Source organism: Dryas octopetala, chromosome 8 (genome assembly GCF_963921425.1).
Source record: "Dryas octopetala chromosome 8, drDryOcto1.1, whole genome shotgun sequence".
In the NCBI taxonomy this organism is placed as follows: domain Eukaryota; kingdom Viridiplantae; phylum Streptophyta; class Magnoliopsida; order Rosales; family Rosaceae; genus Dryas; species Dryas octopetala.
Genome location: NC_141373.1, coordinates 9,541,754 through 9,670,773, shown reverse-complemented (window position 1 = coordinate 9,670,773; position 129,020 = coordinate 9,541,754). Strand labels below are relative to the sequence as shown.

The window sequence follows — 129,020 nt, the reverse complement described above, 5'->3', positions numbered from 1 at the left end:
CTGGTGTCGGCGGCGCGGAAGCCTGGGTGGGTGTGCGGGGCGGAAGCCTAAGTGGGTGCGCGGCGCGGGAGCCTGGGTGGTGAGCAGGGCGGAAGCCTGGGCTCGAGCCGGGGCTGGCGGTGCGCGGGGCGGAAGCTCGGAGGGAGCTCGGAAGCTCGGAAGCTCGGAAGCTCGAAAGCTCGGAAGCTAGGAAGCTCGGAAGCTCGGAAGCTCGGAAGCTCGGAAGCTCGGAAGCTAGGAAGCTCGGAAGCTCGGGAGCTCGGAAGCTCAGAAGCTAGGAAGCTCGGAAGCTCGGAAGCTCGGAAGCTCGGGAGCTCGGGAGCTCGGAAGCTCGGAAGCTAGGAAGCTCGGAAGCTCGGAAGCTCGGAAGCTAGAAAGCTCGGAAGCTCGGGAGCTCGGAAGCTCGGAAGCTCGGAAGCTCGGAAGCTCGGAAGCTCGGAAGCTAGGAAGCTCGGAAGCTCGGAAGCTCGGAAGCTCGGAAGCTCGGGAGCTCGGGAGCTCGGGAGCTCGGGAGCTCGGGAGCTCGGGAGCTCGGAAGCTCGGAAGCTCGGAAGCTCGGAAGCTCGGAAGCTTGGAAGCTCGGAAGCTCGGAAGCTAGGAAGCTCGGAAGCTCGGAAGCTCGGAAGCTCGGAAGCTAGGAAGCTCGGAAGCTCGGGAGCTCGGAAGCTCGGAAGCTCGGAAGCTAGGAAGCTCGGAAGCTCGGGAGCTCGGGAGCTCGGAAGCTCGGAAGCTAGGAAGCTCGGAAGCTCGGAAGCTTGGGAGCTAGGAAGCTCGGAAGCCCGGGAGCTCGGAAGCTCGGAAGGTTTTTGCACCTCAACTGAGGGTAGAGAATTCAATGGGGAAAAGTTGTAACGTTCCCACAGACGGCGCCAAACTGTTGATGCTAAAAAATGGTAGAGCAGTCAACGTCGAGTCGAACCACGTAGGCCCGTTGACCCGCCACTGAGAGGACGACACGTTGAAGTGGGGCAGGAACGGGTAGCTGGGTCCGACTGGTGAGTAATGAGAGAGAATGATATCCAAAGCACCCTGCGCAAGTACACAAAAGTGAGCGGGAAGGGCACCGGTGTGGTGCCGGCCAAAGCTCCTCTGACGCTCAAGTCAGTGTTCAGAGAGATCTGAGAGCAGAGTGAGTGAATAGTATAATAATGATTTCAGTTGTCTTTTGTGACAAGAAGGTACCTCTTTTATAGTACCTTTGGAAGAGTGTCAACCAATCCGGTGATGACACGTGTCCCTTGTGATGACTTGCACTGTAGGAGCGCCACGTGTCACCGGTCTCGAGGATCCGAGTGAGTTGACACGGGTCGGGGCCTAGGAGGCTGGAGCTTAGGAGGCCGGAGCCTATGGGGCCGGAGCTTAGGAGGCCGGAGCCTATGGGGCCGGAGCCTAGAAGGTCAAGGCCTAGGAGGCCGGAGCCTAGTGGGGGCTTAGCTTTTGGGTCTAGGCCCAAACGACATGATGTTAAGCCTTGTGTGACTTGTCGTTATGCCCAGATGATTAATCATACGAACAAAGGCACATTGAGGTAATTAAACTAACAACTACCATAAATTTTTTTTTTTCCAATAGTTATTTTTTCTAACCAGTAGTACACAATAAATTCACGCAAGATGTGTATCCCACTATCCCACTATCCAATTTCAGGCAACATATATCTTTAGCCTCATTCTCCATTTATACCCTCCTAGTTTACAAACACTAATCAATACAAACCTCTTCAAACTTGAGCTTGGAGACCCTGCTTACGTTTTGTGTGCTGATTTTGTGCTTATATCCAAAATTATGTCATTTGGGCTTATATCTTTAAATTCCTACAAGGACTTCATCTTGAATGTATTGGATATAATTAAGTAGAGTATGAGCACACAATGACACAAACCATAAATGAATTACTTCTGTCCTTTGAGCATTACATGCACAGATCAATGGACATTCCATAGTTTCAGTGGGATGGGCTGATGAATTTATATTTCAATAAAAAGAGCCAGATCCAGTCTACAGCTCATGTGTGGCTAAACTGCTAAAGTAATATTCCATTCCCTGTTGACTTCAAGTTGGATATGTGAATGGTGATGAAGATGAAAATGAAGACCACGGAGATGATGACGTGGATGGTCACCATCCTCCACACCACAACCACGGTTACGAAGATGAAAATGAAGAAGAGTTCTACGGCTGTGATTCTGGTGACGCAAACGATGATAGTGATGATGCAGGTGATAAACAACCTTGTCTTAAGAAGAGAAGCAAACAACCTCCTATTTCTAATCTTTCTTTTCTTCTATAATTTCCTGGGCCTGCCTTGGTTGGGTTCATGGGCTTTCTCTGTTGTTGTTGTTGCTGGGCTTTATTTGTGGTTTGGACTTTCAATGAAATTTTATTCATCTTATTATTATGGGTAATGCCGGATTGCCGGGTAGTACGTTCGGTTTTTTCCCCCCTCTTTTTCTCAAAGGATGCTGGTGGTGGAGGATAGAGAGAACAGAAATAAAATTTTATATTTTCTGGTTTATTAGGCACTTAAAAAATCCTTTTCCGATCCTAATAGATTTTAGGGCTGAAGAGAGGTAATTGGCTTATTTTTTTTATTTAAGGGAGAGAGGCCTAACTTGAGTGTACAGGACAAATCGATTCTACTGCCCTTCCAACTGAACTGTTTACCAACTACACACTTAAAAATACCTATTCCGATCCTAATAGTTTTAGGGCTTAAGAGAGATAATTGACTTTTTTATTTATTTAAGGGAGAGAGGCCTAACTTGGGTATAGAGGACAAATCGATCATATTACCTTTTCAACTGATCTATCTACTAACTACATGTGGTATTTAACTCATAATAATGTGGATAACTTAACTGAAAAAATAATTAAATACAAATGACATGGCTTGGTCAATTGGTCATGTCATCAAAGCACAAACTGTTGGCCTAGCACAGCCTTTAAAAAAATTTCTTCTAGAAATTATTAAGAACAATTGAAAATGTAAAGTGTTTTTATATTTTTTTTGTTTGAATTTCTGGAAATTTCTAATGTCCACTGCTCATAATTTCGAAGATGGTCATAAATTAACGCGTTTTCATAAGCTCATTAGAAAACTGACTCACTATTTAAAATTTAAAACATTGATTCTTTTTACAACCGAAAACAACGAACCACCCACTTAAAAATTAAAAAAGCTTTTTTTTTTTTTTTTTTTTAAGTCGAATAAAAAAGTTAAAAAAGCATAAACAAACAAAAAAGTAGTCAAAGTGCGCTGGTTCCACGAGATGTAGAAAATATAACAAAAGACCCACCTACCAATCGTGCTTCATATATGGATTCGTTATAAGATGTAGAAATAATGGTAGATGCTGTAGAAATCAAGTGGGACCAAAACCCATAACAAATTTCTAAATACAACATGAATATATTAATTGATGGGTCTGTTTTTTGCTATAAAAAAATTTCTGGGTCTGTCGGCAATTAGTTCTTGTCATGCCTAGTATATAAACCTGACCGGAAACTGCCACAATATTAATTTAAGGTTACTTTAATTACCACAAATACTATGGAGTTGGATATATCATATGACTTCTCTTAGCTTGGTTTGTTGGATTATATTCCTCAAGTTTTTGCTCATTTCATTTTGAAGGAACTAATTTAGTACTACTTGGTGTGTGATAATAAAGAAACACAGTTTTAGCAAAAAATTTGGGTCAACAAGCATGTTAGCAACTAATGGGAACATTATGGTTTGAAGCAGGTTAATTCTCAGATAAGTTTCCTTGCCTCCTTTTGTTGGTTTCAAATGGAGGAATATATGGGCTTCAAATTAAGTTAGCAATAATATTAGGTACATAATTACCTCTGTATTGGCCAAAAGTAGTGAAGAAGAGGGAAGGCTTACAAACACACTTGCCTCCCTAAAAAAAAAACAAAAAAACAAGACTTATCAAAGACTAGCTTGCATTCTCTTGCATAAGTATAGGAAAAGGCTGAACGCACAAGTCCTGATATATGCTGTTGAAGAAGTAGCTAGGAATAGTAACAGGTACATCTTTATTAGCCAAAAGATCGAAATGAAGAAGAGAGAAGGCTTACAGCATCACTTGCCTCCATGGTTTGGTGATGTATGCTATTGATACGAGAGAGGTAGGGTTGTTCACTTTAAGTGATGATTTAGGCACAAACTCTGTGTACTTTGATGATTCACTAGCTATAATAAATTTTCAAAGCTTCCTCCAATCCTCCTAAAATACCCATTTGAGAGGCATAAGTAGGGGTGTGTTTCGGCCGGATCGGATCGGAAATAGGGTGTTCCAATTCCAATCCAAAAAATTTTGGAATGGAATTTATGTTCCAATTTCCATTCCAAAAAATCGGAATTTCAACATCTCATTCCGATTCGGAATTTTCGGATTTTTCGGAATTTTCGGAATTTTTCGGAATATAACATTTTCGGAACTTTCGGATAAACATTTGAAATTTTCGAATAAAAAATCGGAATTTTCTCATTTTCATAATATTTTTTAGAACATGTTCGGATTTTTTTTTAGAATAATGATGAAATTAACAAACAAACAAAATTAAGAGACAATAGATTATGATGCATTTCAATATTTATATTAAAATGTAATTAAAATATATGTCCAATTTAAAAAGAAAATTCAAAATATTAATTTAAATAACATTTAGAACCATACCATCCCATACCATTACCATAAAAAAAATTCTAGAAAAGAAGGGAAAAAAAAAAGATGCAATCTAGCAAAGTTTTCATTGCTACATTATGTATGTTATAAGAGAAATAAATTATGTATGATATATATATTGTGTATGTTTAATGGTATATATTATATATTATAACATACATAATATATAAGAGAAATAAATGTCACTATGAATGTATAATAGGCTTAATAGCACATATCTTAGAGGTGGGGGATTAATCTTTAGAGCTCATCCAACATTGTTAGAATAAATGTCACTAGTAGATACATGTTACTCACACACACACACACATATATATATATGTGTATATAAATACATGTTACTCATATATATATGTGTATATAAATACATGTTACTCAAATAATATATATATCATGTTTGAAATTTTGAGTATAATAAGTTTAAATATTTAGTAATTAGTAATTACAATTGGTGGGATATTCCAGTCGGAACAACTGTAGAATTGCTTCATATCTTCAATTCCCCTTCCTAATAAAAAAAAAAAGTAATTACATGTACAGAAAAATGTGAGTGTTTGTGTTACCAACTTACCATTTATGTTATTATGATACACATATATTTATAATATACATATGTTTATATTAATATATAGTATTAGTCATCTTTTTAAAAATATATGTTATATGTATCATACTAAATAAATGATAAAATATATAATATGGAATAAATTGGCATAATTTCGAAAATATCGGATCGGAATGCCTTCGGAACATTTCGGAATTTTTTGGATCGGAATTCGGATCGGAATCAGAATTTACATAAACATTCCAATTCCAATCCAATTTTTTTCGGAATTTTCGGATTTCGGCATTTTCGGATTCGGCATTTTCGGATTCGGAATAAAAATGGAAATTTTCGGATAGGAATCGGTCGGATTCGGATTTTCCAATCCAAATCACACCCCTAGGCATAAGAGACTGAGAGATTGATGAGACATTCAATTGGTAAGTGAGGGCATCTTAGTCTTTTCAAATGCAAATTAATCCCTTTTTTCTTTTCTTTTTTTTTAATTTTTAAAAATCGAGTTTTCAAAAGAGCTGATAATTAAATGCTCATTCAAATGAATTATTTTATGAAAATCCCCATAAATTGGGTAAATGATGTGCTGTAATATGTAGAACTGAATCTTAATAATGAGAAGGAAATCTTGCATATATCTTACAAAGTGTTAGTTTGATCGAGTGTGCTGTGCACATTGGAATGAAATAATATGGATACATATGAGAGCAAATTAAACTTGAAAACCATTTCTTGCATATATGGATGCAAATTGTTTTGTAGCAGAAAGCTTATATGGTGGTTAAGTCTGTAATTTTCTATGTTCTTTTCTTCTGACTTTTCACTACAAAAAAAAAATAGAAGGCTTATGATTTATGAAATAAGACTAATGAGATACAGACAAAAGACTCTGGAGAAAATAATAACTGCATGCAATAGTAAAGAAATATCGTCGCACAAACAGGAAGGTGCATCGAAAGTTCCTCAAGAACTGATCCCACGTAACTTCATACTCACATTTATTGTATTTTTAGGTAGTAACAAGGCTGAAGGCACAATTTCTGATATAAACTCTTCGAGGTATTTGTTTTCTTATCTGCAAACTAGCTATATGGCTTCCATCAACAATCAAGGAGCCTCCTCTTCTTCTGCTTCCCTCCAAGTCCAACATTCATGCACATACGATGTCTTTCTAAATTTTCGAGGCGAGGATACTCGCTATGGCTTTACAGGAAATCTTTACGATACTTTGGATAAGAATGGAATTAAAACCTTCATAGATATTGACCTTCCAAGAGGAGAAAAAATATCAAGGACGCTTCCCAAAGCAATTCAAGAGTCCAGAATTTCCATTATCATATTCTCCGAAAACTATGCGTCCTCAAAGTGGTGCTTGGATGAACTCGTTGAGATTCTTCGTTGTAGAGAATCAAAGCAACAAATAGTTGTACCAATTTTCTACAAGATGGAACCATCAGATATAGGACATCACAGAGGTAGTTTCGGAAAAGCACTTGCTGACCATAAAATCAAATTCAAGGATAACGAAGAGAAGGTGCGTGGATGGACAGAAGCTCTTCAACAAGCATCAAAGTTGTCTGGATGGCCTTTCAAGGAGGGGGAGTATATTTCTAACCACTAAATATAGTATTGACTTACTGCTGTTTTGAGGGCTATATATATATATATATATATATCTTCCTTTTTAAGCTTTTTTTTTTTTCCTAGTATAAGATTCTTTTCTTTTTTAGTAGATATAGAACAATGTTGATTCCCTAAATGTTAGACCATATGCTTTTAAACTTGTAGGTATGAATTTAAATTTATCAACAAAATCGTTGAATGGATCTCAGTCCAACTACTAAACTACACAAACCTGGAGGTGGCCAAGTACCCGGTTGGAATAGAGTCTTGTCTACAAGATATGGATAAACTTTTAGGTGTTGGGAAAAATGATCGTCGCATAGTTGGGATATGGGAAACTCCTGGAATAGGCAAGACAACAATTGCTAAAGCTGTTTTTAATTTAATTGGCCATAAGTTTGAAGGTAGATATATTTTGGAAAATGTTGGAGAAAAGTCAAAGTCACATGAAGGAATCGCCCAACTACAAGGTACTCTTCTTTATGAGATTCTAGGAGACCCAAACTTGAAGGAGATCAGTTTTAGTAAAGGAATCAAAGTTATAAAGGAAAGGTTGAGCCATAAAAGGCTTCTCTTAATTCTTGATGACATGAATGAATTGGATTGGTTAAGCAATTTAGCTGATCGTACAGGTTTGTTTGGATTGGTTAAGCAATTTAGCTTCTAGATTTTTACTTTATGTAATGAAATCTAGCTTCAAATCCACCAATTTCCCTCTCATATAACAGGTATACTGACATGCATGCTGACTACACTGGCCAAGGATTTGATCAATTGTTAGATGTTATTGACAAGATTAAAAATAATCCAGATGATCGGCGAATTATACTCTCAGCGTGGAATCCTTCCGATCTTAAATTGATGGCGCTCCCACCTTGTCACATGTTTGCTCAGGTTTGTCTTGAGATGGTACAGATTATGTTCATCTCTTTTGTTTTAGTACATCCTTCTATCTTGTGTTTGCAGTTCTATGTAGCCAATGGAGAGTTATCATGTCAAATGTATCAGCGCTCTGCTGATATTGGCCTGGGTGTTCCGTTTGACATCGCATCATATGCCCTTCTGACATGCATGATTGCTCATGTTTGTGGTATGCATTCTCTCGAAATATCATATCAGTTTTTAGATAGATCCTTTTAGCTGACACCTTTGTGTTGATTGGCTACCCTGATCGACCTTAATTCTGATGTCTTGTCCTTAGAGTCTGTCCTTAATAGCATTTATCTTGTGCAGATCTTGTTCCAGGTGATTTCATTCATGTTTTAGGCGATGCTCATGTTTACCGCACTCACATCAGGCCTCTGCAGGAGCAGCTTCAGAAATTGCCCAAGCCTTTTCCAGTAAGTGTACTAATGTTTAACATAAATTATCTTGCTTTGGTTTAGAAATTGTTCTTTGCCCTTCTCCCCCTCTCATATTTCCATCGGTTATACGTACTGTTCTTTTCCATCTGCTCACCTCTATTTTAATACAGATTTTGAAGATAAATGCTGAAAAAAAGAATATAGATTCTTTTGTGGCGGCAGATTTCAAACTCATAGGTTATGATCCTCATCAGAAGATAGAAATGAAAATGGCCGTATAGGGCTCTCTCAAATTTCAGTAGAGAGAGATCCGATACTTGTCTGTATTTCCAGGCAATGTTTGCTCTTAGTTTTGAGGCAAGTACATGATTATTACATTTTTTTTCTTGTGTGTCGAAGAGTACATATTATTCTCTAACCCTGCTTATAGCTCATTATGCCTTCTCTATTTCAAATAAGTTTGTTTACATAGCTTGGGGCCATAGGGTTTACTTTTGAAACTCTACACTTCAAATTAGGTGGCAGATTCGATCAGTCTTTATGATTATTGTTGTCTTAGAGAATTCTATGGTGGTATACCTCATGGGGGTGTGAAAGGAGTGAAGGTGCATATATATGTATGGCTACCATGTGATCTATCTACCTAGGAAATTTGATTTGGGATTTTATTAGAAAAGCTTCTAGTTTCATAAACAAACCGAAAAATGGGAAGTAGAAAAGGGTAGCCCTGATGTAGTACCAGTAGGGTTTTGACAGAGAAGAGATTAGATTAAGGAGATAAGAGAGAAACAGTAAAAAGAGGGAAGAATACTGGGAAGGGATTTAAAGAGAAATTCCAATTTATAATCAATAATCAAGTCTACCTCAAACAAATTACAAAGGGCCCAATTTATAGAGGCAAAAACTATGTGATAATTATAAAACTTAACCTAAGATGTACACTAAAATTCTAGATAAATACCTAGATTATCATAAAAGATGAAATGAATAACTATGAAAATAATGAAAGTGACAAATATGAAGGTAAATAAACAATAATCTCCATTGAGCCATCTGTGTAACATGATTGATAAAAAGGAGTGCTAATAAAATGATCAGCAAAGTTGGAACTAACTTAATTTGTACAAGTTAAATTTTTTTATTCCTCAAATTAGTGTGTGACTGAAGCTTTATTGTCGTGTTTCAGGCGCATGATTTGGAGGTTCATGATGATGTAGAGTTCAATACAAATGAAAGACTGCTAGTTGAATATACTTCAAACTTAGCATTTGTAGTAATTGGGAATCCTTTAGTTCCATATATGGTTGGTGGTTCTAAGGTGATTTAGGATACTTGGTATTTTCTCTTTCCTGCTTGTTGAGCTTGCTTTGCACTTTGTCATATGGGCATAGGCCCAGCACTTTACTATTTTTAAATGACCACAAATGCCATATGTAGTGTACTGTTGATCATAAGAAAACGGAGTTGGATCACATGATTTCTCTTGGCGTGGTTTGGTGGATTATTTTCCTCAAGTTTTTGCTCAAGTTCTCATACAAGTTTAATTGCCTTCTTATATTCACCATCCCCCTTTTGTTGGGTGGGGCTGAGGGGGAGAGGGGGTGTTGGTTTCAAATGGAGGAATATATGGGCTTCAAGTAGTAATAGTATTAGGTGCTTACCACTTTATTAGCCAAAGTAATGAAGAAGAGGGAAGGCTTAGAGAAACACTTGCCACCATGGTTAGGTTGGGTGATGTATGCTATTGATACGACAGGTGGAGTTACTTTGAGTGATGACTTAGGCACGAACTCTTTGTGCACAAAGGCACACAAATCCATTCTTGACCATATGTTTTTAGTTACAAAGTGTTAGTGTGATCGAGTGTGCTGTGCACTTTGGAGTGAAAAGCATATGAGAGGAAAACTTGACATATATGGTTGTTAATTTGATTTCCTGCAAATGGAGTTCACTGCTTTTTCGAGGATGGTCATAAATTAACAAGTTTTCATGAGTTCATTAGAAGACTGACTTACTTTTAAAAATTTAAAAAATTGAGTCATTTTACAACCAAACAACTAACTACCCACTGCAAAATCAAAATGCATAAACAAACAAAAGAGTAGTCAGAATGGGCTGCTCAAGATTTAGAAATATAGCAAGATGCCAAGACCCACCGACCGATCGTGCTTCATGGATTCATTGCAAGTCAAGTGGGACCATAACCCATCATAACCCTTCACCTCTAATAGAAATAAGTTATTAATACCAAACCTATCATAATTTAAAATATTAAACCAAGAGATAGGGGACCGGAGGTGAGAGAGTTGCACTGAAAGTTCCTCCATGAGATAACAATATATATGAGAAAAAGAAGAACAAATTAATTAAAAAATATCATCTTACAAGACTTGCAGTTGCACCGAAAGTTCCTCACATTCACATTGTAGGTAGTAGGAAAAGGCTGAAGGCATAAGCAGCCTTCATAATTTCATATATTAACAATGAAAACTCTTAATTTGACGCAATCACTACCAATATTCCAAACTCTTTGAACACAAACTATACATGGCTTCCATCAACAATCAAGGAGCCTCCTCTTCTTCTGCTTCCCTCCAAGTCCAACATTCATGCACATACGATGTTTTTCTAAGTTTTCGAGGTGAGGATACCCGCTATGGCTTTACGGGATATCTTTACGATGCTTTGGATAAGAAAGGAATTAAAACCTTCATAGATATTGACCTTCCAAGAGGAGAAGAAATATCTAGGACGCTTCCCAAAGCAATTCAAGATTCCAGAATTTCCATTATCATATTCTCCGAAAACTATGCGTCCTCAAAGTGGTGCTTGGATGAACTCGTTGAGATTCTTCATTGTAGAGAATTAAAGCAACAAATAGTTGTACCAATTTTCTACAAGATGGAACCATCAGATATAGGACATCACAGAGGTAGTTTCGGAAAAGCACTTGCTGACCATAAAATCAAATTCAAGGATAACGAAGAGAAGGTGCGTGGATGGACAGAAGCTCTTCAACAAGCATCAAAGTTGTCTGGATGGCCTTTCAAGGAGGGGGAGTATATTTCTAACCACTAAATATAGTATTGACTTACTGCTGTTTTTTTCTATATTTGAGGGCTATATATATATATCTTCCTTTTTAAGCTGTTTTTTCCTAGTATAAGATTCTTTTCCTTTTTAGCAGATATAGAACAATGTTGATTTCCTAAATGTTAGACCATATGCTTTTAAACTTGTAGGTATGAATTTAAATTTATCAACAAAATCGTTGAATGGATCTGGGTCCAACTACTAAACTACACAAACCTGGAGGTGGCCAAGTACCCGGTTGGAATAGAGTCTCGTCTACAAGATATGGATAAACTTTTAGGTGTTGGGAAAAATGATCGTCGCATAGTTGGGATATGGGGAACTCCTGGAATAGGCAAGACAACAATTGCTAAAGCTGTTTTTAATTTAATTGGCCATAAGTTTGAAGGTAGATGTATTTTGGAAAAGGTTGGAGAAAAGTCAAAGTCACATGAAGGGATCGCCCAACTACAAGGGACTCTTCTTTATCAGATTCTAGGAGACCCAAACTTGAAGGAGATCAGTTTTAGTAAAGGAATCAAAGTTATAAAGGAAAGGTTGAGCCATAAAAGGCTTCTCTTAATTCTTGATGACGTGAATGAATTGGATTGGTTAAGCAATTTAGCTCATCATACAGGTTTGTTTGGTGAGGGCAGTAGAATTATTATAACCACAAAAAATAAGAGTTTGCTAATTCATCATGGAATCAAGAAAATATACGAGGTCAAGAAATTAGATGAACAACAAGCTCTTGAGCTTTTCAGTTGGCATGCCTTTGAAAGAAATGAACCTCCAGAAGGGTTTGTTGAACTTGCACAACGTGCAATATGGAATGCTGAATGCCTTCCATTGGCTCTAAAACTTCTAGGCTCTCATTTGCGTTATGCTGAAGGCAAAGATTGTTGGGAAGCTACATTAGATACCTACAAACTTGCTCCTAGTTCTATTCAAAATACACTCCGAATAAGTTATGAATCATTGACAGATATTGAGAGAGAAGTTTTCCTTGACATTGCATGTTTTTTCAACGGTGAAGAAAAAGACTATTTGAGAAAAATACTAGAAGATGATGACCTCGATTTTCATGGAGATTATTTTGAAGCACTCATACAAAATGCCATCATAACTCTTGATGGAAACGAAAGGATTTCTATGCATGGTTTGCTAGAACAAATGGGTAAAGATATAGTTCGGCAGGAATCACCTCGAAAGCAAGAACGAAGTAGATTGTGGTTTCACGAAGATGTGTGCAATGTTCTAATGAAAAATAAAGTAAGTAGAATATATATTGTTTTATTCAATTAGAAAAGAAAGATTATATCTAATATATTATTGTCTTATTAAAATATTAGAAATTTAACTAGAATTTTAAAGATTTTAAATTTTTTTATAAAGGACTTGCTTTACTAATAGCATATATTTTTTCATATTAGGGAACAGATAAAATTAAAGGTATTAAGTTAAAGCTTCCTGAACCAGATGAGATACGGTTGAATGCTAAAAGCTTCTCAAGAATGACAAATCTTAGATATTTTATAAATTATAATGCACGCCTTTCTGGATACGTCGATTATCTTCCCAACAGCTTGAAGTTGATTCATTGGTATAGATGTGAGTTAAAATATTTTCCAGCCAATTTTCATCTAAAAGAACTTCTTGTGCTCAATATGCCTCATAGTCCCATCACACAACTGGGAGAGAGATTTAAGGTACTTTCAATTATTTTCATCCATTATTATTTTGAAGATTTTTTATTTTAATTATGTTGTAAATTTTTCAAAGCATATCATTTGATCTTTTTTTTTTTTTCCTCACAGCACTCGACAAACTTGAAATCTCTAAATTTTGACGGCTGTAAGTTCCTACAAAGAATCCCGGACTTATCCGGACTGTCAAACATAGAGAGCTTGTTGTTACGTGACTGTACTAGTTTAGAGGAGGTTCATCCTTCTGTTGGCTTCCTTGAAAGACTTGTTAAATTGGATCTTAAGGGATGCTATAACCTCACAAAGTTTCCAACAAGTATTTGCTTGAAATCTCTAGAAAGATTTAGTCTTGCTGATTGCACAAGGCTTGAGAGTTTTCCAGAAATTGTGGACAAGATGGAATCGTTAGGTCATTTGTGTTTATGGGACAGTGGCATAAAAGAATTGCCATCATCGATTGGAAATCTTACTGGGATTATCGAATTTCGTTTCAGTGGATGCAATTTATCAGACTTTGATTTTCTTGAGAATCTTGATCGGCTGTCCACATTAGGAATTCTCAGTTTATCAGGAAACAGTTTTGTTAGTCTTCCACTATGCATTGACAAATTTGTGAACTTGATACTGCTTGATTTGAATTACTGCAAGAGGCTTCGAGCAATTCCTGAACTTCCACCAAAAATAATATATATATCTGTGGTTGATTGCATATCTTTGGAAACATTTCCAGCATTGTCCAACATGTTGGAACATAATGACACACAGGGCATTGTGTATATGGACTTGTCTAATTGCCATAGACTATGTGATAATCTGGGCTTGGACGTGGCAAAGATGGCAAACATATTACTGAATCAGGTCACTCTCTTTCTCTTTCTCTCTCTCTCTCTCTCTCTCTCTCTCTCTCTCTCTCTGTATATATATATATATATATATATGAATGTTAATAAGTTAATAACAAGATTAATTACTGTGTAAATTCACAGGTAGAGAACTCTTACTTTGAAGTTGTATTTCCAGGAAATGAAGTGCCAAAGTGGTTCAAGTACCGTGAAGATGTATGTGTGCTAATTAATGGTGTCGACCATGAGTCTGCTGAAGTGCGAGAATGCGATGAAGTCAAGTGGGAAGATATATATATTAATAAGGAAGTCAAGGATAAGTTCTGTGAAGTAGTTATGGAAATCCCTCAAAATTTCAAGTACTGGGAGAACAAAGGAGTGGCTGTATGTGTTGTTTTTGAAATGACGGAAGAGTTTGTTGGACATCCTGGTTTTTGGTACGATTTTTCGATCAATGGACTTTCCATAGATCGAAGTATATATTCTCATCGGCCTTTTGTTTTTTTTTCGAATGAGTTGACACCTCATGTGTGGCTAAACTATTTTCCATTACCTATTAACCTCAAGTATGAGCTGGATGGAGAAACAGAGACTCCATCTATGCCTTATGTATGTCGAGTTTCCTTTGGCTACCCAGGCGGTAGTGGGTGGTTCTTTAAAAGCTGCGGGGTCCACCTGGCTGGTATGCCACAGGATGGTAATGAAGATGAAAACAAAGACGACGAAGATGATGGTGATCATGAAAACGATAATGAAGGTGATGATGGAGGCCATGAACAACGTCGTTTTTTTTGGCCACTTGAACAACCTTGTCTTAAGAAGCAAAGAACCTTGGTCTTCTATAATTTCCTGGGTGATGACGGAGACGACGGAGATGATGATGATCACCATCATCAGGAAGATGAAGATGGTGAGCATGAAAACGATGATGATGGTGATGAAAACAAAGACGAAGGAGATGATGGTGATCATGAAAACGATAATGAAGTTGATGATGGAGGCCATGAACAACATAGTCGTTTTTTTTGGCCACTTGAACAACCTTGTCTTAAAGAAGATGAAGATGGTGATGGTGAGCATGAAAACGATGATGATGGTGATGAACAACCTTGTCTAAAGAAGCAAAGAACCTCCTTCGATCTATAATTTCATGGGCCTGCCCTGATTCGGTTCATGTGCGTTCTCTGTTGTTGTTGTTGCTGGGCTTTATTTGTGTTTTGGACTTTCAATGAAATTTTTGAATGCACCCTTGATTTGTGCTCGATCATTGTCAATTGTCTAACTTCATTTTATTTTGCATCTATATTTCTTTAGAATTTATAAAATGAAAGAAAACCTTGTTTATTTATACTAAGAATTTAGAAGGAAACTATAAAATATTGAAAAAAATTCATAACAGCATATCTGAGAATATTTAAACCCAGACCATATTTTTCTCCATAGAACTCAAAAAAAAAACAACAAACTATAACCAAACAAGAGAGAGACGACTTTGGGAGGTGGTGGTTTTTCTATCTGGACCCTAGTAATTAGCAACAAAAACTTGTAAAGGATAGTTTGAATATGGCAAAAACAACCCAAGCAATAATCATTAAGCACAAAGTGAAACCACATATGATTTACCTCAGTTCTTGAAGCAGTAGATGCACGAGGACAAGGGTTGGAAGCCCTGGCTTGTCCAAGCCTATCCTGCAGTTCAATGGAGCAATCAATATCCTCCACCACAAGAATCTATCGGTTTGCCGTGGAAATCAGCAGCTTTCTCAGCTCAGAATTACGCCTAATATCAGTCAACTCCAAGTCATACACATCAAAATTGAGGTAGTTAGCCATGGCAGCAATCAAACTCGACTTCCCAGTACCAGGAGGCCCAAACAACAAGTACCCACGTTTCCAAGCCTTCCCAACTTTCCTATAGTACTCCTTCCTCTTCACAAACCTCTCAAGGTCCTCCATTACCATCCTCCTCTGGACCTCAGACTCCATTGCCAATGATTCAAATGTTGCAGGATGATCAAGGTTCACAGACTGCCACATGTCCCCTCTCCTTCTTCCCATCATTCGATCATACTTCAAAGTGAAAAGCTTCAAAGTCTTGATTTCATCCTTGACCTCCTTGGCCTTTTCCAATACATAAGGAAGGTAAGACCCAAGAACCAAGTCCTTGTGCTTCTTGTGGAAGCTCAACTCCAAGTACCGGAGCTCGGATTTCACGGTGGAGCCCCCGTATAGCCCTCCGCCGGAGTCCGGGGTTGCTATGTACTTGGATGGGATTTGCTTGGAGACCAACTTCCATTTTAGTTGGACCCCATTGAAAAAGTCAACCACCTCTTCATTCCTTTCCTTTGCTTGGCTAAATTACCACTTTGCCTCTTATAGTTTGGACTACATCCAAATTCCAAACTACATATCGAAGCTGGATACAGAGGCAGAGACTCCATCCATGCCTTATGTGTGTCGATTTAGTCTACTAATATTCTTGTTTAATTACTTTCTTTAGATTACTAGTGAAAAAATGAAAGGAAACCTTGTTTACTTACTTACACTAAGAATTTAGAAAGAAACTAAAAAATATTGAAAATGTTCATAAATGATATCAGAAACTAGAAATAGTAAAATTTTTCATTTATTCCTCAAATTAGACAAATTCTGTGACACATAAGCTTTATATATATATATATATATATATGTCATGTCTGAGGCGCAGGATTTGGAAGTTCATGTTGATAATTGATGTAGATCGAATTCAATCCAAATGAAAAACTGCTATTACGTGGGATATGTATACTTGAAGCTTTGCATTTGCAGTAATTGGGAATCATTTAGTTTGTTTTACATATATGGTTCTAATTATAATTAAGGTCATTTATTTCAGGATACTTGGTATATTTTTTCTTCCCCTGCTTTTTGAGGTTGTTTTATGCTTAATTTGTCACATGGGCACCGGCCCATGTACACTTTTATTTTGTATTCATCAGTTTTTCCCACCACCTGCTTTCTCATTTCCACGTACCTTTCCCTCTTTCTTCTGCCTATATTATATCCTCTTTAGGTGCTCCATTTTCTGCATTATTGCAGGGTCCTAGAGGAGTTCAAAAGTCGGATCGATTGACTTGTTGACTGGTCACTGGAGCGTGGAAGACTCGCTGTTTATACTTTGCGTTCTTTTTGCTCTACATCCATTTTTAGGCTAAATTATGATTTTTCCCCTTATAGTTTGGATTACTTTCTATTTTGGTCTTTGTGGTTTTAACGGCTAGAGAAAAACTTCGGTAGGGAGTTTATCATGTTTGTGTGGTTTATTCAATCAAGGGCAAATAAGCAATTTTATCTGAATTGGCATGATCCAAAGTGGAAAATGTCTAAACTACAAGGATCAAGTAAAAGAATTTTCTGAATTACATGGACCTATAGGAACCCAAAATACTCATCTGCATGATAGCCGAGAAACAGTACGTTTTAGCAAAAATTTGGGTCAACAAGGAGGTCAGCATCTATATGGTAACATTATGATTTTAAGCACACTACAAGAAAAGTGAGCAATGCTCACTTTTTTTTAAACCAAATTTGCTGCAGATTGCAATTGCTAAAAAATTTGGTCAATATACACTGTTTTGCCTTTGACCCATATGGCACCCCCCTTTTTAGTATATGGGTATGGCTTCTGGGGTGACTAATTATTCTAACAACCATTATTAAAAATGGTACTTGGTGCAACTATTGAGCATCGGCTGCTTAAACAGTGGGAAATGAAATAAGAGGAATTTACACTATTGTGAAATCACTAATTGCATAACAGTTGGAGGATTAAGCAATAATTAATAGTTGCTGAGGCACACTCTCCAATACACTGTGAGATCCAACCCATAAACCTTCTAATTAATGTGAGTAGGTTAACATATTATATGACCCTAATAATCAAACAGATGGGAGAGAGGAAATGGGAGACGCCTAATTGACGCTGGAGGTGCTAAACCACCCTCTCTGCAATTGAGAGTTTCAATTAGTTGGTCTAATCTGTCTACTTCATTGTTAGTTTGCCAAAATCCTTCCCAATCCCTCTCTTCACCCTCTTCACCCTCTTCGCTTCACTTTGACAAATCAGTTTGCCCTAAAATTCTCCCTCTCGAACTCCTTCGCTAGCTCGCTCTCTCTGTCTCTGTCTCTCTCTTTTTCTTTGCCTCAATGGCCCTCTACATCGAAGCCCAAGAGCACAATCCCTTATTCGCTCTCTCCTCTCGACCTTTTCAAAACCCTAAAGCCCAGACCCAAATACTTAAAAAACAAGCAGCCACTCGCTCAGCTCCCTCTCTGTCGTCCCTACCTCTGGATTTCCCTCTCCCAAAGAATCGAAGATGCCCTGGAAGCCCTAATGCCCAAACGCAGGAAAAGGTAACTTTTGTTCTTTGCAGTTTTTTTTTCGCTTAATGCCTGGATGTTAGATTTCTGATGCGATGTTTTGTTTTCTGAAAAAGTGTATATTTTCATGTTACAAGTTAATTTCTTCTTGGCAAATCTCTAATCTTTTTTATTATTATTTTTGTATAAGTACAGGTGATGTGTAGTGACACCTGTTGTAGATTCTGATGGTGCTATGTTAGCTGCTAATTTTCCCACTCTTCCCCAGATTGGCCCATGTTTTATGGGTGGATACTTTCTTGATTGAGAGACATTATCTTAGTTTTTTCCTTTTCCTTTCTAACCCATAACCACTTCAGAATCTTATAGTTTTTATACTGACTTAAATGTTTAATGAAAGTTTTAAGATATGGGGTAGCTCGCTAAGAAATCTGTGGTACATTTTCTATAATACCTTTATCACTGACATTTTTTTTTTCTTGAAATCAATGTTAGCAGGACATTGTTAACTATATCTGTGATGATGATGATGATGATGATGATGATGATAAAAAAGCTGTATAGCTTGTTGGCTCAAATACAGTAAGTTAATTTTCAGTTCAATGCTTCATGATTCTTGATGTATCTATGCAATGCCTGAAGATATGATTTTAAGTTCAGATGCACTCAACACTTTATTATACTCGCATAAAACCTTGTTGGGCTTTGCTACATCTTCACATGGTGAAGAACTCATAGTCATTATACAATTAAATGTGTTTATGTGATTTTCCTTGTGAGGTGAATACTTTCATTATTCTGCCCACTGATTTTTTTCCTCGTGCAATCTTAGTATCTCTGATTAGTTTTCTACGTTGAAATCTTACATGTTCCTGCAATTCAGACATTTAGTAGGTCCGCTTGATTTCAGTTTTTCCACTCATAGGTTGTCATGTGTTTAGCTTTGAACCTTCAATATTATGATAGAGTACGCCATTGGTCTGCACTAATGTGATTAATTTCCTTTTTCTTACTACTCTTTCTTGTTCACATAGGCTGGAATGCACATATATGCAAGGGCAGTTGCTAGGCTAGGGGAAATCATAACAAGAGTTGTGTGATATGCATATATACCATCATTATATATGGTCTGTATGTATATTGTTAGGAAAAAACCATTATATTCTGCGTGCAAATTAGAAGTATAATAAAATTCTTTTACTCAACAGCATGTTAATAAGGATAAATGTTGGGACTTTATCTTGTGGGGTATGCTTTTTCAAGTTTTCAATTGTATTTCTCACTTGTTCTGGTTGACTTTTGTAGGTATACTTTTAGGCTGATGCTTCTTGTTCTTTGATTATAAATTGATTATTTGGTTATTTATTTTTTTGATCTGGAGGTGCTGCTTTGCTCAATTTATTTAACGATTCAGTACTTGGTTTGGGATTCTAATTGATCAAACTAATAAAAATTCAATGCAGGAGAATCTTCCTCCTGAGTTCAAATTTCATCCTACATATGAAGAAAGTGTTATCTATGTTGAAGGGTTTCTGGTTAGTTTCATGTCAAAAGTTGTAGCAGTTGTTTATCTCAGAAAGTGTGAGGCTTGGGACCTCCCAGGTAGTTTAATTTTCTGTTTACATGCTTCATGCTTTTGTATTTTGTATGTTTGTCTTCTTCCTCTATTATCTTATCAATTTTCATCTAATGTGTCCAATGATTTTCTTTATTATTGTGTAAGTAATTTGAGAATTTAGGTGTTATAATTGATTCTATATATGTTTTAATGTACTTACAAGGTCTACTTTGCATGTTAACCCTGCTATGCTCTATTACTTTTCTGTTTTTAGATTGAATGTTTTCCTTATTCATATAGATTGAATCAAAACTATGAAATAAGGTTGAAGATCTAGGACTAGCATGAGAGTCTGTTGATGATTTTCCATCCATTTTTTATGGTAATGATCAAAAGGTATGTTTTCACTTCTATTAATTATTCGATAATGGCATGTTTCTAACTCTGAAATATGATTTTTTGGTTCTCTTGCAGATTTCTGTATTTGTTATATGCTCATTATCACAGCAGCTTGTATACAATTAATTTACATTTGAAATGAGGGCCACTTCTGACAATGGAGAAGAGATGTCAGCTAATCCATGAGCAGGGTGATATGATCATAGTAAGAAAGCTATTTCTAGTTTTTTGATTGGTATTTTAGTTCAGTGAACATAGTCCCCTTGAGGTGAAATTGAGTGAACTTGCTGCTTTATACTTAGGTGATGGTCTTGGTATATAACAGCAAGTTTGGTTAAAGAGGATGTGTTCAATGTTTTGATCTGTCTACTTGGTTCCGTTTGGACCTTTTGTTTAGGGGAATGATTTTTAATATGTGATGTAATGGAGATGGCAGGCTGATAGGTCTAGTATGTTTTGGTCAACAAGTTTGGAACACTTAAAGTATTTTATGGTATGTAATGGTTGACTTACAATATATAAATATGCAGTTGGCTTCAATTTGGTTATCTGGTACAATTGGTTCCATTTTAATTTCCAATTTTGTTTGTAAACTCGCTTGTGTGTCAAGTGTTCTTAGTATATATGCATTTTCCAATCCTTTGGAAATGCACATGATACAGGTTGAAAATCATGCAGTAAATACTGTATTTTCCAAGAATAGCATAAAAGAAATGCTCTACATCATGTACTGCAGAACGTGCTTAATTTACAAATTCATAAATTTCAAATTAATTTCTATTCCAATATATCTTTTCATGCAACTATAAAATGAAAGTAAGGCTCTTATATATTAGTGGTTGAATCCATTGCAAAAGGCAGCTTTTATGAAACTATAAAATGAGGGTGAGGCTTGCGAATATTAGTAGCTAGATCCATTGCAAAATGCAGTTCCTAAGCCACTTCAGTAATGAATTGTGCAACTACTTCAGAAACCATTCTCTAAGGTGACTCAATTCAGCCACTAATGCTTCCACAAAACAGTAATGGTTTGATTCACTTAGCATTGGACTGCCACATTAGTTGGCTTGCTAGCTGTCTACATCAATGCCAGGTTTGATGAAGTTAGCCAACCATACTATTTTTGGGGGTGCTGAAGACCAATAGCCACCCCATTCTGTACAACCATCAGCATTTTAGTGACTGTATAGTGGCAATTGGTCTAGCCAACTCAATTTAGTTGCTAATGGAGCAATAGATGTAGGAAAAAAATGGTGAGTATTGCCCGTATTTGTTGTAGGGGCAGGTTGGGGTGTTGGTTTCAAATGGAGGAATATATGGGCTTCAAAGTTCAAAGTAGCATTAGTATGCTATGTATGCTATTGATACTAGAGGTAGGGTTTGAGTTATGATTTAGGCACAAACTCTTTGTACACAAAGGCACACAAATGCATTGGGTGGCTAGGCTTCGCCTTGTGCCAGCTTAAGTTTTGTTCCTTTGGGACTGTGAAAAGGTACACAAATGCATATGTTTTTTAGTTATAAACTTATCATAAAAGAACTCGGTAACATTCCAGCCATTCTTGACCTATAATAAGATCCCAAAGATTCTTTCTAATACCCATTAGAAAAAGAGGAAAAAAAAGAAAAGAAAAGATGCACATAGAAAAAATCCTCATCTTGTTGCTGACTTGTAAAAGAGGTTTAGACATTATGGATTTGTGGTTGTAGAAGATGGGAAGTGATTGGGGATATTTGAATAAGAAGGGATGTCGGTGACTGGTGATGGTGATTGGGGAGCCGGGGAGGGTATGGTGTGGGGGGACCTCAAGAGGCATGCATGAGAGACTGATGAGGAATTCAATTCTTAAGTGAGGGCATTTTAATCTTTTCAAATGCAAATCGAGTTTTGCATTTTAAATTTTTGAATTTTAAAAAATCGAGTTCCTTTGCTTTGCAAAAAAATTGAGTTTTGATATGAGCTGATAAATGCTCATTCAAATGCTTTAATTATTAAAATCTCCACAACTTGGGTAAATGATTTGTTGTAATATGTATAATTGAATTTTCGTAATCAAATGGGCTCCACGTGTAAGGTTTATAAAATCTCACTTTTCCTTTTCAACTCTCACCTAATCTTGTACTATGACAGCTGTCTTTTATGCCACGCATGTCCTTTCTCCTCTTAAATGTGGATGTTGGCAGGGTTGCTTTTCAGAATCTGTCTTTGGGGTGACATCACATTATTCTTCTTATTGCTGAGGGTTTCTTGTGGGATTAATACTTAGCGCAACATGTTATTCTAGGTTATAAGTATTCGATCTCGGCCGAGAAAACTCTGTTTGTTTGACTTTCTCTAACTCGTTGAGACTTGCATTAGCTGTTAATGCCGCGTGGCATTTTTTATTCTAGCCCCAACAGGTTTTTAGCTTCTCCTTTAAATCAACTTTTTCTTTCACTCATTCCGTCATGCCCATCTCACTTAATAACCAAGGAAAATAATGAAAAATTCACCACTTAGCAACTATGCCACTACTCCTAGTTTCAGACAACCTTTTCAAGCCCTACTTATCACAGTCTATTAATTGCTTCGATCACGAAGCATTGTCAAATTAATACTTCTCCATCACATTATGTTACTTACATTTGGAACCCTCACATTTGTATGCATATTTACGACGTCCATGTCTTTAGTTCCAGAATCCCCGAAATTCCAACTTGACTCCCTCTTCGTATCCACACTTAACGTCTACAACACAGGGCTTGGGGCTAATTGTGATGTAACCCTCACAATAGAAGGTGAGAAATAAATAATATGTGAGCCCTTTATTTGTGAGAAATAAATAGTGTTAATTTATAATTTAATAAATGGAACCCTACCCAGTCAATGTCCTGGCAGTTGTCTCTTTCAATGTGATCAAGCACATCTTCTTCGAATCGTCGAAACAAATCGTCCATAGCTTCTTCTCCGAACTGACGAGCCAGAATGGGCTTTAGCACGACCCTTAGTTCTGTGGTCAGTATTGCTGCCCTTGCTTTCCTGTCAGCTTGCTTTATATGTGAGGCACAGTCGCTTTTGAATACTTGCAAGTTTTGCAAAGTAAAAGATCCTTCAGCCTCGATCACTTCTTTTACCTCCTTCATTGTTGGTGTATAAAATGGCAAATTGAATGTGTCCAGTTTTTCCTCTTCAATCAAACACTGAACATATTCATCCAACTAAAAGTTAGCTAAAGAAGGAGAATTGTCCTCCACTTATACTTGCATAGATACAATTTGAACATAATTACTCGCAACAAATTTTATTTACTAAATGTTGCCTGTTCATTCATTTTAATTTGTGCCAACTCTAAAAAAACCAAGGATTTAAATTTCGAAAATTTCGGCGAAATTTTCAAATTTTTGAGGTAGGGAAATTTTAACACTAAACCAACAGAATTTCGATGATTTCGCCGAAAATTTTGAAAATTTCGGCGAAATTTTCGATCGGGTGGGATTTGTGAGTTTTAGGGAGGCTGCGATTTGGGAGGAGCTAAAGATGTGGAGGAAGAGAGGATGGGCTGGGTTTTGGTGGGTTTCGGTGGCAGGGGGCGACGGCAGGGGGCGAGAGCAGGGAGAAAGAGATGAGGGGTCGGTGCAGGTGAGGGGATGGCGAGAGAGAGAGAGAGAGAGAGAGAGAGAGAGAGAGAGAGAGAGAGAGAGAGAGAGAGAGAGAGAGAGAGAGAGAGAGAAAAAAGGGTGGGCTGGTGGTCGGCGCAGAGTCGCAGACATGGAGTTACTGAAGGAAGAAATGAGAGAAAGGAAGAAGAAAAAAAAAGAAAGAAAAAGAAGAAGGAAAAAAAAAAGAAAGAGAAAGGGAGGAGAGAGAAGAGAGAATGAGATGAGGTGGTGGGTAGTGGACTAGTGGCTAGTGGGTAGGCTGCAGCAGATTTTTCTTACTTATCTGTTCATTTGTTGTAAAAGTTGGGACTTTCCCTTTAATTATCAATACGGTGGGTAGTGTGCGTGAATAATAATGTGGAGAGAGAAATTATTATAAAAAATTTGATTTTGGATTTTTAAAATTTATGTTTATAAATTTACAAAAATGTCCATCATTTTAAATGCTCATATCTCTCAAATTGTAGTTCCGATTGATGTACAGTTTGCGCTCACATGTTTGTGTGTTCGAAACTTTTCCAACAAGCCACAAATTGAAGTCAAAAGCCCAATAGTTCAAAAAGTCAAAAAACGGGTTAAACTAATTTAAAACAAAAATTATAAAATTAATCTAAAATATTTTATTTCTCAAATAAATTTTTAAAATATTTCAAATATTTTTCAAAATAAAACTTGAAAAAATACTAGGTCTCACAATCTACCCCCCTTTAAAGGGGTCTCACAATCTATCCCCCTTCAAAGAATTTCGTCCTTGAAATTTTCAATGAAAGTAATAATGGAACAATTTCAAATAAACACAAACAACAACAATCCAAAGCTCTGAAAAGTTCTTTTCATTTATGAAAAACTGGAAAATAAATTACACAAACTCTGAGGTGTTTGTTCAATCAAATTTATGTAATTATTAATTAGTGAACTATTTTTTTAACAGTATTTGCCTCCAGCGCGCATTATATTCATCTTATATCACATGAAACCTACTATATAATTTGGTTTCTTCAATGTTTTTTATCAATGTAGTAGATAATATGTTAAATAAACATATAGTAAAGTTTCATTCAAAATTTATGTATTTTGATAGCAATTTCTGTCGTTTCCGTCTAATTTCTGTCGAAATTTAAAATTTTTGAAATTTCCGTCAAAATTTTTGAAATTTCCGTCGAAATTTCCATCGAAATTTCCTCGAAACCCAAAATTTTATTCCTTGCTCTAAACATCATTTATTACTAACAATAAAATTTTGACTACATGTTTACATAATATTCGATCTACAAGTGGGTCTCCAGATGCATGTCATGTCTCTATTCGATGGGTAGTCTGTAGGGCCGGCACTAAGTTTTAGAGGCTTGGGGCTAAAATTTAAAATGAGCCCCTTTTGTAAACACATAATTTAATTTACAACAAAAATGAATCATCAAAAATTTTTTAAAAAACACATAAAAGCTGCCCTCATTAATCAGAATATAAAAAATATATATATATATATTCATTCAAGTTATTACAATTCACATTCATGTTCATGTTAATTAGAATATAAAATAAAATCTAATCAGAATATAAAAAATTCAAAAAACTTATATATGTAGGGCCCATATTAAAAGTGACCTGAGTTCATATCTACTAGGCTCGTCTAACTTTTAAAATGGCCTGAGTTTAAATTTATATATTAGGCCCAGCCCATCACATTTGCAATGGTGAAAATAAAAACACAAAAGCAATGAAAATTTGTTTCGAGCAGGAGAATGCCACCTCATTGTTTGTATATAAATCCACATGGATTTAACAACCAATCATGGATCAACACGTGGCTAGTCAGATCCAACTTCAGGCTTTGACTTTTCAATGGTCAAACTTGGACCTCCACGTCAACATATCAGCTCGGTAACACTTTCATTGCCACTTCAGATCGGCCCATCTCAGCGGACCCCCACATCCGATCCGACCCGATATGAGGATCCTCCAAGAAATTAAGTGTTCATCTTTTCTTGGTTATCCCAGTTTGGTTCGGCTCGGCTTTTGGTGATCATCTTCTCAGATAACGGACTACTGTCGAGTAACGACTGTCACATCATACGTCGGACCCGTCTGAACCAGTTCATCCATGCATGTCTGATCCGAACGTGGATATGTTTCATACCTGCGTATACGATGTCTCTGATCGGCTCAGCTCGGATTCCACCGTCATTCTAGAAGATCGGAGTCAGGACGAATCGCCTTACTCGAATATCTCTGACATATGAGACATCCTAGCTCACAGCCATGACTATTAAGGCATCCCACTTGATCTTCCATTCTTGCATTGAATGCAGCATTGAATGTAAAGGAGGTGGGTAACTGTGCATGCTACTATTCATGGTCGAACGCGTGGCCTCTTCTCAACCATTCACCCTCATGCAGGTAACTTACCCTTCACCATTTCCCTTGTCTATATAAGCTGCCTTATATGCACAAAACAAATACATAACTTCATTCACAAAAAGCCTATCAAAATATACACCACTTGTTGAGAATAAACCCAGAAGATCTTACCTTGTTCTTCCTCGATCATTCTCCCAAGTTCATCACCTGTTCTTCCTTGTTCTTACACAAACATCTCCAAATACACATCACTGACTTCATCATCGGAGCGTATTTGGCTGATCCCACACCGGTCCTTCTCCTTCTCCTTTGATCTTGTGTTCATGCAGGAAGATCTTGAGTCAACATCCACTTCATCATCCAGCAGGGCTTTCAATCAGTCAGATCATCCTTCTTAAGTTATTGCATCTATCTTACGGAAATTTGCATCAACACTCACCAACTGCACAGAATCTCAATTGCAAGATAGAGTACAGTTGTACGTACTGGTTTATATGTGCTTTTTTTTTCTTTTTTTTTTTTCTTTTTTTTTTCTTTTTGATTAAGCTGGTTTATATGTGCTTAGCTTCTCCAAATTAAAAGTTGTTTTGTGATTCTCATACTTTTATGTGAAATGTAGTCTGTCATGTGATTTATAAACGTACGCGGTCTTAAAAAAAAAAAAACAAGAATATGTGATACAAATAATTTTGTTACTACTTGAATATTCTAATATCATACGTACACTTACATCTAAAACCATATCTTTGAGTTTCAATCCGAAAAGTTCAAAATAGTAAAGGGGATCATACTCCCTCCGGGGACTAGCTCCTCTGCATGCGACCTCAAAAACACTGTGAAGTCTCTTTTGAATTGCTCAAAGTATTCCTTATACACAACAGGGGGGCTAGTCTTGGCTATATGTATGTTCCCTTTGTTCACTCCCTCTCCTGATTTTGTTACTAAACCTTTTGGATTCTGCACAAATTTTCTCAAACCAAATGAGCCATAAGTACTAATATTCATGTACACTACTAGAAAAAGCAATACTATGATCAACCTCAGAAATCCACATAAGAGCATAAGAGGAGTGAACAAAGTGGAGAGAATTGTTTATAAATTTTTTTTTTTTCATCATTTAAATTGGGTTTAAATGGGAAATCGTGGGCTGATCTTCATCACTTATAATTGCTTGGTTTCCTCCTACCGACAAAGGAAGTGCGCCGCCCATGCACCAACATGGCAACATCCAACTCGATCTGATAATCATAGAAAAAAAACAATTTGAGAATTAGGTTGTGAAAGCCACTTATATCATCAGTGAAACAAAGCCCAGTTTCAGACTTTTTTCAAGTTTTTATATTTCTAAAAAAATTTTGTTTCCCATTATTCTCTGCTGTTTCTCCATCTTCTTTTTGGGTCTCTCTTTTTCCAAGTACGAAAAATTTAAAATTTTCATACATGTTATAGAGTGGGTTGTATGATTTGGAAGCCATGGAGGTTGGGATTTTAGATGGATCCCATTGGTGTACGAACATCTTCTGTTTATGAGAAGGCTAGGACTTGCATGTCCCCATCCTCCCCTCTCTCTCTCTCTCTCTCTCTCTCTCTCTGTCCGTCCCCGGGATAGCTAAGTTTTTTTCTCTGTTTATGTATGTTTTGGTTGATAATATAATGAAACCCAACTGGCACCACCAGTTGTATAGAAAGCTCCCACAGCCAATTTGTTTGTTCTCAAAGAGAAGTCCAATCAACGTGAGTAAAGTCTTTGTGGAAAGAATGTCCACAAAGACTTTGTTTGATCATTCAGTCCACAAAAAAAGTTACCTCAGCTTTCTATACAACTGGTGGTGCCAAAACAAAAATATAAAAAGAAGATGAATGAATTAAAGAGAAGTCAATCAACGTGCATGAGTCCTACACCACCAGCTTGTACTAGAGAAATTATGAGTTCTAGGTACTCATGGTTTAACAAAATTGACTTGTGTCCTTTAAACAATATTTACACCGCTCCTAGCCTTTTAAAAATTGTTAAACAGTGAGACACTAGGTACTATCCTTTGAGCGAAGTGAAATGGCTGAGAACGTTGTCTGTTTTCTTCTGGAAAGGCTTGGTGGTTTGGTCATACACGAAGCCCAATTCTTGAATGAAGTCCGTGTCAAAGTTGGGCAATTGCAGCGAGAGCTACAGCGGATGCGGTGCTAACATCCATCAATTTTGTCAAAACCCAATTCTAGTTTCATAAACAAACCGAAAAATGGGAAGTAGAAAAGGGTAGCCCTGATGTAGTACCAGTAGGGTTTTGACAGAGAAGAGATTAGATTAAGGAGATAAGAGAGAAACAGTAAAAAGAGGGAAGAATACTGGGAAGGGATTTAAAGAGAAATTCCAATTTATAATCAATAATCAAGTCTACCTCAAACAAATTACGAAGGGCCCAATTTAAAGAGGCAAAAACTATGTGATAATTATAAAACTTAACCTAAGATGTACACTAAAATTCTAGATAAATACCTAGATTATCATAAAAGATGAAATGGATAACTATGAAAATAATGAAGGTGACAAATATGAAGGTAAATAAACAATAATCTCTATTGAGCCATCTGTGTAACATGATTGATAAAAAGGAGTGCTAATTAAATGATCAGCAAAGTTGGAACTAACTTAATTTGTACAAGTTAAATTTTTTTATTCCTCAAATTAGTGTGTGACTGAAGCTTTATTGTCGTGTTTCAGGCGCATGATTTGGAGGTTCATGATGATGTAGAGTTCAATACAAATGAAAGACTGCTAGTTGGATATACTTCAAACTTAGCATTTGTAGTAATTGGGAATCCTTTAGTTCCACATATGGTTGGTGGTTCTAAGGTGATTTAGGATACTTGGTATTTTCTCTTTCCTGCTTTTTGTTGCACTTTGTCATATGGGCACAGGCCCAGCACTTTACTATTTTTAAATGACCACAAATACCATTTGTAGTGTACTGTTTGTCATAAGAAAACGGAGTTGGATCACATGATTTCTCTTGGCGTGGTTTGGTGGATTATTTTCCTCAAGTTTTTGCTCAAGTTCTCATACAAGTTTAATTGCCTTCTTCTTATATTCACCATCCCTCCTTTTGTTGGGTGGGGCTGAGGGGGAGAGGGGGTGTTGGTTTCAAATGGAGGAATATATGGGCTTCAAGTAGTAATAGTATTAGGTGCTTACCACTTTATTAGCCAAAGTAATGAAGAAGAGGGAAGGCTTAGAGAAACACTTGCCACCATGGTTAGGTTGGGTGATGTATGCTATTGATACGACAGGTGGTGTTACTTTGAGTGATGACTTAGGCACGAACTCTTTGTGCACAAAGGCACACAAATCCATTCTTGACCATATGTTTTTAGTTACAAAGTGTTAGTGTGATCGAGTGTGCTGTGCACTTTGGAGTGAAAAGCATATGAGAGGAAAACTTGAAGACCATTTCTTGGCATATATGGTTGTTAATTTGATTTCCTGCAAATGGAGTTCACTGCTTTTTCGGGGATGGTCATAAATTAACAAGTTTTCATGAGTTCATTAGAAGACTGACTCACTTTTTAAAATTTAAAAAATTGAGTCATTTTACAACCAAACAACTAACTACCCACTGCAAAATCAAAATGCATAAACAAACAAAAGAGTAGTCAGAATGAGCTGCTCAAGATTTAGAAATATAGCAAGATGCCAAGACCCACCGACCGATCGTGCTTCATGGATTCATTGCAAGTCAAGTGGGACCATAACCCATCAGAAATATTTAAATACAGCATGTCTATATTATTACAAAATGAAAAATACAACATGTACAAATTATATGGATGGGTCTGTTGTCGTGGCTATATATCAATCTGAATGGAAACTGCTACAATATTAATGTCAGGTTATTAATACTTACTTAAGCAGTTGTTAGAATAGCTCAGTTAAAAAAGTCGTAGAATTACTCTATTTGTGTCTAAATTTGATCCCTTCACCACTAATAGAAATAAGTTATTAATACCAAACCTATCATGATTTAAAATATTAAACCAAGAGATAGGGGACTGGAGGAGAGAGAGTTGCACCGAAAGTTCCTCCATGAGATAACAATATATATGAGAAAAAGAAGAACAAATTAATTAAATAATATCATCTTACAAGACTTGCATGAGTTGCACCGAAAATTCCTCACGTTCACATTGTAGGTAGTAGGAAAAGGCTGAAGGCACAAGCAGCCTTGATAATTTCATATATAACAATGAAAACTCTTAATTTGACGCAATCACTACCAATATTCCAAACTCTTTGAACACAAACTATACATGGCTTCCATCAACAATCAAGGAGCCTCCTCTTCTTCTGCTTCCCTCCAAGTCCAACATTCATGCACATACGATGTTTTTCTAAGTTTTCGAGGTGAGGATACTCGCTATGGCTTTACGGGATATCTTTACGATGCTTTGGATAAGAAAGGAATTAAAACCTTCATAGATATTGACCTTCCAAGAGGAGAAGAAATATCTAGGACGCTTCCCAAAGCAATTCAAGAGTCCAGAATTTCCATTATCATATTCTCTGAAAACTATGCGTCCTCAAAGTGGTGCTTGGATGAAGTCGTTGAGATTCTTCATTGTAGAGAATCAAAGCAACAAATAGTTGTACCAATTTTCTACAAGATGGAACCATCAGATATAGGAAAAGCACTTGCTGACCATAAAATCAAATTCAAGGATAACGAAGAGAAGGTGCGTGGATGGACAAGAGCTCTTCAACAAGCATCAAAGTTGTCTGGATGGCCTTTCAAGGAGGGGGAGTATATTTCTAACCACTAAATATAGTATTGACTTACTGTTTTATTCTATATTTGAGGGCTATATATCTTCCATTTTAAGCTTTTTTTTCCTAGTATAATTAAGATTCTTTTCTTTTATAGCAGATATAGAACAATGTTGATTCCCTAAATGTTACATATGCTTTTAAACTTATAGGTAGAGAGCTTGTTGTTACGTGACTGTACTAGTTTAGAGGAGGTTCATCCTTCTGTTGGCTTCCTTGAAAGACTTGTTACATTGGATCTTGAGGGATGCTATAACCTCACAAAGTTTCCAACAAGAGTTTGCTTGAAATCTCTAGCACAATTTAGTCTTGATGGTTGCAAAAGGCTTGAGAGTTTTCCAGAAATTGTGGACAAGATGGAATCGTTAAGTTATTTGTGTTTATCGGACAGTGGCATAAAAGAATTGCCATCATCGATTGGAAATCTTACTGGGATTCGGGTATTTGATTTCAGTGGATGCAATTTATCAGACTTTGATTTCCTTGAGAATCTTGATTGGCTGTCCACATTAGGACTTCTCGGTTTATCAGGAAACAGTTTTGTTAGTCTTCCACTATGCATTGACAAATTTGTGAACTTGTGGATGCTTAATTTGAGTTACTGCCTGAAGCTTCGAGCAATTCCTGAACTTCCACCAAATATAAGAATAATATCAGTGGTTGATTGCATATCTTTGGAAACATTTCCAGCATTGTCCAACATGTTGGAACATAATGACACACAGGGCATTGAAAAGATGGACTTGTCTAATTGCCATAGACTATGTGATAATCTGGGCTTGGACGTGGCAAAGATGGCAAACATATTACTGAATCAGGTCACTCTCTCTCTCTCTCTTTCTCTATCTCTCTCTCTCTGTATATATATATATATATATATGAATGTTAATAAGTTAATAACAAGATTAATTACTGTGTAAATTCACAGGTAGAGAACTCTTGCTTTGGCGTTGTATTTCCAGAAAATGAAGTGCCAAAGTGGTTCAAGTGCCGTGAAGATGTATGTGTGCAAATTAATGGTGTCGACCATGAGTCTGGTGAAGTGGGAGAATGGCATGAAGTCAAGTGGGAAGATATACATATTAATAAGGAAGTCAAGGATAAGTTCTGTGAAGTAGTTATGGAAATCCCTCAAAATTTCAAATACTGGGAGAACACAGGAGTGGCTGTATGTGTTGTTTTTGAAATGACGGAAGAGTTTGTTGGTCGTCCTGGTTTTTGGTACGATCTTTCGATCAATGGACTTTCCATAGATCGAAGGAAATATTTTCATTGGCCTTTTGTTTTTATGGCGGATGAGTTGACACCTAATGATCATGTGTGGCTAAAGTATATTCCATTACCTATTGACTTCAAGTCGGAGTTGGATGGAGAAACAGAGACTCCATCTGTGCCTTATGTCTGTCGAGCTACCTTTGGCTACCCAAGCGGTAGTGGGTGGTTGTTTAAAAGCTGCGGGGTCCACCTGGCTGGTAATGAAGATGAAAACAAAGACGACGGAGATGATGATGATGATGAGGACGGCGACGACGGAGACGACGGAGATGATGGAGATGATGATCACCATCATCAGGAAGATGAAGATGGTGAGCATGAAAACGATGATGATGGTGATGAACAACCTTGTCTAAAGAAGCAAAGAACCTCCTTCGATCTATAATTTCATGGGCCTGCCCTGATTCGGTTCATGTGCGTTCTCTATTGTTGTTGCTGGGCTTTATTTGTGTTTTGGACTTTCAATGAAATTTTTGAATGCACCCTTCATTTGTCAATTGTCTAACTTCATTTATTTTGCTTCTATATTTCTTTAGAATTTTTAAAATGAAAGAAAACCTTGTTTATTTATACTAAGAATTTAGAAAGAAACTAGAAAATATTGAAAAAAATTCATAACAGCATATCTGAGAATATATAAACCCAGACCATATTTTTCTCCATAGAACTCAAAAACAAACAACAAACTATAACCAAACAAGAGCGATTTTGGAAATACATGGATCTTATAGTTGGAAATCTGCTTAACCCAACATCTTCTTCTTTTTTTTTTTTTTTTTTTTTTTTAAAGAAAATGAAAATATGAAAAAAATGCAAGATACTAAACAGGTAAACTTTATTTTTCTCACCTTGTAATTAATCTGTAAACTTTCTTTCTCCCACTTTACTTCTTGTGTCTCAAGTCTCAAGTCTCAACCAACCAACCAGTCTCGTCCGAGCTTGAAGCCATGCTCTGGTTTCCGATGCTGGAAGCAATGACACTCTCGCCTGTGACAGAAAATACAACTCAACAACTTAGTGCATGTATAGCCTATTTTCTTCTATAGCATTTTTTTTTTTTTTACAACTCATTTTGTTACATTGGAAACATATATAGAGTCATAGACAAATTTTAACCCATTAATCCTCGATTTTCCTTTACTGCTTGAACTAACTCTAAAAATTTTTACTCACGCCTCTCCTACTAATCTTTCATCGGTAGCATTTTTTACAAATGACATACAAAGAGTAAAAAAATTCTTTTTGCAATAACTACTCATATAGTCATATGACCAACACTAAAGAATAATTTCTCTTAGCAAAGGGCATTTTAGTATGTTCAAAAATTCCACTAAACACTAAACTTCTCCCTTTACATAATAGAATAGCCAATACTAGTTTTTGTTTACAATAAAAAAGGAAAAGCAATCTTATTGTCCAGTAGCTCATGCACAGAAAGAAGCTGCTGATATAGAATAAAAAAAGAAAAGAAAATAGAATATAACCACCAGCCTAAGTCGATTTTCTAGTCTATCAAATCTATACCTTCTCTTTTGGTCTTAAACCTCCACCTCTTCCTTATAGCCACAGTTCTTGGATCTTTCTCAATTCTCATTTCCACCTGTCCCTCTTATCTTTTGCCTATTTTATATCTGCTTTAGGTCCTCCATTTTCTGCTTTACTTACAGCTTCCTCAATTGCTCTCTTTTTCCTTTCAAGGAACCCAATGAGGTCTCTCAGTGCACTTTCAGGTTCCTCATTCTTCAGCAACTGCTCTCCTACTTCTGCAGGAGTCACCTTCACAGTGGCTATCAACTGCTCTATGCCCAAGAAAAGTGTGTGGTCTGTAATTCCAAGGTAATTGGAGGCCAGCATTTTGAACCCAGATGCAGATGGGGTGCAAAAGGACATGTGGATGTGCACATCCATACGACCCGGGCGCAACAAGGCAGGGTCCAGCCGCTCTTTGTGATTCGTAGTGAACACTATGATCCGCTCATCCCCACAGCTTGACCACAATCCATCTATGAAGTTGAGCAGTCCTGACAGAGTCACCTAAAAAGGATGGAATGTAAATGAATTAATTGGGTCTTATCTTTTGGATGAAATGCATTAAGGACTACCATAATGCTCAAATAGTATGCTCCAGTGATGGGAGGCAATTACATGTCAATGATGTTTTAGCTTGTTCTGCCTCTCATCATTTTGATGGATTAGCTGGTATTTGCTTTAGATGGACATTGCTTACCTATCAGAGTTGACAGTCTTCAAGGAATTCATTTTACTATCTATCCAAAGCAAACATATTCATCGCCAAGGATGAGCACATTACTCAGTTTGTTTTAGCAGAAGAAATTCATTGCTGATGCAGTGTATGTAACCATCTACCTAAATCAATTCTAGAATGCCACATCGAGCTAAAGTAACAACCTACAATAGTTATTTGTTCTAATCAGTACACAATAAAGTCATCCAATATGTGCATTTCAATTTCAGGCAAGCTTTTTAGTCTCGTTTTCCATTTATTCTCTCCTTGTTGACAATCACTAATTATCAAAAACCTCTCAAAGGCAAGTTTAGATACCCTGCTTATGTTTTGTGTGCTGATTGGTGTTTAAATCCTAAACTACATCGTTTAGGCTTCTACACTCAACCTTAAACCCTAAGACGATAACTTGAATATGACCACAGAATGAGCACACAAATCATATGAAGAGGGTCCTATTTCCTCAAAGTTCTCAAGTTGTAGTTATTGTTAACAAGAGCAAAGACACAATAGCCATGACCCTTGTTTCTAGCAACCTCTCAAAGTTTCAGGGGAGGTGGTGGTTTTTCTATCTGGACCCTGGTAATTAGCAACAAAAACTTGTAAACGATAGTTTGAATAAGGCAAAAACAACCCAAGCAATAATCATTAAGCACAAAGTGAAACCACATATGATTTACTCAGTTCTTGGAGCAGTAGATGCACGAGGACGAGGGTTGGAAGCCCTGGCTTGTGCAAGCCTATCCTGCAGTTCAATGGAGCAATCAATATCCTCCACCACAAGAATCGATCGGTTTGCTGTGGAAACAGCAGCTTTCTGAGCTCAGAATTATGTAAGAAATTAATGGACTTAATCCTTGTTCTATTCGGATGCTGATCATGCTAATAAAACTTAAGAGTCAAGTGATAGGAGTATTAATCAAATTAACTACAACAGGAAAAGCTCAACTAAGTCATATTCCTAATCAGAATGGGATTATGATAGTGAGCTGCCTTATACTATAAACAAGGCATTTATTAATTAGTCATTATATAGAGTTATACTAGGATTAAACCATAGATATCTTAATGGGAGGTACACGGTTTGATCAAGACTCTATATAAGGCTCAGGTCCCTGACCACACAGAACATCGATCTATGCTATTTGGTACTCTGCCCCATATTGAGTAAAGCTCTGAAGAAATTGTGCTGGTTGGAAGGCTTGTGCTCTTAGACTTCAAGATACTTGCTGCAGACGACATGGCTTCTTCAGGTAAGTTTATTCTCACATGTCTTATACTTATGCAATGGTGATTATACATGTCTGGTGTTTTTAGATTGTGTGTTCATACAGAATATGTATAAAGTGTTTTACAAATTACGCCTAATATCAGTCAACTCCAAGTCATACACATCAAAATTGAGGTAGTTAGCCATGGCAGCAATCAAACTCGACTTCTCAGTACCAGGAGGCCCAAACAAGAAGTACCCACGTTTCCAAGCCTTCCCAACTTTCCTATAGTACTCTTTCCTCTTCACAAACCTCTCAAGGTCCTCCATTACCATCCTCCTCTGGACCTCAGACTCCATTGCCAGTGATTCAAATGTTGCAGGATGATTAAGGTTCACAGACTGCCACATGTCCCCTCTCCTTCTTCCCATCATTCGATCATACTTCAAAGTGAAAAGTTTCAAAGTCTTGATCTCATCCTTGAACACCTTGGCCTTTTCCAATACATAAGGAAGGTAAGACCCAAGAACCAAGTTCTTGTGCTTCTTGTGGAAGCTCAACTCCAAGTACCGGAGCTCGGACTTCACGGTGGAGCCCCCGTATAGCCCTCCGCCGGAGTCCGGGGTCGCTATGTACTTGGATGGAATTTGTTTGGAGACCAACTTCCATTTGAGTTGGACCCCATTGAAAAAGTCAACCACCTCTTCATTCCTTTCCATGGAGACCAAAATCTTGTTTTCTTTGGCGGGCATTGTGACCCTGAACCTCTGGATTTTCGGAGAGATTGTGGGTCTCAAGTAGACTTGGGCGGCATTGAAGAGGTGGTTGTGGTTAAGACCCTCGAACTCGTCGATGACAAGGGTGAGTTGGGAAGAGAAGGCGGTGAGAAAGCTTCTGAGCTTCGTTGAAACGTAGTGTTGAAGCTCGCTGGGGACCCAGTCGCGGGCGATCGAACGGACGAGCATGGCGGTGGCGGCGACGGAGGCTGTGGTGGAGATCAAAGTTTTGGCGGAGGGCATTTCCATGTTTTTGGTGAACATGGTGATCATGGGTTTGTTTTGATGGGGATTTTGGGGTTGGTTTGAGGAATTGTGAGGTGGGTTTTGGTTGTGGAATGTGGGGGAAGTTCTGAGGTTGAAGATGGTGGTGGAGGTTTCAGTGCTTTTTGCCTCCTCTACCTGCGAGGAAGAGCATTGCAGGGTCGAAGATGGCTCAGATGGTGTCGTTTTGAAGATCAAAAGGTCGATGGACTTGTCTAGGGCTGGGCATCGGTCGGGTTGGGTCGGGTTAGAGCCCAACCCGTCAGCCGGGCTGATTATTCGGGCTGAGGAATAGATAACCCATTCTGCCCATTAAGTGTGCGGGCTAGGCGGGTTCGGCTTAGGCGGGTTAGCGGGCTGGGTGGGTCGGTAGCGGCCCAGCCCATTTACGAATGGGCTTTTTCCTACTGAAAGTCTGAAAGTTCCAACAGCAAAAATTTAACATATTCCAAGACTCCAACAGCATAAATTCAACATATTCCAAGACTCCAACAGCATAAATTCAACATATTCCAAGACTCCAAGTTTACAAATTATTCAGTGAAATTATTCCAAGACTCCAAGTTTACTTTGTTTCAAACCAACAAAGTAAACAAACCCATATGACAAGTTTACAAATTATTAACGAAAACCAAATGAAGTTTACAAATATTACAATGATACAATCCACATGAATATAAGCTTCTAGCCTTGCAGAAGCTTCCAGCCTTGCAGATTGTCACTCCCAGAGACATTAAGAGCATTTTCATGTACTAGCAGATGTTGAAGGAGATGACAATGATGCTCCAGATACCAAGAACTCTGCAAACCACAAAAAACAGCAAAGTATGCATATAAAAAATCAAAAAAAATCAAGGAATAAACTGGAATATCATAATAATTACCTTGCTCCACAGCTTCACAAAACTCCAACTCCGAAATGGTTGGTTCATTGAATGGACAAATAGGTGTCGACCTCAACCAATCTTGGGAGCATATTAGCGCTTCAACCATCTTGGGAGTTAGTGAGCTCCTATATGGATCAATGACACGGCCTCCAGTGCTAAAGCATGACTCGGATGCCACACTTGAAACCAGAATGGCGAAGACATCTTTAGCAAGTGCACCTAAGATTGGTTACTTACTAACCCCATTGACTCTCCACCAATTCAGCACATCAAAGCTCCTTACAGCCATTGAATCACATGCATCTAACAAGTACCTATCCATCTCATTTTTAATCACACATGAGGATGCCTCTGCTCGCATGGCACGTAAACCTTGCATCAAATCATCTTCACCAGCACCCCCCACCCCACCAACCTCATTATCTTGTGAAGAATCAACAGATTGAGTGGAAGCACTAGTGCTGCCAGATTGGGAAGCCACATCAAATAGGCCATTATACTCATGAAATAGGGATGCCAAAACATTTTTAACCACATTTGTAAGCTCATTGGCCTTAGCTAGCTCATATACTTTCTTAAAACAGAAATTCAAACCCTCTAGTTTCATCCTAGGGTCAAGAACATATGCAACCAACAACAATTTGTTCATGCTCTCAATTGAACCAAAGTATTTGTCATACTTAAGTTTCATGTTTTGTGCCATTTTCCCTAAGAGGGGATCTTGTTTTGAACACAAATCAGTCAACATTAATTGCAAAGAACATAGATCAAAAAAGGTTGTGTTTGATGTTACATAATGGGAGGCACTTAGCTTCAAAGTCATATCATAAAACTTCTTCAAAAATGTCAGAAAAATTCTAGCATTCTCCCAATCATCTTCACTAGGTGGACCAACCCTATGAGCAACCTCACTAAAGTATTCTTTATAAGCCCTATCATCCTCTAACATCCTTTGGAAGACCTTTTTGAACTTGACAGCTGTTTGTAACATCATAAACGTGGAGTTCCATCTAGTTTGAACATCCAACACCAACAAACCTTTGCTATCTATCCTCACAAGTACTACAACCTTCTTAAATTCAGCTAGCCTTTGAGGGGAAGATCTAATATATCTAACTGCATTCCTAATGCTTTCAACAGAGTTGTGCATCTCCTTCAACCCATCACAAACAATCAAATTAAGTATATGGGCCGTGCACCTAAGGTGTAAAAATTGCCCCTCCATGATCAGACCATTGTCCCAATCCCTAAGTTTTCTTCTCACATAGCTAATAGCAACCTCATTAGCAGATGCATTGTCAACTGTTATTGTGAACAGTTTTCCAATACCCCATTCACCTAAACATTTTTCAATGAGTTTCCCTATTGTATCTCCCTTATGATAGAGCTATTTGCAAAGTTCAAGATTCTTCTATGGGGAACCCAATCAGCATCAATGAAATGGGCAGTAAGCACCATATAATTGATATTTTGCACTGATGTCCATGTATCAGTGGTAAGGCAAACCCTTTGACCACTTAAAAGCTTCATCAATTCAGCTTTTTTATCATAAAAAAGCTGAAGGACATCCCTACCAATTGTTCTCCTAGAAGGAAGGTCAAACTTAGGACAAGCAACCCTACAAAACTCAACAAACCCCTCTGCCTCCACAAATCTGAATGGCAACTCATCAATGATTATCATCCTAGTCAATGCCCTCCTACATGCCTCTTTATCAAAACCCACAGCCAGTAACTGATTGCTACTCGATGACTCACTCGCACTCCTTTGAAAAGTTAAAATCTTCTATTTTTTTTGCTCTAATCTTAAAGGGTACTTTTTGCACTAGCTGTAGGATTTTTTGGGTCTTTTGGGGGGTCTTCCTTAGTGAAATGATCCCACACCATAGATGTGGACTTCCTTTTCCTAGTATTTGGAGGTTGAGAAGGAGGAGGGCCCATGGTTCAATGGGGTTGAGGGTTTGAACAACTTCTGATGAAGGATTTTGTGAAGAAGTATTGGGTGGTTGTGATTGAGGTGGTGTTGGTGTTGGTGTTGGTGTTTGGTTTGAACCCTCCATCATATAAGGCTCTCAAAGATTCAAACAAATGATGATGTGCACTATGTAGTAAGTAGAAGCCAGAAGGGGAAGATGACTTACTGACTTACTGCTACACCAAATTGCAGTTCTAGGAGATTCTAATCCAGGATTGCTAGAATGCTAGGACACAAACTCGAATTCCAGAAGGCAGCTGCAGACAAAATATACATTCAATATTTCAATATGTTAGTCAATACTCATACTAAAAAAAAAGGCCAAAAACTACTTGAATCGCACAGAAATTCAACTACTTGAATACCGAGTGAGTCAAAAACCCTTAATCAACTTACCCAAAATCAAAAGGCCAAAATGTCTGAGATCGGGATTTGAGGATTTGAGGATTTGTTAGTGCAGGTGACTAGTGACTGCCTGACTTGTGTGGTGGAGAATCATTCTCCGAGAATGGAGATGGACGATGGTTGGTGAATATCGAAGGTGGGGGTCCTGGGGGAGATCGAATTTGGGGATTTTTATTTAGGGTTTCAGGTGTGGGCTATGGTGGTGGGAATGGATGATGAGATGGTGATTGGAATTCGTGGTGGTGGAGAACAACAGTGGTTGGTGGAGATCGAAGATGGGGGAGATCGAATATCGGGATCAAGGGTTTCAGATCGGGATCGAAGGATTGAGGGTTTCAGAGTGGTGGTGATGGAGCTCGTGGTGGTGGTGGGAGGTGGTGGTGCTCGGATGGTGGAGTAGATCGAAGGAAGAATGGTGAATGGTGAGCAGCAGAGCATCAGGTGAATGGTGAGCAGCAGAGCATCCAAAAAAAATACTGAGACTTGCAGTTGAAGAGCCGAAGAGGCGAAGAGGGTTGAGACTTGAGAGACTGAGACCAAAAAAAAATACAGGATAGGGTTTAGGCGCAAGTGGGCTTGGGCTGGGCTAAAATGGGCATTTGGGCTAATAGTCACAGTAGTCGGGCCGGTCGGGTTAGTAATGGGCGGTGGAGGCCCCAAGCCGTTTCCGGCCCAATTAGCTTCGGCCTGGCGGGCCACTTCTGGCGGGCTCACCCGTGATGACGTGACCCCGACCCAACCCGACCCGACGAGTCGGAAATGGGCGGTAAATCGGGTTGGTCGGGTTCATGCCCACCCCTAGACTTGTCGACTTGAGCGTGGAAGACTCGCTATTTATAAGTCTAGAGCGTGACTTGACTACACTATCCAACTCGGAAATACTTGTGCTCTTTTTGCTGTTCCATTTTTAGGCTAAATTACCACTTTGCCAGTTTGCCTCTTATAGTTTAGGCTACATCCAAATTCCAAACTACATATCGAAGCTGGATACAGAGGCAGAGAGTCCATCCATGCCTTATGTGTGTCGATTTAGTCTACTAATATTCTTGTTTAATTACTTTCTTTAGATTACTAGTGAAAAAATGAAAGGAAACCTTGTTTACTTACTTACACTAAGAATTTAGAAAGAAACTAAAAAATATTGAAAATGTTCATAAATGATATCAGAAACTAGAAACTAGTAAATTTTTTCATTTATTCCTCAAATTAGACAAATTCTATGAAGCTTTATATATATATATATGTCATGTCTGAGGCGCAGGATTTGGAAGTTCATGTTATAATTGATGTAGATCGAATTCACTCCAAATGAAAAACTGCTATTACGTGGGATATGTATACTTGAAGCTTTGCATTTGCAGTAATTAGGAATCATTTAGTTTGTTTTACATATATGGTTCTAATTATAATTAAGGTCATTTATTTCAGTATACTTGGTATATTTTTTCTTCCCCTGCTTTTTGAGGTTGTTTTATGCTAATTTGTCACATGGGCACCGGTAGGGGTGGACATAACCCGATGCAACCCGACCAACCCGACCAACCCAACCAAAATGGGTTGGGTTGGTTCAGTTTCTAACACCCAATTTAGAGAGGCCGGTTCATAACCCGACCAACCCGACCTCAAATGGGTTGGTTAGCGGGTTGACGTTCCAAATAACCGATCAAACCCGACCCAACCCGACCTAAAAATTTAAAAAATTAAATTAAATATTCACATGTCTAGTTTCTCATCTCACCTTGTTTAGAATGGTCAAAGGCTCAAAGCAATGAGAACTCATCTCACCTTCCCTAGTTTCATGGCCTATGTTCTTTAATATTATAATAAATTAATATCAATCTTTAACATGGCTTTATTCTTTAATATATTAATATTAATGTTTCACATATATGGCTTTCTTGTTTTACATGTGACTGTAATTGTTCCACTGTAAAAGCAGACATGACTAAATTGGGTTCATGTGTAGAAAATAGAGACATTAATTTTATAACTTAAATGGAGTTTCATTCATTTATAATTTGGGCCTAAATTTTAATTGTATTTTGAGACATGCCCAAACCGATCAAACCGACCAACCCAACCCGACTTTAATTGGTTTGGTTTGGTTCGGTTGTTTCACCTTCATTGGGTTGGTTTGGTTTGAAAAATCACTAAGCCGAAGGCATTGGTTTGGTCTACGGTTTGGGGGCTAAACCGAACCAAATGGACCCGTTCCATCCCTAGGCACCGGCCCATGTACACTATACTTTCTATTCATCAGTTTTTCCCACCACCTGCTTTCTCATTTCCACGTACCTTTCCCTTTTCCACGTACCTTTCCCTCTATCTTCTGCCTATATTATATCTTCTTTAGGTGCTCCATTTTCTGCATTATTGCAGGGTCATAGAGGAGTTCAAAAGTCGGATCGATTGACTTGTTGACTGGTCACTGGAGCGTGGAAGACTCGCTGTTTATACTTTGCGTTCTTTTTGCTCTACATCCATTTTTAGGCTAAATTATGATTTTTCCCCTTATAGTTTGGATTACTTTCTATTTTGGTCTTTGTGGTTTTAACGGCTAGAGAAAAACTTCGGTAGGGAGTTTATCATGTTTGTGTGGTTTATTCAATCAAGGGCAAATAAGCAATTTTATCTGAATTGGCAATGATCCAAAGTGGAAAATGTCTAAACTAGCTACAAGGATCAAGTAAAAGAATTTTCTGAATTACATGGACCTATAGGAACCCAAAATACTCATCTGCATGATAGCCCAGAAACAGTACGTTTTAGCAAAAATTTGGGTCAACAAGGAGGTCAGCATCTATATGGTAACATTATGATTTTAAGCACACTACAAGAAAAGTGAGCAATGCTCACTTTTTAAACCAAATTTACTGCAGATTGCAATTGCTAAAAAATTTGGTCAATATACGCTGTTTTGCCTTTGACCCATATGTCACCCCCCTTTTTAGTTTGTGAAAACTAACTAATGTAGTAATGTATATGGGTATGGCTTATGGGGTAACTAATTATTCTAACCAACCATTATTAAAAATGGTACTTGGTGCAACTATTGAGCATCAGCTGCTTAAACAGTGGGAAATGAAATAAGAGGAATTTACACTATTGTGAAATCACTAATTGCATAACAGTTGGAGGGTTAAGCAATAATTAATAGTTGCTGAGGCACACTCTCCAATACACTGTGAGATCCAAGAGTTAGAGTAGTAGTCGGACTCGGAACAAACCCACCATTTTTATGTCTGTCTTCTCCTTGCCAGTTACAAACTCAGCCACCACGTGATTGGGGAGGAAGGAGAAAGAAGAGAGAAGAGAGTGGGGAGGAAGAAAATCAGATCAGGGGAGGGAGAGAGGGAGATCGGGGAGGGACTTGGGAGAGAGAGAGTGGCGCTGGAGAAGGTGGACAGGAGGAGAGAGAAGAGAAGGAGGTTTGATATTATACCATATGCTGACTTGCTGAGTGAGTCGCGGCGGCTGGGAGAGAAGAAATGAAGGGAAGAAGTGAAGAACTGAAGAAAGGTCATGGGATGGAAGTCAGGAGGGAAAGAAAAAAAAAAGAAAAGGAAAGAAAAAGAAAAAAAAGAAAAAAAAGAAAAAGGAAGAAAAAGTCAAAAAGGAAGAAGAAAGGTTCTGCACAACTTCTGCTCAATGCTCACGCCATCCATCACGTGGAGAAGTGGAAGTAGGATTAGGAAGGAAAGAAGAAAAAAAGAAAAGGAAAAAAAAGGAAAGAAAAAGAAAAAAAAAAGAAAAGAAAAAAAAAAGAAAAGAAAAAAAAGAAAAGAAAAGAAAAAAAAAAGTTTAGGGTCAATTAGGATTTGAGATCTTTGGGCAATCGGAAAAAAAAAAAATTTGGAGTTTCGTTTGATTCTTTTGAGATTTTGTTTAGTTATTTTTAAACTCTAAATCATAATACATTTTTATATAATTAAAAATTCTAAAAGGCATAAATCTTAATATTTTATATCATATTTTAAAAAATATAGAGTATATGAGGTTTAATGTAATATTATGACATATAAAGTATTGGGTTTAGTGTATAGATTATAGAGTATAAAAAATATAATAATTTTATTCATTCATTATATTAATTTTATTTAACAGTATTTACCTCCAGGGCGCATTATATTCATCACATATCACATGAAATCTACCATATAATTTGGTTTCTTCAATGTTTTTTATCAATATAGTAGATAATATGTTAAATAAATATATGGTAAAATTTCATTCAAAATTTCCGTATTTTGATAGCAATTTCCATCGTTTCCGTCTAATTTTTGTCGAAATTTAAAAATCTTCAAAATTTTCGTCGAAATTTCCTCGAAACTCAAAATTTTATTCCTTGGATCCGACCCATAAACCTTCTAATTAATGTGAGTAGCTTAACATATTATATGACCCTAATAATCAAACAGATGGGAGAGAGGAAATGGGAGACGCCTAATTGACACTGGAGGTGCTAAACCACCCTCTCTGCAATTGAGAGTTTCAATTAGTTGGTCTAATCTGTCTACTTCATTGTTAGTTTGCCAAAATCCTTCCCAATCCCTCTCTTCACCCTCTTCACCCTCTTCGCTTCACTTTGACAAATCAGTTTGCCCTAAAATTCTCCCTCTCGAACTCCTTCGCTAGCTCGCTCTCTCTGTCTCTGTCTCTCTCTTTTTCTTTGCCTCAATGGCCCTCTACATCGAAACCCAAGAGCACAATCCCTTATTCGCTCTCTCCTCTCGACCTTTTCAAAACCCTAAAGCCCAGACCCAAATACTTCAAAAACAAGCAGCCACTCGCTCAGCTCCCTCTCTGTCGTCCCTACCTCTGGATTTCCCTCTCCCAAAGAATCGAAGATGCCCTGGAAGCCCTAATGCCCAAACGCAGGAAAAGGTAACTTTTGTTCTTTGCAGTTTTTTTTTCGCTTAATGCCTGGATGTTAGATTTCTGATGCGATGTTTTGTTTTCTGAAAAAGTGTATATATTCATGTTACAAGTTAATTTCTTCTTGGCAAATCTCTAATCTTTTTTATTATTATTTTTGTATAAGTACAGGTGATGTGTAGTGACACCTGTTGTAGATTCTGATGGTGCTATGTTAGCTGCTAATTTTCCCACTCTTCCCCAGATTGGCCCATGTTTTATGGGTGGATACTTTCTTGATTGAGAGACATTATCTTAGTTTTTTCCTTTTCCTTTCTAACCCATAACCACTTCAGAATCTTATAGTTTTTATACTGACTTAAATGTTTAATGAAAGTTTTAAGATATAGGGTAGCTCGCTAAGAAATCTGTGGTACATTTTCTATAATACCTTTATCACTGACATTTTTTTTTTCTTGAAATCAATGTTAGCAGGATATTGTTAACTATATCTGTGATGATGATGATGATGATGATGATGATGATGATGATGATGATGATGATGATGATGATGATGATGATGATGATGATGATGATGATGATGATGATGATGATGATGATGATAAAAAAGCTGTATAGCTTGTTGGCTCAAATACAGTAAGTTAATTTTCAGTTCAATGCTTCATGATTCTTGATGTATCTATGCAATGCCTGAAGATATGATTTTAAGTTCAGATGCACTCAACACTTTATTATACTCGCATAAAACCTTGTTGGGCTTTGCTACATCTTCACATGGTGAAGGACTCATAGTCATTATACAATTAAATGTGTTTATGTGATTTTCCTTGTGAGGTGAATAATTTCATTATTCTGCCCACTGATTTTTTTCCTCGTGCAATCTTAGTATCTCTGATTAGTTTTCTACGTTGAAATCTTACATGTTCCTGCAATTCAGACATTTAGTAGGTCCGCTTGATTTCAGTTTTTCCACTCATAGGTTGTCATGTGTTTAGCTTTGAACCTTCAATATTATGATAGAGTACGCCATTGGTCTGCACTAATGTGATTAATTTCCTTTTTCTAACTACTCTTTCTTGTTCACATAGGCTGGAATGCACATATATGCAAGGGCAGTTGCTAGGCTAGGGGAAATCATAACAAGAGTTGTGTGATATGCATATATACCATCATTATATATGGTCTGTATGTATACTGTTAGGAAAAAACCATTATATTCTGCGTGCAAATTAGAAGTATAATAAAATTCTTTTACTCAACAGCATGTTAATAAGGATAAATGTTGGGACTTTATCTTGTGGGGTATGCTTTTTCAAGTTTTCAATTGTATTTCTCACTTGTTCTGGTTGACTTTTGTAGGTATACTTTTAGGCTGATGCTTCTTGTTCTTTGATTATAAATTGATTATTTGGTTATTTATTTTTTTGATCTGGAGGTGCTGCTTTGCTCAATTTATTTAACGATTCAGTACTTGGTTTGGGATTCTAATCGATCAAACTAATAAAAATTCAATGCAGGAGAATCTTCCTCCTGAGTTCAAATTTCATCCTACATATGAAGAAAGTGTTATCTATGTTGAAGGGTTTCTGGTTAGTTTCATGTCAAAAGTTGTAGCAGTTGTTTATCTCAGAAAGTGTGAGGCTTGGGACCTCCCAGGTAGTTTAATTTTCTGTTTACATGCTTCATGCTTTTGTATTTTGTATGTTTGTCTTCTTCCTCTATTATCTTATCAATTTTCATCTAATGTGTCCAATGATTTTCTTTATTATTGTGTAAGTAATTTGAGAATTTAGGTGTTATAATTGATTCTATATATGTTTTAATGTACTTACAAGGTCTACTTTGCATGTTAACCCTGCTATGCTCTATTACTTTTCTGTTTTTAGATTGAATGTTTTCCTTATTCATATAGATTGAATCAAAACTATGAAATAAGGTTGAAGATCTAGGACTAGCATGAGAGTCTGTTGATGATTTTCCATCCATTTTTTATGGTAATGATCAAAAGGTATGTTTTCACTTCTATTAATTATTCGATAATGGCATGTTTCTAACTCTGAAATATGATTTTTTGGTTCTCTTGCAGATTTCTGTATTTGTTATATGCTCATTATCACAGCAGCTTGTATACAGTTAATTTACATTTGAAATGAGGGCCACTTCTGACAATGGAGAAGAGATGTCAGCTAATCCATGAGCAGGGTGATATGATCATAGTAAGAAAGCTATTTCTAGTTTTTTGATTGGTATTTTAGTTCAGTGAACATAGTCCCCTTGAGGTGAAATTGAGTGAACTTGCTGCTTTATACTTAGGTGATGGTCTTGGTATATAACAGCAAGTTTGGTTAAAGATGATGTGTTCAATGTTTTGATCTGTCTACTTGGTTCCGTTTGGACCTTTTGTTTAGGGGAATGATTTTTAATATGTGATGTAATGGAGATGGCAGGCTGATAGGTCTAGTATGTTTTGGTCAACAAGTTTGGAACACTTAAAGTATTTTATGGTATGTAATGGTTGACTTACAATATATAAATATGCAGTTGGCTTCAATTTGGTTATCTGATACAATTGGTTCCATTTTAATTTCCAATTTTGTTTGTAAACTCGCTTGTGTGTCAAGTGTTCTTAGTATATATGCATTTTCCAATCCTTTGGAAATGCACATGATACAGGTTGAAAATCATGCAGTAAATACTGTATTTTCCAAGAATAGCATAAAAGAAATGCTCTACATCATGTACTGCAGAACGTGCTTAATTTACAAATTCATAAATTTCAAATTAATTTCTATTCCAATATATCTTTTCATGCAACTATAAAATGAAAGTAAGGCTCTTATATATTAGTGGTTGAATCCATTGCAAAAGGCAGCTTTTATGAAACTATAAAATGAGGGTGAGGCTTGCGAATATTAGTAGCTAGATCCATTGCAAAATGCAGTTCCTAAGCCACTTCAGTAATGAATTGTGCAACTACTTCAGAAACCATTCTCTAAGGTGACTCGATTCAGCCACTAATGCTTCCACAAAACAGTAATGGTTTGATTCACTTAGCATTGGACTGCCACATTAGTTGGCTTGCTAGCTGTCTACATCAATGCCACATTTTAGTGACTGTATAGTGGCAATTGGTCTAGCCAACTCAATTTAGTTGCTAATGGAGCAATAGATGTAGGAAAAAAATGGTGAGTATTGCCCGTATTTGTTGTAGGGGCAGGTTGGGGTGTTGGTTTCAAATGGAGGAATATATGGGCTTCAAAGTTCAAAGTAGCATTAGTATGCTATGTATGCTATTGATACTAGAGGTAGGGTTTGAGTTATGATTTAGGCACAAACTCTTTGTACACAAAGGCACACAAATGCATTGGGTGGCTAGGCTTCGCCTTGTGCCAGCTTAAGTTTTGTTCCTTTGGGACTGTGAAAAGGTACACAAATGCATATGTTTTTTAGTTATAAACTTATCATAAAAGAACTCGGTAACATTCCAGCCATTCTTGACCTATAATAAGATCCCAAAGATTCTTTCTAATACCCATTAGAAAAAGAGGAAAAAAAAGAAAAGAAAAGATGCACATAGAAAAAATCCTCATCTTGTTGCTGACTTGTAAAAGAGGTTTAGACATTATGGATTTGTGGTTGTAGAAGATGGGAAGTGATTGGGGATATTTGAATAAGAAGGGATGTCGGTGACTGGTGAATGGTGTATGGTGATGGTGATTGGGGAGCCGGGGAGGGTGTGGTGTGGGGGGACCTCAAGAGGCATGCATGAGAGACTGATGAGGAATTCAATTCTTAAGTGAGGGCATTTTAATCTTTTCAAATGCAAATTGAGTTTTGCATTTTAAATTTTTGAATTTTAAAAAATCGAGTTCCTTTGCTTTGCAAAAAAATTGAGTTTTGATATGAGCTGATAAATGCTCATTCAAATGCTTTAATTATTAAAATCTCCACAACTTGGGTAAATGATTTGTTGTAATATGTATAATTGAATTTTCGTAATCAGATGGGCTCCACGTGTAAGGTTTATAAAATCTCACTTTTCCTTTTCAACTCTCACCTAATCTTGTACTATGACAGCTGTCTTTTATGCCACGCATGTCCTTTCTCCTCTTAAATGTGGATGTTGGCAGGGTTGCTTTTCAGAATCTGTCTTTGGGGTGACATCACATTATTCTTCTTGTTGCTGAGGGTTTCTTGTGGGATTAATACTTAGCGCAACATGTTATTCTAGGTTATAAGTATTCTCGGCCGAGAGGCAATAGTCTCGGCCGAGAAAACTCTGTTTGTTTGACTTTCTCTAACTCGTTGAGACTTGCATTAGCTGTTAATGCCGCGTGACATTTTTTATTCTAGCCCCAACAGGTTTTTAGCTTCTCCTTTAAATCAACTTTTTCTTTCACTCATTCCGTCATGCCCATCTCACTTAATAACCAAGGAAAATAATGAAAAATTCACCACTTAGCAACTATGCCACTACTCCTAGTTTCAGACAACCTTTTCAAGCCCTACTTATCACAGTCTATTAATTGCTTCGATCACGAAGCATTGTCAAATTAATACTTCTCCATCACATTATGTTACTTACATTTGGAACCCTCACATTTGTATGCATATTTACGACGTCCATGTCTTTAGTTCCAGAATCCCCGAAATTCCAACTTGACTCCCTCTTCGTATCCACACTTAACGTCTACAACACAGGGCTTGGGGCTAATTGTGATGTAACCCTCACAATAGAAGGTGAGAAATAAATAATATGTGAGCCCTTTATTTGTGAGAAATAAATAGTGTTAATTTATAATTTAATAAATGGAACCCTACCAAGTCAATGTCCTGGCAGTTGTCTCTTTCAATGTGATCAAGCACATCTTCTTCGAATCGTCGAAACAAATCGTCCATAGCTTCTTCTCCGAACTGACGAGCCAGAATGGGCTTTAGCACGGCCCTTAGTTCTGTGGTCAGTATTGCTGCCCTTGCTTTCCTGTCAGCTTGCTTTATATGTGAGGCACAGTCGCTTTTGAATACTTGCAAGTTTTGCAAAGTAAAAGATCCTTCAGCCTCGATCACTTCTTTTACCTCCTTCATTGTTGGTGTATAAAATGGCAAATTGAATGTGTCCAGTTTTTCCTCTTCAATCAAACACTGAACATATTCATCCAACTAAACTAGTTAGCTAAAGAAGGAGAATTGTCCTCCACTTATACTTGCATAGATACAATTTGAACATAATTACTCGCAACAAATTTTATTTACTAAATGTTGCCTGTTCATTCATTTTAATTTGTGCCAACTCTAAAAAAACCAAGGATATAAATTTCGAAAATTTCGGCGAAATTTTCAAATTTTTGAGGTAGGGAAATTTTAACACTAAACCAACAAAATTTCGTCTGAATTTCGATGATTTCGCCGAAAATTTTGAAAATTTCGCCGAAATTCTCGAAATTTCGACGAAATTTTCGATTGGGTGGGATTTCTGGGTTTTAGGGAGGCTGCGATTTGGGAGGAGCTAAAGATGTGGAGGAAGAGAGGATGGGCTGGGTTTTGGTGGGTTTCGGTGGCAGGGGGCAAGAGCAGGGAGAAAGAGATGAGGGGTCGGTGCAGGTGAGGGGATGGCGAGAGAGAGAGAGAGAGAGAGAGAGAGAGAGAGAGAGAGAGAGAGAAAAAAAGGGTGGGCTGGTGGTCGGCACAGAGTCGCAGACATGGAGTTACTGAAGGAAGAAATGAGAGAAAGGAAGAAGAAAAAAAAAAGAAAGAAAAAGAAGAAGGAAAAAAAAAAGAAAGAGAAAGGGAGGAGAGAGAAGAGAGAATGAGATGAGGTGGTGGGTAGTGGACTAGTGGCTAGTGGGTAGGCTGCAGCAGAATTTTCTTGAGTGAGTCTTCAGTGGGGCGTGCCCCAGTGAGGCATGTCTCACATGAGGTGGGACCCACATGAGGAGAGAGAAGAGAGAATGAGATGAGGTGGTGGGTAGTGGACTAGTGGCTAGTGGGTAGGCTGCAGCAGAATTTTCTTGAGTGAGTCTTCAGTGGGGCGTGCCCCAGTGAGGCATGTCTCACATGAGGTGGGACCCACATGATTGTGGGTCCCACCTCATGTGAGACATGCCTCACTGGGGCATGCCCCATAGAAGATTTATTCGAATTTTCTTACTTATCTGTTCATTTGTTGTAAAAGTTGGGACTTTCCCTTTAATTGTCAATACGGTGGGTAGTGTGCGTGAATAATAATGTGGAGAGAGAAATTATTATAAAAAATTTGATTTTGGATTTTTAAAATTTATGTTTATAAATTTACAAAAATGTCCATCATTTTAAATGCTCATATCTCTCAAATTGTAGTTCCGATTGATGTACAGTTTGCGCTCACATGTTTGTGTGTTCGAGACTTTTCCAACAAGCCACAAATTGAAGTCAAAAGCCCAATAGTTCAAAAAGTCAAAAAACGGGTTAAACTAATTTAAAACAAAAATTATAAAATTAATCTAAAATATTTTATTTCTCAAATAAATTTTTAAAATATTTCAAATATTTTTCAAAATAAAACTTGAAAAAATACTAGGTCTCACAATCTACCCCCCTTCAAAGGGGTCTCACAATCTATCCCCCTTCAAAGAATTTCGTCCTTGAAATTTTCAATGAAAGTAATAATGGAACAACTTCAAATAAACACAAACAACAACAATCCAAAGCTCTGAAAAGTTCTTTTCATTTATGAAAAACTGGAAAATAAATTACACAAACTCTGAGGTGTTTGTTCAATCAAATTTATGTAATTATTAATTAGTGAACTATTTTTTTAACAGTATTTGCCTCCAGCACGCATTATATTCATCTTATATCACATGAAACCTACTATATAATTTGGTTTCTTCAATGTTTTTTATCAATGTAGTAGATAATATGTTAAATAAACATATAGTAAAGTTTCATTCAAAATTTCTGTATTTTGATAGCAATTTCTGTCGTTTCCGTCTAATTTCTGTCGAAATTTAAAATTTTTGAAATTTCCGTCGAAATTTCCATCGAAATTTCCTCGAAACCCAAAATTTTATTCCTTGCTCTAAACATCATTTATTACTAACAATAAAATTTTGACTACATGTTTACATAATATTCGATCTACAAGTGGGTCTCCAGATGCATGTCATGTCTCTATTTGATGGGTAGTCTGTAGGGCCGGCACTAAGTTTTAGAGGCTTGGGGCTAAAATTTAAAATGAGCCCCTTTTGTAAACACATAATTTAATTTACAACAAAAATGAATCATCAAAAAATTTTAAAAAAACACATAAAAGCTACCCTCATTAATCAGAATATAAAAAATATATATATATACATATTCATTCAAGTTATTACAATTCACATTCATGTTCATGTTAATTATAATATAAAATAAAATCTAATCAGAATATAAAAAATTCAAAAAACTTATATATGTAGGGCCCATATTAAAAGTGACCTGAGTTCATATCTACTAGGCTCGTCTAACTTTTAAAATGGCCTGAGTTTAAATTTATATATTAGGCCCAGCCCATCACATTTGCAATGGTGAAAATAAAAACACAAAAGCAATGAAAATTTGTTGGAGTAGAGATTCGAGCAGGAGAATGCCACCTCATTGTTTGTATATAAATCCACATGGATTTAACAACCAATCATGGATCAACACGTGGCTAGTTAGATCCAACTTCAGGCTTTGACTTTTCAACGGTCAAACTTGGACCTCCACGTCAACATATCAGCTCGGTAACACTTTCATTGCCACTTCAGATTGGCCCATCTCAGCGGACCCCCACATCTGATCCGACCCGATCTAAGGATCCTCCAAGAAATTAAGTGTTCATCTTTTCTTGGTTATCCCAGTTCGGTTCGGCTCGGCTCTTGGTGATCATCTTCTCAGATAACGGACTACCGTCGAGTAACGACTGTCACATCATACGTCGGACCCGTCTGAACCAGTTCATCCATGCATGTCTGATCCGAACGTGGATATGTTTCATACCTGCGTATACGATGTCTCTGATCGGCTCAGCTCGGATTCCACCGTCATTCTAGAAGATCGGAGTCAGGACGAATCGCCTTACTCGAATATCTCTGACATATGAGATATCCTAGCTCACAGCCATGACTATTAGGGCATCCCACTTGATCTTCCATCCTTGCATTGAATGCAGCATTGAATGTAAAGGAGGTGGGTAACTGTGCATGCTACTATTCATGGCCGAACGCGTGGCCTCTTCTCAACCATTCACCCTCATGCAGGTAACTTACCCTTCACCATTTCCCTTGTCCATATAAGCTGCCTTATATGCACAAAACAGATACATAACTTCATTCACAAAAAGCCTATCAAAATATACACCACTTGTTGAGAATAAACCCAGAAGATCTTACTTTGTTCTTCCTCATTCTCTCAAGTTCATCACATGTTCTTCCTTGTTCTTACACAAACATCTCCAAATACACATCACTGACTTCATCATCGGAGCGTATTTGGCTGGTACCACACCGGTCCTTCTCCTTCTCCTTCTCCTTTGATCTTGTGTTCATGCAGGAAGATCTTGAGTCAACATCCACTTCATCATCCAACAGGGCTTTCAATCAATCAGATCATCCTTCTTAAGTTGTTGCATCTATCTTACGGAAATTTGCATCAACACTCACCAACTGCACAGAATCTCAATTGCAAGATAGAGTACAGTTGTACGTACTGGTTTATATGTGCTTTTTTTTTTTTTTTTTCTTTTTGATTAAGCTGGTTTATATGTGCTTAGCTTCTCCAAATTAAAAGTTGTTTTGTGATTCTCATACTTTTATGTGAAATGTAGTCTGTCATGTGATTTATAAACGTACGCGGTCTTAAAAAAAAAAAAAAACAAGAATATGTGATACAAATAATTTTGTTACTACTTGAATATTCTAATATCATACGTACACTTACCTCTAAAACCATATCTTTGAGTTTCAATCCGAAAAGTTCAAAATAGTAAAGGGGATCATACTCCCTCCGGGGACTAGCTCCTCTGCATGCGACCTCAAAAACACTGTGAAGTCTCTTTTGAATTGCTCAAAGTATTCCTTATACACAACAGGGGGGCTAGTCTTGGCTATATGTATGTTCCCTTTGTTCACTCCCTCTCCTGATTTTGTTACTAAACCTTTTGGATTCTGCACAAATTTTCTCAAACCAAATGAGCCATAAGTACTAATATTCATGTACACTACTAGAAAAAGCAATACTATGATCAACCTCAGAAATCCACATAAGAGCATAAGAGGAGTGAACAAAGTGGAGAGAATTGTTTATAAATTTTTTTTTTTTTTTCATCATTTAAATTGGGTTTAAATGGGAAATCGTGGGCTGATCTTCATCACTTATAATTGCTTGGTTTCCTCCTACCGACAAAGGAAGTGGGCCGCCCACCAACATGGCAACATCCAACTCGATCTGATAATCATAGAAAAAAAACAATTTGAGAATTAGGTTGTGAAAGCCACTTATATCATCAGTGAAACAAAGCCCAGTTTCAGACTTTTTTCAAGTTTTTATATTTCTAAAAAAATTTTGTTTCCCATTATTCTCTGCTGTTTCTCCATCTTCTTTTTGGGTCTCTCTTTTTCCAAGTACGAAAAATTTAAAATTTTCATACATGTTATAGAGTGGGTTGTATGATTTGGAAGCCATGGAGGTCGGGATTTTAGATGGATCCCATTGGTGTACGAACATCTTCTGTTTATGAGAAGGCTAGGACTTGCATGTCCCCATCCTCCCTCTCTCTCTCTCTCTCTCTCTCTCTCTCTCTCTCTCTCTCTCTCTCTCTCTCTCTCTCTCTCTCTGTCCGTCCCCGGGATAGCTAAGTTTTTTTCTCTGTTTATGTATGTTTTGGTTGATAATATAATGAAACCCAACTGGCACCACCAGTTGTATAGAAAGCTCCCACAGCCAATTTGTTTGTTCTCAAAGAGAAGTCCAATCAACGTGAGTAAAGTCTTTGTGGAAAGAATGTCCACAAAGACTTTGTTTGATCATTCAGTCCACAAAAAAAGTTACCTCAGCTTTCTATACAACTGGTGGTGCCAAAACAAAAATATAAAAAGAAGATGAATGAATTAAAGAGAAGTCAATCAACGTGCATGAGTCCTACACCACCAGCTTGTACTAGAGAAATTATGAGTTCTAGGTACTCATGGTTTAACACAATTGACTTGTGTCCTTTAAACAATATTTACACCGCTCCTAGCCTTTTAAAAATTGTTAAACAGTGAGACACTAGGTACTATCCTTTGAGCGAAGTGAAATGGCTGAGAACGTTGTCTGTTTTCTTCTGGAAAGGCTTGGTGGTTTGGTCATACACGAAGCCCAATTCTCGAATGAAGTCCGTGTCAAAGTTGGGCAATTGCAGCGAGAGCTACAGCGGATGCGGTGCTAACATCCATCAATTTTGTCAAAACCCAATTCTAGTTTCATAAACAAACCGAAAAATGGGAAGTAGAAAAGGGTAGCCCTGATGTAGTACCAGTAGGGTTTTGACAGAGAAAAGATTAGATTAAGGAGATAAGAGAGAAACAGTAAAAAGAGGGAAGAATACTGGGAAGGGATTTAAAGAGAAATTCCAATTTATAATCAATAATCAAGTCTACCTCAAACAAATTACAAAGGGCCCAATTTATAGAGGCAAAAACTATGTGATAATTATAAAACTTAACCTAAGATGTACACTAAAATTCTAGATAAATACATAGATTATCATAAAAGATGAAATGGATAACTATGAAAATAATGAAAGTGACAAATATGAAGGTAAATAAACAATAATCTCCATTGAGCCATCTGTGTAACATGATTGATAAAAAGGAGTGCTAATTAAATGATCAGCAAAGTTGGAACTAACTTAATTTGTACAAGTTAAATTTTTTTATTCCTCAAATTAGTGTGTGACTGAAGCTTTATTGTCGTGTTTCAGGCGCATGATTTGGAGGTTCATGATGATGTAGAGTTCAATACAAATGAAAGACTGCTAGTTGGATATGCTTCAAACTTAGCATTTGTAGTAATTGGGAATCCTTTAGTTCCACATATGGTTGGTGGTTCTAAGGTGATTTAGATACTTGGTATTTTCTCTTTCCTGCTTTTTGAGCTTGCTTTGCACTTTGTCATATGAGCACAGGCCCAGCACTTTACTATTTTTAAATGACCACAAATACCATATGTAGTGTACTGTTTGTCATAAGAAAACGGAGTTGGATCACATGATTTCTCTTGGCGTGGTTTGGTGGATTATTTTCCTCAAGTTTTTGCTCAAGTTCTCATACAAGTTTAATTGCCTTCTTCTTATATTCACCATCCCTCCTTTTGTTGGGTGGGGCTGAGGGGGATAGGGGGTGTTGGTTTCAAATGGAGGAATATATGGGCTTCAAGTAGTAATAGTATTAGGTGCTTACCACTTTATTAGCCAAAGTAATGAAGAAGAGGGAAGGCTTACAGAAACACTTGCCACCATGGTTAGGTTGGGTGATGTATGCTATTGATACGACAGGTGGTGTTACTTTGAGTGATGACTTAGGCACGAACTCTTTGTGCACAAAGGCACACAAATCCATTCTTGACCATATGTTTTTAGTTACAAAGTGTTAGTGTGATCGAGTGTGCTGTGCACTTTGGAGTGAAAAGCATATGAGAGGAAAACTTGACATATATGGTTGTTAATTTGATGTCCTGCAAATGGAGAAAGCCAACTCGACGTTCACTGCAAATGGTTTTTAGTTACATATATGGTTGTACACTTTTGTGAACCATTCTTGGCATATATGGTTGTTAATTTGATTTCCTGCAAATGGAGTTCACTGCTTTTTCGAGGATGGTCATAAATAAACAAGTTTTCATGAGTTCATTAGAAGACTGACTCACTTTTTAAAATTTAAAAAATTGAGTCATTTTACAACCAAACAACTAACTACCCACTGCAAAATCAAAATGCATAAACAAACAAAAGAGTAGTCAGAATGGGCTGCTCAAGATTTAGAAATATAGCAAGATGCCAAGACCCACCGACCGATCGTGCTTCATGGATTCATTGCAAGTCAAGTGGGACCATAACCCATCATAACCCTTCACCTCTAATAGAAATAAGTTATTAATACCAAACCTATCATAATTTAAAATATTAAACCAAGAGATAGGGGACCGGAGGTGAGAGAGTTGCACCGAAAGTTCCTCCATGAGATAACAATATATATGAGAAAAAGAAGAACAAATTAATTAAAAAATATCATCTTACAAGACTTGCAGTTGCACCGAAAGTTCCTCACATTCACATTGTAGGTAGTAGGAAAAGGCTGAAGGCATAAGCAGCCTTCATAATTTCATATATTAACAATGAAAACTCTTAATTTGACGCAATCACTACCAATATTCCAAACTCTTTGAACACAAACTATACATGGCTTCCATCAACAATCAAGGAGCCTCCTCTTCTTCTGCTTGCCTCCAAGTCCAACATTCATGCACATACGATGTCTTTCTAAGTTTTCGAGGTGAGGATACCCGCTATGGCTTTACGGGATATCTTTACGATGCTTTGGATAAGAAAGGAATTAAAACCTTCATAGATATTGACCTTCCAAGAGGAGAAGAAATATCTAGGACGCTTCCCAAAGCAATTCAAGAGTCCAGAATTTCCATTATCATATTCTCTGAAAACTATGCGTCCTCAAAGTGGTGCTTGGATGAAGTCGTTGAGATTCTTCATTGTAGAGAATCAAAGCAACAAATAGTTGTACCAATTTTCTACAAGATGGAACCATCAGATATAGGAAAAGCACTTGCTGACCATAAAATCAAATTCAAGGATAACGAAGAGAAGGTGAGTGGATGGACAGAAGCTCTTCAACAAGCATCAAAGTTGTCTGGATGGCCTTTCAAGGAGGGGGAGTATATTTCTAACCACTAAATATATATAGTATTGACTTACCGTTTTATTCTATATTTGAGGGCTATATATCTTCCATTTTAAGCTTTTTTTTCCTAGTATAATTAAGATTCTTTTATTTTTTAGCAGATATAGAACAATGTTGATTCCCTAAATGTTACATATGCTTTTAAACTTATAGGTATGAATTTGAATTTATCAACAAAATCGTTGAATGGATCTCAGTCCAACTACTAAACTACACAAACCTGGAGGTGACCAAGTACCCGGTTGGAATAGAGTCTCGTCTACAAGATATGGATAAACTTTTAGGTGTTGGGAAAAATGATCGTCGCATAGTTGGGATATGGGGAACTCCTGGAATAGGCAAGACAACAATTGCTAAAGCTGTTTTTAATTTAATTGGCCATAAGTTTGAAGGTAGATGTATTTTGGAAAATGTTGGAGAAAAGTCAAAGTCACATCAAGGGATCACCCAACTACTAGGGACTCTTCTTTATGAGATTCTAGGAGACCCAAACTTGAAGGAGATCAATTTTAATAAAGGAATCAAAGTTATAAAGGAAAGGTTGGGCCATAAAAGGCTTCTCTTAATTCTTGATGACGTGAATGAATTGGATTGGTTACGCGATTTAGCTCATCATAAAGGTTTGTTTGGTGAGGGCAGTAGAATTATTATAACCACAAAAAATAAGAGTTTGCTAATTCATCATGGAATCAAGAAAATATACGAGGTCAAGAAATTAGATGAACAACAAGCTCTTGAGCTTTTCAGTTGGCATGCCTTTGAGAGAAATGAACCTCCAGAAGGGTTTGTTGAACTTGCACAACGTGCAATATGGAATGCTGAATGCCTTCCATTGGCTCTAAAACTTCTAGGCTCTCATTTGCGTTATGCTGAAGGCAAAGATTGTTGGGAAGCTACATTAGATACCTACAAAATTGCTCCTAGTTCTATTCAAAATACACTCCGAATAAGTTATGAATCATTGACAGATATTGAGAGAGAAGTTTTCCTTGACATTGCATGTTTTTTCAACGGTGAAGAAAAAGACTATTTGGGAAAAATACTAGAAGATGATGACCTCGATTTTCATGGAGATTATTTTGAAGCACTCATACAAAATGCCATCATAACTCTTGATGAAAACAATAGGATTTCTATGCATGGTTTGCTAGAACAAATGGGTAAAGATATAGTTCGGCAGGAATCACCTCGTAAGCAAGAACGAAGTAGATTGTGGTTTCACAAAGATGTGTGCAATGTTCTAATGAAAAATAAAGTAAGTAGAATATATATTGTTTTATTCAATTAGAAAAGAAAGATTATATCTAATATATTATTGTCTTATTAACATATTAGAAATGTAACTATAATTTTAAAGAATTTAAATATTTTTATAAAGGACTTGCTTTACTAATAGCATATATTTTTTCATATTAGGGAACAGATAAAATTAAAGGTATTAAGTTAAAGCTTCCTGAACCAGATGAGATACGGTTGAATGCTAAAAGCTTCTCAAGAATGACAAATCTTAGATATTTTATAAATTGTAATGCACGCCTTTCTGGATGCGTCGATTATCTCCCCAACAGCTTGAAGTTGATTGATTGGTATATATGTGAGTTAAAATATTTTCCAGCGAATTTTCATCCAAAAGAACTTCTTGTGCTCAATATGCCTCATAGTCCCATCACACAACTGGGAGAGAGATTTAAGGTACTTTAAATTATTTTCATCCATTATTATTTTGAAGATTTTTTATTTTAATTATGTTGTAAATTTTTCAAAGCATATCATTTGATTTTTTTTTTTTTTCTCATAGCACTCGACAAACCTGAAATCTCTAAATTTTGACGGCTGTAAGTTCCTACAAAGAATCCCGGACTTATCCGGAATGTCAAACATAGAGAGCTTGTTGTTACGTGGCTGTACTAGTTTAGAGGAGGTTCATCCTTCTGTTGGCTTCCTTGAAAGACTTGTTACATTGGATCTTACGGGATGCTATAACCTCACAATGTTTCCAACAAGAGTTTGCTTGAAATCTCTAAAAATGTTTAATCTTTATGGATGCAAAAGGCTTGAGAGTTTTCCAGAAATTGTGGACAAGATGGAATCGTCATGTGATTTGTGCTTATGGAAAAGTGGCATAAAAGAATTGCCACCATCGATTGGAAATCTTACTGGGATGCGGGTATTTTATTTCAGTGGATGCAATTTATCAGACTTTGATTGGCTTGAGAATCTTGATTGCCTGTCCACATTAGAAATTTTCCATTTATCAGAAAGCAGCAGTGTTAGTCTTCCACTATGCATTGACAAATTTGTGAACTTGGCAAAGCTTGATTTGAATTACTGGAAGAGGCTTCGAGCAATTCCTGAACTTCCACCAAATATAAAACGGATATCAGTGATTAATTGCATATCTTTGGAAACATTTCCAGCATTGTCCAACATGTTGGAACATAATGACACACAGGGCATTGAAAATATGGACTTGTCTAATTGCCATAGACTATGTGATAATCTGGGCTTGGACGTGGCAAAGATGGCAAACATATTACTGAATCAGGTCACTCTCTTTCTCTTTCTCTTTCTTTTTCTCTATCTCTCTCTCTCTCTGTATATATATATATATATATATGAATGTTAATAAGTTAATAACATTATTAATTACTGTGTAAATTCACAGGTAGAGAACTCTTGCTTTGAAGTTGTATTTCCAGGAAATGAAGTGCCAAAGTGGTTCAATTGCCGTGAAGATGTATGTGTGCTAATTAATGGTGTCGACGTTGAGTTTTGTGAAGTGGGAAAATGCTATAAAGTCAAGTGGGAAGATATATATATTAATAAGGATAAGTTCTGTGAAGTAGTTATGGAAATCCCTCAAAATTTCAAATACTGGGAGAACACAGGAGTGGCTGTATGTGTTGTTTTTGAAATGACGGAAGAGCTTGTTGGTGTTCTTGGTTTTTGGTACGATTTTTCGATCAATGGACTTTCCATAGATCCAAGGATAAATTCTCATGGGCCTTTTGTTTTTTTGTCGGATGAGTTGACACCTCATGTGTGGCTAAAGTATATTCCATTACCTATTGACTTCAAGTCGGAGTTGGATGGAGAAACAGAGACTCCATCTGTGCCTTATGTCTGTCGAGTTACCTTTGGCTACCCAGGCGGTAGTGGGTGGTTCTTTAAAAGCTGCGGGGTCCACCTGGCTGGTATGCCACAGGATGGTAATGAAGATGAAAACAAAGACGACGGAGATGATGGTGATCCTGAAAACGATAATGAAGGTGATGATGGAGGCCATGAACAACATAGTCGTTTTTTTTGGCCACTTGAACAACCTTGTCTTAAGAAGCAAAGAACCTCGGTCTTCCATAATTTCCTGGGTGATGACGGAGACGACGGAGATGACGGAGATGATGATGATCACCATCATCAGGAAGATGAAGATGGTGAGCATGAAAACGATGATGATGGTGATGAACAACCTTGTCTAAAGAAGCAAAGAACCTCCTTCTATAATTTCATGGGCCTGCCATGATTCGGTTCATGTGCGTTCTCTGTTGTTGTTGCTGGGCTTTATTTGTGTTTTGGACTTTCAATGAAATTTTTGAATGCACCCTTCATTTGTCAATTGTCTAACTTCATTTTATTTTGCATCTATATTTCTTTAGAATTTATAAAATGAAAGAAAACCTTGTTTATTTATACTAAGAATTGAGAAAGAAACTAGAAAATATTGAAAAAATTTCATAACAGCATATCTGAGAATTTATAAACCCAGACCATATTGTTATCCATAGAACTCAAAAACAAACAACAAACTATAACCAAACAAGAGAGAGACGATTTTGGAAATACATTGGATCTTATAGTTGGAAATCTCCTTAACCCAACTTTCTTTTTTTAAGAAAATGAAAATATGCAAAAAATGCAAGATACTAAACGGGTAAACTTTATTTGTCTCACCGTATAATTTACCGTAAATTTTATTTGTCCCACTTTACTTCTTGCGTCTCAAGTCTCAAGTAATCAACTTCGATTTATTCTTTCAAAGATCTAACGGACTGGTTACATGGCCAATTATTTTTTTTCTTGTAGATGATTTTTTTTTTTTACCAATATTGTTTAAATGAATTGTTAGTACGTCCGAACAATTTCTCTTAGCAAAGGGCATTTTAGTATCTTCAAAAATTCCACCAAACACTAAACTTCACACTTTACATATAGAATAGCCAATACTAGTTTTTGTTTACAATAAAAAAGGAAAAGCAATCTTATTGTCCAGTAGCTCATGCACAGAAAGAAGCTGCTGATATAGAATAAAAAAAAGAGATATAGAATATAACCACCAGCCTAAGTCGATTTTCTAGTCTCTCAACTCTATACCTTCTCTTTTGGTCTTAAACCTCTACCTCTTCCTTACAGCCACAGTTCTTGGATCTTTCTCAATTCTCATTTCCACCTGTCCCTCTTATCTTTTGCCTATTTTATATCTGCTTTAGGTCCTCCATTTTCTGCTTTACTCACAGCTTCCTCAATTGCTCTCTTTTTCCTCTCAAGGAACCCAATGAGGTCTCTCAGTGCACTTTCAGGTTCCTCATTCTTCAGCAACTGCTCTCCTACTTCTGCAGGAGTCACCTTCACAGTGGCTATCAACTGCTCTATGCCCAAGAAAAGTGTGTGGTCTGTAATTCCAAGATAATTGGAGGCCAGCATTTTGAACCCAGATGGGGTGCAAAAGGACATGTGGATGTGCACATCCATACGACCCGGGAGCAACAAGGCAGGGTCCAGCCGCTCTTTGTGATTCGTAGTGAACACTATGATCCGCTCATCCCCACAGCTTGACCACAATCCATCTATGAAGTTGAGCAATCCTGACAGAGTCACCTAAAAAGGATGGAATGTAAATGAATTAATTGAGTCATATCTTTTGGATGAAATGCATTAAGGACTACCATAATGCTCAAATAGTATGCTCCAGTGATAGGAGGCAATTACATGTCAATGATGTTTTAGCTTGTTCTGCCTCTCATCATTTTGATGGATTAGCTGGTATTTGCTTTAGATGGACATTGCTTACCTATCAGAGTTGACAGTCTTCGAGGAATTCATTTTACTATCTATCCAAAGCAAACACATTCCTCGCCAAGGATAAACACATTACTCAGTTTGTTTTAGCAGAAGAAATTCATTGCTGATGCAGTGTATGTAGCCATCTACCTAAATCAATTTTAGAATGCCACATCGAGCTAAAGTAACAACCTACAATAGTTATTTGTTCTAATCAGTACACAATAAAGTCATCCAATATGTGCATTTCAATTTCAGGCAAGCTTTTTAATCTCGTTTTCCATTTATCCTCTCCTTGTCGACAATCACTAATCATCAAAAACCTCTCAAAGGTGAGTTTAGATACCCTGCTTATGTTTTGTGTGCTGATTTGGTGTTTAAATCCTAAACTACATCGTTTAGGCTTCTACACTCAACCTTAAATCCTAAGACGATAACTTGAATATAACCACAGAATGAGCGCACAAATCATATGAAGAGGGTCCTATTTCCTCAAAGTTCTCAAGTTGCAGTTATTGTTAGCAAAAGCAAAGACACAATAGCCATGACCCTTGTTTCTAGCAACCTCTCAAAGTTTCAGGGGAGGTGGTGGTTTTTCTATCTGGACCCTGGTGTTTTAAAATCCAACACACGGCAATTAGCAACAAAAACTTGTAAACGATAGTTTGAATAAGGCAAAAACAACCCAAGCAATAATCATTAAGCACAAAGTGAAATCACATATGATTTACCTCAGTTCTTGGAGCAGTAGATGCACGAGGACGAGGGTTGGAAGCCCTGGCTTGTGCAAGCCTATCCTGTAGTTCAATGGAGCAATCAATATCCTCCACCACAAGAATCGATCGGTTTGCCGTGGAAATCAGCAGCTTTCTGAGCTCAGAATTACGCCTAATATCAGTCAACTCCAAGTCATACACATCAAAATTGAGGTAGTTAGCCATGGCAGCAATCAAACTCGACTTCCCAGTACCAGGAGGCCCAAACAACAAGTACCCACGTTTCCAAGCCTTCCCAACAGTACTCCTTCCTCTTCACAAACCTCTCAAGGTCCTCCATTACCATCCTCCTCTGGACCTCAGACTCCATGGCTAGTGATTCAAATGTTGCAGGATGATCAAGGTTCACAGACTGCCACATGTCCCCTCTCCTTCTTCCCATCATTCGATCATACTTCAAAGTGAAAAGCTTCAAAGTCTTGATTTCATCCTTGACCTCCTTGGCCTTTTCCAATACACAAGGAAGGTAAGACCCAAGAACCAAGTCCTTGTGCTTCTTGTGGAAGCTCAACTCCAAGTACCGGAGCTCGGATTTCACGGTGGAGCCCCCGTATAGCCCTCCGCCGGAGTCCGGGGTTGCTATGTACTTGGATGGGATTTGCTTGGAGACCAACTTCCATTTTAGTTGGACCCCATTGAAAAAGTCAACCACCTCTTCATTCCTTTCCATGGAGACCATAATCTTGTTTTCTTTGGCGGGCATTGTGACCCTGAACCTCTGGATTTTCGGAGAGATTGTGGGTCTCAAGTAGACTTGGATGGCATTGAAGAGGTGGTTGTGGTTGAGACCCTCGAACTCGTCGATGACGAGGGTGAGTTGGGAAGAGAAGGTGGTGAGTAAACTTCTGAGCTTCTTTGAAACGTAGAGTTGGAGCTCGCTGGGGACCCAGTCGCGGGCGATCGAACGGACGAGCATGGCGGTGGCGGCGACGGAGGCTGTGGTGGAGATCAAAGTTTTGGCGGAGGGCATTTCCATGTTTTTGGTGAACATGGTGATCATCTGGGGTTGGTTTTGATGGGGATTTTGGGGTTGGTTTGAGGAATTGTGAGGTGGGTTTTGGTTGTGGAATGTGGGGGAAGTTCTGAGGTTGAAGATGGTGGTGGAAGTTTCTGTGCTTTCTGCCTTCTCTGCCTGCGAGGAAGAGCATTGCAGGGTCGTTAGAGGATTCAGACGGTGTCGTTTTGAAGATCAAAAGGTAGATTGACTTGTTGACTTGATAGTGGAAGACTTGCTGTTTATAAGTCTAGAGCGTGACTACACTGTCCAGCTCGGAAATACTTAGTGCTCTTTTTGGTGTTCCATTTTTTGACTAAATTACGACTTTGCCTCTTATAGTTTGGGCTATTCTCTATTTTGGTCTATGCGGTTTTAATGGCTATCATGCTTGTCTTGTGTTGTGTAGTTTATTCAATCAAGGGCAAATCAGCAATTTTGTCTGAATTTGCAGACAAAATGATCCAAAGTGCAAAATGTCTAAACTACAAGGATCAAGTGAAAGAATTTTCCGAATTACAAGGACCTATAAGAACCAAAGTCGTGAGTTGTCTTTTTTTTTTTTTTAAAGCAGAAGGAGGGGGGATGGAACTTAATCAAGAGAACCTAAAAACATAAAAATAACCAAATGCGTGATAGCCAAGAAACAATTTAGCAAAAATTTGGGTCAACAAGCAGGTCAACATCCGAATGGTAACATTATGATTTTAAGCAGGTTGGGGTGTTGGTTTCAAATGGAGGAATACTCTTGAGCTTTTCAGGCATGCCTTTGGAGGAAATTAATGAACCTCTAGACAAGTATGTTGAACTTGCAAGACGAGCAATATGCAGTGTTCAATGCCTTCCATTAGCTCTGGAACTTTTAAGCTCTCATTTCCATAAAGTTGAAAGCATTGATCGTCGGATAGCTACATCAAATAGCTACTAGTTCATTGGAAGATGATTTGAGGGAAGGTTTCCTAAACATTGCATGTTTCTTCAACGGTGAAAAAAAGGACTATGTGATAGAAAAACTAAAAGATGATGACCAAGATTTTTCAAACATTGAGTTCGAGCTTGTTGCTAAATGACTGTACAAGTTTAGTGGAGGTTCATCCTTCTTTTGGATTACTTGAAAGACTTGTTACATTGGATCTTGATGGATGCTATCGATCACCTCAAAATGTTTCCAAAAGAGTTTGTTTGAAATCTCTCGAAACATTTAGTCTTAGTGGTTGCAAAATGCTTGAGATTTTTTTAAAAATTATGGACAAGATGGAATTGTTAGGTTATTTGTATTTTAAATGACAGTGGCATAAAAGAATTGCCTTCATTGATTGGATATCTTACTGGGCTTCACCAATTATATGCAAGTGGATGTCATTGAGGACGAGATTTTTTATTTCATTGGAAAGAGGCAGAGTGTACACCGTGACTTCAAGTCGAAGCTGGATACAGAGGCAGAGACTCCATCCATGCCTTCTGTCACTTTCTGTGTGTCGGTTTAGTCTAGTAATATTCTTGTTTAATTACTTTCTTTAGATTACTAGTGAAAAAATGAAAGGAAACCTTGTTTACTTACTTACACTAGGAATTTAGAAAGAAACAAGAAAATATTGAAAATGTTCATAACTGATATCTGAGAAAATATAAACTCAGACCATACTTTGTGTATTTTGTTGTCTCTCAGAGCATTATTTATTGTCTTAACTCAAGTTTGTACAAGTTAATTTTTTGATTTATTCCTCATCAAATTAGACAAATTCTGTGATACAGAAGCTTTATATATATATATATATATATATATATATGTCATGTGACTCATGTCTCAGGCGCAGGATTTGGAAGTTCATGTTCACTCCAAATGAAAAACTGGTATTTTTCAGTGATGGAAGGGTAGCTTGTTATGTTTCTCATCATTTTGATAGAAATGCTGGTATTTGTTTTAGATGTGTACCACAAAACCTTTCCTCGATCACCAATCAGGGTTGGCAGTCTTGATTGAATTCACTTTAGTATCTACCCAAAGCAAACACATTGCTTGCCAAGGATAAATACATTACTCAATTCGAATTTAGCAGAAGAAATTAATTGCTGATGCAGGGTATGTACGTAATCTTACCATCTCCCCAAACCAATTATAGAAATGACAATCTAGAAGATCGAAGCCATGCACGTTGAGGTAAAGTAACAACTAACATGCATATTTATTAACAAAAGCTCTTTGTTCTAATCAGTAGTACCTCTGTAAATAATCCAACCCATGCCAATCAGCAACAAAAATTTGTAAATGATGGTGTAAATAAGTAAAGGCAAAACAACCCAAGCAATAATCTTTAAGCAGAAAGTGAAACCATATATATATGAATTACATCTGTTCTTTGAGAATTAGACGCACGAGGACTCGGACTCGGACGGTGTCGTTTTACGGTGTCGTTTTGGGTTCAAAAGTTGGATTGACTTGTTGACTAGAGCGTGGAAGACTCACTGCACGTCATGGTGACATCTGTGAAGTAGTTATGCAAATCCCTCAAAATTTCAAATGCTGGGAGAACACAGGATTGACTTTATGCAAATCTCACGGTGATTTTGGTTTTTGAGTCGACAGCTCATGTGTGGCTTCAAGAGTTGACTTTAAAATTTCAAGTATATATATTCCATTCCTTGTTGACTTCAAGAGTTGCAGCTGCTGGATAGTGATGATGCAGGTGATAAACAACCTCCTACTTCTAATCTTTCTATTCTTCTATAATTCCCTGGGCCTGCCTTGGTTGGGTTCATGATGCAGTACAATCAGCCAAGGTTTACAAACGTAAACCTAAAAGAACAAGAAGCTTGGAATCCACCAGAAAATTGAGATAAAACCTTAACAATTAGTTTGATAAAAATAATAATAGAATAATTCGGCTAGCAATTGTAAAAATTGCTTAAGTACGTTTAAACAAACCCTAGGGCGCAAACAACCATATAATTAAGACCCACGGGTAATTACAAACCCAAATAAAATATAAACGAAAATAAATAAAATGTTTAAAAGTTTAAAATGCAGTTTTGAGGCCCTAAACAATCTCAGATGGCCGAAAAAGCCCATACTTCATTGCATAGCGATGAGTTTGACTCGTCTCGCGATTCCCTTTGAAACGATATGCATTAGTACCACTTTCAGATCCAAACCCTCCGACTAGTAGAAATCATTTCCCAAATTTCTTGGGTTTGCAACGATTAAGTTGTTGTATAAACTTCTCCGCCATCCGTTCTGCATCAGTTCATGGGCTTTCTCTATTGTTGTTGTTGCTAGCCTTAATTTATTTGTGGTTTGGACTTTCAATGAAATTTCATTCAGATAAAAGACAAAAACCTTGCGTTTCGTACGTGTCTTTATCATTGACCAAAAAATGTTACCTTCATCTTATTATTATGTGTAATGCCCGGGTAGTACGTTCCTATTTTTTTTTTTTCCTCTTTTTCTCAATGGAGATGCCGGTGGTGGAGAATGAATCAGAGAAAGAACACAAATAAAATTTTATATTTTCTGGTTTATTAGGCACTTCAGAAAAACTATTCGTATCACAAAAAAAATTTCTCCTATAGATAGATTTTAGGGTTGAAGAGAGAAAATTGCCTTATTTTTTTATATAAGGGAGAGAGACCAAACTTGGGTGTAGAGGACAAATTCTACGTCCTTCTAACTGGACTGCTCACCAACTACAAAAAAAAAAATTAACTTGAACATTTCATATATGCAAGTAGCTATAAATGTGGTATTTAACTCACAATAATGTGGATAACTTAAATCAAAAAATAATTAAATACAAATGACATGGCTTGGTCATCTCATCAAAGCACAAACTGTTGGTGCCTTAGAAAAATTTCTTCTACAAATTCTTTAAAACAATTGAAAATGTAAAGTGTTTTTTATATATTTTGAAAACAACTAACCACCCACTGGAAAGAGTAGTCAAAGTGCGCTGCTTCCACGAAATGTAGAAAATATAGCAAGAGACCCACCTACCAATCGTGCTTCATGGATTCGTTATAAAATGTAGAAATAATGGTAGGCTGTAGAAATCAAGTGGGACCAAAACCCATAACAAATTTCTAAATACAATATGTATATATTATATGGCTGGGTCTGTTATTTGAAATGAGCTGATAAATGCTACGCTATGATATCTAAATTTCTAAATACCACGAAATCAGACTATTCTACTTTATAATATCCCTAAGAGGCATATAAAATTTCAAAAGAGCTGATAAATGCTCATTCAAATGAATTATTTTATGAAAATCTCCATTATTTGGGTAAATGATAGTTTTGTAAAATGTAGAACTGAATCTTAATAATGAGAAGGAAATCATATATATATCTTACAAAGTCTTAGTTTGATCGAGTGTGCTGTGCACATCGGAATGAAATAATGCATATGAATGTCAACTTTTTAGGTGAGAATGGTTGTTGAATTCCTGCAAATTGTTTTGTAGCAGAAAGCTTAATCATATGGTGGTTAAGTTTGTAATTTTCTATGTGTTCTTTTCTTCTGACTTTTCACTAAAAAACAAAAATAGAAGACTTATGAGATACAGACAAAAGACTCTGGAGGAAATAAGACTTGTATATAAACTCATTGAGGTCTTTTTGGTTTTCTTATCTGCTATACGCACACAAACACAAACTAGCTATATGGCTTCCATCAACAATCAAGGAGCCTCCTCTTCGTCTGCATCCCTCCAAGTCCAACATTCAAGGACATACGATGTCTTTCTAAGTTTTCGAGGTGACGATACTCGCTTTGGCTTTACAGGAAATCTTTACAATGCTTTGGATAAGAAAGGAATTAAAACCTTCATAGATATTGACCTTACAAGAGGAGAAGAAATATCAAGGACGCTTCCCAAAGCAATTCAAGAGTCCAGAATTTCCATTATCATATTCTCCGAAAACTATGCGTCCTCAAAGTGGTGCTTGGATGAACTCGTTGAGATTCTTCATTGTAGAGAATCAAAGCAACAAATAGTTGTACCAATTTTCTACAAGATGGAACCATCAGATATAGGAAAAGCACTTGCTGACCATAAAATCAAATTCAAGGATAACGAAGAGAAGGTGCGTGGATGGACAGAAGCTCTTCAACAAGCATCAAAGTTGTCTGGATGGCCTTTCAAGGAGGGGTGAGTATATTTCTAACCACTAAATATAGTATTGACTTACTGTTTTATTCTATATTTGAGGGCTATATATCTTCCATTTTAAGCTTTTTTTCCTAGTATAATTAAGATTCTTTTCTTTTATAGCAGATATAGAACAAGTTGTTCCCTAAATGTTACATATGCTTTTAAACTTATAGGTATGAATTTGAATTTATCAACAAAATCGTTGAATGGATCTCAGTCCAACTACTAAACTACACAAACCTGGAGGTGGCCAAGTACCCGGTTGGAATAGAGTCTCGTCTACAAGATATGGATAAACTTTTAGGTGTTGGGGAAAATGATCGTCGCATAGTTGGGATATGGGGAACTCCTGGAATAGGCAAGACAACAATTGCTAAAGCTGTTTTTAATTTAATTGGCCATAAGTTTGAAGGTAGATGTATTTTGGAAAATGTTGGAGAAAAGTCAAAGTCACATGAAGGGATCGCCCAACTACAAGGGACTCTTCTTTATGAGATTCTAGGAGACCCAAACTTGAAGGAGATCAGTTTTATTAAAGGAATCAAAGTTATAAAGGAAAGGTTGAGCCATAAAAGGCTTCTCTTAATTCTTGATGACGTGAATGAATTGGATTGGTTACGCGATTTAGCTCATCGTACAGGTTTGTTTGGTGATGGAAGTAGAATTATTATAACCACAAAAAATAAGAGTTTGCTAATTCATCATGGAATCAAGAAAATATACGAGGTCAAGAAATTAGATGAACAACAAGCTCTTGAGCTTTTCAGTTGGCATGCCTTTGAGAGAAATGAACCTCCAGAAGGGTTTGTTGAACTTGCACAACGTGCAATATGGAATGCTGAATGCCTTCCATTGGCTCTAAAACTTCTAGGCTCTCATTTGCGTTATGCTGAAGGCAAAGATTGTTGGGAAGCTACATTAGATACCTACAAAATTAATGCTCCTAGTTCTATTCAAAATACACTCCGAATAAGTTATGAATCATTGACAGATATTGAGAGAGAAGTTTTCCTTGACATTGCATGTTTTTTCAACGGTGAAGAAAAAGACTATTTGAGAAAAATACTAGAAGATGATGACCTCGATTTTCATGGAGATTATTTTGAAGCACTCATACAAAATGCCATCATAACTCTTGATGAAAACAATAGGATTTCTATGCATGGTTTGCTAGAACAAATGGGTAAAGATATAGTTCGGCAAGAATCACCCCTTCATCCTGAACAACGAAGCAGATTGTGGTTTCACAAGGATGTGTATCGTGTTCTAACAAAAAATAAAGTAAGTACAATATCTATTGTCTTAATATCTCATTGTTCTTCTTTCTTTGCTTTCAATAAATTCTCTCTTGTACCACTGTTGAGGTTCCACAAAAAATATTTTTTTTATTAAATTTGAAAAGAATGATTGTATTATTGCCTTATTTGAAAAGAATATGCATATTATTGCTTTATTAAAACTACTAAGGAATTCACAAATGACGAAATTTAAAACCACGTGATTTAAAATTCTAGAATATGTAAATTATTTGTTTGAATAAATGTAATCATAATGACATTTAAATACAAAATTTATAGTAGTTGTATGCATCAATTATAAAAGAGTGATGTTGATAGTGGCAACAATAAAAATAATGCTTGTGGTGAGTTGACGATGGTAGTAAGGGTGATGGCATGGCCCACTGGAGGTGGGAGAAATGTTGGCGGTGAAAATTGGGGTGTTGGAGGTGGCAGCGATGGTGATGGTAGTGGTGGCGATGATGTCAGTTGTAGTGACGATGGTGGTACGTAGTGGTGGTGATGACAGAGGTGGTGGTGGTGGCGGTGGTGGCGGTGTCATGATCAGTGGTGGTGACGGTGGTGGTGGTGGTGGTGGTAGCGGCCGCATGGTGGTAGTGGTGGTGGTATTGTGATTATTTGGCAAGGTGATGGGTGGACATGACTTTATTTTTTTATTTTTTGTAAAAATTGGAATTTTGAAAATGATATCAATTTAAGTGAAATTTAAACTTATAATTTACAACCCTCAAATCCCAAGTTTTTTTCACATAGAATTTACAAAATTCTATATTTATGGACCCAAACAAAAAAATTAGAGCATGTAATTTCTTAAATACTGAATTTTGTTTAAACTCTATGTTTTTTTTCTCCATCCAAACACACTATAAAAAATTTAAATAGAATTTTAAAACACTTACATTCTCTTTTGATAAAGGACTTGCTTTATTAATACTACATGTTTTCTCATACTAGGGAACAGATAAAATTAAAGGCATCAAGTTAAAGCTTCCTGGGCCAGAAGGGATTCGATTGAATGCTAGAAGCTTTACAGGAATGACAAATCTTAGATATTTTATAAACTGTAACGGATGCCTTTCTGGATGCGTCGATTATCTACCCAACAGCTTGAAGTTGATTGATTGGGGTAGATGTGAGTTAAAATATTTTCCAACCGATTTTCATCCAGAAGAACTTCTTGTGCTCAATATGCCTCATAGTCTCGTCACACAACTGGGAGAGAGATTTAAGGTACTTTAAATTATTTTCATGCATTATTATTTTGAAGATTTTTTATTATAATTATGTTATAAATTTTAAAAGCATATCATTTGATCTTTTTTTTTTTTTTCCTCACAGTACTGGACAAAGCTGAAATCTCTAAATTTTGAAGGCTCTAAGTTCCTACAAAGAATCCCGGACTTATCCGGAATGTCAAACATAGAGAGCTTGTTGTTACGTGGCTGTACTAGTTTAGAGGAGGTTCATCCTTCTGTTGGCTTCCTTGGAAGACTTGTTACATTGGATCTTGAGGGATGCTATAACCTCACAATGTTTCCAACAAGAGTTTGCTTGAAATCTCTAGAAAAATTTAGTCTTGCGGAATGCAAAAGGCTTGAGAGTTTTCCAGAAATTGTGGACAAGATGGAATCGTCATGTGATTTGTGCTTATGGAAAAGTGGCATAAAAGAAATGCCATCATCGATTGGAAATGTTACTGGGATTCGGGTATTTAATTTCAGTGGATGCAATTTATCAGACTATGATTTCCTTGAGAATCTTGATTGCCTGTCCACATTAGGATTTCTCGATTTATCAAAAAGCAGTTGTGTTAGTCTTCCACTATGCATTGACAAATTTGTGAACTTGGCAGTGCTTTATTTGAATGGCTGCAAGAAGCTTCGAGCAATTCCTGAACTTCCACCAAATATAACAATAATATCAGTGGTTGATTGCATATCTTTGGAAACATTTCCAGCATTGTCCAACATGTTGGACCATAATGACACACAGGGCATTGAAAATATGGACTTGTCTAATTGCCGTAGACTATGTGATAATCTGGGCTTGGACGTGGCAAACATGGCAAACATATTACTGAATCAGGTCACTCTCTTTCTCTTTCTCTTTCTCAATCTCTCTCTCTGTATATATATATATATATATATGAATGTTAATAAGTTAATAACAATATTAATTACTGTGTAAATTCACAGGTAGAGAACTCTTGCTTTGACGTTGTATTTCCAGGAAATGAAGTGCCAAAGTGGTTCAAGTGCCGTGAAGATGTATGTGTGCTAATTAATGGTGTCGACCATGAGTCTGGTGAAGTGGGAGAATGGCATGAAGTCAAGTGGGAAGATATATATATTAATAAGGATAAGTTCTGTGAAGTAGTTATGGAAATCCCTCAAAATTTCAAATACTGGGAGAACACCGGATTTGCTTTATGTGTTGTTTTTGATATGACGGAAAAGTTTGTTGGTCGTCCTGGTTTTTGGTACGATCTTTCGATCAATGGACTTTCCATAGATCGAAGGAAATATTTTCATTGGCCTTTTATTTTTATAATGGCGGATAAGTTGACAACTCATGATCATGTGTGGCTAAAGTATATTCCATTACCTATTGACTTCAAGTCGGAGTTGGATGGAAAAACAGAGACTCCATCTGTGCCTTATGTCTGTCGAGTTACCTTTGGCTACCCAGGCGATAGTGGGTGGTTCTTTAAAAGCTGCGGGGTCCACCTGGCTGGTATGCCACAGAATGGTAATGAAGATGAAAACAAAGACGACGGAGATGATGGTGATCATGAAAACGATAATGAAGGTGATGATGGAGGCCATGAACAACATAGTCGTTTTTTTTGGCCACTTGAACAACCTCGTCTTAAAGAAGATGAAGATGGTGATGGTGAGCATGAAAACGATGATGATGGTGATGAACAACCTTGTCTAAAGAAGCAAAGAACCTCCTTCGATCTATAATTTCATGGGCCTGCCCTGATTCGGTTCATGTGCGTTCTCTGTTGTTGTTGCTGGGCTTTATTTGTGTTTTGGACTTTCAATGAAATTTTTGAATGCACCCTTCATTTGTCAATTGTCTAACTTCATTTTATTTTGCATCTATATTTCTTTAGAATTTATAAAATGAAAGAAAACCTTGTTTATTTATACTTAAGAATTTAGAAAGAAACTAGAAAATATTGAAAAAAATTCATAACAGCATATCTGAGAATTTATAAACCAAGACCATATTTTTCTCCATAGAACTCAAAAACAAACAACAAACTATAACCAAACAAGAGAGAGAGAGGATTTTGGAAATACATCGATCTTATAGTTGGAAATCTGCTTAACCCAACTTTTTTTTTTTTTTTTTTTTTAAGAAAATGAAAATATGCAAAAAATGCAAGATACTTTATTTGTCTCACCTTGTAATTAACCTGTAAACTTTATTTGTCCCACTTTACTTCTCGTGTCTCAAGTCTCAAGTCTCAACTAATCAACTTCGATTTATTCTTTCAAAGATCTAACGGACTGGTTACATGGCCAATTATTTTTTTTCTTGTGGATGATTTTTTTTTTTTTTTTTACCAATATTGTTTAAATGAATTTTTAGTATCTTCAAAAATTCCACCAAACACTAAACTTCTCCCTTTACATAATAGAATAGCCAATACTAGTTTTTGTTTACAATAAAAAAGGAAAAGCAATCTTATTGTCCAGTAGCTCATGCACAGAAAGAAGCTGCTGATATAGAATAAAAAAAAAAAAGAGATATAGAATATAACCACCAGCCTAAGTCGATTTTCTAGTCTCTCAAATCTATACCTTCTCTTTTGGTCTTAAACCTCTACCTCTTCCTTACAGCCACAGTTCTTGGATCTTTCTCAATTCTCATTTCCACCTGTCCCTCTTATCTTTTGCCTATTTTATATCTGCTTTAGGTCCTCCATTTTCTGCTTTACTCACAGCTTCCTCAATTGCTCTCTTTTTCCTCTCAAGGAACCCAATGAGGTCTCTCAGTGCACTTTCAGGTTCCTCATTCTTCAGCAACTGCTCTCCTACTTCTGCAGGAGTCACCTTCACAGTGGCTATCAACTGCTCTATGCCCAAGAAAAGTGTGTGGTCTGTAATTCCAAGATAATTGGAGGCCAGCATTTTGAACCCAGATGGGGTGCAAAAGGACATGTGGATGTGCACATCCATACGACCCGGGAGCAACAAGGCAGGGTCCAGCCGCTCTTTGTGATTCTAGTGAACACTATGATCCGCTCATCCCCACAGCTTGACCACAATCCATCTATGAAGTTGAGCAATCCTGACAGAGTCACCTAAAAAGGATGGAATGTAAATGAATTAATTGAGTCATATCTTTTGGATGAAATGCATTAAGGACTACCATAATGCTCAAATAGTATGCTCCAGTGATAGGAGGCAATTACATGTCAATGATGTTTTAGCTTGTTCTGCCTCTCATCATTTTGATGGATTAGCTGGTATTTGCTTTAGATGGACATTGCTTACCTATCAGAGTTGACAGTCTTCGAGGAATTCATTTTACTATCTATCCAAAGCAAACACATTCCTCGCCAAGGATAAACACATTACTCAGTTTGTTTTAGCAGAAGAAATTCATTGCTGATGCAGTGTATGTAACCATCTACCTAAATCAATTTTAGAATGCCACATCGAGCTAAAGTAACAACCTACAATAGTTATTTGTTCTAATCAGTACACAATAAAGTCATCCAATATGTGCATTTCAATTTCAGGCAAGCTTTTTAGTCTCGTTTTCCATTTATCCTCTCCTTGTCGACAATCACTAATCATCAAAAACCTCTCAAAGGTGAGTTTAGATACCCTGCTTATGTTTTGTGTGCTGATTTGGTGTTTAAATCCTAAACTACATCGTTTAGGCTTCTACACTCAACCTTAAATCCTAAGACGATAACTTGAATATAACCACAGAATGAGCGCACAAATCATATGAAGAGGGTCCTATTTCCTCAAAGTTCTCAAGTTGCAGTTATTGTTAGCAAAAGCAAAGACACAATAGCCATGACCCTTGTTTCTAGCAACCTCTCAAAGTTTCAGGGGAGGTGGTGGTTTTTCTATCTGGACCCTGGTGTTTTAAAATCCAACACACGGCAATTAGCAACAAAAACTTGTAAACGATAGTTTGAATAAGGCAAAAACAACCCAAGCAATAATCATTAAGCACAAAGTGAAATCACATATGATTTACCTCAGTTCTTGGAGCAGTAGATGCACGAGGACGAGGGTTGGAAGCCCTGGCTTGTGCAAGCCTATCCTGTAGTTCAATGGAGCAATCAATATCCTCCACCACAAGAATCGATCGGTTTGCCGTGGAAATCAGCAGCTTTCTGAGCTCAGAATTACGCCTAATATCAGTCAACTCCAAGTCATACACATCAAAATTGAGGTAGTTAGCCATGGCAGCAATCAAACTCGACTTCCCAGTACCAGGAGGCCCAAACAACAAGTACCCACGTTTCCAAGCCTTCCCAACAGTACTCCTTCCTCTTCACAAACCTCTCAAGGTCCTCCATTACCATCCTCCTCTGGACCTCAGACTCCATGGCTAGTGATTCAAATGTTGCAGGATGATCAAGGTTCACAGACTGCCACATGTCCCCTCTCCTTCTTCCCATCATTCGATCATACTTCAAAGTGAAAAGCTTCAAAGTCTTGATTTCATCCTTGACCTCCTTGGCCTTTTCCAATACATAAGGAAGGTAAGACCCAAGAACCAAGTCCTTGTGCTTCTTGTGGAAGCTCAACTCCAAGTACCGGAGCTCGGATTTCACGGTGGAGCCCCAGTATAGCCCTCCGCCGGAGTCCGGGGTTGCTATGTACTTGGATGGGATTTGCTTGGAGACCAACTTCCATTTTAGTTGGACCCCATTGAAAAAGTCAACCACCTCTTCATTCCTTTCCATGGAGACCATAATCTTGTTTTCTTTGGCGGGCATTGTGACCCTGAACCTCTGGATTTTCGGAGAGATTGTGGGTCTCAAGTAGACTTGGATGGCATTGAAGAGGTGGTTGTGGTTGAGACCCTCGAACTCGTCGATGACGAGGGTGAGTTGGGAAGAGAAGGTGGTGAGTAAACTTCTGAGCTTCTTTGAAACGTAGAGTTGGAGCTCGCTGGGGACCCAGTCGCGGGCGATCGAACGGACGAGCATGGCGGTGGCAGCGACGGAGGCTGTGGTGGAGATCAAAGTTTTGGCGGAGGGCATTTCCTTGTTTTTGGTGAACATGGTGATCATCTGGGGTTGGTTTTGATGGGGATTTTGGGGTTGGTTTGAGGAATTGTGAGGTGGGTTTTGGTTGTGGAATGTGGGGGAAGTTCTGAGGTTGAAGATGGTGGTGGAAGTTTCTGTGCTTTCTGCCTTCTCTGCCTGCGAGGAAGAGCATTGCAGGGTCGTTAGAGGATTCAGACGGTGTCGTTTTGAAGATCAAAAGGTAGATTGACTTGTTGACTTGATAGTGGAAGACTTGCTGTTTATAAGTCTAGAGCGTGACTACACTGTCCAGCTCGGAAATACTTAGTGCTCTTTTTGGTGTTCCATTTTTTGACTAAATTACGACTTTGCCTCTTATAGTTTGGGCTATTCTCTATTTTGGTCTATGCGGTTTTTTTTTTTTTTTTTTTAAGTAGGAGGAGGGGGGATGGAACTTAATCAAGAGAACCTAAAAACATAAAAATAACCAAAAGCGTGATAGCCAAGAAACAATTTAGCAAAAATTTGGGTCAACAAGCAGGTCAACATCCGAATGGTAACATTATGATTGTAAGCAGGTTGGGGTGTTGGTTTCAAATGGAGGAATACTCTTGAGCTTTCAGGCATGCCTTTGGAGGAAATTAATGAACCTCTAGACGAGTATGTTGAACTTGCAAGACGAGTAATATGCAACGTTCAATGCCTTCCATTAGCTCTGGAACTTTTAAGCTCTCATTTCCATAAAGTTGAAGCATTGATCGTCGGATAGCTACATCAAATAGCTACTAGTTCATTGGAAGATGATGTGAGGGAAGGTTTCCTAAACATTGCATGTATCTTCAACGGTGAAAAAAAGGACTATGTGATAGAAAAACTAAAAGATGATGACCAAGATTTTTCAAACATTGAGTTCGAGCTTGTTGCTAAATGACTGTACAAGTTTAGTGGAGGTTCATCCTTCTTTTGGATTCCTTGAAAGACTTGTTACATTGGATCTTGATGGATGCTATCGATCACCTCAAAATGTTTCCAAAAGAGTTTGTTTGAAATCTCTCGAAACATTTAGTCTTAGTGGTTGCAAAATGCTTGAGAGTTTTTCAAAAATTATGGACAAGATGGAATTGTTAGGTTATTTGTATTTTAAATGACAGTGGCATAAAAGAATTGCCTTCATTGATTGGATATCTTACTGGGCTTCACTAATCATGTGCAAGTGGATGTCATTGAGGATGGGATTTTTTATTTCATTGGAAAGAGGCAGAGTGTACACCGTGACTTCAAGTCGAAGCTGGATACAGAGGCAGAGACTCCATCCATGCCTTCTGTCACTTTCTGTGTGTCGGTTTAGTCTAGTAATATTCTTGTTTAATTACTTTCTTTAGATTACTAGTGAAAAAATGAAAGGAAACCTTGTTTACTTACTTAAACTGGGAATTTAGAAAGAAACCAGAAAATATTGAAAATGTTCATAACTGATATCTGAGAAAATATAAACTCAGACCATACTTTGTGTATTTTGTTGTCTCTCAGAGCATTATTTATTGTCTTAACTCAAGTTTGTACAAGTTAATTTTTTGATTTATTCCTCATCAAATTAGACAAATTCTGTGATACAGAAGCTTTATATATATATATATATATATATATGTCATGTGACTCATGTCTCAGGCGCAGGATTTGGAAGTTCATGTTCACTCCAAATGAAAAACTGGTATTTTTCAGTGATGGAAGGGTAGCTTGTTATGTTTCTCATCATTTTGATAGAAATGCTGGTATTTGTTTTAGATGTGTACCACAAAACCTTTCCTCGATCACCAATCAGGGTTGGCAGTCTTGATTGAATTCACTTTAGTATCTACCCAAAGCAAACACATTGCTTGCCAAGGATAAATACATTACTCAATTCGAATTTAGCAGAAGAAATTAATTGCTGATGCAGGGTATGTACGTAATCTTACCATCTCCCCAAACCAATTATAGAAATGACAATCTAGAAGATCGAAGCCATGCACGTTGAGGTAAAGTAACAACTAACATGCATATTTATTAACAAAAGCTCTTTGTTCTAATCAGTAGTACCTCTGTAAATAATCCAACCCATGCCAATCAGCAACAAAAATTTGTAAATGATGGTGTAAATAAGTAAAGGCAAAACAACCCAAGCAATAATCTTTAAGCAGAAAGTGAAACCATATATATATGAATTACATCTGTTCTTTGAGAATTAGACGCACGAGGACTCGGACGGTGTCGTTTTGGGTTCAAAAGTTGGATTGACTTGTTGACTAGAGCGTGGAAGACTCACTGCACGTCATGGTGACATCTGTGAAGTAGTTATGCAAATCCCTCAAAATTTCAAATGCTGGGAGAACACAGGATTGACTTTATCCAAATCTCACGGTGATTTTGGTTTTTGAGTCGACAGCTCATGTGTGGCTTCAAGAGTTGACTTTAAAATTTCAAGTATATATATTGCATTCCTTGTTGACTTCAAGAGTTGCAGCTGCTGCCTGCTGGATAGTGATGATAAACAACCTCCTATTTCTAATCTTTCTATTCTTCTACAATTTCCTGGGCCTGCCTTGGTTGGGTTCATGGGCTTTCTCTATTGTTGTTGTTGCTGGGCTTTATTTATGGTTTGGACTTTCAATGAAATTTTATTCAGATAAAAGACAAAAATCTTTTTTTTTTTTGGTCAAAAAAGACAAAAACCTTACGTTTCGTATGTGTCTTTATGATTGACCAAAAAATGTTACTTTCATCTTATTATTATGTGTAATGCCCGGGTAGTACATTCCTTTTTTTTTTTTTTTTTTCCCTCTTTTTCTCAACGGAGATGCCGGTGGTGGAGAATGAATCAGAGAAAGAACACAAGTAAAATTTTATATTTTCTGGTTTATTAGGCACTTCAGAAAAACTCTTCGGATCACAAAAAATAATTTCTCCTACAGAGATTTTAGGGCTGAAGAGAGAGAATTGCCTTTTTTTTTTTTTTTTTTTATATAAGAGAGAGACCTAACTTGAGTGTAGAGGACAAATTTTATGTCCTTCTGACTGGACTGTTCATCAACTACAAAAAAAAAAAAAATTGACTTGGAACATTTCATATATGCAAGTATGTGGTATTTAACTCACAATAATGTGGATAACTTAAATAAAAAAATAATTAAATACAAATGACATGGCTTGGTCATCTCATCAAAGCACAAACTGTTGGTGCCTTAGAAAAATTTCTTCTAGAAATTATTTTAAAAAATTGAAAATGTAAAGTGTTTTTTATATATTTTGAAAACAACTAACCACCCACTGGAAAGAGTAGTCAAAATGCACTGCTTCCACGAAATGTAGAAAATATAGCAAGAGACCCACCTACCAATCGTGCTTCATGGATTCGTTATAAAATGTAGAAATAATGGTAGGCAGTAGAAATCAAGTGGGACCAAAACCCATAACAAATTTCTAAATACAACATGTATATATTATATGGATGGGTCTGTTATTTGCTTAAAAAAATTCTGGGTCTGTCGGCAAATAGTTCTTGTAGTATATGAATCTGAATGGAAAGACTCGCGAGTTGTGAAAGACTTGAACGAAATTGCATCCCGTGTACAAAGTAACTCTCTGTACACAAGAAGACTTTTCATTAGCTATAATAAATTTTAGAGGAAATTATAATTTAGTACTTCAATTTTATATGTTGTTTCAATTTAGTATTCCAATTTTGAAAATTTACAAAAAAGTATCTCAATTTTCATTTTGTGTCAAAATAGTACCTCCGTTAGTTTTTCTGTCAAATAAACCGTTATCTGCTGACATAGCAGAGGTATTTTCATCATTTTCTTCACATTTAAAAAATAATAATATTTTTAAAAACTTTTTAATAAACAAAATTTTAAAATAATTAAAAAAATTTCTTTAAAAATATTATTATTTAAAAGTTTTTCTGTCAAATAAACCGTTATTTGTTGACGTGGCAAAAATTTTTTTAATTATTTTAAAATTTTGTTTATTAAAAAGTTTTTAAAAATATTATTATTTTTTAAATGTGAAAAAAAAGACGAAAATACTCCTGCCACGTCAGCAGATAACGGTTTATTTAACAGAAAAACTAATAGAGATACTATTTTGACACAAAATGAAAGTTGAGGTATTTTTTTACAAGTTTTTAAAATTGAGGTACTAAATTGAAACAACACGTAAAATTAAGGTACTAAATTATAATTTACTCTAAATTTCAAAAGCTTCCTCCTAATACCCATTTGAACAGTACCACGAAATCAGACTATATATTCTACTTTATAATATCCTTAAGAGGCACATAAAATTTCAAATGAAAACGACTTTTAAACTTGTAGGTATGAATTTGAATTTATCAACAAAATTGTTGAATGGATCTCAGTCCAACTACTAAACTACACAAACCTGGAGGTGGCCAAGTACCCAATTGGAATACAGTCTCGTCTACAAGATATGAATAAACTTTTAGGTGTTGGGGAAAATGATCGTCGCATAGTTGGGATACGGGGAACTCTTGGAATAGGCAAGACAACAATTGCTAAAACTGTTTTTAATTTAATTGGCCATAAGTTTGAAGGTAGATGTATTTTGGAAAATGTTGGAGAAAAGTCAAAGTCACATAAAGGGATCGCCCAACTAAGTAAAGGCAAAACAACCCAAGCAATAATCTTTAAGCAGAAGGTGAAACCATATATATAGAGGTGGGCATTTTAACCGCGGACCGCCAAAACCGGCCGAACCGCACCACCAAAAAGTCGCAAAAAACCGCGTTGTAAAAAAAAGTCAACACCGCCAAAAAAACCGAACCGCACCGCTTCTCTCCGGTTCCGGTTCTGGTTCTACACCTTATTTAACCGCACCGAACCGAACCGCACCGCATACTTGCAAAAAATATATTTTTTAATATTTTTATACACATATACACCATTTTATATATGTTTTTATATATATTTATACCATTTTTATATACTTTTTATACACTTTTTGTACACATTTTTATACACTTTAGACCCTAAACCCTAAATCCTAATAAAATATTAAAATTAATATTAACCTAGCTATATTTTAGGGTTTAGACCCTAAAATATATTTTATATAACCCTATGACTTATTTTCTAGATATATAATGTGTGAGTCTTTTTGGTTAAGTTCATTGAATTAACTTGTAAATTTGTTTTTTTGTTGCCAAAACTTGTTAATTAGGATGAGTTTGCATCATTAAATAATTGGGCTTAGGTTTAAAAAAACAAGTGTGAGGCCCAAAAGTGTCAATCTGAATAATAGCCCATTAGGCCCAGAACCGCGGTGGAGAACCGCACCGCACCGCACCTTGAATGGTTTGGTTTTTTTATTTCTTTTACGGTTTTAAGCACTGAACCGCACCGTCTATTAATGTTTGGCGCGGCGCACGGTTTCGGAGGAAAAGTGAGTCGAACCACACCGCGCCCACCCCTACATATATATATGAATTATATATGTTCTTTGAGAATTAGAAGCACGAGGACTCGGACGGTGTCGCTTTGGGTTCAAAAGTTGGATTGACTTGTTGACTAGAGCGTGGAAGACTCACTGCACGTCATGGTGACATCTGTGAAGTAGTACGTTATGCAAATCCCTCAAAATTTCAAATGCTGGGAGAACACAGGATTGACTTTATGCAAATCTCACGGTGATTTTGGTTTTTGAGTCGACAGCTCATGTGTGGCTTCAAGAGTTGACTTCAAGAGTTGACTTTAGAATTTCAAGTATATATATTCCATTCCTTGTTGACTTCAAGAGTTGCAGCTAGGTGTGGGTTCGGATCGGTAACCGAACCGAAACCCCTAAATCGAAGACCAAACCGAATTCCTCTGGTAAGCCTCCATGGCAACCGAGACCGAGACCGGAAAGCCGGTAAACCGATGTCCGGTCAACCGAAGAATCCGGTCGGCTCGGCTCGGTCATGGGCCTAAACCGAACACATGTTGGGCCATGTTTTGGGCCACATTTTGGGCCATTTTTGGGCCTTGACTCCATTCACTAATTTAGTATAATATATTAATATTATGATTTAGGGTATTTTTAATTAGTTTATATATATGTATATATATTAAAAAACATATAAATTAAAATTATAGGGGTTTATAAATTTATATATGTTTTATATAAATTATAGAAATGTATTATATAAAATTATAGATTATTTATTAGAAATGTATAAGAAAATGTATTAGAAATGTATAAAAATGAATTATGTAAATGATTTGTTAAGTATATTCGGTTCGATTCGGTTTACCGACGGTTTAAGGATATGGGAACCGGGACCGAGTCCGAACCTCCCGGTTCGGTAGTCAAACCGAACTTCCGGTACAGTTTTATTTCGGTACGGTTTTTTTCGATATCGGTTGGGCCGGTTTCGGGCTTGGCCTCGGTTTTTCGGTCAACCCGACCCAGCCCTAGTTGCAGCTGCTGCCTGCTGGATGGTGATGATAAACAACCTCCTATTTCTAATCTTTCTATTCTTCTATAATTTCCTGGGCCTGCCTTGGTTGGGTTCATGGGCTTTCTCTATTGTTGTTGTTACTGGGCTTTATTTGTGGTTTGGACTTTCAATGAAATTTTATTCAAATAAAAGACAAAAATCTTGCATTTCGTACGTGTCTTTATGATTGACCAAAAAATGTTACCTTCATCTTATTATTATGTGTAATGCCCGGGTAGTACGTTCCTTTTTTTTTTCCCCTCTTTTTCTCAACGGAGATGCCGGTGGTGGAGAATGAATCAGAGAAAGAACACAAATACAATTTTATATATTTTGAAAACAACTAACCACCCACTGGAAAGAGTAGTCAAAGTGCGCTGCTTCCACGAAATGTAGAAAATATAGCAAGAGACCCACCTACCAATCATGCTTCATGGATTTGTTATAAAATGTAGAAATAATGGTAGGCTGTAGAAATCAAGTGGGACCAAAACCCATAACAATTTCTAAATACAACATTTATATATTATATGGCTGGGTCTGTTATTTGAAATGAGCTGATAAATGCTACGTTATAATATCTAAATTTCTAAATACCACGAAATCAGGCTATTCTACTTTATAATATGCCTAAGAGAAATATAAAATTTCAAATGAGCTGATAAATGCTCATTCAAATGAATTATTTTATGAAAATCTCCATTATTTGGGTAAATGATGTGTTGTGAAATGTAGAACTGAATCTTACAACGAAATCATATATATCTTACAAAGTTTTAGTTTGATCGAGTGAGCTGTGCACATCGGAATGAAATAATGCATATGAATGTTAACTTTTTAGGTGAGAATGGCTGTTGAATTCCAGCAAATTGTTTTGTAACAGAAAGCTTAATTATATGGTGGTTAAGTTTGTAATTTTCTATGTGTAATGTGTTCTTTCTTCTGACTTTTCACTAAAAAACAAAAATAGAAGACTTTTGAGATAAAGACAAAAAACTCTGGAGGAAATAAGACTTGTATATAAACTCTTTGAGGTATTTTTTGTTTTCTTAATTACAATATTAATGTCAGGTTATTAATACTTACTTAAGCAGTTGTTAGAATAGCTCAGTTAAAAAAATTGTAGAATTACTCTATTTGTGCCTATTTTTGATCCCTTCACCTCTAATAGAAATAAGTTATTAATACCAAACCTATCATAATTTAAAATATTAAACCAAGAGATAGGGGACTGGAGGAGAGAGAGTTGCACCGAAAGTTCCTCCATGAGATAACAATATATATGAGAAAAAGAAGAACAAATTAATTAAAAAATATCATCTTACAAGACTTGCATGAGTTGCACCGAAAGTTCCTCACATTCACATTGTAGGTAGTAGGAAAAGTCTGAAGGCACAAGCAGCCTTCATAATTTCATATATAACAATGAAAACTCTTAATTTGACGCAATCACTACCAATATTCCAAACTCTTTGAACACAAACTATACATGGCTTCCATCAACAATCAAGGAGCCTCCTCTTCTTCTGCTTCCCTCCAAGTCAAACATTCATGCACATACGATGTTTTTCTAAGTTTTCGAGGTGAGGATACCCGCTATGGCTTTACGGGATATCTTTACGATGCTTTGGATAAGAAAGGAATTAAAACCTTCATAGATATTGACCTTCCAAGAGGAGAAGAAATATCTAGGACGCTTCCCAAAGCAATTCAAGAGTCCAGAATTTCCATTATCATATTCTCCGAAAACTATGCGTCCTCAAAGTGGTGCTTGGATGAACTCGTTGAGATTCTTCATTGTAGAGAATCAAAGCAACAAATAGTTTTACCAATTTTCTACAAGATGGAACCATCAGATATAGGACATCACAGAGGTAGTTTCGGAAAATCATAGAACTATAGAAGTCAACTGACAAATAAAGTTAGGAATTAGAAAAACGGTTGATTGAGCTTGTTAGGTAAAGCATACCCACTTTTGTTTACTATAATAAAAAAGTGAGAAAAGCACAATCAACAACATTAACAAGGGCATGAGTTAGCTAGAAAAAGCAATATTATCAACCTCAGAGATCCACATAAGAGCATAAGTGGAGTGAACAAAGTGGAGAGAATTGTGTGGAAAGAGTCTGCCATAGAAAGAACCCGGCATTCCTGCAATGAAACATGGCCCGAACTTCTTCTCATTTGCTTCAAGTTTCTTGTAGAAGTCTGGCAGTGACCTGAACACTGCGTTGAAATCGTTCCCGGGCAGATCATTCAAGAACACTTGGACTGATGATGGTGGCCGGTTCAGCTTTTCAAATGTGGTGTGGATTTTGTCTATGATATTTGATACCACCAAAAGGGTGTTGGGTCCTGAAGAGCATCCCAAGTCTGCAATTTTCAAACACTCCTCTGGGAATATATTACAGCAGAGCTCTTCTATGCTTGCATCTACTATGGGCTTCACCATTGAAATCACAGCCCTCTGAAACAAAAAACAGAAATTACCATTATTTAACACATTAAGATCGAAATTTAAGAAGTAATTAACATAAAAAAGAAAGAGAGAAATTAAACAGAGAATTAATTTTCACTAACTTGTGGTAGGGAATTGCTTGCATAGCTTGTTTTCCCAACTCCTCCATTCATGTGAAGAACTTGCTGTAACTCCATTATTTTCGTGCTTAATTTCAAATGTGCTCCTCTTTCAGTCGTCCTATTGGTACCTATTGTGCTTGAACACACTCGCATATTTATAATTGAATGCTTACCTAATAGTTGGCTAGCTTACCTAATAGTTGGTGTCCTACATCTCTAAAAAGGTGTCATTTGTTAGTGTGAGTCAACCCACGTGATTATTGTGTAATTATTAGAATTAGTTAGGTGATTTATTACTTCCTGTATTTTAGTTATAGGCCCAAGTATATAAACCACACTTTGTGGTCTTAATCAATTAAGCAGAAATCATATTGAAATCCTAAAACCTTCTCTGTACATGGTATCAGAGCATGGTTCTCTATCCTACCGGTTTTTGAAGAATTTTTTCCAGAAAAATTCTATTGTTCAGAAATCCTACTGTTCCTTTCCACTGCACAACCCCTCTGTCACCTTCGTTTGCTGAACAACTCCCTTGCCACCGTCGCTCGCTGCACACCCCCCCTCTGCTGCTCCAAGTCGACCAGCAGCAACGCCGACAGCCTGTGACTGTCTGTGCACCAGCGACGCCAACGCCACCTCTGCCTTCCTCATGCGCCGGCGACTGTGCGCGCCTCCGCCTCTGCCTTCCTCGTGCACCGGCGACTGTGCGCGCCTCCACCTCTGCCTTCCTCCTGACTGTGCGACTGTGAGCGACGCCGACCCGCTTGCCCGCGCGGGCACATCGTCCGCCTGGGTGCGCCTCCGCCTACTTGTGCGAGTCTCCGGCTGACTGTGCGCACTGACTCGCCTGCCTGAGTGCACCTCCGCCCGCTTGTAGGTGCAACGATTCTCTGTTTGCCGCTGCACCGATTCTCTGTTTGCCTCTTACTGTAGCAGTTCAGCCGACCCATCCCTCTTCGTGATTGCTTGGCTACTTGCTGGTCTGTGTGTGTGTTCTCTCTGTTTTGTCAATCATCATGTCTCAGACACCTCCCTCTAGTCCTAGAGGTTCGAACAAGAATAAGAACAAAGATGTGGTTAACCCAAAACCACCGTTGCTTGCTCTCCCTCCGTTAAGTTCCCAGGATGTGTCATCACTAATCTCACATGAAAATATGATGAACGGACTGAAATACCTCTGAAAATGTGGTCACTTGATGTGCACATGATCACTTTTCGTTAAATTTTTTCGATAGAAATTAACGTTTGTACTGGTTTGATATAACTTGAAAAGTTCGTGGACCAAACTGACACTTTTTATAGTTAATGGACTAAATTGAGATTTACTATAAAGTTTGTAGACCATTTTTGTATTTAACCCTAACTTTTAAAGTGACCTGAGTTCATATCTACTAGGCTCGCCTAACTTTTAAAATGGCCTGAGTTTAAATTTATTAGGCCCAGCCCATCACATTTGCAATGGTGAAAAAAAAAAAAAAAGACAAAAGCAATGAAAATTTGTTGGAGTAGAGATTCGAGCAGGAGAATGCCGCCTCACCAACTGCACAGAACCCCAATTGCAAGATAGAGTACAGTTGTACGTACTGGTTTATATGTGCTTAGCTTCTCTAAATTAAAAGTTGTTTTGTGATTCTCATACTTTTATGTGAAATGTAGTCTGTAATGTGGTTTATAAACGTAAGTGGTCTTAAAATAAAAAGAATATGTGATACAAATAATTTTGTTACTACTTGAATATTCTAATATCATTCGTACACTTACCTCTCCTGATTTTGTTACTAAACCTTTTGGATTCTGCACAAATTTTTCTCAAACCAAATGAGCCATAAGTACTAATATTCATGTACACTACTAGAAAAAGCAATACTATGATCAACCTCAGAGATCCACATAAGAGCATAAGAGGAGTGAACAAAGTGGAGAGAATTGTGTGGAAAGAGCCTGCCAAAGAAAGAACCCGGCATTCCTGCAGTGAAACATGGCCCGAACTTCTTCTCATTTGCTTCAAGTTTCTTGTAGAAGTCCGGCAGTGACCTGAACACTGCGTTGAAATCGTTCCCGAGCAGATCATTCAACAACACTTGGACTGATGGTGGTGGCCGGCCGGTTCAGCTTTTCAAATGTGGTGTGGATTTTGTCTATGATATTTGATACCACCAAATTAAAGGGTGTTGGGTCCTGAAGAGCATCCCAAGTCTGCAATTTTTAAACACTCCTCTGGGAATAGATTACAGCAGAGCTCTTCTATGCTTGCATCTACTATGGGCTTTACCATTCAAATCACAGCCCCCTGAAACAAAAAACAGAAATTACCATTATTTAACACATTAAGATCGAAATTTAATTAAGAAGTAATTAAAATAAAAAAGAAAGAGATTAAAGAGAGAATTAAGCATCACTAACTTGAAGTAGGGAGTTGCTTGCATAGCTTGTTTTCCCAACTCCTCCATTCATGTGAAGAACTTGCTCTACCTCCATTATTTTTGTGCTTAATTTCAAATGTGCTCCTCTTTTAGTCTTCCTATTGGTACCTATTGTGCTTGAACACACTTGCATATAATTTATAATAGAATGCTTACCTAATAGTTAGCTAGCTTGCCAATATACAGTACAAGCACATTGGTGTCCTACATCTCTAAATTAAAAGGTGTGATCCACATTCACCTCTATTGGAAATGTTTTAAAAACAACTAGGATTTTAATTAGATTCAATCTATTCCCACAATTCACTACAATCTATTCCCACCCCCTGCCTACTTCAATAAGATCATTTTTTTTTTTGAAACTCCATGGACTTTTAGATTTTATTATTGATTCGGATGTCCACCTCAACGTTCAATTATTAAGTGAGGTCCACCGTCCACTTTAGCGGCTTTTATGTTTTACTCGTTTTTGTGTTTTGCTATACACTTACCTTTTAAGATAAACACTATTGAATAAATTAATACCACGTAAATTATGAAATAAAAGTTGGTAAAAAATAGTTTGGGCAATAAGCATTTTCGATGAAGTATATATATTACAACTAGAATTACTATTTTTTGCAGCAATCAAGGCCTCTTTTAGTGTCTATTTCAAAAATTGTTATTGTTGCCCATTAAATTTGAACTGGTAACCTCTTCTTATAAAGAAAAAATTGAGTGACATCACTAAACCAATTTCCTTCAAGGAGTTGCTTGCATAACTTGTTTTCCCAACTCCTCCATTCATGTGAAGAACTTGCTCTACTCCATTATATCTGTGCTTAATTTCAAATGTGTTCCTCTTTCTCTTGATACATATTATGCGTGAACACACTTGCATACTTATAGGAGAATGCTTACCTAATATCTAATGTTGCTTAGGTAAGTGTTAGCTAGCTCGCCCATATACAGTACAATAAACACCCTATTTTTTAAACAGATAACATTTTCATAAGTACCAAGCAAATTGTTACTGCATTTCTAATAAAGGTGTGATTTACATTCACCCCGGCCTATTAGAAATGTAGTAGCTAGCATGTGATAAAAAAGATGTGGTACAAGTAAACATAATTTTCTTTATTTTAAAATTAATACTACCACTTATGAATTACTTATAAAACAAAAATTTATTTAATCATGATACTAAAAATACGATAAAAATTAATTCTATAATTATATAATGACTAGTATAATACAAATTATTAAAATGAGTAAAGAAACTCATTTTCTTTATATAACGTAAATACACGTGTTTATCGCGTTACAATTGTGTTCTCATATGCTTAACACTAATCTGACTGATTTATTATTCCTATTTAGCAGGTTGTATCATATTTGTATTCATGCGGAGAAAAAATTACCATATCTACAATTCTAACAAAGGCCCCAAATACCTTACGGTCTTCGATCAAAGCTCAACATAGATCGACGTTGGTTGTTAGATGAAAGAGTGGAAAGCTTTATCACTGTCAACACCTTCCTCTTCTCATATCATATCATTGCCATAGGTGGTTAGTGCTTCGTTTATTTATTTGTGACCTGTGGTCTGCCTTTCAAATAGCTGAGGAAGAAGAAAAATTGGAAAAAAAAAAAAAAAAATTGTCCATAATTGTTACCAACAACTTTCAAAAAGAGAAAAGTCAATAACCATTGATATAGTAGATGACATTCAGTCTCTCTTTGTCAGATGAGATTCTGAGTTCAAATCTCATGCATAAACAATTGTCGATTAATAAAAAATAATTAAAAAGAGAAAAAAACATTATTACAGACCAATTATGCATAGAGAAATTTTAGGGAGTCTATAATTTGATTCAAAAAGGCTTTGGGCCTTCATGTCATGGGATTCGGGTGCTCGTCCAAATGACTCAGTCATAATTGGGCCCAAAACACTGACGTAATATTATCCATGAGGAAACAACTCCAACAGATTGTTTCCAGAATTTTCAAGTAAAATATAGTTGTAGGTGGGTTTATTTTGAAGGAAACTATGGAAAATATTGGGTTTGAACTTGTTGCCTTAATTGACCCAAAAAAAAAAAAAAACCTTGTTGCCTTTTTCATCTCAACTTATCTACTGGTCAAAGAACTAAAGATAAAGGGCCATAACCCTTTTTCAGTTACACAACCAATCTAATGCTTGTAATGTAGTCCTACAAGAAGCCAAGTAAGCTTTTCCTTCGAATTCCTAATTGGAATCAGAGGATCTCTTTTAATTGATTCTTTTATCCCATTGTAATATTTTACATTTTTTACATCGTTGAATGGACTCATTTGAAAACAATTATATGATGACAAAATTATCCACTCCGGCCTCCAGACTGAAGCGGATACTTTTGGGTGACTACGAGCAGAGGACCTAAGATAGGATGACCTCCCTTCACCAATGATTTTAAGTGTAATTCTCCCAATTTTCCATTAGCATTTCCTTGTGTAGCACAGTCCGGTCAGCGCATCTGCTTCGGGTATAGAGGAAAAAAAAAATCTCTTTTTTATCATAAATATGTGTGGCAATTAGAAGAGTGCAAATTTGCTCACCACTTTTAAAAGTGGTGATGTTCACTACTTTATTTATAGGGTGACATGTGTTCTCTAAATTAACTCTAGTTAACAATTTTGAATTAATAAATTCTGATATAATAATGAGTTGAGAGAAAATCTCTTTCTTCCAAAACTTATTTACCTTCTTGAGAAAATCCCTTTATTTATTTATTTGAGTAAATTTTTTCTTTTATTTCTTGTTTGATATCCTATGTCTTTTCAACTTTCATCTTTTTCAAGAAAAACAAGTTTGGTGGTCTACCTTGTTCCCTACTAGTTTATTTCAAATATTAATTAATTTGATTTTTTTTTTTGCCAAAATTAATTAATTTGATTAACTGATCAATAAATAAGTGATCATAAATTTGATAGGCAAGTACAAGCACTCAACCAACAACTCAAGGATCATCTCGTCAATTAAATTTTTCAGGCTCTTGATGTAGTGTTTGAAGAGAAGAGTTATAAATGTTTTTTACACATAATTTCCGATATGTTAACTTTAGCATAGTTGTGTTGCATTGCTACAACAATGTTTTTGGGTCGGTAGTATTATGTGTTTTGTAAAATTATGATATATTGGGCTTCATGGAAGAAGCTTATGGAGACCTCATGTAGTTTTTTCATTCAAAATTAAGAATTTAAAGCAGACTAAAACAATTTATTGTGTTATAATTTTGAATGAACAATTAGCTTAAAATAAATTCTGGAATAACAAGTATAAAAATAAGGTCTTCGATTGTTTTAGATTAAAAATGAGGTCTTCAATTGTTACATGATCAAAAGAGGTCTTCAATTAGAATAATGAGTATAAAAAGTTCTGGAAATTTCTTTCAAATGTATGATGAAAGATAGTGCAGGGTGAATAAAAAAAAAAAAAAAGGTGTAATAGGGTAATGTGACAAAAAGGTGCACTGTAAAGAAAAAAGTGCACACAGAAATAAAAGTGAAGAACAAAAAAACAAGAAGCAAAATCAGGAAAATAAAATAAAGGGGAGAGAGAGCATGAGAATTGAAAAAGGCAAGTAAGTTTTGGAAGAAAGTGATTTTCTCTCACCTCATTATTATATTAAAATTTTTTAATTTAAAATTGTTAACTAGAGTTAGTTTAGAGAACACATGTCACCCTATAAATAAAGTGATGAGCATCACCACTTTTAGAGGTGGTGAACAAATTTGCACTCCAATTAGAACTTGACGAGAACCTAGTAGAAAATCAACGAATTAAAGTTAATAAACGGATTGGATTAATATTATGTATTTGATTTTGATATGAATAATTAAACAATTTAGTTGGCTAAATAAGTGGGACTCGTCACAAGCTCAAAATGATCTGATTCGAACATGACATACACTGGAGAAATACATAACATTTAGAGAAAGAAATGAAAAAGAATAATCATATTACAAATCTTATTCCCACTCTCACTCTCTTATTATTGTTACTATTATGAATATCCATGCACATTTTCTTTTTGTTTTCCCTTCTTACCGTTTCTGTTCCACATATAATAATCAAAATGAATGTCAATTCTCAAGTGGGTATAAAGCAAAGGACAAGCAATTATAGAGTTGGGTCATTTTCTTTTGGCTGTCTTTTTCTTATTTTCTCTTTTCTCTTTTGGAGTTTTAGAGTGAATAACAATAACATGGGACTCATCTTCTGCTCCACATTGTTGTCTGTTTTTGTCCATTGACAGGCCCAGAAATCTCGAGAATGATTCTTGTAATGTGCAGAGTATTATGGAAAACAAAATTTACTGGAACAAAATATAAGATGTGTCTGGCTAATTGAGTGCAACACCAAACAAACAATTTATTATTATTTTTTTCCATCAAAGCACATGTAAATTTAGAATGGTATAATTTTGTTACATCCAGTACAACTGTCTTGATGATTAAACTTTATCTCAAATATGATGCAAACATAAAAATAAAATGATTTCATGCATGATTTGAACTAGTTGGTACCCTGGCACTTTGGAAAATGATCATCCTTTTCATGAAATTCAACATTTATTAGTATCTTGAAATATACATTTTCTTAACAATATTGATGCTATTGCTTAATTGTCTGCTGCAAAATAAGCTGACTGAATATGTGATAAATGTCAAGGTGAACTATCATTTTGTAGTTCAATTTGGCATTTTAGAAAAGGAATGTGTTAATTGCACTTATAGTTTATCCTCATGCACTCCAAAATTAATAATTTATCACTTTTAAAGCACTCACAGAAGAAGTGCAAGAAGCTTATGGATGAGTGAGATCGAATAGATCCATGCATAAAAAATCTTGCTGTACTTCAGTTCATTATCTGTATAATTGTGATGCAGTAGGGATGGTCCCCTTATTGCCTTCTTTTAATTATGTGATAATGCATATGGGTCCAGCTAAGCCCATTAATAAGTGTCCTTACAGTGAGACCCACAATCCACATTCAAGTGCAGTACTAGCCAGTAGCCAGTAGCATGAAAATTATCATCCCCTCACATTATTCCAGTAGTTTACATGGATTTTGGGGAATTTGGGTTCTACAGTCCTCAAACTTTCCCATATTTCCATAAGAACATTATGATTCATAGTTGTTCACTATATATGTGGTGAGTGGAAGAAAAGGAGATCCTCAATCAGCAACACCCTGCACAAAGTTCCCAATACTTTAGGCTTTAAAGATATTGGTAGGGCAGTGTGTATATTCTCACTACAGCTTTGATCCTTTATTTTGACTTCAACTTTTGTGTGTTTTTTTAATTTTAATCACTCACCCCAAGTTCAGAACACCAAACCAATTGCCTCAATATTATAAGTTAAATGAATTTTTTGTGATAAAACTATTGACACACAATACTCTTAGTGCAGGGTCATCCCTATCTTAGAGGGTTTCTGTTTTGAGCTTAGGAATTAAAAGAGGTACATTTTTATTTGATTAAAGAAATGAGAAAACCTTAAAAGGGGCAACGGCCTAACATTCTTTTCAACAAGATTTCATGGCAGTTTGCCCCCCACCCCCAACTTGAATGTGAGGGGTTTCAGCAGAGTACTCAGAGAGAGAGAGAGGTTCAGAGAGAAAGTGAAAGTGATTGTTGACTCTCATTGATCTGAGTCTGAGTCACTTTTCATCAATTACAGATAGCTTTTAATTCTCACTTGAAGGAAGACATCAGGATAATATATACTTACTTTGTCACATGCTTACAACCCAGATGGAGTACACCTCTTTCTTGCAGTGTACTGTCTATGTAAAACCCTGCTTCCCATATATACTATATATACTTAGAGAGAGAGAGCTACAGTGCCACACACACACAGCCCACTGAAACTGAAGGGTTTTGTAAAAGGGTGATTTTCAAAATTAATGTCAACCATGGAATATAGAGTACTGGTTTCAAGGCATTTCCTGTCACATGTTTAGATTGATCAAATTGCATATATGTTCACTAGTTTGCAATGTTCTGTTTTGACTTCTGGTATAAATGTTCAAGGTCTTGCAACTATGTCAAATCCTTGCTGATGATGTTAGGGGTATTAATGTCATGCAGATGGCAGCCTGTAGTATTATCCTGATGTAGTAAGGTAAAATCTATTTGCCTTCCAAGTACCAATCTATTTAATTATCCATCACACAATATCATTATACCAATTTTATTAATATTTTATCTATTTTAAAGAAGACTAAAAATGGAAAGAAAAAAAAAAGTTCTCTCTCTCTCTCTCTCTCTCTCTCTAGCTATCTGATGGATCAGACTAGCCAGTCTAAGGTATGTATTCAATATGAAAAGGTTATTCATATTCTATTTAAATCGATTAATGTAATCCTAATCAATAATTAAAACTCTAACAATATAATATATCAAATTATTTGATAAAAACATATGAATGAGTTGAGAGATGCTTATCATCATGGTTAGATAGCCTAGCGTTTCACTTTTGTTTCATGTTAAGCTTACAAAACCAAATTTTGCAATACACAAACAAAATTAACAATCAAGCAAACATAGATCATCAGAGAACCCATTTCCTTCGATTTCATGATGCATTTAAAAAGTATTGAAAGGGCAATTTACTTTTGAAAATAGTAACTTTTATTCACGTTCATGGCACGTGGTATGTACAAGACAACCAGTACACACTACACAGCATAGGAAATTGGTGGGTGTTTTGGAGTACTCGAATTGGATACAGAACCTTGTGAATAATTATAACTCCATAACTATATTATATATACTAATATACATATAGGGAGCATGAGAAGCCACAGTACAACAAGTACTCTCTTTAGCAATTAGAGCACATGATCATGCCACCATTATTTGTTGAGCCAAAAAATATACTTGCTTTTGTTCTTCCTCCTTCTACAGTACAGAGTCTAGGTACTGACACTGTTAATTGCATGATTGATGGAGAAACCAGGTAATTATTATCTAAATGATCATCAATAACTTCATCACTCATCAAAGGACTAGTACCTATAAGATTTGATTCTGTAATTAAGCACATGAATTAAAGCACACATCGTATACTATTAGTACCCATCTGCTTATATATATGTTGGTCACGTGCTGATGTGTGATGAGTCAATAATATGCCAAGGTGGTGGTGGTGGTGGTAGCACATTGGATTCTTTTTGTGGGACACTACTTGGGTCATCCCTTTGGGGTACTCTAAGGTCACCCCTCCCCCCAAAATAATAATTTTGGTAATGCCAGCGCATGATCGGAACCGTTCACTTTTTAGATCACCTATTATAAATCATTTATGCAAAAAATCAACTCAATCGGAAATCGTTTGATTATATAATTGTTGTTGATTAAATATAAAAAATCACTCTTTAATTGAAAACCATCAATTTTTTTTACTTAATTGACAACAGTTATATAACCAAACGATTTCCGATTGATTTGATTTTTTGCAGAGATGATCTATAATAGATGATATAAAAAGTGAACGGTTCCGATCATGCGCCGACATTACCGAAATTGTTAATTTGAGGAGAGGGGTGACCCAAATATTTTCCCTTTTTGTGGGGATGATTCTCTCTTTTAATTCAGAGAGAGAGAGAGAGAGCTAAGACTGTGGCTAGAGCCATAACCAAATATGCATGGGACATAATTAATATTAGGCATAAATTCAATTTAGACACATAATTATATAAGCTATTTCAACGGGGTCCATGAACTTTAAAATATTTCAAATATACACCCAATCTATTATCTAAATTGAAAAATGAATTTTTGTCCATTGATTCGTTGAGAGATCAGTTAAATGACGTACAGCTTGGCTTTTGCTGATCGGGATTACTTGACGACGTAGCGCTATCTCAGCAAACATTTCCTGCCAAATGAGCGACACGGGCCCACAATTTAATAATAATAGAGAGAGTGAAAGTTTGTAGGCCCGTGCTAGGGGTTAGGTGGACTCGTGTCGCTCATTTCCCGCCAAATGAGCGACACAGGTCCACCTAACCCCTAACACGGGTCCACAAAGTCATCATCTCTTTCTCGCTCATTGAACACAAGTGAGATATTTATATTCGAATTTGGGGGAAACATGATATTTTTTGGAGACTAAATGGTCAGGAGAGCATTCGATGAGCGGGAAAGAGGTGATGGGTGTGTGGGCCCGTGTCAAGTGGACATGTGTTGCTCATTTGGTGAGAAATGTATGCTGAGTTGGTGCCACGTCGCCAATTAATCCCCGTTAGCAAAGCCAAGCTGACATTTAACTGATCTCTCAATAAATTGATGGACGAAATTTTATTTTTCAATTTACATAATAAATCAAGTGTATATTTAAAATATTTGAAAGTTCGTGGACCCTGTTGAAATAGCATATATAGTTATGTGTCTAAATTGAATTTATGCCTTAATATTATCACAAGCCGTGTTGCTGCCAAATGTCTTAGTGGCATAGAGGAGAGTCTAGTACTACATGATCTAATGGGGTGCAGGGTTCTACCTCAACTCATTTTGGGTTTAATTAAGTAAGATTTAGCATACATTAAAGTTTTCAACTTAAAACCTAAATCTTTATCCACATATGAATATTCGAATTTATCTTATACGCATAATTTGTTGGTGATTACACGTTTGATTGTACTTTGTTTGTAAGTATTTTGAAGAAAAAATCTGTTACGGTGTTTCTTTAAGAAGGCACTTTTCTATCCCAAAACATTTTTGTCTGTTTTAGATGACTAGAGAGGGATTTTGATACTGTCAAAGCCTCAAAGGCACTGGTAAACAGATCGTTTCACAAACAGAACATAAGCAGAAGAATGACTCAAATAATTATTATTTATAAATTGGTGATCTCTTCCATTGTTGTATATATATTCTATGTAACTTGAGGGTGTTTCTGGAAATGTGCTTTTGCATTTCAACTTAAGTAATGTGATCTGTGTGCGTACATTGCCAAATAGTTTGTTGTCAAATTAACAACCATAATGAATGCTGCCTCCACCAAACTTTGCCTGAGAGGGGGCCAATCATGCTCTCTCTCTCTCTCTCTCTCTCTCTCTCTCTCTCTCTCTCTCTCTCTCTCTCTCTCTCTCTCTCTCTCTCTCTCTCTCTCTCTCTCTCTCTCTCTCAGGGTGAATGTGTTGTATATTGTACATGAAGAAGACACTTAATTGTACTACCTGCAACTTTAACTGGTACACACCATTCAAGTAAAGAGAAATACTTTCTCTGTTGGACTGGTACCATTACTTCAGTCACACAAACTGTGCAATTTGAGTCATTTGACCATGAAATTTGCTTTCTGGCCTAATAGACCAGGTTCCATGCATACAAGTGCCATTTTTTTTAGGTGATTTTGCACTCCCTAATTGTAAAGGAGTACAGGTAACGTTGCCATAGTTGCAATGTTATTTGCACTTTTCAAAGAGGTGTGTGGGATCTCTCTAATTGTATTGTTGCACTTGTTTGGAGCAGTGCAAATAATACTCTTAAAATAGCAAAGTTATTTGCACTTCTTCAAAGGAATGCAAGAAGTTTTTAGAAGAAAAATTTGTGTGGGATCTTCATTCCATATTAACAATAATAATAATATCATTTATGTTTAAGAGAAAAGCTTGCGCAGAACCGTTAAACCACATCATCATTTTCAATGCACACCATATACTAATGCAAAATATTAAGTTTCAAAATAACAAATAATTTTTTTAAGAAATTAGACTCGATCACTACTATAGTTTGTAATGAACAAATTTTCCCAATTTTTAGAAAGTGCAAATAAAGTGTTTTTGTCAATATTTGAATATGAAAATAGAAAAATATTCTCGCCAAAAGAAATAGAAAAATACGAGTGGGCAACTCCATAGGATGATCATTATGACAAGGGAATCAGTGAACCCAATAAACAAAACCCAAACCCCATTGAAGAACCCACAGGTCAAAAAAAGCCACCATGCACCTGCAGTCAATCCCAATTATGATCCCACTCCCTCACTCAATCCCAAAAGCTTGTGTAGACGATCAATGCATGTCAGACTGTGATTGCTTCATGTCTTTTAGTTGTGAAATGGGTTGTGGGTTTTGGAGATTGGATTACAAGGGGTTTTGTTTGGGAGTGAAATTAGAGAAATGATTTTGGTGTTTGTGAAGTTGTAGAGGTGAAGTTTAGATTTGGCAAGCTACAAAGCCTCTCCATCATACAACACATGCATCAGACATCCCATTAAGAATCAAAACTGGATTGGACTCCAGTCCCTGGTCTTTGGAAGAAAAGCAAACCACATGGATACGTAATGCTTTGAAACATTGCGTAAGTAAGTAAAAACGTACGACAAGGTATTATGGCGTAAGTAAGGTGAAAACGACATGGTGTTGGTCATTCTTTACTTTCATTATTTGGGCTAATCTTAAGGGCTTAACCTATTTGTTTTTTTAATTACCGGGTATAGGCACAACATAAAGTTCATTTTGTCTAGATGCAATCTTTTCTTACTTTTGTTAAATAAAGAAGGGAAATTCTATTTTTAATTCTACACCCAACAATTTGCGCTCGTTACTCTATGCCATATTTTTTAACATGCATATGGACAATTATACCTCAATATGAATTCATCATTAAGAACTGTTCGGTACCTCTTGCTGAATGGGTTTATTCAGCAAAATTTTTTGAAACCGTTCGGTGGAGGGGCTCCGAATTGTGGTAGCTTATTTAGCAACTAGCCACCGAATACTCTTATCATACTAGTGAACCTGTGCCGAATGGTCCACTGACAGATTTAAACTATAGACCCATGAACTTGTAAAAAGCACCATTATTTATGTCAAAATCAATCAAAAAACATCAATATTAATAGTAATTAACAACAAACAAGTTTTAAAACATATAAATGGTGAAACATTTTCCTAAATTTGTGAGGGATGATGAAAATGGTGATAATTTTGGGATAATGAAATGTATAAAAGCACTCTCTCTCTCTCTCTCTCTCTCTCTCTCTCTCTCTCTCTCTCTCTCTCTCTCTCTCTCTCTCTCTCTATATATATATATATATATAAGGTGAATTACACTTTTTACTTAAGAGCAATATATATGGCAATAGATAAGTCCCATAAATGCATCTATCAACTTATAGCAAATCAATATATTCTTGAGCTTGATTGTATTGTTAGGAAATTTCTGGATTTAATATATTTATTATATTTTTGTGCATATTACCACAAAGAAGCTGCCACAATTTTCAAAATAAAAAATGCGTGTGTGATAAAAAGAAATACTTACTAAAATAAAAAGGAAAATAAAATAAAGGAGAGAAAGAACGTGAGAATTGAGAAAAGGTAAGTTTTAAAAAAAAAAAATTTTTCTCTCACCTCATTATTATTTTAGAGAACACATGTCACTTTATAAATAAAGTGGTGAGCATCACCATTTTTAGAGGTGGTGAGCAAATTTGCATTCTAAGTCTCTATCACATAGATAAAACATCAATCCTGACAAGGATGAAACACCTTGAAATTAAGAGAATATTAATTGGTAGTTTGGGTGGTGAATATTATAGGTATCATGGGCCATATGTTTGGTATGGATAAACATATGGATATTTTTACACGGTGATTGGCTAGTCTTTGCTCATGAAATTGTTTGGTGATGATTATAGGCAATCTGGGGTTACACTGTGTAACTTACACATGTACTTTCTTTTGGTGATATTCTCTGTCGTCTTTGCTCATCCGGTCTCTTTAGAATCTGAGGTAGAGAATTAAGCTGCCGGGTGCAGCACAAGTGATATTTAGAATTGATATTAAAAAAAAAAAAAAAACCCAATTTTGGGTTAATTATTAAAAAAATTGATATTTAGAATTTTTGTAGTTATTCGTTAGCCTTTTTATTAAAAAAAATGTCAAAACAGGAAATAGCTAGGCTGATAAATCTGGACAAAGGCGGACGAAAATGATAAGTCTAACCGCGTTGGTCAATTGATCGGCAAGGTGGCCCATCGATCGGTGTTTTTTGACTTTTTCTTTTTTAACTTTTTTTTTTTTTTTTTGCCAGACTTTTTTAACATTTTCATTGTCGTTAGTAACAACCTATAGTCTCCGTTGCTAAGTAACAAATCACAGATGACGTTAAAATGATACTTAATAGATATATCTTTTTATCTTTTTGTTTTATAAACATTTAAAAAATTAACAAACAAATATAAACGATAAAATCGTAAGAAATAAATATAAATGATAAAATCGCAGCAACTAAGAAATAAAATTTTGGATTTCGATGAAAATTTTACGGAAATTTCGAAGATTTTTAAATTTTGACAAAAATTAGACGAAAACGACGAAAATTGCTATCAAAATACAAAAATTTTGAATGAAACTTTATCATATGTTTATTTAACATATTATTTATTACATTGATAAAAAAACATTGAAGAAATCAAATTATATAGTAGATTTCATGTAATATAAGATAAATATAATGTGTGCTGGAAACAAATACTATTGAAAAAATAGTTCACTAATTAATAATTACATAAATTTGATTGAACAAACACCTCAGAGCTTTTGTAATTTATTTCCAATTTTTTATAAATAAAAAGAACTTTTCAGAGTTTTGGATTATTGTTGTTGTGCTTGTTTGAAGTTGTTCAATTATTACTTTTCTTGAGAATTTCAAGAACGAAATTCTTTTAAGGGGGATAAATTGTGAGACCCGTTCTTTGACAAGTTTTATTTTAAAAAATATTTTAAATATTTTGAAAATTTATTTGAGAAATAAAATATTTTGGGTTAATTTTATAATTTTTGTTTTAAATTAGTTTGACCCGTTCTTTGACTTTTCGAACTATTGGGCTTCAATATTCAACTTGTATTTATTTTAACAATTAAAGTATTAGTTTTTTAGTTTTCCATAAATTGTTAGTTCACAGGGGAAGCAAAGTTTTTTTTGGTCATTTAGATGCAAAGTTTTGAAAGTAATATAGATTGATTCTGTATTAATGAGTCCTTTGACTCCTTTCTACTTGTACAACTCAGATAGTGAGTGATTAAGGCCTGTGACTCTCTCTTTCCTTTCTTTTTTTTTTTTTTCTTTCTTTCTTTCCTTTTTCCTCCCGTGACTCTCTCCTCTTCCAGTCTTCCTTTTCATTTCTCTCTCCCAAGTCTCAGCCCACTGTCATCAATTCTCTCTCCCTGCCCGATCTGTTCCAACCTCCTTCCTCCTTCCCCAATCTCCTTCTCTTCCTCCTCTCCCTCCCCGATCTCTTCTCTTTCCTCCCTCCCCAATCACGCAGGTGGTCTTATTCTGCTGAGATGCAGCCGGAGTTGGTGGTCCGATCACGTGCAAGCAAGGAGAAGACACAGAAAAATGCTTGTGTTTGTAGTACTGAGCGAAATTTTGCCAAATTTCACGAAATTCAATAATTTCGGCGAAATATTGGCGAAAAAATAACGAACTAGTGTTAAAATTTCAAAATCCTAAAAAATCGAAATTTAACACCTTGATCGCAACAAACAAATTTTTACTTATAAAATAGTTGTGCAAGGCTATTCAATATAAAAGACTTTATAAATTATTGTGCAAGGCTGTACATTCTTGATGTGAGATCTTTCTCTCAACACACTATTTCACATTCATCATCGTCCAAGTCAAATACGTGGTCAACTCATATTTAACAGAATTGAACACCCGTTCACCATATTGAGCGGTGAATTCCTTACTCCCCTAACCACTCACTCACCATAGAGTGGAGAATTTAATGATTGGAACCAACTATTTTTTAGGTCTCTCCACAAGGGTTGTCTTTATAAAAAAATCAGTGAAATCGGTAATTGTTTGGTTATGTAGACTGTGCAAACAAATACAATCCATTAAATAAAATTAAAATGATATTGACAGTAGTACACTACCTAAACAATTTTCGATTTGGCTAATGTTTGCAAGGGTGATTTTTGAATGATGCTCTAAAATTTTGATGGTTTTGATCAATGAACTTTATTACTAGGTGATTAAGTGAGCCTAGAAATCCTCCGCTCTATGATGAGCAAGTGAACATTACTGTATATATATATATACTACATACTATATACCATTGAGGGATCTTTTAAATAAGGTTATTTAAAAGATCTCTTGTAAAGTCCACTCCACATTGTATCTGAACCATCTATTTTTTCGGTCTTTATTGAAGAAACATCTTTGCAAAAAATTAGGTAAATCGAAAATTCATTTGATCGTTGATTAAATGGTCACAATTTCAAGTGTTTATCGAACACATTTTGTTCGTCTATTTATTTGATCAAAATTTGATATCTTAATGGTTTCTGATTTGTCTAATTTTTTACAAAAATGATCTTGGAATAGAGCCCTACAAATAAACAGTTTGGATTGTTGAAATACGATTAATATAGAATGGGCCATATATATGTATTAGAACCATTCATATATAACAAAATATACTATATCACCAATCAATTTGATAATTGGTAGGGTTTTCCGAACTCCGAAAACTTTGCTTTTGTTAAACAAATTATATTATTCTTAAACCACAAAAAGAAGTCCAATAAATGAAAATCAAGCACAATTAGACAAACAAAGAAATGCAACGTACATAAATCTCTTGCATATTCATAATGATCAAGGCTTCTTTGTCAAGGAGATAACCAGGTTAATAAACTGGCAATTCTCCCTTTCCATGTGATCAAGCACATTGTCTTCGAACCGTAGAAACAAATCGTCCATGGCTACTTCTCCGAACTGGCTGGCCAGAATGGGTTCTCCCACAGCCCTTATGTCAGTGGCCAGTATCGCTGCCCTTGCTTTCTTGTCAAGCCCACTGTCAGCTTGCTTTATGTAAGAGTCCCAATCGTTGTTGAAGGCCTCAAGGTTTTGCAAAGTAAAAGACCCTTCAGACTCTATCAAATCTTTTACCTCCTCTGTTGTTGGTGCATAGTATGGCAAGTTGAATTTGTCTAGTTTTTCCTCCTCAATCAAACCCTGAAAATATTCATCAAAACTAATTTTGTTAGTTAAAGAAGCAAAATTGTCTTCCAATAGATTATACTTGCATGTATATGCAATTTAAGCACAACACAGTTACTAATTTGTATCCACTGAATGATGTGACAACGTTTTATTTATTCATATCTAATTCACTTTAGACCTCATTTTTTTTTCTAATAAGTAACATTATTTAGTCAATATAAATTTAGTGACCCTAACAATGTAATTTATACGAAATACTACTAGAAAAACCGGTCATATTGGAACTTATATCTCTAATAGAGATAGACCCCATTTGTATAAGTGAGATCTACAATATTGTAAATTACACTATAATAGATATGTGAATTACTTATATAATTAAGGTGAGTCTCACTCCTATTAGATAAGTCTATAATGTGATCTCAAAATATAGTACAAATTATTGATAATTTATTCGTTCTTAGTTTCTCAAATTTAAAAATTTGTTCTCTAATCATTATAGTAAGCACATGTTACAACTTTATTAGAGATGTGGTCTACAATATAGTCTATAATACCTTAAGCACATGTCAAATAAGTCTATAATACCTTAAGCACATGTCAAATAATTGCGTTGCTACTTGTTAGAATATTCTAGAGATATTAGATCTATGTACGCATACCTCCAAAACCATATCATTTAGTTTTAATCCTACAAGTTCCCAAATGCAGAGGGGATCATCACTCTTAATGCTGCCCATGGTTGTGAGGACCATACTACCTCCGGGGACTAACTCCTCTGCACGAGACCTCAAAAACATTGTGAAGTCCCTTTTGAATTGCTCGAAGTATTCCTTGTACACAGCAGGAGAGCTAGTCTTTGCTATATATATGTTCCCTTTGTTCACTCCCTCCCCTGCTTTTGTTACCAAACCTTTTGGAACCTGCGCATCACATTTTCTCATAATTATCAAATGAATGATGGGTTTCATATACCATATTATAGTTTCAATAAAAATTAAGTAAAAATCATAGAAGACTGATTAATAACGTTACAAATTAGAGAAGAAACAGAAAAAATTTCCCAATTGATTGAGAGCTTGCTATGTAAAGGATACCTACTTTTGTTTTTCCTTTCTTATCTGAATACTCACTTTTATTTACTGTAATAAAGAAATAACTAGGTGACATAATATTTATTAAAAAAAACTATTTAAACCATGTTTAGTAATTATGATATTAACAGTTAGAAAAAGCCATGTTATCAACCTCAGAGATCCACATAAGAGCACAAGAAGAGTGAACAAAGTGGAGAGAATTGTTGGGGAAAAGCCTGCCATAGAAAGAGCCAGGCATTGCAGCAATGAAACATGGCCCAAAGTTCTTATGCTCTTCATCAAGTTTCTTGTAGAAGCCTGGCAATGACCTGAACACTGTGTTGAAATCGTTCCTGGGCAGATCATTCAAGAAGGCTTGGAGTGATGGTGGTGGCCGATTCAGCTTTCGAAATGTGGTGTGGATGTTGTCTATGATATCTGACACCACCAAAAGGGTGTTGGGTCCTGAAGAGCATCCCAAGTCTGCAACTTTCAAGCACTCTGGGAAGAGAGTGCAGCACAGCTCCTCTATGCTTGCATCCACTATTGGCTTCACCGTTGAAATCACTGCCCTCTGAAACAAAACAAAAATAAAAAATAAATAAACTGAGATACCATAAATTTTTCTTTTTTCAGAAATTTGAGAAGTAACATAGAGAATTAGAGAGAAAAAAAGAGAGAGAATTAAGCATCACTAACTTGAAGTAGGGAGTTGCTTGCATAGCTTGTTTTCCCAACTCCTCCATTCATGTGAAGAACTTGCTCTACCTCCATTTTTTTTGTGCTTAGTTTCAATATGCTTCTTTCTTCCTCAATTGGTACCTATTCTGCTTGAACATACTTGCATATTTATAGCCGAAAGTTTATAATATGGCTTAGTTGTCAGCTTCATCTTACACGTTGCAAACACACTATTCATTTAACCAAAACAAAAAATTTTGCCACATTTTTAATACAAAACACATTATTACGTATCGCATTTTTCTAATAGATGTGTGACGTACTTATAGCAAATAAAATTATTTATACCACATATTCTATGCTATATGTATATAACATTTTTAATAAAGAGTAATGTCAGGTATATTACATACCACATTTCTAATAGAGTGGGGTGTAAATATACAAATAGGTCATATATCTATTAGACAAATAGTACACATATAGTATTAAAAATATAATTTTTTGCTAATAAAAATGCAATCTACCTATATAAGTGGTCCTCCACTAATAGAAATGTAATAGATATATGATATTAAACATGTGGTATACAGAGGTGTTGGCAGATATCATTCTCGATCACCTCTGAACTTTTAGAGGTGATGTGCGAACACAGCGCAAGTACATTTCTGATTGCATTCATGCATTGGTCTTGACTCTTGAGTGTGAAACCTCTCTATTTCTATTCTCCAATTGTTTAAATTATTAAGAACAATACTTGGGTCACCCTTAGAGGTACCTCAAAGTCACCCCATTCCCCTCAAATAATGATTTCGGCAATGTCGGCGCATAATCGGAACCGTTCACTTTTTAGATAATATATTAAAAATCATCTTTGCAAAAAATCAAATCAATCGAAAATCGTTTGATTATATAACTGTTGTCAATTAAATAGAAAAAATAGATGGTTTTCAATTAAAGAGTGATTATTTTACCAAACCGTTGATTTTTTCTATTTAATTGACAACAGTTATATAACCAAACGATTTTCGATTGATTTGATTTTTTACAGAGATGATTTTTAATATGTTATCTAAAAATTGAACGGTTCCGATTATGCGCTGATATTGCCGAAATCATAATTTGGGGAGGTGGGGTGACCCAAATATTGTTTATTTATTAATTTGCAATGATGGGGTTACTTGCAGAGTTTAATTCATTATATAAAAACCATTGAAGGTGATCTAACACAACTTACGTAGGGTTATATACGTCATTAAGCGTTATATATAAAATATCTGTAACTGTGTCTGTACAACATAGACTTTTAATCCAGGTTCATAGATTGTTTAACACAGCTTACGTAGTGTTTCATACGCCGCCAAAAGTAATATGATCAATGTCCCGGGTACTAAGATTCCTCTAACTAACGCATCTTTGGCATCAAGCTTAACTAACATGATACATGGTATTCCTATCTTTTTTTTAACAAAATGGTACATGGTACATGGCATTAATTTCTCGTCCACGAATATTATCTTTTTTAATTCCTCGTTTACTTTTGGTGAATTAAAAAATGAATTATCTGATTCTCAAGAAAAGAAAATGATGCGGGTGGTGTTTTCACCTTTAATTGATTGACTAATCAAGTCACAAATCTGAATATTGTTGTAAATATATTGTTATATGTGGCTATTCCTGTAATTAGTTGTAGGGGCATACTAGTAAATATTCTAAACCTAGTAAACCCTACCTCTATATAAGGATATTTATAAGATGAATAAGATGACGACTGATATATTCTCTCTGCCTCCTCTTTTCCACAAACCCTAATTTATACATACTTTTACAACACGTTATCAGCACGAGAAGTTCTTTGGATTGTGGATCGCTAAACGAAAGAGGATCATCATTCAATTTGTTCTTCAACCAAGTAGGTTTTATAAAATAATTTTATGTTCATAGTTATTTAACCTTGATTGATTGAAAAATCCCCATGAGGCATGAACCCTAAATCTATGTGATTGATTTATTTGGGATTATATATTTTATACATGCTTCCTTGAATTGAATGATTAAATAATAATAAAAAAAGGAAGAATTTTTGGGTGATCGGAAAACCACCCCGAGCAGCAGCCCCGCGCTGCCAACCCTCGTTGCCTGTAGCAGCCCCGCTGCCTTGACAGCAGCAGCGTCTCCTCACTGCCAGCAGCAGTGCCACCTTGCAAGAGAGCCCCCTCGCGCGCACAGCAGCCCCGCGCCTTGCAGCCCCTCGCTGCCAACAGCAGCAGCAGCAGCCAGCCTTGCTGCCAGCGCATCCTCGCGCGCACAGCAGGCTTCGCTGCTAGCAGCAGCACTCGCGCACCAGCAACGCAGCCCAGCCGTGCAGCGTGGCCCAGCAGCGCCTCGCAGCGGCCCAGTAGGCCCACTCCCACGCTGCCAGCCCAGCAGGCCCACCAGGTAGCCCAGCGTAGTAGCCATGCAGGCCAGCAGGCCCACGCAGCCAGCCCAGCAGGCCCAAGGCCTACCTCGCAGCCGCTGCCACGTGGACGCCACGCGAGCTGCCACGCAGGCAGCCCAGGCCCGCCACGTCAGCTGCCACGTGTCCGCCACGCAGGCAGCCAAGCCGCTGCCACGTCAGCGCCATGCAGGCGCCACGTCAGTGCCACATCGCTGCCACTCCCACGCTGACACATGGCGAGCCTCCTGAAACTTTGTAAAAAGGAGATGTTAATTCTTGTCATGCCTGGGGTTTGAACCCAGGACCTCTTGGGTACCAAGAGTGCACCTTAACCACTGTGCTGCTGATAGTTTATTGTTAGTATGCAAATCAATTAATATATATACTCTAAATGTCAGAAACTTTTATTCAAATAATTTTGTGATATTTTTATGTTCTATTTGGGTATATGAATATTTTACTTGTTTAAATTTTTGCACTAGAATATATGTGTAGAAATTGCAGGTAATTAATGAACCAGTAGTTCATACATAAATATTGAACCTGTAGCTTCAATAATGCCATATAAGGAACATGAAGTTTCCTTTATAATTTCACCATACATGATAAAACCAGTAGATTTTACATGTCTATACCATGTTATAGAACTTGAAGTTCTTATTTATTGTTTATGGATATTATTGCCCGAAGCACTAATCATGATTATTTGTTCCTTTCAACCAAAGAATGTCAAATCTTAACAAGCTTGATTTCGTCGCTTTGGAAGTTTCCGGAAGAAACTATCTAAAGTGGACTCAAGATGTTAAGCTTCATTTGACTGCCAAGAAGATGAGATCGACAATCAATGCAGACAATGTTGTCGCAGAATCTCTTAAGGCAAGTGCCATGATCTTCATTAGGAAGCATATGGAGGAAGCACTTCAAGTTGAGTACCTCGCTGAAGAGGATCCACGAGCTCTTTGGGTTGCTCTGGAAGAGCGGTTTAACCATCAGAAGACCATTTTCTTGCCTGAAGCAAGACATGACTGGCAGAACATCCGTTTCTAGGATTTCAAATCCGTGAATGAGTATAATTCGGAGATCTGCCGGATCCGGTCGCTCCTCAAATTTTGTGGGGAGGAGCTCACCGAAGCTGACCTATTGGAGAAGACTTTCTCCACCTTCCCTGCCTCCTGTTTGGTCCTGCAGCAACAATACAGGGAGATGAATTTTACCAAGTTCTCGGCATTGATCACCACTCTGTTGCTCGCTGAAAAGAACAACAACTTATTAATGAGAAATGATCAAGCCCGACCTGTCGGTACTAAAGCAGCACCATTGCCTGAAGCAAACGCTGTTGCTTATCGCGATTCAAACCGCGAAAGAGGATACCGAGGTCATGGAAAAGGCACAAAGTCTGACCGCCCGAGATATGGAAGGAAAGGTTCTCAGAGGAATGACCTGTATGACCGAGGCCAACGTGGCCATGGCCCACGTGGTAGGAACCACGGTCCCTTGGCCCCAAGAACTCGAAATGAGAGGAACACTGGTCCGGCCCGTCGCCACTAGAATCAGAATCAGAATGATCTCTGTTACCGATGTGGAGGAACTGATCACTGGTCCCGCACCTGCCGTGCATCAGCGCAAGCTGTAAATGAGTATCACGCCAGTCGCGGAACTCGAGAGACCAATCTCGTTGATGGATCATTTCCTATGGATACCACCTTAGAGGTCACTGATTTCCAGACTGCTACTGGACACTTCGAGGACTAGAAACTCGATGACATGGATATGATCGGCGCTTGTGCCGTATTTATTTTCTGAATAATGTTTTTTTTATTCGGATTATTTTGGTGATTTATGATTTGGATTATTTGTTTTGGAAATTTGGTTATGCTCGAATATTATTTAATTCAATTAAGTTATTTTCATACATGTGATCTATTGAATTAAATTTATGAATAAACATGTTTAGTGGGGAAGTTTGTTGTCTGGCAGACAGTGCTACTACGCACACCATACTTCAAGATCAGAAGTATTTTTCAAACTTATTGCTTACTCGTACCTCTGTGACAACCATATCAGGCTAATCCAACCTGATAGAGGGTCATGGCAAAGCCCATTTTTATGTTGTCCAATGGTACTGAATTACCATTAATGAGGCCTTATATTCTCCAAGTTCCAGAAGAACGTTGTTGAGTTATAAGGATATTCGAGCCAACGGTTATCACATTGAAACCACTAAGGAAAATGGAGTGGAATATCTTTGCATAACCTTCAATTTGTATGGCCAGAAGCGTACATTGGAGAAATTGAAATGTCTCTCGAGCGGTCTTTATATGACCACCATTAGATCGATTGAGGTAAATCACATAGTTAACCAGAAGTTAACCAATTCGAGCAGTTTCTTTCTATGGCATGACCGGTTAGGATACCCAGGTCAAAGTATGATGCGCCGTATCCTCAATTCATCACACGGGCATCCCCTTACTAATAAGGATCTTGTGTTTAGTGACACACTATGCCAAACTTGCTCACTCAGAAAGTTGAATACTAGACCATCATATGCAAAGACTAGTAAAGACTCCACCATTTTCTTGCAAAGGATACAAGGGAATATTTGTGGACTTATCCAACCACCATGCGGACCATTTAAATATTTTATGGTTTTGGTTGATGCATCGACAAAGTGATCACATGTTACACTATTGTCCACAAGAAGCGCTGCTTTTGCTAAACTTCTCGCCCAGAAGGCTCACCACACGGATTATCCTATAAAGTCCAGAAGATTTGATAATGCCGGAGAGTTTACATCGAAAACTTTCGATGTTTATTGCATGCCCCTAGGGATTAATGTTGAACATCGAGTTCCCCATGTTCACACCCAGAATGGTCTCGCAGAAGCGTTCATTAAAAGATTACAAATGATCGCACGAACCTTGGTTATGCGCACCAAGCTTCCAATTTCTGCGTGGGGCTATGCAATCTTGCATGCAGCCATGTTGGTCCGGTTGAGGTCCACTGCTACCCAACCTTACTCCGCGTTACAGCTGGTGACTGGGTACGAACCTGACGTTTCGTACTTACGCGTATTTGGGTATGCAGTTTACGTGCCAGTTGCGCCGCTACAACGTACCAAAATGGGTCCTTAACAAACGATGGGCATATATGTCGATTATGAATCCTCATCCACTATACGCTTTTTAGAGCCCTTGACAGGCGATCTCTTTACCGCTAGATTTGCGGATTGTCACTTTGATGAGACAGTCTTCCCGCCGTTAGGGGGAGATAAGAACGTCACCGTTCCTGAAGAACGACGTGAATTGACGTGGAATGTCCCCACTATGTCTCATCTCGATCCCCGAACCGCACAATGTGATAGTGAAGTGCGGAGAATTCTAGATCTACAGAGTATAACTCATAATATGCCAGACGCATTCTCTGATCTAGCTAAAGTGACGAGATCACATATACCTGCTGCAAATGTGCCTGCAAGGATACCCGTCCCCGAAGAACGTGTCGTCCTAGGAGGACGTGTCGTCCCAGATGGACGAGGTACAACAATAGTGGCTAACCAGTCATATGTCCCTGCCCAGAAGTGAGGTTGACCACTAGGTTCGATGGACTCTTATCCCCGGAAGAGGATACATTTGGCACAAATGAGTCCCCTTGACATCGCGATCTCAATCGATCCATCTCACGAAATAGTTCCGGATTATGGGTCCGTCCCAGAAGAGACGGCGTTGGGGGACGCTCCAACGTTAGAACCCACTCCCGAGAACATAGAGATCTCTATAAATTATGCATGCTTAAGTGAGCTCTGGAATCGAAAAGAGATTATCATCGATGATATATTTGTATTTTTGTATTCGCGGTAGCTACCGAAATCATAACTAGCGATGACATCGAACCTCACTCCGTTGATGAATGTCAACGTCGAGACGACTGGCCAAAATGGAAAAAAGCAATCCAGGTCGAATTAAATTCCTTGACAAAGAGAAAGGTGTTTGGCCCTGTCGTTCCTACACCTTCCCCATGTTAAACCTGTAGAATTTAAATGGGTATTTGTAAGGAAGCGTAATGAGAAAAACGAGATTGTGAGATACAAGGCTCGTCTAGTGGCGCAAGGATTTTCTCAACGCCCTGGGATTGATTACGAGGAAGAGTATTCCCCTGTAATGGACGTCATAACGTTTCACTACCTTATCAGTTTGGTAGTTTCCGAAAAACTGAGTATGCAGCTTATGGATGTGGTCACTGCTTATCTCTATGGGGATCTTGATACAGAGATATATATGAAAGTTCTCGTAGGACTTAAGACACTCGATGCAAATAGTTCCAGACCACGGAACACGCTCTCCATTCGTTTGAGGCGTTCACTATATGGATTGAAACAATCTGGACGGATGTGGTATAACCGTCTAAGTGAGTATTTGATCGGGATGGGATATGTGAATAATGTTCTATGCCCTTGCGTGTTTATTAAGAACAAGTTCTGGTTTTGCTATTGTAGTTGTTTATGTCGATGACATGAATCTAATTGGTACTCCTGAAGAGATCAAGGAAACAACTAAATACCTGAAGTTGAAATTCGAGATGAAAGATCTTGGGAGAACGAATTTCTGTCTCGGCCTGGAGCTCGAGCACCGTGTAGATGGAATTCTAGTCCATCAATCGAATTACATCCAGAAGATGTTAAGGCGCTTTAATGAGGATAAAGCAAAGCCTTCTAGCACGCTCATGATCGTCCGTAGTCTAGATCCTAAGAAAGATCCGTTTCGTCCTGCAGATGATAACGAAGAGATATTGGCACCAGAAGTCCCATATCTAAGTGCAATAGGCGCATTATTGTACTTGTCTCAATGTACTAGACCGGACATCTCATTCGCTGTAAACTTGTTAGCTAGATATAGCTCTGCGCCAACACGCCACTACTGAAATGGCATAAAAGACATTTTCCGCCACCTTAGAGGTACGACGGATATGGGCTTATTCTATCCCTAGCTACGCATCAAGGAATGAATCGAACCCCCTCGATCCTCGGAATGATGCCCGCCTTTTGGATATGCTGACGCAGGGTATCTATCAGACTTGCATATGGCGCGTTCTCAAACTGGTTATGTCTTTACCATTGAGAATACAACAATATCTTGGAGGTCTACGAAACAGACCTTTGTTGCTACCTCTTCGAATCATGCTGAGATTCTAGCCCTTCACGAAGCAGTTCGTGGATGTATATGGCTAAGAGCAGTTTCCAAGCATGTTCGAACTACGTGTGGGCTGAATTCCACCACTGATGAACCAACGATTATCTATGAGGATAATGCCGCTTGCATCCAGCAGATGAAGACAGATTTCATCAAAGGAGACAACACCAAGCATATTGTACCGAAGTTCTTCTTCGATCAACAGCAACAAGAGCATCAGATGATTGAAGTCAAGCAGATCCGATCTCAAGACAACCATGCAGACCTCTTCACCAAGTCACTGCCAAAGTCCACGTTCTTGATGCATGTTCGAGGTATTAGTTTGAGCAGATTGGCTGATTTACCTAGTATGTAGTCTTCAGAAGGAGTCGACATCAGGGGGAGTATCCCGAAGCATACTCGCTTGACCATCGTGTACTCTTTTGTCCTTCGTCCAGGGTTATTTTGTCCCACTGGGTTTTGTTACCTGGCAAGGTTTTAATGAGGCACATCTTGGCATGGTCACCCTATTCATACTACATCCTGAAGATGTGTTGATCTGATATATATGCATTTGCTCATATTTTCCCTTCGACCACGAGTTTTTCCCATTGGGTTTACCGGGCAAGGTTTTGGTGTAGCAACTCTAATGCACCCCGCTCCCATAGACATACTATCTGCTCATGATCCAGAAGATATGACTTCACCTACTTTCAAGGTTCTGATGCGACTACTCCACACTCACGCGCGTTGCACTCTTTTTCCTTCGACCAAGGTTGTTTTTGTTCCCACAGGGTTTTTATTACTTGGCAAGGTTTTAACGAGGCAACTTAGAAGCGCATAGCAGAGACAACACTAATGACATGGAATATCCAAGGGGGAGTGTTGTAAATATATTGTTATATGTGGCTATTCCTGTAATTAGTTGTAGGGGCATACTAGTAAATATTCTAAACCTAGTAAACCCTACCTCTATATAAGGATATTTATAAGATGAATAAGATGACGACTGATATATTCTCTCTGCCTCCTCTTTTCCACAAACCCTAATTTATACATACTTTTACAACAAATATTAATTTATTACAATTAACAAGTTGCAACTTGCAAATGAGCAATTGATTATTAACTTTTGTGGAATGGGTTTGTCAAGAGAATAGATTAATGATTTATATTCTAGTGTTTTAAAATATAAATTCAATCATTTAGAATTGGAGAAAATGATCGATTTGATCCTCTAGTTTGAGTGTCTTTTTAATTAAAGTATCTATAGTTTTAATTTTTTCAATAAGGTGTATGTAGTTTTATTTCGTTTATAATTAAGAAAAATATAAAAAATTCGTCAATAGATTAGAGGGGAATGTTGTAGCAACTCGGATTTTTTATCATATCTTGTGTTAACACGTATTTTTAAAAAACTCTTTTGTACTTAGAAACTTAAGGTTTCTTAAAGGAAATGGAATTTCATTTTTCTTTTGTGTAACTAACTTGCACCATTAGTGATTAGAGTTGAGGTATAGTGCCCTTGTACACAAATTTGAAGATCATCAATTTGGAATTAATTTTCGATAATTAAATTCATTGGAGTTGAATTTCCTTAATTTTTCTAGAAGACAAATTGTTGTTTTAAGGTTATAGAAAATTAGTACTCATTGAGACAAATCCGTAGAATTTTTCGGGGAATTATTTGGAGTCCCGAGTTATTTTTAGTAAATTTACAAAGTTTAGAGAAAATAGAAAATAGGAAAAAGAAGTGGATTACTGACTGAAACTGACAGCACACACCAAATGATCGCTCACATTTTAATCTGGACCGTTCAGCATCATTAAAACCGCTTCAATCTGAGTCGTTGGATCTGTGTGAGGACTGGTCAAAGCTAACCGGGTCACCCTTGACCCGCGTGTCTCTTATTCGGGTCGGCCCGCCTATTTTTGTCTCACGAAATGGGTAACCTGCTAAACCCAACTTACGTTTTTCCCTTGTTTTTGTACTTTTAGTATATTTTGTCTCACATTAAAAACTTACAACTTTTTTCAACCCTTTAGTGCCTATGAATAAGAACCTTTGTCCTTCATTTTCACTTGCACCACCAAATAAAGTTAGAAATACTCACTCTTTGGTTTCTTCAGGAGTCTCACAAAAAGAAACAAACCAAAAGGGAAGAAAATTTCCATAATTTAAAAGTTTTCTTTTGTAGAGCAAGTTTTAGAAGGAAAAGTCTAGCTAAGGAGGTCTACAACCGAATAAGTGTTATAATATTTCTTATTTATTTTTAGGCTTTAATTTTAGGTTTTGCATGCTTAGATTAATTAAGTAGAATTTATTTATTAATTAAACATGTCTAGCTTTATTTTGGAGATTTAATTGCTTAAAGGTTATTAGCATGCCAAGTTTAGCAAGTTTCTATTGTAGAGATTAAATTGGTTTAATCTAAATTAATTTGTGGATTTGCTTTGAGTTAAAATAATTAGTTAAGTGGTTTGACTTTAAGAAAAAACTTAAAACTTGTAAACCCTTAACTAGTTTCGAAATAGCGAGTATGGTCCACTTAGGACTAGTGACTAGCGACATGTGACTAAAGGAAAGGTCATACCGTCTTCCCTTAATTGTTGTTATCCCCTAACCTATAATTTGTTCTCTTGTCAAAAAATGTTTTTTCAGGATTACCCAGTTGCCGAGTTGTTAAGAAATTAAGGTTGTCATTGTGATTAGTTGTCGAAGAGTTGCCAAGATAGGACCATGCACATACGTGAAAGGCTGTGAAAGAGAATATGTGAAGAGCATTGGATTCCAGGTATGAGGATTTATTCTACATTTCTAATTATGGACTTTGTGTGTGTATGTGTAATTTTTAAACTGTTATAACATGTTATTATGATTATGTTCATTATGATAGGTTTGAGAATAAGGGTTACAAAAGTATCATTGGGTTCAAATCTCTAAAACTTCTATAAGTGTTATCATTAAAGTTATGAATGGCCTAGCCAAGACATTACGTTGCGACGTGTGTCCGTACGAAACAGATGCTCATAACTGATAGGCGGCAGGTAATATGGTTATTCAATTGAGAATTCTTACCTTTGTTGACCATGACACTCACTATCGTAGCTATTTCGTTGATTACGGCTGACCGTAGTAGTACCTAATGTGTAATTTATCATCTTAGTATTGTTATTTATTGGTTTTTATGCATGTTTCTCATATATTGCTGCAGCTAAGGTGTTCGTGTTTTTGTGGAAATATTTTGGTGTTTTGGAAAAACCATCTTTCACTGGAAAAAATTTTAAAAGTTTTCAAACTTAGCAGAGTCTCCTGAGGGGAAGCTTTGATCGTATATGATGCTTACCCCTACTTTCTTTGTCTTATTTTCTTTTATCTTGCTTATGCAGATTTGTCTCTGGAAAAAGATCTTGATTCAGGGGTGTGCAGGTTTGGAATCTCTTGTCAGACATTTTAAGGTCTCTTTGCTCATGTCTTTTGATTTGCAGATGTTCATGCCTTCCTTGGGTTACTTTGTGTTTATTTTCATTGGAAAATTGTTTAAACAATTATCGACATGTTTTATCGAATTTCATCAGTTTTTAAACTTAATTTGGGTTTTGCCTATATTTTGGTAATTCTCTTTTAGAGTGTTGATTTGATTATTTCACCCTAGCGGGTTGGTTGATTTTTATCTATCTATTTTGATCATATTATTTCTCTAAAAGATCCTATTGTGCAAGGATACTTTAATCCAATCCGGTCTAGTTAAACAAAATGCTTAACCCGTCTTGAATATCTTAAAGGATTAATATTGGTCTATTGGTATTAATTTCTTAAGACATTTAAGGTAGGTGTCTTTGCCGCATACCTAAGATTTGGGTTGCGACAAATGTTAGTTATTAGTTCTTTAAATTAATTTTTTAAAAATGAGAGTTTATTTAAAGTATTAGGGAATTGACATTATAATCTAGTAAGTTGACTAATATCTCAATTTGGTTTATAAACGAAACTAAACAAAACTATATGCATGCGCTTGATTGAAAAATGAGAATCATAGGGACCTAATTGAAAAAATATCTAAACTAGAGGAACCGAATTCGTCATTTTCTCTTTAGAATTATTATAAATTCATGGGTTCTCATGAATTGTCTGATTCCCATGTGAACATTAAAATATGCATGTACACCAAATATGAAAGAGGAATACAAAGGAGAGCATGAACATTGACCAATTATCTTGCGGTGGTTATTGGTTCAAAATTAAGTAAACGTACGTGCGTGAAACGCGTGCACTGGGGAAGCATCTATCACTTCGAGCTTAAACAATTGCAGCTGTAGAGTGGCAGCTTTTTTTCATGGACCAATTTGTGCAGCTGACCAACTTTAGATTCTACTTGCAGTCGGTACATAACCATGTATGGGGCATGGGGCATGGGGCCGCATGGGGTACGCAAGATTGCTTTCAGTTGTTTTTTTGTTTTTTTGTTTTTTTTTTTTCTTTTGGGACTCACCAAAAATATCTAGGAAGCGAATAGATTCCAGTAGGTTAGGAAATATATATTTTTTTATTACATTGAAGAGAATTAAATTCTAAATTTAAATTCATTATAACTCTTACTCCACTTACCTTCACCGTGAGCTAATCCCAAAAGCTTAAGAAATATATATATATATATATATATATTTCTTAAAAGAAAATGAGATATAATCCTTTCATTGAGAAGGATATGATATGTACTTAATTTATCAACAAACGTTTTTTTTTTTTTTGACCAATAAATACTTGCATTTTTAATAAAACTATTTTTGTGTTTCTAATAAAAGGGCTATTAGCAAAAATGTTATTGACTAAAAGCACTTCGTATATAACGTGCACTTCAGTACGTCTGTTATCATTAACTTTGGTGTGGAAGCCAATTTCATCAACACTGCAATCGGTTTTGGTACGAGTATCAGCCCCTACAAACATCATCTCTACAAACCAAAAAATATAGTGACTCACTTGATTCTGGTATCGTTCAGAAAAATTATTGTACGCGATAATTGTTGAGAGATATACCGACTAAGAATATATGTATATTTTATCTTATAATATATTATATTTTGGACTCTATGTATTGTTGTTTATAATTTGATATTCTAATTTCTACATAATATTAGAGTTTGCAATTTCCGTGTGTCAGGCCACACAATTTTACACTTCACTCAGTATAAGTTATACATATATATTTGGCTCAAATCATGCCACATGTTAAGAGATATCTCGTGTCGAAAGTGAAAGTGTAAAGCCTTACCTAGCTTATAATGTCTAAGATGGTGGGCGTCTTCACTCATTAATTATCAATTGATGTTGGGTTATACTCCAAATTCTACAATGGCTATACGTGACTTCCCTCTCAGTCATTAACATAGATATGTGATTCATATTATATTATTAGATCAACATACATGTTGTCAGAAAATGTCACATATGAACGTCATATATAACAACTCATCATTCTTCTCGACAAAAAACTCTACACACAATCAAATTTAGACGTTCATAACTTTTGCAAACTTAGGGACAAACCGAAACCTTTCAAATTAAACAACCAAATAAGCTTAGGTTTTCTCTTTGAAAATTTGTAGAAGTTGATCTGCTTAAGAGCTGGACTGTGTCTAGTCTTTCTCTTATGCGTATATATTGTTATATTCACACTCACAAGAGAGATTCTTTTATTGGGCATGCATCAGTTGTTAATGAAATAAGGCTCACAATAAAAAAGACGTGCCCCATTCAAAAGTCAGTAGTCATGATCATAGTTCCGACTTTTGCTCTCATGCATGCTTTATATCACCATTAAACAAATGAAGAAAAAGGAACACCGCAAGAGGTATTACCCTAATCGAACATATATATAAAAGGGTATTACCCTACCCGAAACTTGTTGCTTCTTCCAATTTGTTTTAGAAGAAAAATGTGGCTATCATCCTAGTCAGATCCCTGGCACACGGTTTATCTCTTTCTCTGCCACATGAAAACAAGAATCATAGTATGATTAATGATTGTTTTTTTTTTTCTGAAGAATTAATATTAATTATGATGGTGATCGATATCATTTTTCTTTTGGTCATATGGTGATATTATTTTGACTATGATTTTGTAGTGTATATATAGAAGATAGAACCTAGATACATGTGTTTTCACATGCACCTAATTCTTGGTTAAGCCTTCGCAGGCCATTGGATAAGCCCACACCTTGTGGTTTGCGAGTATCTTAGTTTATTACATGCTAGGCAATTAGATGGATTAACTATGCACCAAGACCAAGAGGATTTTATTTTTTACATGTTTTCATCTAGAGAGGGAAATCTGAACTTTGAACATATTAATTCCAATAACATGGAGAGAAATATCTTAAAATAATTAGTGACTATAACCAAGATGGTAGTGGATTCACTTGTGTCATTCAATCATTGATATTTGTTTTAGATGTAGGGCTAAATACTCTCTACAAAATAGGCCTAACTAAAAGCCCGCAATCATTGATTTTTTCAATTAAACTAAAAATATGTTGCGTTAAGTAACTAATTCATAAAATTTATACATAAAAGAAAAACAGAAACTAGAAATCTCGAGGTCGAGAATGTGCTGTAAGCGAATTTAATTAGTATTAGGGTTATGAAACCTATATATATTGATAGATGCATATGAGTACTAAAAAACAAGAGAAATGCTATGTACCTTCTCCTCGAATCTTATTCTTTATCATTCTCATTTTGCAGTATAGTCTTATAATTAAAATCATTTATTTTTTAGATCATTCTTTAAAAGTTATCTCTGAAAAAAAAATAAACTAATTAAATCAGAAATTATTTAGTTATATATGTAACTGTTATTAAATAAATAGACAGTTTTGGTAACAATACATTTAATTCATCATCTATTTATTTAATAACAGTTACATTCCAAATGATTTTCAATTTGTTTGATTATTTACAGAGATAATCTTTAAATAGTAATCTAAAAAATAAACAGACTCGATTATGAAACTACATTAAAAATGAGAATAATAAAAGGGAAATTCAAAGAAAAAAAGTAGATATCATTCCAAAGGCAATCACTTTTGAATTTTGGAACAATACAAGATGGATCCCTCCACCCATGCACACATGCACACATGCGGGATATAAACTTGTTAGTGATTTAAAATTTAAACCAAACCACACGTTATGATCACAATTTTTGAAATCATAAAATAACAAAATTTAGAGTGAATGTGATTTTAAATGATTGTATATTTAGAGTAATTGTCCTCAAATTATCAAATTATTAGGACCAAAAATATAAAGTTAAATTACAAGGACGAAAAATATAATGTGACTAAAAGCACAAGGAGAAGGTGCAGAACCACAGGATATGGCTTCAGATATATATGTTTGGTAATCTCCATGTCAGGGCATCATGTGATCCTGCAACCATCACGATTGCAAAGTAATACCCAATGGTACAGGTCTCATCAGCTGATGGAAACAATGGTCCAAAATGAAAGAAATAAATTATTTCTTTCATTTCAAATAATGCACCATGTGCCCTCTGATTCAAAGCAGCATAACTTGTATCTATCGATCATGGACCCTTGAATTATTATTTTTTCCTTGAATTAATAACAGAAAGAATACCTTCAATGATGGAATAATATTATATGCATGCACTCAATTATCAGAGACTATGGTTCCATTATGGATATGGCACCCAGTCTGCTCCAATGCAGATTCGAAGAACCCACCGCCGTGGAAGCTCGAGTCCATGCATGGTGGAGCAAAGTGGATGATCATGTCTCTCAATGTGAGCACCCCTGTGGACTGCTGTGACTCATCATCCACCAAAAAGCTGAAGCTGCTTTTTGTATCTGCCATGTTTCTCATGGCCTGCTTCAGTGTGTGGGATTTCTTATTCGTGACTGGTGAGTCCATTGGCGGCGAGAAGCTGTTTTTGAGGCCGAGAAAGCCTGCTGAGAGAAGAGCAGCAAGGTCTGGTTCAATGGTTGGATCAGAGCCTGTGGTTTTATGATCAGTCCCCATGTGGATGAACTTCTCCACAGTTAGACTACTGCAATATTGTATCATCAAATCACTACTACAAAAAACGTAATACACAACGGATAAAATCCATTGTGTAAGTTACCAAAATACCGTCGTCTAATCGACCGACGTCTATTGGGGTACCAATAGACAACGGGTAATATCCGTTGTCTTGTAAACATTAACACAATAGTTTTAATTTAAAACTGTTGTATATACACCCTCAAAAACTAATGATTTAGGAGATACCGTTGTTGTGTACTTATCTATACATCGATTTTTATTTAAAGACCGTTGTGTACTAATAGGAGAGACAGCGGTTTCTATACCCTAAAGCATGTATTTTACAACTGTTTTAAGTATAACCACGAGGTGAAATAGCCATTAAGACAACAGTTTATGTATAATACCCGTTGTATAAAATAACAATTTCAATTTGCTTTTGATGTATATAATGCTTTGGTACATCGATTTCTATTGAAAACCGTTGTAGGACGACACTTTAAACAACGGTTATAACCATATAAACGTTGTACAAGATAATAATTTCAATTTGAGTTTGATGTATATAATGCTTTGGTACAATGGTTTCTATTGAAAACCATTGTAGGACGACACTTAGTACAACTGGTTTTAATCATATAACTATTGTGTAAGATAATAATTCCAATTTGATTTTGATGTATATAATGTAGAAGGCATAAAACTCATACCTCAAATAGCAACTATGATAGTTAATATATTCTTGCACCAATGGAGAAATAATGCCAGTTTAAAAAATCTTATATGGCTCTCTGAAGACCATATAACTAGGCATGCCATACACAAAAACCATCTATAACACAAAAACCAGCCATCAATATTCTAATCTACCAATTTGCTACCATCAATCTAATCTAGCAATTAATTAAGCCTAGCTATCAATCTTGGCAGCACCCAAAAGAATCTAACAAAGTGATCAATGATATATATATATATATATATACCCCAAGCTAGTCTAGCTAAACACATGACCTACAAAATCAAGTTCAAAAATGTTGCACGTCAAAAATCCACCTTCTACTCGATCTACATATACTGCCCCATAAAGTTTGCCCATTCAGTCCGGACTTCATTGATATCTTCTTGGGTATAAGTGTTGTCATTCCTTCGCTCCCACTGAAACAAGGCAAAAATGTAGTAATTAAAAAGAAAATTCAACCCAAAATGAAGACATAATGAATCTAAGAAATGAATAAACAATATGCCCCTTAGGTAAAAAAGGCCAAGACAGCTCATGATATAAGTGCACAACTACATTAATTAGGAATCAAGCACATATACATAACCAGCAAAATGTCCTAAGCTAATTACACCCAAAACAGAATCTCCCAATGACCTAAAGAAATTGCACTAGACCACTCATAAATTTGTTATTAATAATATAAGTGCATAACTACATTAATTAAGAATCAAGCTGAAATCAACCTCAAATTCACACAAGTGATCATCAAACAGGGGCCTAGCTATATAACATGTCCACTTCCACAAGTTTGAAAGAATCCACCCAGTATTCCCAATCTACATGCACCCAAAACACTTTCCTAAGCTAATTTGTTTCCTTTTATTTCTTTACTACATTTCCAATTTTTCAGCCACAAAACAAATAAAAGAATTTCAACATTTCCAAGTAAAAAACAATTTTCATATCACTGCTCAGAGTTCACATGACCAACATAATGTCAAGTTACTTATACTTCACTAATGCATACCTTAGTCACAAAAGCTAAGCTCTGGAGCAGGGGCTACAGCTGATGAAGAGCATGGCAATGTGCAACTGACTGCATCAGGTTTCCGTTTAGAATGTCCATTTGAACATATTACATGTGAAGCTGGTGGTTGACAATTCGAACCACGTGTTCCCCTGAGCAACGAACATTCAGTATTTTTAGTGTTCATTACAATCATAATCAGTGTAAAAACAAAAAATGGATAACCAAATACCATGAGGCTGCAGCTGGAAGAGCAATAGATCTACCAGAGCTTCCATTTGGAGGAGAACCTCTAATAAGGCTTCCAGTATTCTGCAATATAAAAAAACAAAAAACAAAATCAAAACAAGAATATATGCCTCAAAAATAGCACAACTAATATTCAGCTAAACATCACAACTCTGCAACTTGATAGTCACATCTACTAAATAAAGAAAAATTTAACTTCCATTTCAGATTATTCCTCCAGAATTTTAATCAAATACACCTAAACTATATCAAGGCAAAACAAGAACGCAAATAAAAAACAATAGCATCCAGCTCATTCTTACAGTTCCATAACTTTGTAGTAAATATATGACCCATTTTTAATAATAGGTCGTCCAGCAGAAGCAGAACTACTGTTACAATAATCATCTAGTGGCAGAGGCAACACACTCCCTAAACATCATTGCATACTGTGTGCAGCACCAGTAATTTGTTGTACTCTACTCCTTTAAACCATTATGCAAGTTAATTAATCATCCAATCAAAACACTACCAGAAGTTATAAAAAGCAGAAAGCAATGACAAGTATATTAAAGTTACACAAAAATCTTCATTAAAGCATTTTAATGAATATTAAATCTTCATTAAAGCATTTTAATGAATATGGCATTCCTGCGCAATGTTTCACCTCCAGTTCTGTTTGGGTGGGTTGTTTCCCTTGCAGCAACACAACAAGCTGACCCCATGATTGCCCAGATACTGAAAGTCTATTGCAGTGGCTAGCAGACCACAATAGAATGCACAGAGAATAAAGACAACACTAAAAGTCCCTGTAATGGACAAAAAAAGGTCAAAGAAAAACAATCACAATTTGACTTTATCATTCACAGTAATCACAACTAAAAGAGCAATTGCATATAAGCAGGGAGGTAAAAAGAAAAAAGAAGAGCAATTGCAATTCCAAGAAATATACGCACACAAGAAATTTCAAAAACTGCTTTAAACCATTTTCTCACAGAGAACTGAAATGCTACTCCCCTGAAAAGTACAAAAAGGGAAAAAGATTTAGTCTGTCGTTCATGCTTAAGAACCCAAATCCAAAATTTAAAATAAAATATCAATATGAGCCCTTCCTTATGAAAGGAAAATGCAAATAAATTGCTGCCACATTATCTGTTGTACCCAATTAACTGCAGCACTATTTGGTGTATTCAATTCCCATGTTATATACTTATATGCTTAATTTGCTGCAGCATAATTTGTTGTATTGAATTGGCTTGTAAAGGAACATTATACACATTATTGCATTCTGACTAGAAAACTTAATGCAATGGCCACATATTAATACCAAGAAACAAACTCATTCCTGATTGATACCACCGAAACCCATAACATTAAACAACATATGGTTGCTTTAAATGAAGCATACTATATGGTAGCAAGTAAAAGTGAGGTTTAGTTCAACATTTACTCATTGAGTATAAAGTCCACCCACTCCTTTAGCTTCAAATTCAAAAATGAAACCAAACCAAATCAAATTGAAACCATACACACACACCAAAAAGAAAAAAAAATTACAACAATTTGGGGAAAAAAAATTAAGAATCAAGTAAAGTAATAACGAGCCTAATAGATACAGAAACAACAATCCTAAATAAATAACATTTTCTATGGATCCAATAATCATCAAAAATCAGAAGAATAAAAACTTCCTAGCAGCTAGAACTAGCAAAATCTGAAAGCATTTCACCTAGACAAGCATTCAAAACTTGGATTAGAAGGTCATAGCTGGCTGTTGGCTGCAAAGCTCAACAATAATGCGTACAAAAAATTAGAGAATAAACCTAGGGTTTGCAAAACTGTTCGAAGTGAAGGAAAACAGAAATGGAAAAGCCAAAATGGATAGAAAAGGGAAAGTCGCCGAGAATCACCTTTATTAGGGTTTCAGAGAGCGAGGAAGGTCTTCCTCTTCGTCCTCAGAATAAGAGAGGTGACGTGCAGATGGAGAGCGAGGGACAACGTCGGAGATGGAGATTGACGCACGATGAGGACGGAGATTGATGCGCTAGAGGGAAGATCGATCGGTGAAGCCAGAGGACTGAGTTGAGGAGGGAAGATCAATCGATCGATGAAGACTAAGTTGTGGGCTAAGTGTGTGTGTGTGAGTTTCTGAAAGGTGAAGTCAGAGGGCTTTGACCCAAAAAGACCTAAGGCGCGCGATATGTTTCATTAACGCGGTCATGGACTTGTCAAATAGAAAGACCCGCAAAATTTTCTATTTTTGTGAAACTTGCCCAACACAACGGTATTCCCTAATACTATTGTCTGTTAATTGTTAGGAAAAATTATCAAACCAAATACCATGAGATAATATATATTAATATAACGATTTGTTAAAAACCGTTGTGTGGTAAATTAAGATAACGGCAAAAATACAAAACGTTGTCTATTGACCGATGTCTATTACGTTTTTTGTAGTAGTGAATATTGCATAGAACTAGAATGATCAGAAACTTAAAATAAATTACTCAAATTGATGATTCAGATCATTATTGGATCGGTTATAATGCTAGAAAAACTAAGAACTTGTTTGGTAATCAACATAATAGTTTTCTTGTATTCTTATAATTAAAGAGAATTGACAGAGAAAAATAGGAGGATATCGGTTGGTTAATTAAATAATTAGTCTCATACTGGATAAGTGACAGCCGAGAATATTAAGTAACATATCTCCTTATGTTAGAGTGAGACTTTTTGAGACAGAATATAGCATTTGAACCCCCCAAATTATGTTCGATACAAACTAGGAAGGACCAAACCGCATGGCCCCAACAAGTGATATGGTCACCTATATGGTGCACACTGAGCATGCATAACGTCGTGTTGGAGTTTATATCTGTGCAAAGTTAGGGACCAAGCCACATGGACCTCGAATGCCAATTTTCAGTGATCTATTTTTAGTTCCTATGTTTCGAATGGAAGAAGATCAATCAAGATATAGTATATGTATATACATAGCTAGGTGAGGGAGACAGCAAAAAGAAAGAGCCATTTTTTAAACTAAGAATTACAACCTAAAAATAATTTAACAAAAAGAACAAAACATTAATTAAACCTCCCTCCCTCCTCTTTTTCCATTCTCTCTGTAATTAGAAACAAAATACAAAAAATATAGATGTTGCAAAACTAGCTTAAAAGATTGAGAAGGAAACATGGATTTCACTTACTTTATATTCTGAAAGAGATTGTCATTCTCCAGAAGAAGGTAGATATCACTGTTCCTTATGCTACCAATGAACCTCTTATTTTTTCTATCTGTGACAGCAACAGCACCACTTCGGTTTTTCCACAGAACATGAAATGCTTCTGCTATGCTTTGGTCTCCATACACATGTACAACATGCTCTTCAGTACTAAACCTCGATGAAAACATGGGCGAAGAAGCAATTCCAACCAAAATGAGAATTAAATAACTGTTTCCACTGCAAACTGTTTATAGCTAGATTCATCAAAGAGAGAAAGAAAAAAAAAAGAACAATTTATGGCGTGACATACCGGAAGTCTGATAACCGTTTGTCAGCAATGCTATCAAACCAGTCTAAACCATTTGATTGAAGCAGCAAATGGATTACTCCATGCTATCCAAGCATAAATATAATCAACAATTTTCCTTATCGATGTTTTTTAACAATTTCACTTCAAACAAAAACCGTCCAAGATCATGTATCTAATAATTACAAGATCATGTTACTTATACAGATTTTCATTTTGGTCTGCTGCTTAATACCATATTGGATTGTTAATACCATTTATGAAGTGGACTTTAGAGGTAGATATATATACCTGTGAAATAAAACCAATGACTTGAGAATTGGTTCGCTCTATGACAGGCACAACTTGCAGCTGATGCTTTGAAAGCAGCAGCAGAACATGGAAGAGTGTGTCATCTACACTTACAGGGAAATATGGATCCCATAGAAACGACTTAGCTAGCTCGTCAATCTAACAGAATTAAAACAAAAGTGGATTTTGAAAGCAGAATTCATAACAAAAAAGAAACCAAACAATCTGCATCAAATTAGAGTTCTAAAGCAGAACATAAGTAATAATTATAACAAGGTTGGTATGCTAATAATACAGCCAAGGACATTGCAGCACAAATTTTCCTGCATGTCATCTAGAAAGACTCAGAATAATTATCATGTGTCTCCGTGCATGCGCACTCATCTGCGTGTGTAATGCTTATATTGGTGGAATTTCATTTGAGCTCGTGTTGTCAAATTACTACAAGACCCAGTCACCATGTAGGCTTATTAGGTATATCGTTTACATCATCCATTTATTGAAGTTTAGGACAAACTGGGAAGAAAACAGAAATAACAAAGAGGACAAAAGAAAAGAGAAACTCGTCATTTGTAATCCAAGAGCAGGAGGGTTGAATAAGGAATGAGAAGGAGGTTCACATACAGTATACACACATCTAAATTATTCATAATGCAGGCTCTTCTTTGGGTTTCGTGTTATAGTGTTTGGTATAATTAACTAAGGAATTTCTGGTCTTTTTCTTCGACAACAACTTGCATCCGGGAAATTAATGAAGAGCGAAAGTAGTTGGCAATACCAATTAGGGGGGAGGGGGGGAGGGGGAGGCTGTTCAGACCACCCTAACCTACTAAGTTGATCATCCCATTTAAATTGAGTGCTGCTATTTGCACAACTTTTTTTTTCTTTTTGCACACCCTTTTGTAAAAAAACAATAAAAAATTAAAAGAAAAGATCACACTCACCCTCACCCAACACACCCCAACTCCATTTTTTCTCTTTTGCACACCCCATCAACAGACAAAAAAAAACACACACCCAGCCACACACACCCCCCTTCATCTCCCTCACCCGACCACTCCCACCCACCCACGCAGCCCTCTGTTTTTTTTCCTTCCAAGCCCGGCAGCCCCTTTCTCCTTTCCACTCGCCCAATCACCACCGCGCGCAGCACCACCTTCCTCGCAGCACCACCACCGCGCGCCACCACTAACCACCATCTTCCTTTCTCTCCGCATGCGCCCCTCCTCGGCTCCTCCATCTCTCTCTCTCTCCTTCCCTCTCTCCTCTCTCCCTTTTCTCTTCCCTCCCTTTCTCTGTCGACCCGAACCTGTGTTTCGAAGACTTGTTCGTCGAGTGGAACCTGAAGGCACCGCTAGAGGTCATTTACGAAGAGCCCGAAGGTGAAGAAGACGAGCTGGATCTGAATGAGATTGACCCGAATTTGAATCGTCAAAAGGAAGAGAACCGAGTTCTGGGTCTTGAAAGGCACCCTTCGTTGTCTATGTATTACCCGGAGTCGGACTCGGATAGCTCGTCGGACGGCGATGATTCGGCGACCGGAGCTTGGGACTCGCCGGAGAAGAGGTGCTACAAGTGGGAAGAGGAAGACAGAGAAGGCTGATAGAGATTGCTTTGGATGGTGGCTCGAAGAGAGGCTTGGATTTTCACGTCAAGGAAGAGAATTTGATAGAGATCGATATATCGCCGACGAGAAACAGTGAATTTTGCGGCGAGAAATGCAGTTTTAGGGAAGGAGAGAGAGTGGGGCCGGGGCTAGGTGGAGGGGAAGGAGGTGGGCTGGAGGGAGGGTGCGACGGGGTTGAGGCTTGGTGGAGGGGAGGGGTGGTGCCCGGAGAGAGGAGAGGTGGGGATGGGGTGTGTGGGTGAGGGGAGTGTGTACGGGGGGGAGATGGGGGATGGGGTGTGTGATTTTTGGGTGTGTGTTTTTTTTTTTTTCTGTTTAGGAAGGGTGTGCAAAAAGAAAAATAGATAGGGTATAAGGGTCTTTTTTCTTGAGGTTTTTTTTTTTTTTTTTTAAGAAAGATGT

At 36.7% G+C, this 129,020-nt stretch overlaps 7 protein-coding genes, 3 long non-coding RNA genes and 8 pseudogenes across 14 annotated transcripts; 7 read left to right on the top strand and 11 right to left on the bottom strand.

Annotated features, from left to right (window-relative positions):
• LOC147277006 (protein HYPER-SENSITIVITY-RELATED 4-like) overlaps positions 1–16,245 on the bottom strand; it is a 19,935-nt pseudogene extending 3,690 nt beyond the window's left edge.
• LOC147277007 (disease resistance protein RML1A-like) lies at positions 6,344–14,252 on the top strand. The gene is made up of 11 exons (XM_086253899.1): positions 6,344–6,855; positions 7,042–7,508; positions 7,571–7,770; positions 7,843–7,966; positions 8,110–8,216; positions 9,367–9,498; positions 10,689–11,239; positions 11,423–12,524; positions 12,686–12,961; positions 13,070–13,816; positions 13,979–14,252. Exons 1-11 carry the CDS (start codon positions 6,344–6,346, stop codon positions 14,027–14,029), a joined length of 4,269 nt encoding a protein of 1,422 aa, XP_086110025.1. The 3' UTR covers positions 14,030–14,252.
• Positions 16,246–22,721: 6,476 nt separating the features above from the next.
• On the bottom strand, positions 22,722–27,227 carry LOC147277005 (putative methyltransferase ICS2; annotated as a pseudogene).
• A 2,893-nt stretch (positions 27,228–30,120) lies between these two features.
• LOC147277004 (disease resistance protein RPV1 pseudogene) lies at positions 30,121–30,957 on the top strand (annotated as a pseudogene).
• Positions 30,958–31,285: 328 nt separating this feature from the next.
• Positions 31,286–32,621, top strand: LOC147277003 (uncharacterized). The gene is made up of 2 exons (XM_086253191.1): positions 31,286–31,747; positions 31,858–32,621. Exons 1-2 carry the CDS (start codon positions 31,286–31,288, stop codon positions 32,587–32,589), a joined length of 1,194 nt encoding a protein of 397 aa, XP_086109317.1. The 3' UTR covers positions 32,590–32,621.
• Positions 32,622–33,752: 1,131 nt separating this feature from the next.
• On the bottom strand, positions 33,753–36,868 carry LOC147277002 (AAA-ATPase At3g50940-like). Its single transcript, XM_086253190.1, has 3 exons — positions 35,812–36,868; positions 35,144–35,271; positions 33,753–34,238 (listed from the first exon to the last, which is right to left on the bottom strand). The coding sequence occupies exons 1-3, from the start codon at positions 36,707–36,709 to the stop codon at positions 33,825–33,827; spliced, it is 1,440 nt and encodes a 479-aa protein (XP_086109316.1). The 5' UTR covers positions 36,710–36,868; the 3' UTR covers positions 33,753–33,824.
• A 9,511-nt stretch (positions 36,869–46,379) lies between these two features.
• On the top strand, positions 46,380–47,000 carry LOC147277001 (uncharacterized). The gene is made up of 3 exons (XR_015123769.1): positions 46,380–46,497; positions 46,754–46,849; positions 46,928–47,000. It is a non-coding gene; the product is annotated as an uncharacterized LOC147277001 (long non-coding RNA).
• Positions 47,001–49,408: 2,408 nt separating this feature from the next.
• On the bottom strand, positions 49,409–86,473 carry LOC147276996 (S-adenosyl-methionine 4-1-methyl-2-pyrrolidinyl-3-oxobutanic acid methyltransferase-like; annotated as a pseudogene). Its single transcript, XR_015124095.1, has 5 exons — positions 86,359–86,473; positions 85,841–86,245; positions 53,779–54,005; positions 49,663–49,983; positions 49,409–49,531 (listed from the first exon to the last, which is right to left on the bottom strand). The product of XR_015124095.1 is annotated as an S-adenosyl-methionine 4-1-methyl-2-pyrrolidinyl-3-oxobutanic acid methyltransferase-like (transcript).
• LOC147277000 (disease resistance protein RML1A-like) lies at positions 57,023–61,347 on the top strand. Its single transcript, XM_086253192.1, has 5 exons — positions 57,023–57,768; positions 57,948–59,049; positions 59,211–59,486; positions 59,593–60,339; positions 60,460–61,347. The coding sequence occupies exons 1-5, from the start codon at positions 57,278–57,280 to the stop codon at positions 61,315–61,317; spliced, it is 3,474 nt and encodes a 1,157-aa protein (XP_086109318.1). The 5' UTR covers positions 57,023–57,277; the 3' UTR covers positions 61,318–61,347.
• LOC147276999 (AAA-ATPase At3g50940-like) lies at positions 61,989–64,809 on the bottom strand (annotated as a pseudogene). Its single transcript, XR_015123767.1, has 2 exons — positions 63,584–64,809; positions 61,989–62,669 (listed from the first exon to the last, which is right to left on the bottom strand). The product of XR_015123767.1 is annotated as an AAA-ATPase At3g50940-like (transcript).
• LOC147276998 (disease resistance protein RML1A-like) lies at positions 69,283–74,128 on the top strand. Its single transcript, XM_086253189.1, has 5 exons — positions 69,283–69,770; positions 69,947–71,054; positions 72,026–72,301; positions 72,410–73,156; positions 73,267–74,128. Exons 1-5 carry the CDS (start codon positions 69,283–69,285, stop codon positions 74,035–74,037), a joined length of 3,390 nt encoding a protein of 1,129 aa, XP_086109315.1. The 3' UTR covers positions 74,038–74,128.
• LOC147276997 (AAA-ATPase At3g50940-like) lies at positions 74,658–77,535 on the bottom strand (annotated as a pseudogene). Its single transcript, XR_015123829.1, has 2 exons — positions 76,301–77,535; positions 74,658–75,386 (listed from the first exon to the last, which is right to left on the bottom strand). The product of XR_015123829.1 is annotated as an AAA-ATPase At3g50940-like (transcript).
• A 1,717-nt stretch (positions 86,474–88,190) lies between the features above and the next one.
• On the bottom strand, positions 88,191–88,836 carry LOC147276995 (S-adenosyl-methionine 4-1-methyl-2-pyrrolidinyl-3-oxobutanic acid methyltransferase pseudogene; annotated as a pseudogene).
• A 14,552-nt stretch (positions 88,837–103,388) lies between these two features.
• On the bottom strand, positions 103,389–105,718 carry LOC147276994 (S-adenosyl-methionine 4-1-methyl-2-pyrrolidinyl-3-oxobutanic acid methyltransferase-like). Its single transcript, XM_086254020.1, has 4 exons — positions 105,558–105,718; positions 105,031–105,432; positions 104,445–104,705; positions 103,389–103,794 (listed from the first exon to the last, which is right to left on the bottom strand). Exons 1-4 carry the CDS (start codon positions 105,630–105,632, stop codon positions 103,435–103,437), a joined length of 1,098 nt encoding a protein of 365 aa, XP_086110146.1. The 5' UTR covers positions 105,633–105,718; the 3' UTR covers positions 103,389–103,434.
• Positions 105,719–108,705: 2,987 nt separating this feature from the next.
• Positions 108,706–116,602, top strand: LOC147276993 (uncharacterized; annotated as a pseudogene).
• Positions 116,603–120,821: 4,219 nt separating this feature from the next.
• On the bottom strand, positions 120,822–127,298 carry LOC147276990 (SNF1-related protein kinase regulatory subunit gamma-1-like). The gene is made up of 5 exons (XM_086255588.1): positions 127,287–127,298; positions 126,992–127,150; positions 126,704–126,786; positions 126,376–126,567; positions 120,822–121,218 (listed from the first exon to the last, which is right to left on the bottom strand). The coding sequence occupies exons 1-5, from the start codon at positions 127,296–127,298 to the stop codon at positions 120,822–120,824; spliced, it is 843 nt and encodes a 280-aa protein (XP_086111714.1).
• Positions 122,295–123,253, bottom strand: LOC147276992 (uncharacterized). The gene is made up of 3 exons (XR_015124010.1): positions 123,174–123,253; positions 122,942–123,093; positions 122,295–122,348 (listed from the first exon to the last, which is right to left on the bottom strand). It is a non-coding gene; the product is annotated as an uncharacterized LOC147276992 (long non-coding RNA).
• LOC147276991 (uncharacterized) lies at positions 123,556–125,250 on the bottom strand. 2 transcript variants are annotated; one of them, XR_015124012.1, is made up of 4 exons: positions 125,080–125,250; positions 124,126–124,186; positions 123,837–123,978; positions 123,556–123,654 (listed from the first exon to the last, which is right to left on the bottom strand). It is a non-coding gene; the product is annotated as an uncharacterized LOC147276991 (long non-coding RNA). The 2 variants fall into 2 exon arrangements; XR_015124011.1 differs by lacking the exon at positions 123,556–123,654 and having other exon boundaries at positions 123,691–123,978.
• Positions 127,299–129,020: the final 1,722 nt, after the last annotated feature.

Bases quoted from the DNA above. Each gene is read 5' to 3' on its own strand.
- LOC147277007 (XM_086253899.1), top strand. From the start codon at position 6,344: ATGGCTTCCATCAACAATCAAGGAGCCTCCTCTTCTTCTGCTTCCCTC. The intron at 7,967-8,109 runs GTATGCATTCTC...TATCTTGTGCAG, and splicing joins CATGATTGCTCATGTTTGTG to ATCTTGTTCCAGGTGATTTC. The intron at 12,525-12,685 runs GTAAGTAGAATA...TTTTCATATTAG, and splicing joins ATGTTCTAATGAAAAATAAA to GGAACAGATAAAATTAAAGG.
- LOC147277003 (XM_086253191.1), top strand. From the start codon at position 31,286: ATGGAATCGTTAAGTTATTTGTGTTTATCGGACAGTGGCATAAAAGAA. The intron at 31,748-31,857 runs GTCACTCTCTCT...GTAAATTCACAG, and splicing joins CAAACATATTACTGAATCAG to GTAGAGAACTCTTGCTTTGG.
- LOC147277002 (XM_086253190.1), bottom strand. From the start codon at position 36,709: ATGATCACCATGTTCACCAAAAACATGGAAATGCCCTCCGCCAAAACT. The intron at 35,272-35,811 runs GTAATTTGTAAA...CATAATTCTGAG, and splicing joins GGAGTTGACTGATATTAGGC to CTCAGAAAGCTGCTGTTTCC. The intron at 34,239-35,143 runs GCTCCAAGAACT...CATCCTTTTTAG, and splicing joins CTCGTCCTCGTGCATCTACT to GTGACTCTGTCAGGACTGCT.
- LOC147277000 (XM_086253192.1), top strand. From the start codon at position 57,278: ATGGCTTCCATCAACAATCAAGGAGCCTCCTCTTCTTCTGCTTGCCTC. The intron at 59,050-59,210 runs GTAAGTAGAATA...TTTTCATATTAG, and splicing joins ATGTTCTAATGAAAAATAAA to GGAACAGATAAAATTAAAGG. The intron at 60,340-60,459 runs GTCACTCTCTTT...GTAAATTCACAG, and splicing joins CAAACATATTACTGAATCAG to GTAGAGAACTCTTGCTTTGA.
- LOC147276998 (XM_086253189.1), top strand. From the start codon at position 69,283: ATGGCTTCCATCAACAATCAAGGAGCCTCCTCTTCGTCTGCATCCCTC. The intron at 69,771-69,946 runs GTGAGTATATTT...TTAAACTTATAG, and splicing joins GGATGGCCTTTCAAGGAGGG to GTATGAATTTGAATTTATCA. The intron at 72,302-72,409 runs GTACTTTAAATT...TTTTCCTCACAG, and splicing joins AACTGGGAGAGAGATTTAAG to TACTGGACAAAGCTGAAATC.
- LOC147276994 (XM_086254020.1), bottom strand. From the start codon at position 105,632: ATGGAGGTAGAGCAAGTTCTTCACATGAATGGAGGAGTTGGGAAAACA. The intron at 105,433-105,557 runs GTTAGTGATGCT...GTTTTGTTTCAG, and splicing joins CAAGCAACTCCCTACTTCAA to AGGGCAGTGATTTCAACGGT. The intron at 103,795-104,444 runs GTATGCGTACAT...GAATATTTTCAG, and splicing joins TAAATGATATGGTTTTGGAG to GGTTTGATTGAGGAGGAAAA.
- LOC147276990 (XM_086255588.1), bottom strand. The intron at 126,787-126,991 runs GTATATATATCT...ATGCTTGGATAG, and splicing joins TCATTGGTTTTATTTCACAG to CATGGAGTAATCCATTTGCT. The intron at 121,219-126,375 runs GTAAGTGAAATC...ACAATATTGCAG, and splicing joins AATCTCTTTCAGAATATAAA to TAGTCTAACTGTGGAGAAGT.